A 144,179-nucleotide genomic window follows, 5' to 3' on the forward strand; every position below is an offset into this window, starting at 1 on the left:
CACCTACCTGTTTCAGTTCTGTTTCAGTTCTTTAACAGTTGTCTCTGCTTTTGATGCCATTCAATCATACCGGTATTGTTACAATATTGGGTGACTTTTGCATATTTTTCAACTTGGGGACAAAATGCACATACAGTATGTGAAAAAGGAACCTGTTTATTTCACGGGGACGGCCCTTACTGAACCACAAAAGACAGAAGACTCAAATTCCTTGATTTGTAAGTAGCCACAAGCTGATATTAAATGAGTTACTGTTTCCACATTGGAACTCAAGAGGAGTTGCATGAGATGGCTCCAACAGAAATGCACACAACTAGATTGGCTTCATATCAGCTCTCTGTCATTTCAAATCCAGTCTCAAACATGATTTTTGAAACAGATTTTGGATCTGAATTATCAGAATCAGAATCAGAATCAGATTTTATTCGCCAAGTATGTTTTGCATCATACGAGGAATTTCACTGGCCAGGTCAGTCATACAATTAAAAGCAACAGACTCACTCAAAAACACATTTTAACATGAACATCCATCACAGTGACTCCTACACATTCCTCACTGTGATGGAAGGCGAAATAAAGTTCAAGATCTGAATTATTCTGCAGGGTTTGCACAGATTTAGACTTTACTTTAGAGATACAGTGTGGAAATTCGCCCATCAGGTTACTGAGCCCATGCCGACAAGCAATAACCCCATACACTACTACTACCCCATGAGCTAAGGACAATTTACAATTAACAGAAGCTAATTAACCTACAAGCATGTATGTAATTAACCTACAAACCTGTTCATCTTTGGAGTGTGGGAGGAAACCAGAGCACCCGGAGAAAATAAAAGCGGTCACAGGGAGAACGTACAAACTACGTATCGACAGCACCTGTAGTCAGGATCGAACCCGGTTCTTTGGTACTGTAAGGCAGCAACTATACCGTTGCACCACCGTGCCCCTTTGTGCTACACGGATGGTATAGATAATTATTTTTCTTTTATTCAGACGCTGACTTTGACTGTTTCAAGGAGGTAGACTTGTTGTCTATTTAAATATGACATGGGTGATCTTTCCTTTTTCCACACTTCCAGTGTGTCTTGGGCAAAAGGAAGGATGTCAGCAGCTACCATTTGGCCTTGCATCAGCAAGCATGTAAATATCACACAGGAAATAAGTCATCAGCATGATAGTTACATGACTCGCAGTTCCTCCTGTTCAAGGCAATGAACTACTCAACCTTTAAAGCATCTTAATTATGATGTTGCTTGAGCAAGAGCCAATTGATGCTGATGTGGAAATAAAATGATGGTGCAAAGTGCAGCAGGGGCCTGATTGGAAGTTGGTCAGTGTGTTATTATGTACCTGAATGATGCATTCTACAATCTCCTTCATGTTATCCATGTATGGTGATGTGAATCTTCTTGACCTTGCTTTCTATTACTCTTCTTTATGGTGAAATACCATTCACTCAGCCAGTTGTAAAGCATCAGTCTGTTTCTGTACTTAATAATCACAGATTCATACACCATGGAGGCAGGCCTTTCGGCCCAATTCGTTCATGCTGTGCCAAACACCATTTTTATCACTAACCTTATCGTAATCATTTTATTCCCCCTACATTCCCATCAACACCACCCAAATTCTACCACCCACCTGTTCCAGGGGAAATACACAGCATCAAATTAACTTACCCACCTGTACGTATTTTTGTACATGGGAGGAAACTAGGAGCACCCAGGAGAACACATACACAAACCATTCGCACAGCACTGGATGCCAGGATTGAACCTGAATCGCCGGAGCTTTGAGGCTGTGGCTCAAATAGCTGTATCACTGTGATGCCCAAATCTAACTTGTGTTGGATTTCGATCATGTACCACAAACAGTTGTACCCAGTCCATAGCCGGCTCTGATTTCCCCACCATCGAAGGGATTTATCGGAATTGCTGCCTCAAAAAGGCAGCCAGAATCATCAGAGACCCACACTATGAACTCACTGTGGTGGATGTTAATTTGTGTTTATTGTGTTTTGTTATTATTACATGTATGGCTGCAGGCAACAGCATTTCGTTCAGACCGAAAGGTCTGAATGACAAATAAAGGATTCAATTCAATTCAATATTCAGGCCACACCCTCATTTCACCCCTGCCATCGGGAAGAAGGTACAGGAGCCTGAAAACTGTAACCTCCAGGTTCAGGAACAGCTTCTTTCCTACATCCATCTGGCTATTAAACACTACAACCTCAAATAAGATCTGAACTACAATAGACTATTATTATTATTATTATTATTATTATTATTATTATTAATAATAATAATTATTGCACTACTATTGTTTGTTTGTATATATATGTGTGTGTGTGTGTGTGTACTTGTGAATGTGTTTATATACCGTATACACTTTGAACTTTTTTTCTTCTCTGGTTATCATATTGTTTTCAATGTACTATGTTTACATGTTCTGTTGTGCTGCAGCAAGTTGGAATTTCATTGTTCTATCTGGGACATATCACAATAAAACACTCTTGACTCTTGACATCAGAAAATCTGAACATAGAACATACAGCACAAGAACATGTCCTCCGGCCCACAATGTCTATGTAGAACTTGATGCCACATTAAGCTATCTGGACTACACGTCCTCCCACCCTGTCCCCTGTAAAGACTCCATCCCCTACTCCCAATTCTTCCGCCTACGCCGCATCTGCTCCCAGGATGAGACGTTCCACACCAGGGCATCGGAAATGTCCTCGTTCTTCAGGGAACGGGGATTTCCCTCCGCCACCATAGATGAGGCTCGCACCAGGGTCTCATCCATACCCCGCAACACTGCTCTCTCTCCCCATCCCCGCACTCGCAACAAGGGCAGAGTCCCCCTAGTCCTCACCTTTCACCCCACCAGCTGGCAAATACAACAAATAATCCTCCGCCATTTCCGCCACCTCCAACGTGACCCCACCACTCACCACTTCTTCCCATCTCCCCCTATGTCTGCCTTCCGCAAAGACCGCTCCCTCCGCAACTCCCTTGTCAATTCTTCCCTTCCCTCCCGCACCACCCCCTCCCCGGGCACTTTCCGTTGCAACCGCAAGAAATGCAACACCTGTCCCTTCACCTCCCCCCTCGACTCCATTCAAGGACCCAAGCAGTCGTTCCAGGTGCGACAAAGGTTCACCTGTATCTCCTCCAACCTCATCTACTGCATCCGCTGCTCTAGATGTCAGCTGATTTACATCGGGGAGACTAAGCAGAGGTTGGGCGATCGTTTCGCCGAACACCTCCGCTCAGTCTGCAATAACCTACCTGAACTCCCGGTGGCTCAGCACTTCAACTCCCCCTCCCATTCCCAATCCGACCTCTCTGTCCTGGGTCTCCTCCATTGCCAGAGTGAGCAACACCGGAAATTGGAGGAACAGCACCTCATATTCCGCCTGGGTTGCTTGCGTCCTGATGGCATGAACGTTGAATTCTCCCAGTTTTGCTAGCCCTTGCTGTCTCCTCCCCTTCCTTAACCCTCGAGCTGTCTCCTCCCATCCCCCCGCCCTCGGGCTCCTCCTCCTCCCTTTTTCCTTCCTTCACCCCCCCACCCCCCATCAGTCTGAAGAAGGGTTTCGGCCCGAAACGTCGCCTATTTCCTTCGCTCCATAGATGCTGCTGCACCCGCTGAGTTTCTCCAGCATTTTTGTGTACCTTCGATCTTCCAGCATCTGCAGTTCCTTCTTGAACACTTAAACTAATCTCCTCTGCCTGCACGTAATTCATACCCTACCATTCCTTGCATATCCACGTGCCTATTTAAAGCCTCTTAAATGCCACTGTTGCATCTGCTTTCACCACAACTCCTGGCAGTATGTTCCAGGCACCCACCACTCTGTGTAAAAAACATTTGCCCTGCACATTTCCTACTTTAAGGATGACAATAATCTCACGTCTACAGATAGAGCAACCCAGATATTAGTACAATTCTGGATCACTGTTCAGAGAACAAGACCAATCTTCATGACCACTGGCCTTGAAAACATTAGGCCCTGAGACAACCTTTGTTTGAGATCTGTAACTAGTGATGCAGCTCAAAAACAGAAAAGATTGTGAATACTCAGCAGCACCTGTGGAAAGAGAAATGGACAGTAACATGCTCCCACATCACAAAGAAATGTGGTAGATTATTAGTTACTACAAAATACCCCTTACTGTGGGTTCATGGCAAAAATATTCAGTTTATGGCCACGTGATAGTGGGGTACAGGAAAATAAGATGAGAAGGCATGGGACGGAGCTGGCATGGCCAAATATCCTCCTTCAGTGTCTTTAGACGTAAGATAAGAACTATGCCAAAATACACACACACAGAACATACATAAGAAAGAACAACATAAAAGACAAATGGTAAAGATGCTGAAATTTCATTAAGAGCACATTTTCTAAAGCACTCTCCTTATGAGTCCTTTTCTGCAAGTTGCCCACCGTGGGTGAGGAAGCGTAGCAATGGAGCCTGTCCGGTGGTACATTTTGAGGCACGCCGTATGCTATATCTGATTGTGTTCACAAGCCTCTTCATTATTGGGGATGATTATGGATGGAATCCAGCAGAGGGCAGTTGTGTATTAAGCTTTGCATCACTTTATAATGTGAATGGGCAACAATTTATGGAACTATCTATAAACCTTGAGAATCGATTCCAATAAACTATCAAGTAATATATATATAAAATAATATTAACACAAATAACTTACTAAACCTTTAATTACAATTGCAGCATATAATCTTAATTGTAGAGCAACAAACCTTTTAAATAATCATGGAATTAATTTACATAAATCTCGGGTGTAGTCATTGTCTGATTAGACTCCATTATTTAAAACAGCAGATACAAACTCCTGGAGTAACTCAGCAAGTCAGGCAGCATTTATGGAGAAAATGGATAGGCGATGTTTTGGGTTGGGACCCTTCTTCAGACAGATTGGGGGAGAGGGGGGAGGGTTGAGGGGGAGTGAAATTAGAAGCGAGAAGGGCTCAGACAAAACATTTATGCCAGTTGGAAGAGTGGGCTGAAAGATGGCAGATGGAGTTTAATGCTGATAAGTGTGAGGTGCTACCATCTTGGCAGGACAAATCAAAATAGGATGTACATGGTAAATGGTAGGGAATTGAGGAATGCAGTTGAACAGAGGGATCTAGGAATAACTGTGCACAGTTCCCTGAAGGTGGAATCTCATGTAGATAGGGTGGTACAGAAATCTTTTGGTGTGCTGGCCTTTATAAATCAGAGCATTGAGTATAGGTTGGGATGTAATGTTAAAATTGTACAAGGCATTGGTGAGGCCAATTCTGGAGTATGGTGTACAATTTTGGTCGCCTAATTATACGAAGGATGTCAACAAAATAGAGAGAGTACAGAGGAGATTTACTAGAATGTTGCCTGGGTTTCAGCAACTAAGTTACAGAGAAAGGTTGAACAAGTTAGGTCTTTATTCTTTACAGAGCGCAGAAGATTAAGGGGGGACTTGATAGAGGTCTTTAAAATGATGAGAGGGATAGACAGAGTTGACGTGGATAAGCTTTTCCCACTGAGAGTAGGGAAGATTCAAACAAGAGGACATGACTTGAGAATTAAGGGAATGAAGTTTAGGGGTAATATGAGGGGGAACTTCTTTACTCAGAGAGTGGTAGCTGTGTGGAATGAGCTTCCAGTGAAGGTGGTGGAGGCAGGTTCGATTTTATCATTTAAAAATAAATTGGATAGTTATATGGACGGGAAAGGAATGGAGGGTTATGGTCTGAGTGCAGGTAGATGGGACTAGGGGAGAATACGTGTTCGGCACGGACTAGAAGGGCCGAGATGGCCTATTTCCGTGCTGTAATTGTTATATGGTTATAGCTGACAACAGATGATCTCTGATGAAGTGGTTCCCCGATAGGCAGATTGTTGAACAGAGATTAGACATAGAAGCAGGTGAGAGCCCCAAAGTGACATCCAGTTGCGAACTGTGAGCCTAGTTAAAGGATTTTTGGTAATGGGAGAGGAATTGGTGCAAGGTTAGCCAGGATTCGGGGGGGGGGGGGGGGGGGGGGGGCATGGGGGGGGGAAATATAAGGGGGAGGTTGTGTTGGGTGTGTTAAGAAAGGGGAGAAGAAGGGCAGTGTTCATAGAGATTAACTAAAATTGGAGAATACAATGTTCATACCATTGGATTGTAAGCTTCCTAAGCAGAATATGGGGCGCTGCTCCTTCAGTTTGCATTTGGCCTCACTCTGGCAATGGAAGAGGCCCAGGACAGAAAGATCAGTATGGATATGATAGAAATGTCATTTAAAACAGCACTGTGTCATAATTCCTATGGTAATAATGTAACCGTCAGCAATGTTACAATTTAATCTCCACCTTTACTCTTGAACGCATTTTATTTGATGGCCTAACTTTTGTGTCAATGGTCCTGTAAAACCACTGTTCTCAATGAGTCCACCAAACCTTGCCCTTTAAAAGAATGTTATTTACATTTAAATGCTTTGCATTGATCTGCAAATGTGTAGATCTATTGTAGACATTTGGATTATTAACTGAGCAAATTGATGGCAGAAAGAAACAGAGGATGTTCACAATTTATTTTGCAGTTTGTCCTCGGTATGGTGAACATAATTAACAGAACGGATTATTTCCCCCTACCTTTACGACCTTTTATTTTGCCCTATCCCCTTTGAGATTATTCCTCACATTCTGGTCTTTGCAACTGATAATTATCATTACTTCATGATTAGTGTCTATGCTTTCAGCTCCCTTGGCCTTCAGCTCTGTAGTTATATCTTTAAAACACTCTAATTCTTAAATCCTCCCCTTTCATTACAACATATCACTTCCCCAAATCTCCTGATCATCCTTCTTGGCATGCCTCAGCAGTTTGGCAAGTCATCGAATTTATTGTCATTTGATCAAGTTTGTTATGGTACAGATACAATGAAAAGCAAGCTTGCACCAGTATCAGGGACACATCGAGAGTCAAGAGTGTAGAACTGTCATATGCACCAACAACAGAATAACAAAATTCTTACTTGCTGCAGCTTAACTGCAGTAACATACAGATAATATATTGTAATATATAGTAATAAATAATACTTTATTAATCATAACACTAGGTAGCCCTAACGGTGCAAAAACTGAAGTCCATAGTGCCACCAAAAACTCAGCCCATAGAATTTCATAGTTGCTGAGTGAATGCTGTGTACGTTCAAGAGTCTAATAGTTATTGGGAAGAAGGTGTTTGTGAACCTGGTGGTCACAGTTTTCAGGCTCCTCTACTTACTTTCCCATAGTAGTAGCTAATTGAGAGTGTGGCAAGGGTGGTGTGAGTCTTTGATGATACTGGCGGCCTTTAGGAGGCAGCGTCTCCTATAGCTCACTTCAGTGATGGGGAGGTCAATACTTGAGATGGACCGGAAGATGTCCATGACTCTCTGTAGTCTCCTTCATTCCTGGGCATTTGAGTTGGTAAACCAGGCCATGATGCAACCAGTCACGATGTAACCTTACACCTGTAGAAGTTCAATAGACTATTTATCGATGTACTCAATCTCCTCAATCTTCTATGGAAGTGGAGGCATTGATGAGCTTTCTTTGTAGTTGTACTGATGTGCTGGGATCAGGACAGATCTTCAGAGATACGCACACCAAGAAACTTGAAGCTGTTGACATTCTCCACCGCTGTGTCCTCAATGAATCCTGGATTGTGGGATCCACAGCTTTCCCCATCTGAAGTCAATAATTAGCTCTTTGGTCTTGCTGACGTTGAGAGCAAGATTGTTGTTCTGTTTAATCAGATTTTCAATCATCCTGCTGAACATTGACTCATTGTTGTCTGCTATTCATCCAACAACGGTGGTATGGTCGATTAATTTAAAGCTTTTATTCAAAGTATTTATGCTTTTTGTGTTGTCTGAGTTCAAACATGGACTCAGATAACCCACAAAACATAAAATATATGTAAATTATACAAGATGGTGAAAAGAAAAAGACTGTGGAAAAATAAAACATTTGTGCAAAACACAATAAACTATGTTAAATTTTTTGTTTGATAATAATCCTGTTAAATGGCTTCAGAAGCATTGCTATATAAATGCCAGCTATAGCTTCTGAAGAACGTACTTCCTCTTGGCATCAATATCTTTGGACTTGGAATAATTAAAGCATGACAAGTCATAATTCTTGTTACTGACTATCTACAGTAACTTAATGATAATTGACTATGGATGTTGGGACAAGAGCCAGAAACAGAGTTTCCTGACATGTGGAACTGGTAAAAAAAAAAAGGAAAGGAAGAAGAAGCTTGTGATTGAAGATTGGCTGAGTAAGTGATGTAGCACAAAATACACTTAGAACCAAATGACCCAGTGTCTTCATTTGTCATACTTGGATGGCAAAAAAAAATGTTTTACTTTGTATAAATCCTGACCCAATGTAACACAATAATTGTATTGGCTAAAAATCGATATTGAGATTTTTTCTAACTATGTTCTTTTGATATATTTCAAATGAACTGGATGTTTTTCAGTTGAAAATGAACTATCTAAAAATTATAATGTAATCACCTCAACTGGTTTTAAATTTGTATTCACTCCCCATTAATTTGTATGCTTTCTAAAATAGGAATCTACCTCTGGATTTCACCGACATTGTTGTTTGATCACAAGATCATAAGTGATAGGAGCAGAATTAGGCCATTCAGCCCATCAAGTCTGCTCCACCATTCAATCATGGCTGATCTAGCTCTCCCTTCTAACCCCATCCTCCTGCCTTCTCCCTATAACCCCTGACACATGCACTAATCAAGAATCTATCTATCTCTGCCTTAAATATATCCACTAACTTTCCTCCACAGCCTTCTGTGGCAAATAATTCCACAGAGTCACCACCCTTTGACTAAAGAATGATGAAGGAAATTGTTTCATAATGATAGCATGTTGCAGTTGTGAATTACAATGAGACCTGCATCATCTTACTCAAAATTTGTGTACTGCCCTGTGACAGTGATCTTTTGATATCCCAACATTTTTTGCCTTCCACCCACTATGTGAATCCTGCATTTAGACAGAATTGTCTTTCTCAGAGTTCACTCAATTTCCATGTGCATTCTAACCCTTAAAACAGAAACCATTCTCAATATTTATACTGGGAGGTTTTGGCGAAGGTTTCCGAGTGAAATTAAACCAAATGCTTCTTTAACAAAGTGCCGTAACTGGGAACTCGGTAACCATGGAAAATTGGTGCAGATGGAAGAAGGATCCTGCTTAATAATTAAAATATCTGGTGGTTTGCGGAAGCTTTATGCAGTGTTTACTTAATAGTGGAAATTAGTGTGTTTTAAAAAAAACTTATGACTACCTGAAACATATTTATAAATAATACATAAACATTAATTTCCTAGTTGATACACCAATTAAAATCATATATATCATAAATAAATACGTCAGACGATTGGAAAAATCAAGATTCCATCTGGCTAGCAGGGCATGTATTGTAGCTGCAGATCCTGAGAGTTTATGGGAAACATTGAGTTTTCCGGCAACCACAGTAAATATCCGCATCCTGATGATATTCAGTCTACGTGTGCTGTCTGTACGGAGTTTGTACGTTCTCCCCATGACCTGCGCGGATTTTCTCCGAGATCTTCGGTTTCCTCCCACACTCTGAAGACGTACAGGTTTGTAGGTTAATTGGCTTGGTAAATGTAAAAATTGTTCCTAGTGGGTGTAGGATGGTGTTAATGTGCGGGGATCGCTGATCGGCCCGGACCAGGTGGGCCGGAGGGCCTGTTTCCGCGCTGTATCTCTAAACTACTCAACTAAGCGTCAGCAGCAGGCCCTGCCGATCAAAATTATAGCTTCTGGCTGTAATACACATAACACTGAAACATTTTTTGATTGTTTGTGTTTAAAGCAGGAACTGATTTGGTGCTATCAGTAAGCCAGACAATGCTTTAGTGTACCAAAAAAATAATTGTAATCCAATTCCTCATCTAAATCATAATTGAAACAATATTTCCAGTCTCTGGTTATAGTGGTGATGTGGTGGCTAAATTCCTGATAGTAGTTCTGAGGCTTAGACTAACCTCCAGGGAGGCGAGTTCAAATCCCACTGCAGTAGGTGTGGAATTTAGTTAATTGAATTAAAAAATGGTGAGAGTAATGATGACCACAAAAATGACCAGATTGGCTTAAAAGCCCATCTGTTTTACTGATTTCCTTCCGAGAAAGAAAATTTGCTAATCTTACCCAGTCTGGTCTATGCGGGACTCCAGCCTACAGCAATGTGGTTGAACTTAATAGACCTCAGAAATGGTTAAGCAAGTCTAACTACAACATTATTGCAGCGGTTCAAGAAGGCAGCTCTGTCACCTTCTCAAGTGATGCACAATTAAGGCTGGCTTTGTCAGTGATGCCCAAGATGCTAAAATATTATTAAGAAAAATAAATGGCACAACTAAAGCTTGGTATCATTACAATAGTTCATATTTGATGAGGAACTGTATGGCTTGATGGCTTATGAAACAACTTTATTATACTGTCACTTTTTAGAATAAGTTATAATAAGCAATTAAAATGATGAATCATATTGAGATAAGTATGTTGAAGACTTGCTCCACCTTTTAGCTATGTTGCTATTTTGATTTCAGACATAGCAAATGTCTGTGTAGGCAGGACTTACACAGTAAATGTTAGGGCTCTGGGGAGTATTGTGGAGCAGAGGGATCTAGGAGTGCATATGCATGGTTCCTTGAAGGTGGAGTCGCAGGTACTGTAGATAGGGTGGTCAAAAAGGCGTTTGGCACATTGGCCTTCATCAATCAGAGTATTGAGTATAGAAGTTGGGAGATCAACTTTCAGTTGTATAAGATGTTGGGTGAGGCTGTATTTAGAGTGTTGTGTTCAGTTCTGGGCACCACATTACAGGAAAGATGTTGTCTAGCTGGAAAGTGTACAGAGAAGGTTCACAAGGATGTTGCAAGGGCTAGAGGATCTGAGCTATAGGAGAGACAATAGACAATAGGTGCAGGAGTAGGCCATTCGGCCCTTCGAGCCAGCACCGCCATTCAATGTGATCATGGCTGATCATCCCCAATCAGTACCCCATTCCTGCCTTCTTCCCATATCCCCTGACCGCTATCTTTAAGAGCCCTATCTAGCTCTCTCTTGAAAGTATCCAGAGAACCGGCCTCCACCGCCCTCTGAGGCAGAGGATTCCCCAGATTTACAACTCTCTGTGAGAGGTTAGGTAGGATGGGACTTTATTCCTTGGAACACAGGAGGATGAGGGTTAATCTTATAGAGGTATATAAAATCATGAGAAGAATTGATCGGTAGATAAACAGAGTCTCTTGGCCAGAGTAGGTGAATCGATGACCAGAGGACATAAGTTTAAGGTGAAGGGGAAAAGATTTAATAGGAATCTGAGGAGTAACATTTTCACACAAAAGGATAGTGGGTGTACGGAACAGTTCGACAGGCACCATGGATAGGACAGGTTTGGAGGGATATGGACCAAACGTGGGAAGGTGGGACTAGTGTAGCTGGGACATGTTGGCCGGTGTGGGCAAGTTAGGCCACTGGCCTGTTTCCACACTGTATCACTCTATGACTCATGTATAAACCCATTCTAGTTGATTGTGCTAAAAATAATTTCTGCAAAGACATGGTGATGCGAGTTACCATTTAATTTATTTTATGCTATTCCTGTCACCTAGTGCAGGACAACTTATGTTTGTACAGATATTGTTTTGCCGAGTGTTTTACGATTAAACTATAGGTATACCTACCATTTCCAACTTGATGTACTTAGCCAGGACTTAGCTTTTATGGACTTCATCTCCTGGAACAGTGTGATTTAAAGTAGCATACGTCATGTTGACTTCTTCTGAAGCTTGAAGTTCCATGCCTCACATGGTCCAGGAACCGTTATTTTTGTATTCAGTATTAAATCTTGTATTCTGAAACTTATACAAAATATTTATCATAGATAGCAACTGGCTCTGTGAAATAATAATGAGAAAATTAATACTATTTGAATTCATTACCAGCAGTATACACAAATAAAAGAAGAGTTGGAATACGGTAAAGTCTCGTGAAAGGCTTGGTTTTGCAGAGATCGGGGTAGATTAACTTTAGTACAAATAATGGAGGATTCAATGTTGTAATGGTAACAAATTAAAACAATGAATACTTGATTATGTAATTCAAGTTACTGCTCATGGCCATGGTCATGGCCACTCATTTGAAATCATTTTATCAGAGGAATGCTTCTGTTTAACCTCATGACATGAGAAATTTGGAGCAGGTGTAGGCCACTCAGCCCCTCAAGCCTGCCTTCCTATTCAGTATGAGCATAGCTGATTTGCCCCAGGACTCATCTCCTCTTCGATCAATGCTCACTTGGTTCACTAATTGTCCTATCGCTATCTTGCCTAAAAGATGTTCAGTGGGATATGAGATAATACAATCAGTATGTTATAGAAAGAAAACTGAAGAGGGAACATTGCGGTCTGGAATTTGCAAGGCTTTCAGTTTGATTGGAATAGTTTCATCTGTGCCAACTGCAAACATTAATGATTGCAAAGAATTTAACCAAGTTCCCAGCAACGTTCAAATCTGGCACCAATTTACAACTAGTGTACGCTTTGGTAAGATTTGCATTCCCACTATAGGAACTGCTCCTCAGACTTTAAAAAACCCTGCATTCACATTGTGTTTTCACAACCCAAGGGAGGTCCTGGTGTGTTCTATGACCAAAGTTGTACTTTTGACTTTCAAGCCGTGATGTAATGTGGGAACCTGGCCTAAATTCCAGAGAACCTCCAGGGAATGGTCTGTTTTAATACTGGCGGAAAAAACTTGTCCAAGATGTCAAAACATTGGGATTTTGTAATTTTTTCAGCGATGTAACAGCATATTTTTTCAATTTGCTGGACATGCGTCTGTTTGATTCTGGCAGTTACAACCAAGATAGAAAGTTGCTTTAAGTTCAGCTCCAGAACTTGAATACATGGTTTAAACTGACATTTCATGACAAACCTGAGGAAATGCTACATTGCCAGAACAGATGTTAAAATGTAAGTATTTCCAGGTGGATGTTAAATAAAGAGCAGAACACCTTTAAATTGTAGAGACTCCTCATAAAATACAAATTAACTAGGTATCATCCCATTGCTATTTGTTTTCAATCTTTTTGAGAGATGTGATAAGGAATTTTAACTGTGCATCTTTTGTGTCCCCATGAGAAAAGGAAAAACTTAAACAAACTGTAGGTGACCAACAAAAAGTTCAAACTTTTTAAAATATAACCATACATTTAGAAAAGCTTAGCATGCTAATATCTTATGATTTTGAAGCAACATATAGCCTTGCCACAAAATCATTGTTCCCCATTTTTTCATTAAACTGCCTATTAACTAAACCTTTCCAAGTCAGATTACTGGATTAATTTCATATGTTTCCAAGCTAACAGCAGTATATCTGCTTATGTCCAATTGGAGTAACAAAGAATCACACAAATTTGTGACACCGAAGGCCATTAGGGTTAATATGTCCTGTTACCTGACACATAGAACATAGTACAGCGCAGGAACAAGCCCTTCTGAACATGTCTGTGCCGAACATGATGCCAAATTTAACTAACCTTTTCTGCCTGCTCATCAATTCCCTGCATATCCATGTGGCTATCCATGCCTAGAGAAACGAGTAGAGGAAGATCATGTACTGTAAATGTGACTGCCCAGGAGTGAACAGACATGTTAACTGGGCTAGTTAGTCCCAACTCAAAGAGTCCACATCCAAATATTGTTTGAGAAGGAATTGCAGATGCGGATTTAAACTGAAGATAGACACAAAAAGCTGGAATAACTCAGCAGGACAGGCAGCATCTCTGGAAAGAAAGAATGGGTGACGTTTTGTGTCGAGACCCTTCTTCAGACTGGTTGGGGATAAGGGAAACGAGAGATATAAGATATATTTTTGTGTCTATCCAAATATTGTTTAATGAGTTTAGCGATTCTGCCTCTATCACTCTTTCAGACAGTGAGTTCCAAACTTTAATCTTTAAATTAATTAATTTAATCTACATCTTTGGCTTTTTGACCATTCTGCTCAGGGAAATGGGTCCTTTCCATTAACATTGTACATCTCATTTAGACATTCCCGCAACCTCTGTCCAAAGAAAATAATCCTTACTCATTCAATCTTTATCAAAGCTACAACTTTCTAAATCTGGAAACATCTTTGTGAACCTCTTCTACGTCCTCTCCTGGGCAATCAGATTTACATGATCATCCTCCACTCATTTCTCTAAACATGGATGGGCACATGGATATCCAGGGAACGGAGGGACATGGATCACAAGCAGACGGAGAAGATTAGTTTAACTTGATTTCATGTTCAGCACAGATACTGTATATTCAGAAGGCCTGTTTCTGCACTGTAGTATGTTCTATGTGTCAGTTATCAATCTCTCTGCACTGCAAACTGACAGAAGTGGTTTATAAAATAGCAGTGAAGCTGTTTTGGTACCAATTGATCCTGGTGCTTAAAGTAGTTACCAGGAAAATATTTTAAATGCATCGGTGAGAATATGGATCTGAAGAAGGGTCTCGACCCAGAACATCACCTATCCATGTTCACCAGAGATGCTGCCTGACCTGCTGAGTTACTGCACACTTTGTGTTATCCCTATATTGCTTATGGCTTCATAATTTGAACCTGTTCTATCCTTATCTCTCACCTTTTGGCTTTTCATCTCTGGCCTTTGTCCAACCATCTGCATTTCAACTCCGCACTCACCTGCATCCACCTATCACTTATCCACCTATCCTGCCCCTCCAATTTCCCAGCTTTCTCTCGCTCCCCACCCCACCATCAGCCTGAGGAAGGGTTCTGCCCCTGAAACATTATCCTTCCACGGTTTCCAGATATGCTTCCTGATTTACTGAGATACTCCAGCACTTTGTGTCTTTTTTATTTAAAACACAATTCTTGTTTCTGGAAATGTAAGTTTGTACTTCCTGAGGTATCTGGCACATCTCCAATTTACACAAGGTCATGTTTGGTTGTAAATCTTAAGAAAGCAGGAACAATGCTCCCCAGTGTTTGCAGATGGAACAACATAAGTGCAAGTCTGTATGAGCATCTTGTCCTGCATCAAAACTGAACCCATTTTCCTCCCAAGAATGGAACACACCAAATGTGAAGGGAGATTTAGGCTGGAAGTACATGCGCTACTTAATTCCCTTTTCAATTTAGCATTGATATCATTTCCATTACATTAGTCTAGGATGTTGAGGTGTTGAGGCTAGTTTCAATTTGATGTAGGGCAAGATGTCAAGCAAAAGAAATTCAATATCAAAGACTGAATTTGCAGACAAAGGTGTTCCCTGAAATGAGGGTTGGAAACTTGGAAGTCTGCGTGTGGTTCTGAGAAAAGTACACATTGATCCAAATTATATGAACCGCCTGTTTACACTAAAAATAACTTATTTAACTTACGATCCAGTGTATATAATTTCTAAACCTAACATTGACAACTCATCGTCTAGATAAAATTGGACAGGAAGAAAATATGCATAAATATGAAATGGTTTTAAGAAAATATAATGATGTGATGAGGGGAGGTTTTCTTCAAAAGCTAATTCCAAATAATAGTTTAGAATTTGGACCTTTTTAAATGGAGTGAGTCATGGTTGCCAAGGGCCTCTCATAACCACACCTAGCACCGGGTGTTGAGACCTGGAGACGAGCCCATCACGAACACAACCTATATTTAGAAAAAACAACAACAAAAGAGATGCATTTTCTACACGTTTAGAATTTGTGTATTATATATATATACATATATAAATGCATAGAATATGATTCAAATATATATAAATAAATGCATATTGCATACATATACATACATAGACGATGCATCAATTTCTGTATATATATTTGTGTTTGTGTGTTTACATATATTATTTGCATCTAACGTGGTATTTGTATAGATACAATACAATATAAAACGCATTAGATGCAGTGAGCAACGTATTTTAGCAATGCAGCATTGGTGTGGAAAGCTGCACAACTTGTAAGCAGGGTTGGGGTGGAAAGCTGCACAAGTTCGCTGCAGATAGACACGAAATGCTGCAGTAACAACGGGACAGGCAGCATCGCTGGATAGAAGGAAAATGTGACGTTTCGGGTCGAGACCCTTCTTCAGACTCAGGGGAGTGGGAGACACAGATATAAGGAAGGGTAATGTGTGAAAACGATTACCCTTACCACACATTACCCTACCTTATCCCTGGGTCTCTCTCGCCCCTGACTCAGACTGAAGAAGGGTGTCGACCTGAAACGTCACCCATTCCTTCTCTCCAGAGATGCTGCCTGACCCGCTGACTTACTCCAGTATTATGTCTATCTTCGGTGTAAACCAGCGTCTGCAGTTCCTTCCCACACAAGTGGTCAGCAGGGTTGGTGTGGAAAGCTGCACAAGTGGACAGCCGCAAAGACCCTATCTTTGGTCAGTAGGGTTGTTGGGGAAAGCTGCACAAGTGGACAGCAGCAAAGACCCTATCTTTGGTCAGTAGGGTTGTTGGGGAAAGTTGCACAAGTGGACAGCAGCAAAGACCCAATAGGATCTTTGGTCAGCAGGGTTGTTGTGGAAGACTTCTTCCCTCTTGCTCCACATGGATGGGTTTCGCTCCCCTCAGTCAGTGCGTTGCCATCGTCCCGCCCGGACTACACTCCGATTGCGTGGAATGGCGCTGTCCGTCGGCTCAGAGGACTAAAACCCTAACCGTGGACTTGACTCTTACCACATTCTGGAGGAATTGTGAATGAAACGTTTAAAACACCTTGGTTTGAGGATTGTGAATCAAACGGCTGAGATTGAGGAGTAAACGTCGCCCCGCCCCGCCGCCGCAACCCCTCGCAAACCGCCACCGGATTGGTGCAGGCGTCGTCACGCAACGGCGCGAACCTGGGTTTCTATTGGACAAGCGGCCTGTCGGTCATCGTGGAGGGGCGGGGATTACTCGAGGCTGCGCTCCCATTGGTGGAGGCGGGGCGTGTGGGTGGTCGTTAGGGGCGGGGCGTGTGGGTGGTCGTTAGGGGGCGGGGCGTGTGGGTGGTCGTTAGGGGGCGGGGCGTGTGGGTGGTCGTTAGGGGGCGGGGCGTGTGGGTGGTCGTTAGGGGGCGGGGCGTGTGGGTGGTCGTTAGGGGGCGGGGCGTGTGGGTGGTCGTTAGGGGGCGGGACGCGGCAGGGGAGGGAGAAGATGAGAGACATGTGAAACTTGCTCCACAGGAGAAGTGCAGCGCCAACGTCTGCCCGCACCTCATCTCCAGAGGGGATTGTCCCTCTGCCTCACGCAGGCAGCCCGCTGGCCTTGTTGAAGCCTCGGGTTTTCACCTTTCGCACCCGCCCAGCACATCTTCACTGCGGGTGACTGCCCCCCAACTTCCTCTGCCCCCCAACTCCCTCTGCCCCCCCCCCCAACTCCCTCTGCCCCCCCCACTCCCTCTGCCCCCCCCACTCCCTCTGCTCCCCCCATTCCCTCTGCCCCCCAACTCCCTCTGCCCCCCCCAACTCCCTCTGCCCCCCAACTCCCTCTGCCCCCTTCTCCCACTGCCCCCCTCTCCCTCTGCCCCCCTTCTCCCTCTGCCCCCTTCTCCCTCTGCCCCCCCCACTCCCTCTGCCCCCCTTCTCCCTCTGCCCCCCCCTCTCCCTCTGCCCCCCCCTCTCCCTCTGCCCCCCTTCTCCCTCTGCCCCCCTTCTCCCTCTGCCCCCCAACTCCCTCTGCCCCCTTCTCCCACTGCCCCCCCTCTCCCTCTGCCCCCCTTCTCCCTCTGCCCCCCAACTCCCACTGCCCCCTTCTCCCTCTGCCCCCCTTCTCCCTCTGCCCCCCTTCTCCCTCTGCCCCCCAACTCCCACTGCCCCCCTTCTCCCTCTGCCCCCCTTCTCCCTCTGCCCCCCTTCTCCCTCTGCCCCCCAACTCCCTCTGCCCCCCCCAACTCCCTCTGCCCCCCAACTCCCTCTGCCCCCCCAACTCCCTCTGCCCCCCTTCTCCCTCTGCCCCCCCCAACTCCCTCTGCCCCCCTTCTCCCTCTGCCCCCCAACTCCCTCTGCCCCCCTTCTCCCCTGCCCCCTTCTCCCTCTGCCCCCTTCTCCCTCTGCCCCCCTTCTCCCTCTGCCCCCCTTCTCCCTCTGCCCCCCAACTCCCTCTGCCCCCCAACTCCCTCTGCCCCCCAACTCCCTCTGCCCCCAACTCCCTCTGCCCCCCTTCTCCCTCTGCCCCCCTTCTCCCTCTGCCCCCCTACTCCATCTGCCCCCCTTCTCCCTCTGCCCCCCCCACTCCCTCTGCTCCCCCCATTCCCTCTGCCCCCCAACTCCCTCTGCCCCCCTTCTCCCTCTGCCCCCCTTCTCCCTCTGCCCCCCCACTCCCTCTGCTCCCCCCATTCCCTCTGCTCCCCATTCCATCTACTCCCTCTGCTCCCCCCCCACTCCCTCTGCTCCCCCCCCACTCCCTCTGCTCCTCCCCCACTCCCTCTGCCCCCCCCCCCCACTCCCTCTGCTCTCCCACTCCCTCTGCGCCCCGCTCCCTCTGCCACCACTCCCCGTGCTTCCATTACCCGCTCCCTCTGCTCCCTGCCCCCCCACTCCCTCTGCCCCCCACTCCCTCTGCTCCCCACTTCCCACGCCTCCACTACCGGCACCCTGCCTCCCCCCCCCGCTCCCTCTGCCCCCACTACCCGCTTCCACTGCACCCACTACCCGCTTCCACTGCACCCACTCCCTCTTCCCCCAGCCCCCCTGCTCTCATTCCCTCTGCTCCCCGCTTCCTCTTCCCCCACTCCCCACCTATGTTTGCGAACTCAGCCAGACACACACTCATGAATCCTGACGCTGCTCGCAGCTGGTGAATAACTTGCAGCGCTTATCATGTCTCTTTCCAAAGGTAAGTTTGAGGCTCTCAGTACTTGATTCTGATTTGTGTTGGAAGGAACTGTAGTTGCTGGTTTACACCGAAGGTAGACACTAAATGCTGGAGTAACTCAGCGGGACAGATGCTGCCTGACCCGCTGAGTTATTCCAACTTTTTGTGTCTATCTTGATTCTGATTTACTCATTATAGAATAACTATTTGCAAATCATGTTTCTTATCCCATTATACTTAATATATCTTTTACCTTATTTTCCAGTTGCCTTTTACCGTGCTCATCGGTGCAGCTTAAAATGTAATATATGTATGTTGTAAAATGGCATTAATTTTATTTGAATTTTCAGACTATTGCTTCATATGTAATTAATATTTTTCACTCAATTGTGGCTCTGGTGGGTTTGATTGCTCGCTATTACATAAGATCTGAAGGAGGTAATTAATATACAAAGTAGGTTATTAAAGTAAGCATGGAAGGCCTCGTTATCGGGAAACTGTTTATGTGCTTTTTAAACGTTAATATCAAAGTTTAATATCAAAGTATTAGGCAACAACAGCTCGATCTGAGAAAGCAAATCAATGATGTAATGCATAGAATACTGCTTGATCTTGCAACCAGAACATCACCAGCATTGTCTCTAAGGTCACTTACTGCTATGCTTTGTGGATTACAAATGGTCGGATGGGAGGAAATGTATTTCAGTTGGATCATCCTGGAGGCTCCTTGTATCCTGTTGTGACTTGCTTTTTTGTGTTATGTGCTGTCACCATGGCCGTGAGTCACCAGTGAGTGTAATGTTGCTGAGTGAAGTTGATGACTCATGGTCGATGAATGCATGGTGACAGTTACGGAAAGGTGCCCACAAGTTTGAACTCTGATTAAATATGTGATTGGAGCTTGGAATATTTCCTGTGGAATGTTTGGATTGTAGTCGGTAGGTATTTTACCATATGACTTTAAAAAATAAAAATAAAAAACATCCCTTGGAAAATTTAAATAAAATAGTCTGCAAATAGAATTGGAAATAAAGTCAGAAAATACTCGAAACACTCAACTGGTCAGGCAGTAACTGTGGAGAAAGAATCAAGAGTTAAGGTTTCATTATGTAGACCCTTTGTCAGAAGTGGAAGATAATCAGAACACGTTAATTCAGGTCGATGAAAGGTCATTAATCTGAAATAGTAACTTTGTTTCTCTCCAAAGATACTGTTAGATCTGCTGAATGTTTCAGATTTCCTGTGTTTGCTAATTTTGTTTCCCTTAATTGGGGTTAGATCTTCAATGGGTATATTTGCTTGTTTGTCAAACGCAAACCTTCATAGGTTGTTTTTACTTGTTGTGTACTGATTTTTTTACAATTTTACCTACAATTGTTTTTACTTGTTCAAGAAATGGTTGACAGATTATTTCATAAATACATTTTGGATAGAACTGTGCTGGATTGAGTAATGAAAATCCCAATCTTGTAGAAACACAAAGTTCATTTTTTGTACTCTGAGAAAGCACTTCTCAGAAAGTAACCATACTCATCACAAGTAACTTTTGGTGAAGATTGTTTTGACCTGAAGTTTTAACTCTGTTTCTCTCACCACCTGCTGAGTGCTTCCAGCTTTTTTTAAATTTAAGTGTCTGTAATTTTTTGATTTTTCAATTGCCGCTGGTTAACCGTTTTGGAATTACCAAGGCAGACCACTGCCATCTATAGTTGTTGCTGCAGCAGGTGACTCTGAAGAGAGACCTTTGCAGATGGTTAGTCTTGCCCTTGTGAGTAGCTACCTCAGTCTGGAGTTGCTAATGGGGGGGGGGGGGGGGCTCTAGTGGCGCCAGCACATACAAATCTACTCCTGGTACAATCCAATTTTAGCACATTCTTATCTACAACACAAGAATTGGAATTATAAGAAAACAATTCTTGTTCCTACTCTGCTGTTTATGACAGGTGCTTCAGTGCCACTTTGCTGTACTACCATGTCTTTCCCTAATATATTAAAAATGTTTAAATTGTCTTGAATGTACTAATTGACTGAGCCGTCACGTTCCTCTCCAGTTCTGAATACCAGACTTGTCATCTGCTGTGTGTTTTGGGGGAGTGAGGGAAGTGAGAGGATGGGTGGAGTTTCTTCTAGTCTTAGCTACTCAGGATAGAGAGTAGAACTCTCTGTGTTAAGACTGAGATCCTTTCTTCCAGGCAGCTCAGCTGGGGAAACATTACATGCAAGAATCTGTTTTGGTTTACTATTGTCATGTGTACCAAGGTATAGTGAAAAGCTTCCTTTTCAATGCTATCCAGTCAGATCAGATAATACCATACATAAATACAATCACGTCAAACTCAAGTACAATAGGCAGGGCAAATGGGAAGGTACAGAGTGCAGAATATAGCTCTCCGCATTGTTGAACATCAGTTCCATATTCAAAATTCAATGTCTGCAATGTGGTAGAGCTGACTCGGACAGCATCCTTGTTTATGTAAAGACTGTTCAGAAGCCTGCTAACAGTGGGGAATAAGCTGTTCCTGAGCCTGGTGGTACGCACTTTCAAGCTCCTGTATCTTTTGCATTTTCAATTTTCCAAGCCGTACCCATTATACTTTGTCCTCAATTGCTTCTCTTTAGACTCCTCTCTCTTCCAAAACTCCATTATACAGTGCACTCTGAAAAACTCAATACTCCACACCTACTGGATTTTTTGGACCTGACCAAGAACAATGCATCAGATTAAAATTGAATCATCTTCCATAAGTCTCAGTCCTGCCCAATTCTAGCATCCTATTCTGTGCCCTATTATCACATAATAACAAATAAAAATGTGTCATCCGCCACTGTTGTCAGGCTAAATGACCTGTATATCCCTGTTTCCTCCCCCCCCAGTAAGATTACATTTACTATCTGTGGTAAACATTCTTTGGTATTTAGAATTTTGGAAGGTATATCCACAAAATCATTTATCACCGCTTTCAACCCCCTAGAAGTTGTATCACCAAGTGCTGTGGATACATTGACTTTCAATCTCAATCATTTCTACATTGCAAATTTACCAGTGCTATAATTCCTTATTTACACAAGCCAGTTGTCCACTTTCCAGGTGGTTTAATGTGTTTTCTTCCTAGAACACACACAATTATTTCCTCAACTTTTCTGCCTTTTCCTTATGTTTCCGTTGGTCGTGTTTGGTGGGCTAAGCCATTTCTGAGGATGTCTAACAGTCAACTACATTCAGGCTGTGGCTTGAAATCTCACATGGAGCTGAGTTGGTTAAGATGTCAGGTAGGTTCCTCCAATTTAAGCCTGGTAGTTTGGGATCTGGGAGTCTATGGTGCCCATCCTCTGTTGGGTAGCTCCTATTTTCACAATTTTTCATAGTGTTTATTATCATTCCTGCTCTGCTTTCTTCTCCACTTAATTCTTGTTACTTGTATTAATTGCTATCCAGATCAAGCATTCAACCACCCTTCATCTTTAAGGAACTGCAATTTATCATTGCTCGAAATTCCTCTCCCTACACTTCCAGTTGATCATGTTTCTATAAGACATAGGAGCAGAATTAGGCCATTTGGTGCATCGAGTCCACTTTGTGTTTCCTGACACCTGATGTCTAAACAGCATCCCTCCAACTTCACCTTTCTATCATACATTATTCATTCAACTATGTGCGCGATTGAATATCGTAGCCGGGTATCGGGCACAAAACTGGTGCAGACCCTTTGCAGTGTTGTTTCAACATGCCATTTTGGTCGCCAAAGAACTTTATACCCAAGTCATTGTTGTGTTCAAAGATGAGACGATTAAGTTCTATTCTAGGCGCCCGTGTGCATAATCCACACTGGACTCTGGTGCATTTTGGCAGCACCTTATTGCAGGATGCCAGATTGACCATCTGGATTATCTTTACGTGTGCATGGAGGCTCCAAACTTTGGCCGTATTATTCTGACCATACTATGGTGTTTGACTCTTCATGGAGTTCAGAGGCAGAGCAGCAACTTCCTGTAATTTCCAAGTAGTTATTCTTAGAAATCTGACTGCCAGACCTGTGTAAGGTTAAATCTGGGGAAGGTTCAAAAACTCTATTGGAGTGTGGCAGGTTCAATATGATAGTTTACAATTTTTGAATTGAGTTAATTTAAGATCAGGAACTTAAAACATTTAAATATATTTATCTATTAAATGTTAATATTTTTTATTGCACTCTAATACCTAAATATTATAAGTTTTGATGTTTGCAAATAATGGAAAAGATTCTCAGGCATTCAATTCCAATATTTTTCAGTCAGTTTAGGAATGTGGATTTACCAGGTATTGAAGCTCTGTTGTGAGTGGGCCTTGTTATTTTTGATCACAAAATGGTAAGACCCATGGAGTTCAGTAATTAACAGACTGTTTTGTGGGACCGATCCTCAACCCAAGCTTTCATAGAGAGAGTAGCACAGTTGCTTGCTGCTCACAGAGATAGGCAAACAATACACAGGCCAGAATAGAAAGGGAAAATGTTGGGAATATTTGGCAGGTCAAGTTGCATCCGTGGGAGGAGAAACACCGTTAACATTTCAGTTCAACCTGAGCCTTAAACTCTATTTCTTTCCCCATTGACAAGGTCAGATCTGCTGAATATTTTCAGCATTATTTTTTGTTTCTATTTTAGATTTTCAGCATCTGCAATTTGTTCTTTGATTTCCAACACTTGGGTCAGATATTACACACCACTGCTGCGGTATGATACAGAAGGGTAATTGTCAGAGTCGCCATCTTATGGAAGCATATTGTTCATAGGATCTGTTTGTCCTGATGAGAAGATGTAAAAGATCACAAATCGTTACCATAGGAAAAGAGCAGAGGAATGTGTCCTGATATATAAGCAAATATTTATCTCTTAACTTCCATCGCTTAGAAAAAAAACCTAATTGATCTGGTAATTACTATGGTTCTGTATGTGAGAGTTGCCATTGCATCAAATGATTGCCATTTCTTTCAGCCTTGCATTCATGACTCCACCAACATAATGAAATTAGCTGCCAAGTGCATTAGCTGCAGCAAATCCCAACATTTTCTTGTCATGCATTATAGTCAAGCAGCATGGCAGCAATTCAAGCGTCTTGCATTGCTGCTCTGACAAAGATTAGATAATTGAGCAAAAACCATTGAGGGAAGCAATATGTTATCTATATGGCTGAATACTACAGGGACTGAACCATTGAAAGGGACTTTAATTTTACTGACACCCAATAGACTGCTTGTGAAACTGCCATCTGCTCCATCTTCCTGTATTGTTGATTGAAGCTATAATGGGAACATAGGGTTGCTTCACTGCTTAAGAGGCAAACATTTAAACTTTCTTTCCTGGCTATGTTATTCTTGGTTTTTAGCACTTGTGTTGCCAGGTAACACAACACAGCTTACAATTTCTATTGATTAAAAGCTCTTTGCAGCTCCTGGTAATTTGAGACTTGCATCTTACACCTCCTGAGTATACAATTAAATAGGAATGGTTTAAAACACCATGTTTATAGATAGCTGTAATAAAAATCATGACACCAAAGTTCAATTGCTTGAATGAACAATATCTGCTTGGAAATATTGCAAATAATATTAATCCAAAACATTTTACTCCCTCTTTTTCTAATATTACCAGGACTTTGCTTTTTGTTACAGAGCAAGGAGGAGGAGACTGAACAGCAAAGAATCACTGTAACCAAGCAGTGTCACAAATCTATAGAGCAACTCACAAATCTACCAAGTGAGGAAGAGCTGAACTGATCCAATTCTGAATGTCTAAAGGACTTCAGATAAACAGAAACACAGGCGGTATTAGAAATGCTTATCAGTTCAATCATCATCTGTACAGTGGGAAACAGAGATACCATTTCAGACTTATGACTTTCATTGATGCAAGATCATTAGCCTGAAGCATTGCATCTGTTTCTCCCTCCATTGATGATGTCTCATCACCCACATATCTCCTGCAATTTGTTTTAAATTTAGATTTTCTGATTTGTTTTAATGCTTTTTGGAGTTCATGTTGTCTGGACATTCTCAAGTATACTGTCCACATTACTGGGCAATTATGGTGATTTTTTTAGCATACAATCACAGATTAGTGAAGAAGGGGGTAATTTGACCCACCATCTGCATCAATTCCTTTGAAATTCATTTCAGTTAGTTTTCAAGTCTTGTATCTATTTATGACAGGTACATTAAAAGGAAATGCTTAGAGGGATAGGAACCAAACAGTCAAATGGGACTAACTCAAGTTGACAATGTGGTTAGCATGGACTTCATTAAAATATTTTTTGAGGAGGCCAGAAAATCAAAAAGGCTAATGGATTGCTGGCATTTTCTTTCAGTATAGGAGTTATGCTACAGGCACAAAAACTCTGGTTAGACTGGATCTTGAGTACTGTCGTCTCTTCTGGACTGCACACCTTAGGAAGGATACATTGACCTTGAAGGGAGCAACACAGCAACTTATCGGAAAGATAACTCTATTCCATGAATTGTAATGCAAGGAAAGGCAATATAAGTAATTATTTTCCAAGGAATTTAGATTATTTGACATAATTAAGCGAAGGAAAAGGATAGATGGAGGGAAAAGTTCTACTAGTTAGAGATGGTCTGAAAAGACTAGAGTTGGGCCATCCAGTCAAGAACTGTTGATGGATGTTAACAACATAATATAGACATTTGGAATTCTTCAAGTGATAAATCTGGGTTCAATGCAATTCTATCGGTTCCTGCTAAAATCTGTTAATACGAGTCAAAATATTAAAGAGTGTACAGAAGCTGAAAAGATAGATGTATTGAGTCATGTCATTGTTTAGCCATTATTTATTGGATGGTGGAATAGGCTCGTGAGTTTAAATGGCTCATTCCCCTTCTCATTGTTTGCCCTGTGGTGAACTGTTTTGCTTTCAATACACATTAATTACAGATGTTAATTTAATAAAAAACAACAGGAAGTGAGGAAGGTAGCAGGATGTATTCAATTTTCTTTGTCTGGTAATGTGAGAATGGGGCCTCTTAGCCCATTACTCAAGTGAAATCAGCTTGTTTTTGGATAACCTGGAATGAAATTGGTAGATGAGTTATATTGATGACATTCTCCCTAACAGCATTTGCAATAGATGAATTTTAACCTTTGTGTTCAAGTAATTTACATTTGCCAACATTAAGTATTTTTAAAGTTATTTTTATTTTCCGTTTCTTTCAAATTCTGTTCTTCGATGAAATATAGGCCTTGCATACAAAGATAGATAACTCTTATTTGTTTTTAGAGTGGAGGAAAGAATGGTTTGTGACTTTGTTGGCTTGCTCATTGATTCATGTACATTCATATCTTAAAATTAGAAACAAATTTAATTTGAAACCTACTGATTTTCTCCCTTTTTTTTGTTTAACAACCACTTTTGAGCGATTGATTTAAATGTGTGTCTTTCTAGCATTTATTTTAGATAGCATTCTCTGTCGGATTTTGAGGAGTGGGGCTGTAACCTCTATGAGAGACATTTAAAAGTAGTATCAATAGTTGAATGATTCTAAGCGTATGGACGAAGTGGGATTAAATGGCTATGATTATGATTGTAAAATATCTCTTTAAAGCCTATATATTTGACAAAGCTTTTGGTCATCTAACTTATCCTCATGTGACTTAGGATGTTTCTGCTTTGTTAAAGATCTTTCTTGGTATGATGTGGAATCTTAGAACATAGAACTGTAGAGCACAGGAACAGGCCTTTCAGCCCACAATGCTGACAAGATGTCATACCAATTTCTGCACCTGCATATAATCCATTTCCCTCCATTACCTGCATATTGCTGTGCCTATCCAAAAGCCTCTTAAATGTTCATTTTGTATCTGCCTCCACCACCACACCTGATAGCACATTCAAGACACCCACCCTGACCTATGTAAAGACAAAAAATGGCCCACACATCTTGTGGCTGCTGTTCCAGGTGATAGGAAAAAAGTAGAAAGTGTCTTAGCACATATGCAAAAGAAGATAATACAAATGGCAATAATGATGTCTAGAATAAAAATGGTGATACTCAGCGATCAAAGATAAATCTTGACTGAAATCCACTGTTCTTTTGCATATTATCATAAAGGAATGTTTTGTGTAACTGAGAGTGAACATGATCTCAGTTTAATAGTTTAGATACAGGACATTACCTTGAACTGTGCAGCAAGTACTCGGTCATGCAGTTTTACAACTGTGTGGATCGTGTATCAAAATTCTGAAGTGGGTCCTGATCCAACAAGTTTCTGCTTTAGAGGTGAGTGGGCTACTACCTGAACTGTGGTGAAAGTAGTTGGTTCTATCCCATTGCTTTGTAACAAGATCTCCATTCAACACACAAGTTTTGTCTTTAATGGTAAACATGTGCTCATTAGATATAGAATACTTATTAAGTCTTTGGTGTGAGAAACTGGTGAGGTTTGCAATAACTATTACACTGTTCAGTGGCTGATTACACAATGAAGCGAGGCTTTGTGTGTTGGTGAACTGCGTTAAGTTGAAAGCTGATGCAGAAATGGTAATTTGGATAATTTTGTATTCCCTACAAACCTAGCCTTGCATTTTATATTTATTTTATTTGAATAAACAAGGACAGTTTGTTTTACTAGTAAATGTGCATTACCATGGGATTAATTCAGAGGCCCATAGCACAATACTGTGAGATACCACATCTTCAGTCCAAATGTTTTCATTGTGGGGGGTGTGGTGGTGGTGGTGGTGGTTGGGTTCTGTGATCCAGTGGCATAGAATTCCATGTAGAAACTGTAAGCTGTAACCTTTGTTCTTGGTTGTGAGTATTCCTAAATGGATGCGCAGTCTGCAAGGACTGCAGATGATTGGGAGTGGTTCTAATGCACTCCCGCACACCTTCAGATTCAGAGACAGTTTCTTTCCAGCTGTTATCGGGCAACTGAACTATCCTACCAACAACTAGAGAGCAGTCCTGTGCTACAATCTATATCATTGGAGACCCTCAGACTATCTTCGATTGGACTTTACTGGTCTTTACTTTGCACTAAACGTTATTCACGCTATTCCCTTTCATGTGTTTGTACACTGTGGATGGCTCGATTGTAATCATGCATTGTCTTTCCGCTGACTGGTTAGCACGCAACAAAAGATTTTCACTGTACCTCGGTAATGTGACAATAAACTAAACTAAACAAATGGGCACCCTAATGAGTGCAGTAGTGGAGTTCAAATGAGTTTTGGTTAAAAACATCAGAATGTGAGCAGGAATGAGCCATGAGGTCCCTTCAGCTTTTCTGTCATTCAGTACAATTGTTTCCATCAGATCTTACCTTCAACTATTTTTCTGCCTGCTCCCTACGATCCTTGATTCCCTGAGAACCCCAAAATCTGTATATCTCAGCCTTGAATATTTTCAATAACTTGGCCTCCACAGCTCTGTGGATATTAACTTCCAAAGATTCTAACTGAGAGAAGAAATTACCTTTCATCTGTGTCTTAAAGGAAAGCGATGGCCTGAAGTTCCATCTTTTCCCCCACAAGGGGAAACATCCCCATAGCAGCTGTTAAGCTTCCTCAGAAACTTGCATGTTTAATGAAAATTATTTCTTGTTCTTCTAATTCAAATGACCATAGCACTGGTTCCCAACCTCCGGCTGCAGCCCAAAATTGGGCGATGAAGGACTGACATGTGAGGGGATCCAAAATCTGTGTTTTAAATCATGTAAAATTCTGCCGAAAGTCCTCAACACGTTTGATGCACTGCCTTGCAGCTGTTGTGCATGTTTCAGCATGCAAGGGAGAGGCGGGTAGACCAGGAGGCGCATTCGATGTCATCGCAATATTAATTGAGTCTACGAGTGACTTAACTGATTGCATCCACGTGTTTCTAAGACAATGGACAGAATTATTTCCCCTTGGAAAACATTCAACTCGTTTGGAGCTCAGAATTGTCCACTTCCTTGTTTTTGTATTTGTTTTTTGAAAATTTAGGGTGAAAAAAGCCTGCCACGTGTCTAAATATTGGACTTTCATGCAGGCAGGTATTTTTTATGCCATGTTTTTGGCTTCCAAGGGATAATTGGGTAAAACGAAAATGCTTATTTGATACTTTAATGTTACGTTCATCAACTTAATTTTGAATTTTATTTTGAACTTTAATTTGTTTTTAATGATTATATTTGATTTTCATTTAACATTTTAATTTTGTGATCAATAGGCTGCAGAACCAAACTAAAATGTTTTGAAAGCCCGATTCATCTTGACAGAATGTTCTGTTCATTTGCCATGCTGCTTTAAAATAAGGGCCATAAATTCAAATGTTTCAGTCTTGGATGAAACGATTGGGAGCCACTGGAGTATAGGCTCAACTTGCCAAATCTTTCCTTGTAACACAACCCATTCATCCCAATAATCGGTACAGGGAAACCTTTCTGAACTCTCCAATGCAAGGATATCCTTACTTAAATATGGAGATTAAAATTGTATGCTATAATCCAGCTGTGGTCTCTCAAATGTCTTGTGTAGTTCTCTCCACTTTTTATACTCCAAATTTCTTTAGCATAGGGCAACATTCCATTTTCCCAATTACTTGCGAAACCTGTGTGCTAGCTTGTGTTTCATCTACGCCAATATCCTTTCCATGACAACATTCTGGTCTGTCTCTGTCTATAATAGCCATTATTTGGCATTGCCTCCTACTAAAATGGAAAACGTCACATTTCTCCACGATATACATGACTGCAAAATTTTGCCAATTTGCTTAACCTATCCGTACCTCTTTGGAAACATTGCACCTTCCTCACCATTTGCTTTCCCATATCTTTGCGTAGTTTAAGAATTAGGATGTAATGGGATCTGTTCCTTTCATTTAAAACTCATTTACTTATAGCTGAGGCCCCAACATTGATCCCTCTGGCATCGCCTTAATTATAACATTTCATATTAAATCACACTTTCTATTTGTTAGCCAATATCTGCCCCTGCTTGTACATTACCTGTAGTTACATGTCACTTCTCTAAAAGTCTTATGGAAGTCCAAATACAATATATTTGCAGGTTACCCTTTATCCATTCTGCCAGTTGTATCCTCAAAGTTTAAAAAAATATATATATTTTAAAATAAAACTGGTTAGCTTTTTCCTTGTTTTATGATTTACTCAATGCCTCCTGCTATTCCCCTAATGATGGATTCCAGATAGACACAAAATGCTGGAGTAACTCAGTGGGATAGGTAGCATCTCTGGAGAGGAATAGGTGACTTTTTGGGTCGAGACCCTTCTTCGGAGATGCTGCCTGTCCTGCTGAGTTACTCCAGCATTTTATGTCTATCTTCGATTTAAGCCAGCATCTGGAGTTCATTCCTACACATGAGTTTTAGAAGATCAGAACTAATGCACACATTTTCACTAAGACGCGAGGATGCAGAACATCATGTCCCAGGAAGTTGTTGGCCTTCAGTCCGATTCAAAATTGCATTTGCAACTTATTTGGCATTGTATATTTTTCCATGCAAGAATGTGCAATGTACTTCCGTCCAAGGTTGGATTTGGAAATAGTTGGTAGCCAGAAGTTCCAAGTTTACCTGGGGGTTGTACCAGAGGTCTGCACTTTTGGGGTGATCGTTTGGATTTAAATTACGATTGTGACAGTGGGGTACCTGTCTGTCAGCATATTATAGTTCATGAGAGGCAGGATGATCTTTTGACTTGGGAAATTACAATTTCTGCTCTGCACACTACTAAATGCAGGCTAGGGTGATTAAATGCAGGGCTGGAGTGCACGTCCTTCATCTGCAAAACCATGGTACAATGTAGTTAATGTTATACATTTATTTTTAATGTAATTGAAGCTCATGTCATTTTGGGAAAAAATGTACAATTTAACCAGGAGCTCTGTTGAACTGTTGCAATGAAACCTGGAGTTGGAAGTGAAAAATATCAATGTGAAATAAAATCATAGTGAAGTGCTGAAAATGCATGAGGAGTAATTTATTAATATTCCAAATGGGGGTGTTCCCAGAACAATTTGAAAGAAGGCACTGCCCCAAAAGTTTGATGGTTATGTCTTATTGGTCAACCTGTGCATCTCTGGCATTTATTCTTTTTGATTTCCTGTTAAGACAAACACTGTTCAAGCCGAGACAAGGCATTTGTTCTCCCCTATTAAGGTGTAAGGATTAAGTTGTCTTAAGTCATTATTGCATAGGCTGGAAATAGTTTTTTACCTTTGGTTGTTGGAACATTTACTTCAATATTTATATCGAATATATATTCTAATATTCAAATATTCTAATTATTAGAATAAATTAACTTTACTGTGCTACTTTAAATATCATTGGTAAATATTGAGTTTGACTAGAAGATCTCTAGCTAGATTCCAAGACTACTGTGAGTTAGTCTTGCGAAGGTGATTGAAGGAATAATGAGGTTAACAGAGGTTAGTTGGGGCCTGTGGCTCAGATCATGGAGTCTGGAGATGGAAGATTGGGATGTAGGGCAGGTTATGGAGGGAGTTGCAATGCAGATATGAGTGAGTGCAAAATGATTTAAAAGCAAGAATAGAGTTCAGTTCACTGGGCACTGAATCCAGTTTGGCTTGAATGCCAAGTGATTCTTGTCACTGGGATAGTTTGGTTCAAGCTCCCTTGAAATGAATAGAGGAGTTTCATACAAGTTATAACATTACCCCGTGTGCCCATGAAGCAAGCGCGTATCAGCCACACAAAGCTAACGTGAAAAATCCAATTTAGTTACCGGAGTGGCACAAAACAGCCTTGGAACATTAGTTATCACTCACAGCCTGGTTGTTGATTAGTTTCCAACCAGATCTGGCAGTGTCATGGGTTAGGATGGCTTTGGGGGGGATTAAAGAAGGTTGGGGCTTGGATTAAGCTGAACTGGCACTATAAATATCAATGTTCATAGAGAGTCATAGAAAGAGACTGTACAGAAACAGGTTCTTGTTATGTTAAACACATTAATCCCAGTTGCCATTTATTACTTCCAGATTATACTATTCACTTACAACACTAGGGGACAATTTACAACGGCCCATTAATCTACCAAGTAACACTTCTTTGGTACGTGGGAGGAAATTGGAGCACCCAGGAAAAACCCGCCTGGTCACAGAGAACATGCAAACTCCATACAGACAGTAGCAGGGCTCAGGATTGAAATTGAGTCACTAGCGTTGCAAGCCAGCAGCTCTATTAATTGTGCCACTGGGAATATGATAATATAAATACTCCCTGAATTTTTAGTGGTAGCTTTCAAAATTGATTTGCTGGACCAAATACCTCCATGTAAAGCTGCTGCTCTGGCAGCAGCAGGGCTAGTACAGGAAGTGTGAGCGTGTTGTGAAACAACGAAAGGAGGAACTTGCATTTAGGTAATATCTTTCATGTGCTGTGCCTCTCGAATGTGTCCAGATGTGGTGACCATTTTCTGAGGTTAATGGCGCATCACTTGGATTGGGGTAATTTTGCTTCATTTTCATACATTTGATAGAAAAGTTGGTACCATAATTATTGAAAAAAAGCTGTAAACCATAACCACTTATATGGCATCTGATCATGTCTCTGAAGTACCTTAAATGTGTAACGTTTTTTTTTTTTTTTATATTTTATTTTATTAGAAGTAAGTAGTCATATGGCACCAAAGTGCCTAATATATATTTTCATAATACATTTTATGTACAATTTTTTTTTTTGTTACACTGAAAAAAGATTAGAATAAGAAAAGGAAGTTAGATAGTAAAGGATAGAAAGATGTGAAATATATAGTGTGTGAAAAAAGAAAACGAGTAAATGAAGAAAGTTGAGAGAGAGAATAGAGAAAAGAAAATAAAATAAAAAAAGAAAAGGAGATCATTATTTATAATCTTGACCAACCCTCGTCCAGTCCTGAAACAGTTATTTTTTACAATTGTGTTGCACCATATGATTCCAAAAAAACGACGAATGGAGACCAACTCGTTATGAATTGGTCTGATTTATCCATTAGGAGGAATCGCATTTCCTCAAGATGAGCGGTGTCCAACATACTTGCAATCCACATTTTAAGCGTTGGTATTGATGTACCCTTCCAAAATTTAAGAATTAATTTTTTTGCTATTATTAAACCATAGTTAAGGAATAGATTTTGAGATGTGTTCAATTTATTCCCATCTTCCATTACGCCAAATATAATCATTTCAGTATTAGGTTCCATTCTTGTCTTGAATAATTTTGTAAATATTTCAAAAATATCATTCCAAAATCTATAAAGTTTTATGCAGGAAACTAAGGAGTGTGTTATAGTTGCCTTTTGGGCTAGACATTTATCACAAGTGGCGGATATATTTGGATAAAATTTGTTCAATCTTGTTTTTGAATACTTAACAAATTGAAGCAGTCAATCTGCAAAATAAGCCTTGAAATGAATTATCAATTTTTACTGATATTGTTTATGGAAAGTGAGAGAATATTGAGCTGGATCTCAAAATAACTCCCTAATTGGTTGCAATTTGTGGGGAAAGATCTTTAATGTTTCACAGAACAGTTCAACATGCAAAATCCTGTTTTAACAGCGTTTCCAACAGTGTTAAACAAGGCATCATTTTCTAATACTTCATTAGATGAATGCTTATTAACGCTTGTCAGTGCTGCAATGTAGATGCATGGTTAGGGTGTTATTGATCTTGTTGCCTCAAATTACTTTAGTTAACTGTGCTGTGTTGATTGCAGTTTTAAAGGCTTTGGGTTAAGTTGTGGTCAGAAAATCTTACTTGCCAGAAAGATGGTTGAAATGTAAGTTCTTGAGATGCGGTCTATCATCTGAAGCTTTGTGACACTTCCAATTGATTAGCTTGTCAAATCAAAAGGCAGATCTTTGTATTTTACTTGGTGCAGAACAATTATTCTGAAATTAATACTTTGGGAAAATGTAATCGGTGTCAAATTATGTAAAAATAAATCTGTTAAGCAGGTGACATTAACCCTTTGCTGAAACGTAAATACACATACCTGAAGAACTGCATAATTTTACCACCCTTTTTTCCATCCACAATTTTTTAGTATATACATATTAAGATATTAGTAGCAGATGCCTGCAGAGCCTGAGGCAAATCTAAATTAATTTGCAAGTGGTTGGAATTCTTTATATGGGGGGTGAACTGATGTTAAAATCAACCTGCATATCAGAAAATATGTTGACTAGTACAGTTGGTATGCAGGTTTGGACCTGTGCCAAGATAATGATCTTGGGACTTGCCATGTCTTCCAAGGCAGGGATTATGCAAGCAGGTTCAGGCTGATCCTTCTGCAAAAGATAGTGAGCCACTCGCAAGCTTCAAAATAAGTCTGGAGAAAAACTAAGCTGAAAATTGTGATGATATCTGCTCGCGCCCTATACTTTCTCTGTGCAGATTGAGGACTATCCACTGATCGTGCTCTCACTGTACTTGTACTATGGTGTTGCCATTGCACTGGTTATTTGTTTCTAGCCTGACAGCAGAGAGGATGGGGAGAACAGTGTTCAGTTGCAAATTAGAAGTGTGTGGCTTGCTTTTATGGCTAGTTTGGCTCCTGCAGAGCAATGGATGGCCAATAAATTAGGGGCTTAAGTTACACTTTTGGTTCTGACAGAAATTCTCAGATCTCATAATTAAACAACAGCAGGTCCTGGAGGTTCATGGAGCGATCAAGCTCGAAGAACAAGTGGCAAGGAGTGTTTTTATGTAGCAAGCTGCTGTGACCTGTGATAAATTATTTTCAAATGGGAATTGAATCAATATATGAAAAAAGAGAAGACTGAGGTTATTGGAAGAAGCAGGGAAGTGGGAGTAAATTTTGTCTCTTGAGAGCTAACACAAACGTGATGGGGCCAGATGGTCTCCACCTGTTTCTAGAGGAATGAATGATCAGCAACCGTTCTTTAATAAAATTTGCTGCTCCAGGGAAGGAGGCTAACTGCAATTGTGTGCAGAGACATTGGGAGAGGCTGAGTTATAGCATTAGGCTGGATAGGCTGGGACTTTTTTTCTTTACGGTGTAGGAGGCTGAGGGGTGACCTTATTGAGGTATATGAGATCATGGATAAAATGACACTCAGTCTTTTTCCTGAGGTATAGGATTTGAAAATGTGTGTGGTTAATATTTTACATTGCAACATTTTTTTATAATGACCTTTGGGTTTATTAAAGGGATTAGGATGAGGGGGTAGAAATTTAAGAGCGACCTCGAGCAACGTTTTCACTGAGACGGTGGTCAAAATCTGGAATGAGTTACCAAAGCCTGCAAAAGAAGCTGATACTTATGACTTTTAAAAGGAATTTGGACAGACATACAGATAGGAAACATTTAGAAGGATATGGGCCAAATTACAGGCAAATGGAACTAGTCTAGATTTCCAACGGTTGGTTTGGACAAGATGGACTGAAGGGCCTGTTTCTGTGCTGTATAGCTCTATGACTCTGACAGTTTTAGTAAAGCATTTATTCAGAGTCTGGCTATAAATGAGATTTTTTTTTTTTGATTTAATAAAAATAGTCAATCTTTTTTAAAAAGTAAGAAACACTTACGTAAAAATAACAATCACTTTTTAGACAAGGGCGTGTTTAAAATATACCTCTGTAGCCTCTGTTTCTGGCAGTTTTCCAACTTCCTGTGTGATGTCATGGTCAAGATTGGCTTATAGCTGCAGCGCTTACTCTGCGTATGGCAGCTAAGTTGAAAGGAAGAACTGAAGCCAATGCATTTGAGAAGCAGAAGGGTGGGGGACAGTGTGGTGTTTTAACATAAGCAAATTGCCATTAGCTGGTGCCAGGCAGCGGAAAGAAGAAAAGAGAAGGAACAAGCGTCCCGAGGGGAAGTCTGCAACAGAGAATTGTGTGCAGCAGTGTGCATGCAGGTTTGCAGAGTGGGGCCCAGAGAGTGCAACAAGGTCTTTGAGCTTTTTTAATGAGACTTCCCCTAAAGGCACGTCACGCCTCAGCTGCAGTTCTGGGAACTCATGGACAGGAGACGAGGTAAGCTTTGCAGTTTGCTCGAGTCTTACTTGCAATGATTTTTGTTTGGAATAAAATATTATGCTTAAAGTAGTGTGCTGCACGATGCATAGAGCTAGCTGGGTGCAGGGAGAATTCTGGAGCTAGGTTGTTTACTTCCATTTGTTGCACAATCGGGCTTCATTTACAGTAGCTTGTTTGCTGCAGAGACCTCGAGCAGGGAGTTACCGTAAGCTGCAGTGACAAATATCAAATGGGCAGTTTCTGGGAGCTTGATGTTGCTAACTCAGCATTCTTGCATACGGTTTGTCCTTTTAGGTGACCCTGAAGTATGATTGGCATTGCAATGTGGGGCGCACGGACTTTGCTATTTTTTTTTAATGGTTCCGCGTTGTACGGGCAGCAGACAACTAGATGGTTTCATTTTAAAAATGACTTTGGCTCAGCCACCAGTTTATGCTGCTTGGTGTACATTGTTCTTTTTAATGGAAGTATTTGGGTAAAGGCAACTATTTGCTTACTTGGGGCTGTCTGTGATGTGTGTTCTGCACTTGCATTGCCACAATGTGTTTAAAAGGCTACCTGTGGAGGTGGCAAAACCCTCATCAAAGTTTTAGTCTATTTAAAAGAAAGTTAACACATTTTTCTTTGAATGAGAAATTGATATAGCTGCATAAATCATTTGAAAATGTGTGTGGTTAATATTTTACATTGCAACATTTTTTATAATGACCTGTGGGTTTATTAAGGGGATTAATATGGGTTCTGGGACACCTTATTTGCTCATAACATGTTTGGGTCAACTGTGTGACACAGTTAGATGCTGAATAAGGTTTTAGTTTCTCTGCATTTCAATTTAATGTTGATGAAAGTGTTCAAACATCAACAAACCTGTAAAGTAATGAGATACGCTAAATAATTCCAGCTAGACTGAATATTGTGAGTAAATCATTGATATGGTTGCATTAAAGTGGTTGCATGCCCATCTTGAAGTTGGGTTTAAGACTTTCTCAGAACAGTGCATAATACAAGTCTCTGACATACTTGATTGAAGGACGTTGGGCATGACAGAAATAAGATTATTTAAATCCTCTGAGTGCAGATGGTCTCTGGTTTCATTAGTATGTAGGATTGTTCAAGAAAGAACTGCAAATGCTGGAAGAATCAAAGGTAGACAAAAATGCTGGTACTGTAGTGCATAATAAATGTCCTACATACTAATAGGTAGACCAAAATGCTGGAGAAACTCAGCGGGTGAGGCAGCATCTATGGAGCGAAGGAATAGGTGACGTTTCGGGTCGAGACCCTTCTTCACCCGCTGAGTTTCTCCAGCATTTTTGTCTACCTATTAGTATGTAGGACATTTATTATGCACTACAGTACTATGGTTTCTCTACGTACTTTTATTTTGGAACTATTGTGGTTTAGTTTATTGATTGAAAGGTACAGCATGGAAACAGGCCCTTTGCCCACTGAGTCAACACTGACTATTGATCACCTGCTCACACTAGCCCCATATCATCCCACTTTTGCACCCACTCTCTATATGCCAGGGACAATTTACACAGGCCAATTAACCTACAAACCCGCATATTTTGGGGATGTGGAAAGAAACTCATGCGATCATGGGGAGAATGTCCATGCAGACAGCACCTGAGGTCAGGATTGAACCTCGTCTGTGACAGCAGCTGTGATTTTTCCACCATGAAGCCTCACTTTATTTAGTATTTACTTAGAATAACTGATAATTTGTTATATTTATTGTTGTTGCAACTTGTGTGCCTGTAAAGCTGTAGCAAGAAAGAGGTTAATCTGTTTGGATCCAATGTATGACAAATAAAAACTCTGAATCTTGACGTTAGCCTTTGGCTCTTTCAAGGAAAAAGCACTCCAAAGATCAAGGGTTTGAAGAACTCCTGTGTGAAACAAGTGAAGATCGGCTGCGTGCAGAATGCAATAAAGAGACAGATGTACATTATGTACTTGCCCAAGCTTGTCTTTGTTAAATGGTGATCAGATGTTTGGTATCATGCCATTCTGTATGCTGAAGTGATTTTGCTCTTTCAAAGCAAATTAAAACTATAATTTATAGTGTATAGAAACAACTCCCCCACAAGTTTTTTTAAAAAGTGCAATATTTGTGGGGTCATTGAGTCCGGACGTTAATTATTTTCTTTCTCCTCAGATGCTGGTCAACCGTACATTTCCAGCTTTTTCTGCTTTTATTTCAGTTTTCCAGCATCTGCAGTATTTAATTTTATACAGAGTTAGATTGTAAGTAGTTCTGCATTTTTGTTGAAGATGGGTAGTTAACTGAAGAACAAATAACATTTATCTACCGATTAATTTCAATAATGCTAAATGCTAAACAGTTCAAAGGTTAGTTACAAGAGCAATAAATTTTTACACTGTATCGTGTGCAAATATTGTCTATCATTATATCTTCTGAATCACTTCATGTAATATCATAAAGATTAAATAATAAAGCTATATTTCATGACACGATCTAAAAATTGAAATGTATGCTCAAGCATTAAGATTTTTTCAAGTCTAAAATTTGCTCCCAAGGGCACTGGCTTTTTATTTGAGGTTTGGTGCAGTGAATCTTGCTTTGTTCTTTGGCCGTGATCTTGCAGAAATGATTTTGGCAAGTTCCCAGAAGTTCAGTCGTCTGGTTTTGTATGGTTACTCTGCACGTTTAATATTCAGAAGTTACTGTGTAATACTGATGTAGAGAGGAAATCCTTTCCTCAAAAGTAGCTTCCCAACTGAGGATGGCTAACTTGGTATGGACTGAGATTGGAAGCTAGAATTTTGGATCAGTTTGGCTTTACCACACAGAAAACGGCGTCCTTATCTTTGAAGATGTTTTGAACTTCAGCTAATTTTTTGATGCATCAAATGTAACATGCAGCATGTGCATAATAATACTTACTTCAAGTTCCAACAGCAAATCCGTTCTCTGGGATTATATTTTACCTATATGCTGAAGCTTGCATCTTTATTAAAGTTAAGGGCCTGTCCCATATAGGCAATTTTTTTCGGCGACTGGCGCCGACTGTCAGTCGTAGCAGGTTGCCAAAAAAGCACTGACTGGACCACCTCCTACAATAATGTTTACGACAAGCTACGACAACCCCCCACCTAGTCGACGTCAAGCTACCGGCAACCGGTGACCCATTAGGACTTCCACCTACGACCACACGGGTGACAACCAAAGTCAACCTACGTCCACCCACGACAAGCAATGACCCTGTCGGCGACAACTGAAGACAATTCAGTCACCAGTACTTGTCGCCGGTTGACGTACGCAGTCGCCAATGGAATTCACCCAAGTCAGCACCCAGCAACAATACCTGACGTTATCCTGGCGACAACCGGCGACAGCACCTACGACAGGAGAAGACAAGCTGCGACAAGCCCGCAGTCGGCAAAAAGTTTTGAACATTTCAAAATCCAGCGGCGACCAGAAAAACGTTACCCCTCTTTAGGCGACTTGAGGAGACTACTCACGACCATACAGACGACACCCCGGCGACCGTGTGGCAACAGCCTAGTTGCCTGTAGTCGCTCAAAAATTGCCTAAGTGGGACGGGCTTTATGCATAAATATCCAAACTTGAATGAGTTATCATGATTGATCGATTATATTTAAATGATGTGTCGGAAGGAATTGCGGATGCTGGTTTCACTTTTAGGTCGACAAAAAAAGCTGGAGTAACTCAGTGGGTCAGACAGCATCTCTGGAGAAAATGAATAGGTGACATTTTGGGTCAACACCTTTCTCTTTGAAAAGGGCTTCTACACAAGTATTTTGAACCATGGAGACCGCGACTTAATTGAGGAAAATTTAGCAGCTCTATTATGCACAGTGAAAGATTGATCGTCAGCTAATATCCAACCAGTGATGAGGGTTGAGGGAGAAATGTTGGTCGTGTGTGGGGGGGACATCTCCAAACTGTGATTTTTGTTTTTCTGTTCACCTACACATCTTCTCTAATTAAGGGCTACACTTCTGATGATACAGCAACCCACAATTTTGCAGAAGTCTTCAATCTCGTATGTCATGTTCTTTCTTTGGCTTGTCTTTTCTAAATAAAATAATTTATATATTAAAAAATCCACCTTTTGTTTATTGTCCACCCTCTATGCATTAAATTGTGCTCTGCCACCAAATCTTGTGAAATTTTATACTTTGTATTGAGAATATTTACAATTTTACTTTAGAAACAAAGAACTGCAGGTGCTGGTTTATACCAAAGATAAACACAAAATGCTGGAGTAACTTAGTGGGTCAGCATCTGTGAAGAAAAAGGATAGGTGACATAGAAAGATCACCAACCCTTTTTCTCCAGACATGCTGCCTGACCTGCTGCCTGACCTGCTGAGTTACTCCAGCATTTTGTGTCTATCTTTACAATTTTACTCCTCTGGGCTGTGCAGTGGTTTATATAATGTTTTATTTGCACTAAATAATATCTATGACATCTCAACAGAGCAGTTGATTCGAGTGTGAGCAAGTTCTTTGCTCTGTGATCTGCAAATGTTGAAGGGTTTCTATCGTTTACCCCTCTAACCAGTGCTTGCTTCTTCCATTTCTTTTTAATGGAATGTAGTGTATGAAAATATTAGGACCCTGACTCTTGACTGAGGAATCTGCAATGCAATTGAAGACCTTCTTAGGGTCAGCTATTCTAAGTACTATATAGGCATCATTTGAGAGCAGGCAATTTAATTAATTAAAAAAAACAAACCAATAATAACAAGTTTTTGGTTGCCTGTCTGTGTATCTCCTTAAGGATCAGTGTGCCATTTTGTCTATTCGTTATTTTTGTAAAGCATTATATTAAATTGTTATTGTATATACAGTTTGACTGATTATTTTCCAGAGCATGGGTGCAATGGATTGAATGCTTTTCTTTTGATTTAATTGTGACAAAAGGTGTCAGTTTAATGCATCATCTTTCTTTCAAAGGTTGGTGAGACAACAGTATCATGTCTTTTGTTGCTTCAGCATTTATATTGCAGTGGCAAAGTTCACTTCCCTTGATTTCAGGGAGTGGAATTAGCCATTAAGCATGCTGAGAGTTGGGCAATGCCAGTTTTGGCAAAATAAAATTTTAAGATTTCACATCACATCATTTGGAACTGATTGTGTCTGCAATTGTATTTTTTTTTTTTACTGTTCTTTGACAACAATGGAATTACCATTGATATACAAGGTTCTTTCCCTGTTTCGATTCCCAGTGTATATTGGAAAGCTAGAGTAGGCTGGTGCAATGGGTGTTATTCAAAACAGAAAATGAGTGGCATCGTGGTGCAGTGGTAGAATTTCTGCCTTACAGCGCCAGGGACCCGGGTTCGGTCTGTATGGAGTTTGTACATTCTCCCTGTGACCTGTGTGGGTTTTCTCCTGGTGCTCCTGTTTCCTCCAACATTCCAAAGAGATAGAGGTTTTCAGCTTAATTGGCTTGGTAACATTGTAAATTGTCCCTAATGTGTGTAGGTTGGAGTTAGTGTGCGGGGATTGCTGATCGGCGTGGACTTGGTGAGCCAAAGGACCAGTTTCCGCGCAGTATCTCTAAACTAAACTAAAAAAATTTAAATGTTCAGTTATCTCATCTTTATTTTCTAAAACTCATTTCCTAAGATTCTGGAGAGAATGTATTATAACAACTTTCCCTCTGAAACCTGTGTTTCTTCTTGGTAATGCAAGCAGAGCTAAGGAATACACAGGAAAAAGGGTTGTCATTTCTTAATGCAGGGAGTTTATTCAAGACGTGTATTTAAAGACTAGGTGGAAAGTGGGTTTGATACACAGCTACTTCCATGATCGCATTCAATTATGAAGCAGGCTTTTTCTTCATATCCCTTGATTCAGTTAGCCCCAAATTTAACTGTGGAAGAGTTTGAATTTAGGGCTGGAAATGAAAACAGTTAGTGTGAGAGGTTTGAAGAGTTGCAAATTGTGAAGCCATGGGAGGAAAGTGGTAAGAGCTGTCAACAAAATTCCCCTCACCTGTGTCGACTTATTACTTGTCATGCTTTGTCTTGCCTCTCTCTTTTTCCAGCTTTCTTCCCCCCCAACTTCTGAAGAAGGGTCTCAACAAGAAACATCACCTATCCATGTTCTCCAAAGATACTGCCTGACCTGCCGAATTACTCCAGCGCTTTGTGTCTTTTTGTGTATTAACCAGCATCTGTAGCACTTTGTACATTTAAAAAAAAATCCATACGATTACTAACTCTGATTTAACATCGAACAAAACATAGTACGGTTCAACACTGGAACAGATCCTTCAGCTCCCCATCTATGTACTGAACATGATGCCTATTTAATGTAATCCTGCCTACTTGCATATGCTCTATATCCCTCCATTCCCTGCATATTGATGCATCAATCTAAAAGCCTCACTTGCTTCTATTGTATCTGCATCCACCGCCATCCCAGCAGTGCATACAAGGTATAGCAATGTTACAAAATTTTGAGATTTTAAAAATCAAGTCTGCAATTTATCCCATCAGATAAAGCATAAAAAGAAGTTTAATTTGACACCTAATTCACTTTCATATCTCAAGTATTTAAAAAGTTATGGCCATTTTCTTACTCTGAAATTAGCATCTTGTTCCCTATTGATTTTCTATGGACATAACAAAAAAGCTGTGATCGTGGACAGTCAAAAGCACATAAAAAATTAAGAGAACTGAATGAAATTTTCAGTTATCATAGATTGAAGCATTCTGAAACAAATATAAAATAATCTTACTTGGATGACCTGAAATTAAAGCATATAATTAGTTAGTTACCCAATTGTAGCTAATTTCAAACTTCAATTACTAGATCTAAACATCTACCCATTTCTTAATAAATGATTAACATTTTTAAATAGCCTAAGTGTCCAAATAATATTCACAAATAATTCACAATAAAACATGATTTTTAAATCTCATTTACATTAATTTATAGGCCAAATGGAAGGAATTTAGTGTTCAATTGCTGTAAATTAAAGTCCATTTAAATCAGCTTTCTAGTGGGATCCTGTGAACGCACTGGTTTAGAACGTTCACATTGCGGTAGATTTGTGCCCTCAAATGCCCAGAAAAATATTGCGGGATATAATGGGGCCCAAATTAGCTACTCGCAACATAAAACTTTGTATAAAGGGATCTTAAGAAGCCCTTTTTAACGTAAAAATAAACAGCCTACCTTCCGTTTTCCCCTGTATGAGATCCGACCCGTTGTCGGCGGTAGCGGGTTTAGAGGTTAATTTTTAACCTACTATAACAAGTAAAGAAAGCACTTAAAACTAAAAATAACTCCAGCTACGGAATCTTCCAGCGATTTTTCGTTAATAATTAACTAGGCTGAAAAACCTCGATTTGAACAGCCTAGGGAAAATCGCGTTTAAACCCGCCCCCCTCTAAACGGCGCCAAAATCGCGCACACGGGCTGGGACAGATTTTCAGCGATCTTCAGGTAGGCTTTGCAACATACCTACAAGGTACCCACCACTCTGAAAAAAAAAACTTGCCCTGCACATCATCTTCTTTCAACTTTCTCCCTTTGTCCTTATAAATATGCCTTCTAGTATTTGACATTTTCACCCTGGAAACATCATTCTGATTGTCTACCCTATCTATAATATGTGTGCACTGGCTCCTCTGACAAGATATACTTGTTTAATTCTAAAGAACTTTTCAAGTTGAAATCCTTGCTTCAAGGCTTTTTGCCATTTCCTCCTTTGAAAATTCCTAGTCTTGAACTGAAAGAAATAGCCTGTGGTTCCCTCCGGTTATGCTACTTTTATATTGTTGTTCTTCATTTGTGGATACTGAGAGATCAGTGTCCACAGATGTATTTAAGCATTCCCTCATAATTGGGATATTAATGTTTTTGTTGGCTTTGTCCATGCAGCACCACCATACTGGGAGTATGCTTATGAATAAAGGCAGGTTAGCTTTCTTCCATATAGGCTATTCTTTATCATGTCTCATTATGGTTATTAAGTCAAATGGATGCAAACAAATCTTGTTTGCGAATTGTGAATTCTAGAGTAATAAAGCATGACTAAGCATTCAGCAAAATATGAGCTGAGGCATATGGCAGTAAAATGGTGCTGATGTTGGAATGGGTGTGAATATTGAAGCATATTGGAATTGTCTTGGGATCAAAATGATACAATTACTTTGGGTCATACGACCTTGTACATTGACTAGAAATATTAAGTTATCAGTTAAGAAATTGAAATTGTGGTCAGGAACCAATACATTGGGTTAGGTTTTCCCAATATTCAGTGAGAAAATTTATGATTGTTGTAATGTTGACAGGAATATTGGGGGGGGGGGGGGGGGGGAATACAAACGGTTATCTTTCTTTTATCTTTGGTTTTGTGGAATTGTAAAGTGGTTACAGTGGAGGAAACTATTTGGCCCTTCATGTGTACCAAATTACAGTCCCTTGGCTGTGTACCAAATGACAGTCCCTTCCCTGCATTTTTTTCCCCCCCTTACTGTATATCTGTTCTATTCCCTCTTGTGCGTTGTGGAATAGACCATTACCCAGTCGATTAGACAGAAGCCTGATGTTAAGCAATTGTGTGGTTAATAATGCATTTTAATTAAAAAAAAAAATCAGATCCTGTTTTAGTATGACAGGAAGCATGAGACTAAAACTGCTCAACTACTGAGCGGTTTCTCCAGTCTGTGTGGCTGCTTTGAAGTCAAACACATTCTGATGAGTTCAACGTAGAAATTAAGCCTATTGAACATTGATGTTTGGCGGGTAATCTGGCGAATGATCTGCTCAATAAAAACGTTGTTACTAAATCAATTCTGAATACAATGATAAGCTGTTCCCAATATAAATGTTTCCTTATCTCATTTTGACTTGGAGCCTGCTTCAGATGATTAGGAGTGTATATATAGCCTGATTTTTAAATTACCAAACATTCTATTCATGAGCAGTTGACAATGACCTACAAAGAAAACTTCCTATGATGAATGAGTGACAATGTGTAATATTGGGCCCACTTCTTTACCAAAATCAACCAACAATGAAATTGATAATATTGCTGTTCCAATTGAAGTCTGGCTGGACTAGTAGGTAGCACTGGTGACACCACCTGCTGGTGGAAGCAGTTATTGGGCACTGAGTTAAGAATATCTTCTTACTAAGAACATTGAAATATACCACGAACATTGCAATATGACTGAATGATCTACAGTACAATCTACAGTGATATATATTGGAGAGATACATCTGTCACTATAAGGATACATTACTGAATATAGGTTGAAGAAGGCTGCGGACCGGAAACATCACCTATCCATTTTCTCCAGAGATGCTGTCTGACCTGCTGTTACTCCAGTTTTATGTGCCTATCTTTGGTATATCCTAGCATCTGTACTTCCTTGTTAGTACAGGATAAATTACTGCTGTGTTTAAATCAGGTAAGCAAAAGTGGCATTATTTCCAATTTTCTTTTCAGATAGAGTTGATTAAATTGAATCACTTTGATTAGGTCTTCAGTTCTGCTTTAAATAGTTTTACTAAAGCAACTATGCTTCGAAAGGCAAATCTAAATTGAAGAGTTTAGAGGAATTAAATAGGAAGTAATAATCCTATGTAATGACAGGATTTGTAAACATTTGCTTTTGGTAAAAGTTAGATGGTAGCAACTGTGGTTACAGAGTATATGAAAATAAATGTCTGAATATGCTGGGTTGGGTTACGTCACAATCTCAAAAATTGCCTTTAGAAAAAAAAAAGCAACAATATGCTTGACGTAGCTTTAATGTTAATACTACGGATTTTGATTTGCTCTTCAGTTGGAGCAAAGGGAAGTTCAACAACTTTAAAAGTTATAAGGTAGGGTGTTACAAAATAAATGACTTTGTAGTTTCTGTTTGAGCATCTGAAAGATTTGGTATGGAATCCGTCACAGTTCTTTGCACTCCCCCACCTCCTATTGCCATTGTGCAGAATAATGAGGGCTTGGTTAGTGATGGGCATAAATCAAAGCGGTAAATGACATTTGCTGCATCTTTGTGTGAGGGGAATTTAACTGCACAGGCTACTTGTTTTAAAATTGTGGAATACTCCATGAAGCTGAGAAGGAATGTTAATTGACTTTGATTTAAAGTTTTTGCAGGCACTGGAATTGCAACAAGCAGCAGGATGACTGCAGTAAATCCATCCTGTCTTCAGGCCATTGTTTCTCAGCCATTCATCTTTTTGAACGTCTGGGTTGTCTGTTTCATTTTGTGGTGAGAATGTGGAAGAGAATGTATCCTTGCATGACATTTGCAAAACTTTAGGTGGTTACATGTCTGAAGGAAAAACAGAAAAAAAGACAGACAGAAAAAATAATGTTTAGAAAAGTCAGATAAGTAATTTAATTTAACTGCCATTTTCAGTGTTCTTGGCTTGGTTTAGAGTACGGAGTGCAGCATACACCCATTTTAAGATGAATTGTTGGAAAGAAAGTCTGTCAAATTGTGCATCTGTACGAGTGAACAATGGAGCTCAAGTCAAAGGATATGTTCAACGACAAGGACTAAAGCAATTCATGTCGTCTTGATACTGAATAATATCCCTTGAAAATACCTACTGTACTTCTCTCTTACTCTGGGATTTGTATCATATTACTTGAGTCATTAATCTGGTGATTAGTGAGGTTTGTGAGAAAAGGTTGGCTAACTTGGACATCCTTCCATGTCATGCTCATCCCTGTGCTTATAATTTCCTTGTGCCTTGGAAACTTTCAAGATATCTAATCTGGTCTATTGCCCATCTGGATTTAATTTTTTTAATTCTTACTGCATCCAAGCATGCATCTTGATTGGGGTTAAGCTTCTTCCTGAAACCCATCCAGCCACACATAGTGCCTTCCTTTTCTCCATGGAAAAACGTATTTCATTTCTCCAGAGATGCTGCCTGACCCGCTGAATTACTCCAGCATTTTCTGTCTACGGTATAAACCAGCATCTGCAGTTCATTCCTACACACATAGTGCCTTGATGACCACTGCATGTTAACAAACCAAACCCATGCAATGGTGTCAGTGCTCCAGTTCTTGAAGGGTATCCCACCACTAAAGTACCTTTTAAAGCTTTGTGTGGCACTGCAAATGTGGATTCTTAGCAGACAAGGAGAACCTCAAAGTCCAATAACCTCATAATTCATATAGGAAGCTCCAGGGCTATTCCTTGCACCAGGATCCCACACACTTCTACAATGAGATATCCGTGGGAGGTGGCCACCAGAGACCGTTGTGCCTGGCGAGAATTTCCATTGACTTGGAAATAATTTTGGAAAACAAATCATGAGCTCCCATTCTCATGAAGCTTCTTATTGTGACCCTTGAATCTCAATCTGACAATTTTGGAACTGAAAGGATCACTCCATTTTCAAGGCTCCTTCTGAACGGAGGATTGCCACCATGTATCAGTACACGTGTATGCGTGGACACATGGGCAAGTACACTACACGTATTAGCTTTCTCTGTTGCTGACATGCAGAAATGCATTGAGGTGCAGAGCACATAAATGTTGTCTTTTGGCCCACTGTGTCCATGCCGGCCATCAAATGCCCATTTTGCTAAACCTAACTCTTTATGCTCAACACATTCCCATCAATTCCCTCAGACTTTACATGTTCAGTTGATTTCAGACATGCCTAATGGTTGACTGCATGTCTGCGCAAGCCTGCATTCCCCCTTGTAATAGCCAGGCTGCAGCCACAGCAAAATCTCTGGAAATATTTGTCCAGCAAATAAGCTTTTAAAAGCTACCATCAGAAAAATGCAGGGAATGTTTTTATTCCCATTGAATTCTGTAAATTGTTGCTCCCTTGTATTATTGTAGCTTATAGAGTCACTGCCTTGCTTATCCTGACCCCGATCCTGATTGATCCTGACCCCTGTTGTTATCAACTAGGAGTTAGTACGTTCTTTCAGTGACTGCATCGTTTTTCTCCCACATCACAAAGCCTTGTGTTTTGGTTGATTAATTGGTTACTGTAAATTGCCCTCCAAGTGTACCAAGTGTACAGATGAGTAGCAGAATCTGGGACGTAATTGATGGGAATATGAGACTAATATATGAAATAATGTGAGATTGGTGTAAATGGATGGAGAACAGACTCAGTGGGCCAATGGGTCTGTTTCTATGCTGTATTTCCTTCTGATTATGTGACTTTCATAACGCCGAATACTGCGCCCCGGTCTGGTGCCGTAGCCCTCGCGCCAAGAAGCTGGATGCTGACCTCAACAGCGCCCTGCGGACTATCTCCGGATGCCTACGAACCACCCCAGTAAACCAACTGCCCGTCCTCGCTGGCATCGCCCCAGCCAACATCAGACGAGAAGCAGCCACGCTGGCCCTCTCTTGAAAGGCACAGACCAGTGAATCCCACCTCCTCCATCAGATCGTCACAGAGACACCACGGCGAGTGCGCCTCAAGTCATGGCACCCCTTTGCCACGCAAGCCCAAGAGCTGCTCTGCACAACACCAGCTGACGCTTCTAAGGCCGCCTGGGTCAAGACGAGATGGAGAGACCAGTGGAAGTCAGCGGAACCATCTAGGCTATATCATTACATCAATAACCCCATGGACGTCCCTGGTCAGGACCTTCCCCGAAAGCAATGGACAACCCTCAACCGCTTGAGGACAGGCATCTGACGCTATGGTAGCGATGAAGAGGTGGGGCGTCATGGACAGCGCCTCCTGTGAGTGTGGGGACCCAACACAGACAGTGGAGCACATAGTCATTAGTTGCCTCAAACACCGGCCACTGAATGATGTTTGATTGACCTGGACGATAACACGTTGGCCTGGCTCGCCTCAACGGAGCTGCATGTCTAAAAGACATACGACAGAAGAAGCAGATGTGACTTTCTTTTCATTGATCAATGTCAATATTGTGCTAAAAAGAGTGACTTAAAGGTTAGTCTCAGGTGTGTGTGTGTGTGTGTGTGACAGACAGACAGACAGGATTTGGAGGGATATGGACCAAAAAGGACCATTGGATGAGGATTGATATATTGATGCAAGCTTTAAGCACTCTGTGTAGAGTTCTGCACAGAAATGCAAATTCTGTTGAGCAGTGCTAAAAATGTGCTCCTTTCCAGATAATTTATTGTCTATTTATTTATAGTATGTTAATGTATCCGTAAAGTTGCTGCAAGTAAGAATTTCTTTGTGCCGGTGCACATAATTAGACACATACTTTACCAACATCCCCAACACCCTTGTTACACTTGGCACCTTTGCTTGGTGTGCCATGTGGTTTGTATGCCCAATATAGCTCCAGAAACAGAAGCCCTATTCAGAGCTCTGTTCGGGAAGAGATTACCAGGCGGACAGAGGAGATGATTCAAAGATGTGCTCTGCTGCCTCGGAGGAGTATAAAAACTCCCAGCACTTCTGGGAAATCCAGAGCGGTAAGAGTGCTTTTGGGATGGTTTGACTTCGCACAATAAGGATGCAGTGTAGGGAACACTCCACTTCAACTGGTGTTTGTCCTGTACGGGTCCTGCCCCACCTACGGAAGAGGCTGCTGGTTCCACATTCTGTCAGAACCCACAGAACTGGAGCAGAAATTAGTTGACCTTAATTTTGAGGACTGTGTAAGAGAAAGCTGTTGCAGCTGCACAATAAAATATCTAACCCATATTAACATGTGTCCAGAAAGCCAATCATTTGTTTTGTGAAATAAGTATCTCTGGCTTAATTGTTGCTGGAAGTGCACTTCAAGTTACACTTCAAATGGAATACAACTGAGTAAAGTAGAGACTGGAACCAGATAGCAAATTGCCTTGCTTTGCCATGTAAAGGCATGGCACAATTGTGTCAGGAGAAGATGGAATCAATTGTGTAAGCATTAAGTAACCCAAAAATGTGAGGAGATAAGAAAAAGTTGCCAGCTATTCCTGAATTGATCAGTTATCATTTCCTTTCAGTTCCCACAGAAACTAATTGTTTTATTTCTTATCTAAATGAGTCTGCAGAGCTACTTAACGCATGATAGGCAATAAATACTGAACAATGTGTAGGAAGGAACTGCAGATGCTGGTTTAAACTGAAGATTGACACAAAAAGCTGGAGTAACTCAGCGGGTCAGACAGCATCTCAGAAGAATAGGGAAACAAGAGATCTCTCTATCACCGTCTATATCACTCGTTTCCTTTTCCCCTGACTCTCATTCTGAAGAAGGGTCTTGACCCGAAACGTCACCTATTCCTTTTCTCAGGAGATGCTGTCTGACCGGCTGAGTTACTTTAGCTTTTTGTCTAAATACTGAACAATAGTCATCTGACACTGACTCACTCAGTGTTCAAGAGATTCTGATGGAGTAAACTGTAGGTGGAATTTAAATTTAATTGCTGCCCTAGATTTCCCTATCTATGATTTGCTCTTTATAATGGCATAGCAGTCAGTTTTCTTTCCAAACAATTGTTTGGCAGCTTCATAAAATGCAGGAAATTTTTGATTATCATGTCTTCAGCATAAATTCCCCTGACATGCTAAAACATTCACACATAACATTTGGATAGCTGTTACTGTACATACTTTGATTTTACCAAGGAGTTCAATTTGATGCAGAAAGCAAATTTAAAAACTTCAGATTCTAGATATATGGAATGAAAACCGAATAGGCTGGATATATTCAGCAGATGAGATGGCATCTGTGGAGAGAGGTAGTTGACATTTCAGGTCGATCCTTAAACAGAACTGGACCTGAAACCTGTCCTTAACAGAGGCCTCACCTTTGCACTCCTTCGCCCTCACCTCAACGAATTCCGGGTCCGCTATGACGTAGAGCTTTTCATCCGTCATCTCTGCATCCATGCCTTTTTCTAGTTCTCACCACCCAGTGATGACCCCTTCTCCCATCTCCAACTGTCCTCCTCTTGGATTCTCCCAGACAGCCTTCTACCCTTTTTGGATCCTGAGTCTGAGGAAGGGTCCCGACACGAAATGTCATCTATCCTTTTTCTCCAGAGATGCTGCCTGACCCACTGAGTTACTCCAGAATGTTGTGTCTATCTGCTGCATAGTAGCTGCTTCCTGACCTGCTGAGAATCCCACTGTTTGTTTTTGGTGATGCTGATGTTGGACAAGAGACTGGGAATAGTTCCAGAGTTTAAAAAAAAAAAAAAAAAAAAAAATTACCATGGAGGTGTATGGGTCCTGAAAATAGACTTAAAGCTCATTCATTTAATCTTCAATATCACAATGTCAATTTTTTGAACTCCAATCTCTGGAGTGAAACTTTAAGCATCAAATTCCAGGATTGGAGGTGAGAATGCTAACGTTGTTAGGAATATTCTGTTCCTCATCTGTGCTGATTTATCTTCATTTGTGAGCCATTCCACTGAATAACATCAGACATTTTCAGCCATAGACAACATACAAACTAATTCTATCCACTCGGCTAACATTCCTTGCTGTTGCAAAGGAAGATGGAAACTTGCATTATATATAGCATCCTTGGGACACCGTTATCTCAATATGTCCTGATCCATCAGAATAGATAATTGAAAAGTGCGGTCACAGTAGTGCACAGTCGGGAAGATGTGACATGGGAGGGGGGGGGGGGGGGGTCCAAACTGCAAACTCTTATGGCATCGTTAGAAAATTTCCCTCTATTCTCTTACATCTGATTTTATCAGTACTTTTCCATGTTGAACAACATTTGGAAGAAACCTTCACACTTCATTATCACCTGGAAGGCAGACATTTGACCCTTTGTGTGTATGCTAGCTCATTCCTTTTAATTTTTACTTGTAATATACTATCTCCACGCTCCCATAAATTCCCCCAAGATTCCACCGTTTGTCTGTGCACTAGGAGCAATTTACAGGGGAAATTTGTAGTATCCCACCAACCCTCCATTTCTTTGGGCAGTGAAAGGAAACTGGAGCACCCAGAGGAAACCCACATGGTCACAGTGAGAACATGTAAACTCCAGTGCTGAGATCAGGATTGATCCTGGATAGCTGACACTCTGAGGCAGCAGCTCTAGCAGCTGCGTCACTGTGCTGCCTTTTGGTCGGCTCCAGAGATGCAAGCATGACGTGTGTTTGCTCTGGTTCTGACTGTTCTGAGATGACTGAAATGGGACCATAGGCTCTCTCACAGATGGTGCAGGTAGATAGTGTGCAAAGGAATACATGGCTTCCAGTGTACACCCAAACCATCCACTCAAAGTTCTCCAAATTCCCCTGAATGCTGCTGCAATTTTTTTGCAAAACACAACTGCAGGTATGTTAAACAGTAATAGTAGACATGTGATAGAGAACACTAAGAAATCTCTTAACCACCAGATCAGCTCTGCTGCATCCGATTATGTGTTTGGATAACCTTCAAACGATAAGTAAACTTGATCTTGACGCATGAAAGTTGTTTCTAATTGAGTGGTCCATTCCACGTACATCTGAGCTTTGTGCAAGTGGCCTTGTGTACAATGGACCCAAAGGCAATTTGATAACCTTCACACATCAAGCACAATTATTTCCTTTGAAGCATGTACAAAATTGTGCTGGGTTAAAGAGTTTCTCTGATGTGTATTTTACTGGAATACAGATATTGGAGTGACAGATCAATTTGCTTACACCGGTCCTATTCATTTTTTTCATTCATTTAAGGGATGTGGTCTTTGTGGGCAAAGTTAGCATTTAATTGCCCATCTTTAATTGCCATTTGAGAAGATGGCAGTGAGTTGCTTTCTTGAACTGCTGCAGACTATGAGATGTGGGAGGGAGTTTACTCTTCTGAAATGAACAACATTTCAACCAATATATAAAATCCGATACCTCACTTTTTTTTCAGATGTTGATCAACTTGCTGCACATTTGCACCACGTTCAATTTTGCCACAAGAATTTAAATGCTCTTATTCGAGTCTAAATCACCAAATAAAAAAAAATGATTTGACATTTTTTCTCATGGGATATGGGTATTTCTGACATTAAGAAAGTAACTAGTCGTTAATAAAATAACCAGAAAATACACCTTCAAGCCGAATGGTATGCATGCTGAGAGAGAAACTTGAATGTGGGCATTCCGTGACCCCTATTTTCCCTGCCTTTCAGGTAGAAAGGTTTGAGGTGCCAAAGAAATCTAGCTACATTTGTGTTATTGTTCACTTTGTGATTGCAGTGAAGACACTTGTGCGAGCAATGAAGGATGAGATGTCAACTAGCAGGCTTGTTTGTTTTTGTGGTCATTGGTGCAGGAGGAGGTGCAGTTGCAATAGAGGAAGAAAAGAAGCAATTGGTGCACAAAAAGAAACAGGATGGGATAATTCTGCCCTTCACACCCTCCAAAGAACTTGGGTGCAGTTGGGATTGAGTGTCAGAGAAAGCTGGGCAATTGGCAGATAAATAATGTTATATGGTTTTTCTTTCCTGCAAAATTGCCTAGGACATCATGAAAGTACCAGTTGGGGATATCTCATCATCTACACTTTTTCTAAAGAGATATAACAGAAAACTGTTAGTGAATAAATAGCAAAGATAGACACGAAAAGCTGGAGTAACTCAGTGGGACAGGCAGCATCTCAGGAGAGAAGGAATGGGTGACGTTTCGGGTCGAGACCTTCAGACCGGTTAGGGATAAGGGAAACGAGACATAGACAATGATGTAGAGAGATAAAGAACAATGAATGCAAGAAAAGAATGAAAGAATATGCAAGAAAAGTAACAATGATAAAGGAATCAGGCCGTTGCTAGCTGTTGTTTGGATGAAAACAAGAAGCTAGTGGTGGGGGGTTGGGGAAGAGAGGGAATGCCGGGGCTACCTGAAGTGAGAGAAATCAATATTCTTACCACTGGGCTGTAAGCTGCTCAAGCAAAATATGAGATGCTGTTCCTCCAATTTGCATTTAGCCTCACTCTGACAATTGAGGAGACATAGGACAGAAAGGTCTGTGTGGGAATGGGAAGGAGAATTAAAGTGTTTAGCAACCGGGAGATCAGGTAGGTTCAGGCAGACTGAGCGAAGGTGAATAAATAGCGCCGTGCGCCGGCAGAAGTCTCCAGTGATGCGCCCCGGAGTTGAACGACTAGCAGGCCGAGAGCGACCCGGTGGGCAGACCGCTCTGAGAGCGACAGGGGACCTGGTGGGCCACCTGCGGCCACATGTGGCGGCAGGCCTGATAAGCCGTTGCGAGAAGATAAGACTGTACCAAGAAGTTTTTAAACTTTGTCAGCCTCAGGAATGTGTACTGATTAGGTGAACTCTGTTGTATGATTTTACCGAATTGTATGTAAAAACAAAGTTTTGCTACCTAGGTACATGTGACAATAAAGTATTGAATCGTTGAACTTGTTTTGGATGAGGAAAAAACACTGGACATGGGTATGATGCACATCATTTATTTGCAAAACCTAGTTATCATTGGCCAATTTTATATATGTGTGTGTGTCAGAATAATACCTGGATGACTTAAATTACTTGCTTGCATTAATTAGGTATGCATTCTTGTGAAAAGATTAAAGGAGGATTTATTGGATGTGTTTAAGACGATCAAAGGATTGATGTTGCGGATATATTCTTTCAATTGGAACATCCATAAACTAGGAGGCATAATCTAAAAGTTGGAGGTAGACTGAAGTGGTGTTTGAAAAGTATTTTCTCCCCCACACATACAGGAGAAATCTGAAACTTCCTTCAATTAAAGCGTTAGCCTGGAGGATAACTGCAAAAGTCTAAGCTGATATTGATAGTTGGATAATGGTATTAAGTATTATGAAATTAAGGGCGGATGGAATTAAAATGTAGATCTTTTATGATCTAACTAAATGGTTGAACAAACTATAGGAGTGGAATATCCTGTCTGATGTCTACTACTGAATTACCAAATAAGAAACTAGGCATTTGCAGTTCATTTTATTCCTTTTTTTTCCCCCACACCCATCTCATTTGTATCCTGCACTGTATTTTGTAATGCAATTGCAATCACACAAAAGAGGAAAGCACAATCTTTCCTCAATACTGTATTACTCAATATTCACAGATTTTTATATCATTGCTATTGTTCTTCAACCTTTTACCCAAATGAGTCATCGGCACCTGACAGGAAACAAGATAATAATGTGATACAACATAGAAACGCTGGCACCTGCGCAAGTACAATTTTTATAATGGCTCCTGGTTTTACTTGGCTAAAGCCAGCACTTCTGGAGAGGTTATCGTATTATGAACAGAATTTGGGCACAGAATGTATGATAACAAAGGTCTATCTGTTCAAGGAAGAATTAATCAATAATATTTAGCAGTCATCAAAATTGACTGAATGGGGCTTTCATGGTCAGGGCAATGGCACGTGGAATTTAATTCTGACAATTGTGAGCTGATGTGCTTTGGGAGGTTACTAAGGGTAGGACGTACACAATGAATGATGGGACCTAGAAGAGTATTGGGGAACAGACGGACCGCTATGAAGACAGATTAGCCTAGCCTATCTGTAATTTCTACAGTTGCCTTACGAGATGGATCAGTAAACATGGGATGTCTGTACTGTGGCAAACTTAAACTACACTTTAAAATTGCCATTTGAATCTGCAGTCGTTTGTGGGGTATATTAGAGATTTTCTGACAAACACTCCATATATTTTAGCTGTATTTAAAAAAATAAAAAAAAATAAAAAATTTCTAGTATTTGTTTTTAATTTTAGGTTTGCTAATCATCCCAAATGTATTGAATTATCACAGTGCATTTTGTAATAGTGCACCCGTATCCACTGTTCACTGGACATGGGCCAAGTGTAAATTAGACTGGCTGTTTTCTTCTGGATCCTGTTGTTTCTTCACTAGTGTTGGAGCTTCTCACATCCTGGCAGGTGGGAAAATTCCATTGTCTTCCTAATGGGCATTATGGTGGAAAGTATTTGGAGGGTCAGGATATGAGTCACTGGTTTTAAGATAACCAGCCTCATTGAGTCCTTGATCCACAACATTTCTTTGGTTAAGAAGGATCTCGACCCGAAATGTCACCTTTTCCTTCGCTCCATAGATGCTGCCTCACTCGCTGAGTTTCTCCAGCATTTTGATCTACCTTTGCATTTCTTTGGCTAATCCAATTGTTTCTGGTCTGTGGTAATATCACTGGTGAAGGATTCATTCAATTCAATTCAATTCAACTCAACTTTAATGTCATTGCACAAATACTAAGTATGGGTACAACGAAATGCAGTTTTGCGTCAGTCCGTAGTAGTAGTGCATATAGAAAAAAAAAAAAAAAGAAGATACAGAATAATCAAAAATACAGAATAATTAAACAATGGGGACGGAGGGACCGGAGAAATCTATCGGCGGGACTCCGAGTTCCGCAATGTGATGGTATAATTGTAGAAGCTGTTCCTCATCCTACTGGTACGAGACCTGAGGCTCCTGTACCACCTCCCTGATGGGAGGAGGGCAAACAGTCCATGGTTGGGGTGGGAGGGGTTTTTAATGATCTTCCCAGCCCGTCTCAGACACCGTTTTCGGTGGAGGGCATCCATGGCAGGGAGCGGGGCACCGATGATGTGCTGCGCGGTTTTCACCACCCGTTGTTGTACCTTCCTGTCCGCAACAGTGCAGCTGCTGTACCATACCGTGAAGCAGGTGGTCAGGATGCTCTCGATGGTACAGCGGTAGAAGTTGGTCAGGATCTGGGGGGACAGGTGGGCTTTCTTGAGCCTCCTCAGGAAGTAAAGGCGCTGCTGTGCCTTTTTGATCAGCGTGGAGGTGTTGAGGGACCAGGACAAATCCTCTGAGATATGTACCCCGAGGAATTTGTAGCTGGAGACGCGCTCCACCTCAGTCCCGTTTATATGGATGCGGGTATGACTGCCTCCTCTGACCTTCCTGAAGTCGACAATAATTTCCTTCATCTTCTTGGAGTTGAGGACGAGGTTATTGTTGGCACACCAGGTTGTCGGGTGCTGGACCTCCTCTCTAGGCTGACTCATCGTTGTCACTGATCAGTCCTACCACCGTGGTGTCGTCAGCAAACTTAATGATGGCGTTGGATCCGTACTTAGGGATGCAGTCGTGGGTGAAGAGGGAGTAGAGGAGAGGGCTGAGCACACAGTCCTGTGGCACGCTGGTGTTCAGTGTTATAGTGGAGAAGGTGAGGTTGTTGACCCTGACAGACTGTGGTCTGTTGGTGAAGAAATCCAGTGTCCAGTTGCAGAGGGAGGTGGAGATGCCAAGTCCGCTGAGTTTGGTGATCAAGCTGGCGGGGATGACAGTGTTAAAGGCAGAGCTGAAATCAATGAACAGCAACCTGATGTAGGAGTTGTTGTTGTCCAGGTGGGTCAGGGCAGAGTGTAGGGCCGCCGATATGGCGTCCTCTGTAGACCTGTTGGCCCGGTAGGCAAACTGATGGGGGTCCAGTGTGGGGGGGAGGCTGGCTTTGAGGTGAGCCAAGATCAGCCGCTCAAAGCACTTAGCAATGACAGGGGTGAGTGCCACTGGGCGGAAATCGTTGAGACTCCCTGTGGCTGACTGTTTGGGCACTGACACGATGGTTGATGTCTTGAGGCAAGTGGGGACAACACCCTGGGCCAGTGAGAGATTGAAAATGTCGGTGAAGACTGGGGATAGTTGTCCAGCACATGCCCTAAGAACCCGGCCAAGGATGCCATCGGGGCCGGCAGCTTTGCGCTCATTCACCTTGCTCAGTGCATCTTGTACAGCAGAGGTGGAGAGACTGAGGGGTTGTTCATTCGGGGGTGGAGCAACTTTGATGGCTGGGGTTTTGTTGTCCCGGTCAAAGCGAGCATAGAAATGGTTTAGCTCGTCAGGAAGGGTGGCGTTGTCTGGGGGAGGGGTGTTAACTTTATGGTAATCGGCAAGGGATTTGATTCCTTGCCACATGCGCCTGGGGTCAGAGTTGTTTTGGAAGTGCTCCTCAATCCGCCGTTTGTGATTGAGTTTGGCATTCCTAATTCCCATTTTCAGATTGGCCCTGGATGAGCTGTATCCCTCAGCGTTGCCAGATCTGAAAGCGGCATCGCGAGCCTTCAGTAGGAGTCTGACCTCCCTGCTCATCCACGGCTACTGGTTAGGGAAGGTCTTTATCTCTTTGTGGGTAGTGACATTATCGGTGCAGAATTTTATATAGTCCATAACTGTTGAGGTGTATGAGTTGATGTCCACTTGTGAATTGAAGGTGGACTGAGTAGCAAACAGACTCCAGTCTGTCTGCTGAAACTGCTGCTGTAAAACAGAGACAGCCCCCTCAGGCCAAACCTTCACTGTCCTCGTGGTAGGTTTCACACGTCTGATCAGAGGTGTGTATTTGGGGAGCAGGAACAGAGAGAGGTGGTCAGACTGACCAGGGAGGGGGAGGGCTTTGTAGGCTTCAGTAATATTAGTATAAACTAAGTCCAGAATATTGTTATGGGAAATGCTATTAAACATCAAGGGTAGCTTGTCATTCTCTTTCCATGGACATATTCATTATCTGGGACTATAAAACAAAGTACTAGAGGCATTTATTGACCAGGTAGCACCTGTGCAGGTTGGATTTGGGGGGTGGGAGGAGGGGGGGGGGGGGGGGGGGGGGGGGGAAGAAGAGAGAGGGGTGGATAGATAGACAAGTTTTGGGTTGGGACCCTTTGAATTCCTCCAGTACTTTCTTTTGCTCAAGATTCCAACATTTGCAGTCTCTTGTGGAATTTTTATCTGGGGCTTGAGCTAATAAGTCGCAAGTGTTATTTGTACTGCAGATGCCTGAATATTGTCAGGGTTATTGGTGGAATTAGTGTTGCTTATTCGAATGGTCAACTACACCTTCCACCATTCTGCATATGACATAGCAGGCTCTTCACATTATTAAGGTTCAGACTGGATTTGTCATTTTTGTGAAAGGACATAATCTGGGCAATTTTTCACATTACCTGGTAATGCAAAGAATTCTGGAATACCTTGCCCAGAGATATGAATATTTCTTAAATATTTCCTCGGAGTAGTAACTGCTGCAATGGCCAATTTTATATACTTTTGTGCGTGCGTATGTGTGTGTATTCCATTGTTCAATCTGGGACATATGACAATAAAACACTCTTGATTATGAATCTAATACTGGCTTCTGAGATGGGAAGGAGCACACCTCGAAGAAACTGACTTGCTGGGAACCAGTCACTAGAAACATCCAGCTGAACTTGATTATGAATGATTCACGTTTACCTCTGGCACTCGCATGTGGAGTTCCACCAATGTTGAAGATGGAGGTGCTCTTGGACAACGTAACCAAGCCTGACCACAACTCCAACCAGTACATCCCCATCCTTCCTCCCCACCAGCATGTACCAATTTCAAGCCCCTCTTTCCTTTTTTTAAAACACTGATTGCCCCCAAATTCTAACTCTTGACTGAACATCTGATCATACTGAGCCTGCACATCCCAGCCTTACTTGGATGTGACTACTACCCTATCTGATGTACTTACAGAGCACAGTATGTAATGCCAAGTCTACTGTTCATGATTCCTCCGACTAACACAATAGCATTTTGCAGGGTGTGACCACCGGCACCAACGTAGATTGACCCACACTTCGGTTTAATTTGCCCTCTTGGCACAATAGTTTGTAGCTCAGATTATCTCAAATCACGTTCAGATTTTAATTTCAAATAGTCAGCAATTTATAATTTGTTATCTTGTTTCCATGTTGCAGATTAACCAGTTTGATATTTATAAGATTTTTAAGAACAAGGAAGTTCTCTCGAGCATGCCAGCTAGCAATTTTTCCCTGCACTAACATCCCCCTCAAAAAACGGATTTAATTTGTCGTCATGTTATGTTTTATGGAGTTTGCAATGTACAAATTGCCCTGTTCCTTTTTGTGTAATACAACAGTGATCAGCTTTCAAAAATATGATGAAGGCTCCCAACCTGAAACATCACCTATCCATGCTCTGCAGAGATGCTACCTGACCCACTGTGTTATTTCAGCACTGTGTATTTTTGTTTATAAACCAGCATTTGCAGTGCCTTGTTTCTGAAAACATTTTGTTGGCTGTGAAATGCTTGAGTAAACCCGAGGATGCAAAATATGCGTTATAAAAGTATTTTTAACAGGAAATTGCAGGGAAGGGAAAGTTCCCATGAATGCTGTAGCTCCTTTCTAAAAAAAAAAAAGGCAAAGTGAAACAAAATACAAACTGCTGGAATCATTTAGTGGGCCCAGCAGCCATTTTGGGCGAAGACCATGTATCAGGACGATGTAGAACGTAGAAGGTGTAATGAGGGGTAAAGTAGGAGTCGGCAAGAGCATAAGGAGTCGGCTGATGGACAGAGTAAAGATTGGTGTAGCATAATCTGAAGAAAATAAAACCAGAAAATGTTGGCAACACTATCTGTTTCAGAACTGGCCATTTCTGTTGCAAATCGCCTTCCTGAGATTTTTATTGTTGTAAATCAGCATCTGTAGCTCTTATTATGATATTGGCTCAGTTTTTCTCTCTCCATTGGCACGGCCTAATCTGCTACGTATATCGGACAGCCTTGTATTATCATTCTCTAATAACACCAACCTCCCACCCAACCATTGACTGCAGAGCCTTATTCCTATGGTAACCCTGGCCTCGCTGTGTTGCAGGTGATCCCCCTGTCTTCGCTCTCTATTGTGGATGTTCTCTTTCCACAAATGCTGTTCAAGCTGCCTAGTGTTTCCAGCATTTTCTATTTTTATTTCAGCTTTCCAGCTTTTGCACTTATTCTTGATTTTTATTTGCCCCAAAGTTTGAAATAAAACTGCAGCCTGTGAGATAAATCAATAAAAAAATTGAAAGAGTGTAATATCACCAGAGGCAAATAGAATGTTGTACTGCACACAAAGTGACCTTTTAGCCCATTCTTTTCATACTGGCCATCAAATCCCAATCTGTACTAATCCCATTAACTAGCCCTTAAAGGGGTCCATGGCCTTCTATGCCTTGACGATTCGTGTCCGTTTAGATTTGTATATTTTGGGAGTTCTCTGCCTCCACTACCCTCCTATGGCAGTCCATTCCAAAATCAAGCATGCCAATTTATGGCTGTTTCCTCTTTGAAAATTCCTCATAACTTTGAGGACTTGTATCAGCAGCCACCCTACCCCACACCACCTCCCAGCCATTTTGTAACCAAGTTACTCCGTCCCAGGCAACATCTTGCTGAATTTCCTCTCCACCCTATCCTTGCTATAGTGTGCCAATCAAAACGGCAAACAATATTTCAGATATGTCCTTCCCAAAGTTTTATAAACTGTATCATCATTTAATTGCTCTTGTTATTCTATGCCCGGCTACAGAAGGTTCCCAAATGTCATCTCCACCACACTATGTGCCTGTGCTGCCACCTTCAGTGATCTTTTGACTTTTATACCAAGTGTCCCTCTTTCTCAATGGTCCCAAGGAGCCTACCGTTCATTGAAATGCTTTCCCTTATTTGATCTCTCTAAACGCATCATTTCAAACGATGGATTAAATTCCACCTGCCATTTATTAGGTGAACAATATCTGCAACCCAAAACTATCCTTCACACTCATTACAGCCCATCAATTTTGGATGTGGGGTGGAATCTACTTGTCATTGCTGGCATTTGAATCGGGCTTGTAAATAGCCAGGGAGGATGTTGGAGTCAGTAGAAAAGGAAGAGAGATTGTGAGAGATGCCAAAGATGCTGGCTTTGGACTTTACAATGTTCAACTGAGGAAGTTGTGACTCATTCTGGAATTGGTATCAAGCTGTTTCATGGCACCTATTTGGTTGGGAGGTCCAAGGAAATGCCAGAGGTAGAACTTTCCGTCATTAGCACATGTATAAAAAAAACAAAACACAGTATCTTGTGCAGAGAAAGAGATTCCTGTCAAGCTAATGTGCCTGGTTAATTTCTGGATAACTTATCAAATATTAATTTAATGTGAATCTGTCACATATGATTTCTGACTTTTTCTATTTTTGCTTCACAGGAAAAATGAAAAATAAACCTAATTTAAAAATCTCCGATGAAGTCTTCAAACAGCCAGTTACCAGTCCAACGTAAGTGAACCGACTTCTGAATTAGATTTGTATGTCCACATTAAACCTCTGTCTGTCTTGTTGCGTGCATTTAAAATATAGTCGCTAAAGCAGCTGTACAATCACTAAATACAATGTGAAGAGTTACCAGACGGAGAAGGAAGCCTATTGCTTTAAAAAGTATGAAGATAAAAACTGATCTATTGATTCCAGGAATATGGGTAGTAAGATTTTGATATTTTGATAGTTTATTATATTCTGCTGCATCAATATATTTGTATATAATAGACTAGTTATCCCTTTGAGTCTCTTCCTATCTTTCGCCCAGTAACTACTTTATTGTTCTGGTCCAAACCCAGTTTTGATCCTAGATGAAGTGTTATTGAATATAAAAACCCTTAAGGACTCCAGTGCAATTGAAATTTGCAGTGGGTCCCGAGACCATTATGGCCATTGGGATGTATGAGAAATTCTAGGCAATAATGTTGTAAACCACAAGGTAGTGATTTAGAAAATGATGCAAGTCTTGTGTAATTTATACATTGGAATATCTGTCCAACTAAATTAGCATTTTTAATTAGAACGTGTATATTAATATTCACGCTATTCCATTGATCTAGATTTTCACTTGGGATTCACCTGATTTCTTGCCATCTGATCTTCTCCACATTCTAAAGGCACACATTTGAGTAATGACCCATCACAACTAACTATTCACCAGCTGGTTATCCCATTGAGCCCTCATCCAAATCGAGATTACAAGCATTCATTTGCGAATAAATCATAAAGAGATCTATTTTCAGAGCCAAATTTAATCCTGTATTCTTCTAACCGTGATCATGATCATATTGAATGGCGGTGCTGGCTCGAAGGGCCGAATGGCCTACTCCTGCACCTATTTTCTATGTTTCTAACCCTGAAACAAACATGCTTTTCTAGATGAACAGGGTAACGATCTGTTGGAAACCTCCATTGGTTCCCTTGTTCTAGGCTAGAGATAATTGAGATTTTAATTTTCATTTCGAAACTATAACCCTAACCAAAATAAAACTGACTCGGGATTAAACCAGAGACTTTTTCCTAGTCCATTTCTATGCAAGAATATGTGTTTGGTGATTGGGACAGCTGTATTTTTGCTCTCTTAATCTTTTGAATTGAGAGACTGTTGTCTGCAGCGTGGTCACCTAATTTTACCAAATATATTTGTCATTTTTTTTACATGAACAGGTTTGAGTATTAGACCACTTTGTTTTAAATGTCCATCACACTTGACACTGAAAACAGCCTTTATTGTCTTTATGATTATTTACATTTAGGCCCTATGCGCATGCGTGCAGATTATTTACTTATTATCTTTCCAGGTTAACTTTTAAATCTGCCATAGTTAAATTAACACACACCAAGTGGGACCCGTTGGGTCCCGTACTGTCAACGCACGGTTGCGGAGGGAGGTGGCGTCCTGCGGCCTCACTCTCTCAATTTCTCACTCTCCCACTCATGGGAGGAGGGGCACAGAGAGGGAGGGGGGAGCGTAAAGGGGGGGCAGAGATGGAGTGGGGTGGAGAGAGGGCGGGTGGTAGAGTTTGATTGGAGGGGGGGCACGTCGTCCGAGGGCGGGCACGTCGTCATTGGATTGGGCTGGTTCCCGAACCTCGCTGCAGGCTCGACTCTATGATCTTTGGCAGGCAGGGCTCGAGTACTGGGGAGTGGTCAGGAGGTGACCACGTCACTCACAGCGTGAGCAAGAAGTTAGTGCTCTATGATCTTTGGACAGCGGGGTTTTTTTCAAATTTTTTCGGCAGCGACGACGGGAGCTGTGACGGACCCGACAGCTCTAATACAGGGCCCGACTTACTCGTTCCTCACTCGCAATACATGCCGCAGTCTTCAGCGATGATCTTCGGTGTTCAGTCGATGGGGAGACTTTTGAACAACGGGGGGAGGAGGGAGCGGTTGGTGATGACGTCAGTCGCAGCGCGAGCAGATGGCACGGCAGGCAGGCAGATCCATTGATATATCATCAGCAAAAAAATAACGCGTTTTGAATTCAAATTTTGATTCGATTTGTGAACATTTTTAATGAAGGAATAATGGACTAAATTTTCGGGTAAGCCAATTTTTGATTTGAAAGGGTAAATCTCCACCGGAAGATGTAAAAGATTTCCTGTTAGCGCATCGTTTCTTTGATGTGATCACACACATGCTCTCTCGCTCTCTCACCAGCTGATTGCATTTTTACTTCATTTCCATTGCCATTGCACTTTCAAGCACAGGGCAGGCCAAACAACTCATTTCATTTTCATTAAGGGCTAACAAATTATTTATTCAAGTACATTGCATACTAAAAGTGTTCTGTAGTTTCTCAGCTCAGACAGACAGTTCTGTCCTCTCCCTCGCCATCTTGCAGACAGTCTGAGCCACGCCCACACTTCCAGGATTTATAGTCCCTCCCCCCCTCCCACTGGAAGGGGTGTGGCCTCCATGGTGGTGATTGACAGGAGAGAGAATCTCAAAATGTTTTAAACAATAATAAGTCTTATTTTTCATCGATGGGGAAAATCCTCAGGGCCTGCGCAGCGGAGGAGGACTCTGAGTAAGATGGCCAAAAAATCACAGCCATAGGTGGTAGCATTTTTTCTAAAGTCAAAGAACAGTGCAAACAGGAAGTCATCAAGATGAGACTTTTAATTATAGATGTGAACGGTGCATGAGGCTAGTTGGTGCTCCTATCCTAGTTCGGATCAGGTAACCTAACATAGCATTGGGATTCAACATCAGATATTCCAGTCTTGTGACCGGTTACATGCTGGTTAAACTTTCTAATCGTTGATGGAGTTTGTTACCAAAATTCTTTGCTTTTGTAGGCTGGAAAGTAGAAAAGAATATGCTTGTGCCTTACCTAACAAGTTTCATGGATAGCTAGCCATTTAATACAGACAGCCTCTCCTTATATTTTAGTCCTATGGTTAACTGCATAGCAAAGGAGTCTTTCAATGTTGACTAGGAATCGCCAGACATATATTAAATCACGCCAAGAATCATGTCATTTTGTTTTTAGTTGAGGGGTTTCGTAAATATCTGGCTTGTACACATTTTTCCAACCTGCCAGAAAAATGCACTTTGCATCTAATATTTAAAGCAACTGAATCTGAGCAAGGTCATGAATCGTCAATTTTATCCATTGCCAAGGGGGTGCGGAATTGGTCCCACTGTAATTCTGACAGATAAGTCCCTAACCCTTTCATGAAACCGTTCTTTAATAGAAGGGAATATCTCTTGTTTTTTTCAATGGTCTACTGGGTTGATCAACACCTTTGGGTTGCTTGCTCCAGATTGGCTTTCTGTGGACAGACATAACTATCTGGCGTAAAAGGAGATGATGCATTGCATACAACCTGTGAAAGGTCTTTTGGATAAAATGATCAATTAGTCGCACTCCTCTGCATTCGCCCTTTTAACACTGCAATTTAAAAAATACTGTTCTACATATTGGTTGTAATTACTATTTAGTATATTCAAAACAATAATTCAAATCATAACTATATGTGCAGATTAAAAAAAATCTTCAGCCAGACTCCCTCCAATCTGCCTTGGAGCAAGCTTTCCATAAACTGTTTTTGAAGGGAACTGAGTGAATAGACATGGTGGTACACCTGCTCCTCACCTGAATGATGGTACTGTCTGTGCAAGTCACATGCTTTTAATTTTTCTTCACTTATGGAAGGGATTTTCCCATTTGCAGTCTGAGCCAGTTATTTGACAAATGTTTGTTGGGCCAAAAATTTAATATGTGGAAAATGTTCCTACTTTATATTCTGGGAATTTTACCAGCTGGCCTGATCAAGAGTAAAATTTGAGGCCCTTATTCTGTGTCTTGTTCAATGGAAACACTGTCTGTTCAAGGGAATCCAGAGGCAATGTGATGTGGCTTGGGGTTTTCCTAACTCATCCAGGATAACAGATCAGGAAGGAACCTGTATGGATGTAGACAAATTTTATTATTGGCACCATTTGTGTGATCCTTTCTTTACCTCTTTTCCTGTTATGTAGCATGCAAGTTGTTCTATATTTGCACACAATCAAATTCAAAGTGAATGCAGGTGCTCCACGGGTTACTGCAGGATTCTGTTCCTGTGAACTGTTCCTGAACTAGACAGTTCGCAAGTCAAAGGTGCTGCTGCGAATAGAGTTCCCACATGGCAGAAGATGCCTGCAGCCACACAAATCCATCCTGCTGGTCTGCTAAATGCTTGTTCCTAAGTCAGGCATTCGTAAACTGGGAGAACCTGTACACTCCATCCAGAAAATTGCTACTCTTGTATGTTTAGTTTAGAGATGCAGCAAGGAAACGGGGCCCTTTGGCCTACTGAGTCTGCGCAGACCAGCGAACCCCGCACATTAACACTATCCTACACGCACACTAAAGTTAAATTTACCAAGACAATTAACCTACAAATCTGTACGTCTTTGGAGTGTGGTAAGAAACCGGAGCTCCCGGGGGAAACCCACACAGGTCACGGGGAGAACGTACAAACTCCATACACACAGCACCCACAGTCAGGATAGAACCGGAGTCTCTGGTGTTGTAAGGCAGCAACTACTGCTGCGCCACCGTGTCTGCCCTATCCTCCAGTTTTTCCACTTCTGAAGTCTTATAAATCTACCACTTGTGTTGCTCGGTGTTAAACTTGCGGTCTTGCTGCTGTTGTACAATGAGTGCATTTTTCTGGTAAGTTAAATAAATGTTACTTCTAATTTATTTTTAGGCCGCCACGAGATCTGGATTCGAAGGCTTGCATTACAATTGGAGACCGAGTAAGGATTTTTTTTTCATGCTATTTGTTTATTGAAAATTCATTCCCTGTTCTCAGTGTTCTAATGCAAAGCTGGAGATGATTTGCTAGCTGCGTTTTGTTTATTTTAAACTTAATTATATGGATTTCGTTAAGTACAGATTTATAGCTGAATTTATATTTAGTTTATGATGCTGTTATTGCATAGCAGCAACTGACATTGCAATTCCGACTGCAGTTCCAAATGCCAAAACGCTCTGATTATGTAATGGTCTTGAGAGGACTCGGCAGTGAATAAGACCAAGTTTGAATGGTTCCTGATTTTAAATGGAATGTTAAACTAATATCCCTATCTGAAATCCATTTTGATGGATGTGAACGATTCCTTAGCTTTACTTCAAAGAAGAGTTATCTTTGAACCTGTCATTTATCTCTCAATCAATATTAAAAGAAAAATATGTTATTGAGTCACCATCTTTGTTGTGTGTGTTGGACATTGGCTGTGTGCAAAGTGACTGCTATAGGGGGGCGCAGTGACGCAGCAAATAAAACTGCTTCAACGTGACTCCAGGAACATGGGTTTGCTCCTTGCTGCTGTCTATACATAATCTCCCTGGTTCTTTGGTTTCCAGAGTACATAGGAGTGGCAGAAGAATGGGGTGGAGGGGGAGAGGCAGGGGCAGGTACAGGGGAGTTGATGGCCATGGAGAGACCAGTGCACAGGGAAATAATGCATGAAGTGGAATTGTGATGATACTCCTGAGAACCGCTATGGTGTTGGGGCTGAATAGCTTCCAAAGTTGTTCAAGATACTGCATGAAAAGGGGCCCTTTGGCCCAACTTGTCCATATTGACCAACGAGCCCATCTAAGCTAGTCCAATTTTCCTGGGCTTGACTCGCGTCCATCTAAATGTTTACAGTCCATACACATATCCAGATATCTTTTACATGCTATTATACCTGCCTTGACAACTTTCACTGGCAGCTGGTTTTATATACGCGCGTGCGAGCGTGTGTGTAAGCCCGTTAAGGGCTTTGTAGACATAAAGAAGGATCTCGAAATTTATTCGGAACCGCACAAGGAGCCAGTGGAGAGAGGCCAGATTCGGGGTATGTGGTCCCTTTTTCTGGAGCCTCGCTGCGGGGTTTTGGACCAGTTGTAGGTGGGACAGGGAAGATTGGCTGATTCCAGTGTAAAGGGAGTTGCAGTAATCAAGGCGGGAGGAGATAAATGTGTGGATGATCTTTTCGAGGTCATCAAACTGGAGGAATTGTTTTATTTTAGCTATCGCCCGAAGCTGGAAGAAGCTAGCGTTTACCACGGCATTGACTTGCTTTTCAAATTTCAATGCTGAGTCAAATATCACGCCAAGGTTTTTGACGTGAGGTAATGGGGTAAGGCTTCCAAGGCTGCCTGCTATCATTTTGATTGAGTCCGAGGGGCCGAGAAGGATGACCTCAGACTTACTCTCATTTAGTTGGAGGAAGTTCTGGGCCATCCAACACTTTATATCCTCGAGGCAGCGGATAAGGTTAAGCAGCTTTGATCGTTTTTTGGGCTTCAGGGGGAGATAGAGTTGTGTAGCGTCTGCATAGCAATGGAAGGAAATGCCGTGCCTTTGAATGACTTGGCCTAAGGGGAGCATATACAGGGAGAAGAGAATGGGACCAAGGATGGAACCTTGTGGAACCCCGCAGCAGAGGCTAGCTGGGAAGGAGAAAGAGTTGCCTATGTTAGTAGAGAAACTCCTACCTTTGAGGTAGGAGATGAACCAGCTCAGGACAGTGCCATCAATACCAACCCTGTACCGGAGACGGTCAATTCGGATGGTGTGGTCGACAGTATCAAATGCGCTGAGGTCGAGGATTGCACAGTTGCTGGAGTCAATGGTGAGCAGTAAGTCATTATGTACCTTCAACAAGGGAGACTCTGTGCTGTGGTGGGCCCTGAAACCTGATTGGAAAGTTTCCAAGATAGTATTTTGGTGAAGGTAAGGCATAAGTTGACTTAAAATTACCTTTTCAAGGGCTTTTGAAAGGAAAGGCAGTTTTGAAATAGGTCTATAGTTGCTTGGCAAGGTGGGGTCGAGGTTAGGTTTTTTTCAGGAGGGGCTGGACCGATGCCCTGACCGATGAAGGCCAGTGTGCCAAAAGCTGCCTTTGCTGCTGCCTACTTGTGACACCTCTTTCAGGAAACTGTACTTCTATGTACTACGATCCCTGTCCTCATCCATAACTATTTTAAAGCTAATAGAGCTCTGGTCGCTGGTCTCCAAAGGTTCTCCCACTGACACTCAGTGAAGGGGGGGGGGGGGGGGGGGGGGGCGCCGTCCTGTGTGGTATGGCTGCCCAGCCTGCAGCTGTCTGTTTTTCATCTTTTTTCTTATTTTTAGTTAGTTGAGTGTTTTGTTTTTAGGAGTTCTAGCCTTTTTTATGTGGGGGGGGGGGGGGAAGGGGGAAACTACCTTTCAGGGTCCCTACCTGGTCGGAGAGGCAGCATTTCTCCGGGCTGCACCGTCGACGCGGCCTACCAGCGGGCCTGGAGCAGCGTTTCCTGAGGGGACCGCCCAGAACCTCGGCTTCGGCAGCGGCACAGCGCTGGAGCGTTATCGCGGAGCAGAGCGGGCGATGCCTTGCCCGGGTCACCACGCTGGAGCTCCGGTGAGCTGAAGACCGCCGAGTAAAACATCGCGGAGCTGCGGGACTGTGGAGCGGCCAGCTGCGGGCGGCGGCGCTGAACTTTACACCAGGAGTCTGCGATCTCACGACGAGATCGCCAGTAGTGGAGCTCCATCCGGCGCGGCCTTGTTGGCTTCGGAAGCCGCGGTCTCCGGTAAGGGAAGCGGCCGTTCCAGGGTTCCCACGCCGCTGAGAAGATTCTCCTGACGCCGGAGTACAATCACCCGGCGAGAACGGCCTATAACATCGAGCCTCCGTAGCGGCGACCGTGGAGGCCTCAATAGGCCCGACTATGGGTGGACATGGGATAGGACTGGACTTTGTGTCTTCCCTCATAATGGGAACCATTGTGGGGGGAAGTTTTTTTATGTTAAAGTTCTTTATTATTGTTATGTTTGTATTCTTTTTTATGTGCTACATTGGCAACAAGAATTTCACTACACCTAGGTGTATTTGACTAATAAACAAACCTTTGAAACCTTTGAACCTTTGCTTTTTGCCATTTCCTACGAATAGGTCTAGCTTTGCTCTCTCCCTTGCAGGACCCTCTACATAATGCCCGAAGAAACTTTCCTGAATACACTTGACAAATTCCACCCCATCTATGTCCCTGGCATTATGGCAATCCAGTATACATTGGGAAGGTTTAAAATCCCCATACTTTGACAACCCCATTAGTCTTGCAGCTGTCTGTAATCTCCTGGCATATTTGTTCATTTAATTCCCATTGACTATTTAGGATCTATTGTGCAATCCCAACAAGGTGACCATCTTTTTATTTCTCTGCACCACCCATGTAGCCTCAATAGAAGATCCTTTAGTAATGCCATCTTGGACTACTGCAGTGATGTTGTCCTTGTGCTGTAAACCAACTCCCTCACCTCTTTGTCACCTGAAGTACTGAAAACCTGGAACATTAAGCTGCCTTAGTCCCTCCCTTAGCCAGATTTCTGTAATTACTATAACGTCCCAGTTGCATGCACCTCTCCACGACCCGAGTTAATTTGCCTTGCCTAACATTGAAATAAATGCAACTTAATCCATTGGGTTTCCTTACTTCAGTTGATTGAAAGCGATCCTTTGACACTGATTTGAAAGAGGAAAGGGTACTTATTGTTTGTAAACTGAGTATCCCTCAGCTGACATCACCAATGGCGGATTATCTAAAGTTAGGGGAGCTTGTTGTGTTTCCGATAGTAAAGTATTAACTGCACTTCGCAGGCTGTAATTATCTTTCTGGAAACCTCAGACATTTAAGCGTTAGAGATAAACGAGTATTTAACAGAAATGACCCTGGCAGGAACTTTCTGTATGATAACAGGAAAGATTTGAACTTTTATCCTATAATGCAAACTTTATTTGTTAGCAAGGTTTGTCAATTGTGTACCTACTGCTTGCTCTTTTACCAGAGCTATAAATTGTTCTCTTTCATCTGTCTTTGGCATATGCATTAATATTTATGTTCCTCTATTAATTGATTCACTTTTCCATGCTGGTTGCGAATTCTAACACATTTATAATAGGCTTTTGAATGAAATAATCTCAGCAGTTTATCTTATGCTCAGTATAAAACCTGAGTGGGTTATTGTGGTTCTCTGGCCAATGCATACTTACAATTTGACTGATTTTTAAAGGCTCCTTACTTACCAAAGCTGATGGAAGATTTAATGTGCTGCTCAAAGCAATGGCTAGGAGTCTCTGAGCTCATCAATAATAATCAAGAAATCCTGCTTGCACTACAGCTGTGATAAATTGGGATGTGGATTTGCTGCAGGACTGAATGAATTTGGGCCATTCCTTTAGGCAACGTATTGTCTTCCAATTTTTGTTTGTGTTCAGCGCCTGGAGAAAGATTTCACATTTTGCAATATCTAAGAAGCTTGATTTAGAATAATCAAAAAATCTACAAAGGTATTAGATGTAGTTATATATTTCCACCACCATTTGTCTATATCTCCCCATCAGGTCTGAGATATACATCAGAACACATGAAGAGCAATTGCCATGAAACTCGTACCCGAGCCATAATGTTTAACTTGTACATTGGCATCAGCACAATGCACTGAATTATGAAAAGAATTTTTGGAGGCAGTGTTTCTGCTGAATACTGATAGAGAATTTCGGAGAAATCACTATCTGGAGCAGAAACTAATGAGTCAGTGACTTGGAGGATTGCTTATCTGGGAGATGAGCTGTTTTTTCCTGATGCCACCAAGATAATCTGAGAACATTGTCAATCACAGTTACCATTAATAGGTTGGAAAATGCTCAACAGTGCATCTAATTTAATCTGTGGAAGTATACCAACCAATAGTTCCCTCGTGTTATTCTCTGAAGTTTTTTGCTGATGTTACATATAAGGGTATTTGGGGTGTGGCTAATTGCTTGACAGTTTTCTGTTGTCACCAATAGATATCTGTGCTAATGACTAGTTCACAAAATGTAATCACGAATTAAAAGAAAAGAAGAAAATTCATAGCCCCTTCATCGAGAAGATTTGGTGTTGCCTCAACAATTCTCTCAACCTTGAGGATTCTCACTAACCTCTGGAGAAGGTATTCTAATGGAATGCATTTCAGCGTGGTATGTCATTTGCATATGCAGAGACTGCTGAACACGGGCGAGTCCATCAAAGGCTTATCACTTCCTTCCATCCACTACATCTTCACGATGTGGTGCATTAGGAAGGCTGGAAGTATCATCAAGGATGCCTGTCAATCTGGCCATTCCGTTTCCTTAGCTTCTGGGAGAAGATGCAGGAGCTTAAAAACCCAGACATCCAGACTTAAGGATGGCTTCTTCCCTACTGCTATCAGATTCCTGGATCAATCACCTTGTTCACACCTCTTCCCAGAGATGTTGCCACGTACTCTTAGCATTAGCTTGACCTCATTTGGTTATTCCTTTATTGCATTTTAGTATCCGTAGCACTACGGCAGATTACGATACAACCTTTGCACCATTCTGTTGTTTTGTACTCGTGGTATTGTTGTATTTATTGTTACCGTGTGTAGTGCTTGCTCCGAGTTTCATGTGAACGAGAATTTCTTGCACTATATATATATATATATATATGACAGTATATAGTGGCACAGCGGTAGAGTTGCTGCCTCACAGCACCAGAGACCCAGGGTCGTCCTGACTACAGGTGTTGTCAGTATGGAGTTTGTATGTTTTCCCTGTGATCCCGTGGGTTTTATCTGGGTGCTCCAGTAGTTTCCTCCTGCATTCCAAAGACATACAGGTTTGTAGGTTAATTGGCTTGGTAAATTGTCCCTAATGTATAGGATAGTGTTCATGTACAAGGTGATCACTGGTCGGTGCGGACCTGGTGGGCCAATGAGCCCATTTCCACACTGTTTCTTTAAAATCTAAAGGCAGCAAATTATTCTGAATTTGGAAAATTTGGCTGCCTGATTCATGATACTTGTGCATAACATGGCATGAAAATCTTGTAGGAGTGAAAGGATGTTGATCATCTTTAATGCCTAGTTCAACTTCTGATATAATATGACACAAATGGTATTATCTGTTTTTACTTCAGAAGACAGATTGAGTTTTCAGCCTCAGGTTTTCTGCTGCAAGGTATAAATAACTATATTTCTTCTGCACTGTGGTGTAGATCTTATGGCTAGGTATTGGAAACGTCTGATTTTCCTTCTGTTGCTTGGGACTAGTCAGGCTAAAAAAAGGTATGCAGTTGTTTGGATGGTAGAATGCAAAGAATGTTAAAAAATAATGGATTATCCAGCTAACACATCTACATTAGTTTTCATATATCCAGCTGTAAATCAATTCTGATGTCACGTGCATATAGGTTATGCGATAGAAGCTCACATGACGTGATATTTAACGGAGTAGGAAGGAACTGCAGATGCTGGTTTCAACCGAAGATAGATATTAAAGCTGGAGTATCTCAGCGGGACAGGCAGCATCTCTGGAGAGAAGGGATGGTTGATGTTTCGGGTCGAGACCCTTCTTCCGAGGGATCTCCCAGCCTCACCAACAATCTGCCTGTGCTTCTCCCTTTGACCATTACCACCTTCACCTGTGATCTCCTGAGCTAAACTTTAAGAGGAGCGAGTGGTACATTTTTATACCAGCTGAAGTTTGAAAGGCTGATCATTGGTTTTTCTGCAACTTTAATTTACTAATAAATCAAAGCAATAGCTTGGAATTATTTTCTTGGGAGGTACTTCAGCAACCTAAATGCTCAATTACTTTTTGGATACTGTGGTCATGTTTTGTTTAGTTTAGAGATACAGTGCGGAAACAGGCCCTTCGGCCCACTGAACTCATGCCGACCAGTGATCCCCGCACACTAACGCTATTCTACACACAATAGGAACTATTTACAATTATACCAAGTCAATTAACCTACTACCCTATATGTCTTTGGTGTGTGGGAGGAAACTGGAGATCCCGATAAAAACCCACACAGGTCACGGGGAGAACGTTCAAACTCCATACAGACAAGCACACGTAGTCAGGATCGAACCCGGGTCTCTGGCGCTGTAAGGCAGCAACTGTGCCACCGTGCAGCCCTAAAATACAACCGTTCCTGAGGAAGTGAATAGACTTTTTATTTAATGATACTGCGCTACAAAATGTTGCTGCAAAATTTTATAAAATGCACCATCCTGCAAAAGCAGAGACAATGGCATCTGTTCGACCAAGACACAAGAGTCTGCAGACACTGGAATCGAGAGCAAAGAAACGAGCTACCAAAGAAACTCAGCGGGTTAGGTAGCATCTGTGGAAGGAAATGGATTGTGCTTTCCAGATGAAAGATCTTGACACAAAACATACGTGGTCCGTTTCCCCTCTGCTGATGCTGCCTGATCCGCTGACCTCTCCCAAAAGCTCATTTTCAGCTTTGCGCAGGCTTGCTCCATTTCCATATTACCAGACGACCATAATTGACACAGTCTTCCCTCAGGATATTTTGTTGTTGAACAGCCGTGCCAAATATCAATACCACACTTCAAATTGACATGGGCAGGTTCACACTATCTGAAATAACAAAGTATTGCACACATTATTTAATATAGTTCCTCAGATAAAGAGAAACTGCCATGATAGATTTTTAAAATAAGAAAACTATCTTTTCTCATGCAAAGTCTTATGCACTGTCTAAAATAAATCATCTAAATGAGATGGAGGTGATTGACTGTCAGGCCAGCAGTTTATCATTATGGGGAAGACATGCAGCTGATTCCTAGAACGCTTTACTGTGTTTGCATGGTTAGTGACAGAACATTCAATTATTAAAACTCTTTGAATGAAACTTCCTTTTATCAGCTATAACTGACATGTTGACATGTTCTTCCAGTCGCTATTTTGTGCAGAAATTGTATTTAAATAAGTCTGAGGACAACCAAAACCACTGGCAACTGCTCGCCTTTGGTTTATAGCTTGTTTTATAGTTGTAGAATTATACAATGTGGAAATAAGCTCTTCACCCCAACTAGTCTCCATGCCAACCAAGGTGTCTCCTGAGCTAGCCCCATTTGGCCCATAAGAGGATTTCAGTATAGTAGTAAAGAGGTTCTTCTGCAGTTGTATAGGGCTCTGGTGAGACCACATCTGGAGTATTGTGTACAGTTTTGGTCTCCTAATTTGAGGAGGGACATCATTGTGATTGAGGCAGTGCAGAGTAGGTTCACGAGATTGATCCCTGGGATGGCGGGACTGTCATATGAGGAAAGATTGAAAAGACTAGGCTTGTATTCACTGGAGTTTAGAAGGATGAGGGGGAATCTTATAGAAACATATAAAATTATAACAGGACTGGACAAGCTAGATGCAGGAAAAATGTTCCCAATGTTGGGCGAGACCAGAGCCAGGGGCCACAGTCTTAGAATAAAGGGGAGGTCATTTAAGACTGAAGTGAGAAAAAACTTTTTCACCCAGAGAGTTGTGAATTTGTGGAACTCACAGCCACAGAGGGCAGTGGAGGCCAAATCACTGGATGGATTTAAGAGAGAGTTAGATAGAGCTCTAGGGGCTAATGGAGTCAAGGGATATGGGGAGAAGGCAGGCACGGGTTATTGATAGGGGACGATCAGCCATGATCACAATGAATGGCGGTGCTGGCTCGGGGCCGAATGGCCTCCTCCTGCACCTATTTTCTATGTTTCTATGTAACCCTCTATGTCCTTTACCATCTACCTGTCAAAATGTCCTTTCAGATACTGTCCTCTACCACTTTCTCATTCCACATACTGTGTGGAAAAAGTCAAAATTATTGACGAGGACTCAAACTTGACGTCTGGCTATTGCAATACATTGAAATAAGCCATCCTAGTTCTTTAACTATATGCACTCTTAACCAATCACTGGTGTCTGCATTGATGGTCTTTGGTCAAGAGATTTTGAAGGAGCATGGCTCCTCTGGATGGGGGTTTTGTGGTGCAAATCAGCCTGGTATTTGATGGTGTCAGATTGGTATATATTGGTTGGGATATTGGGGGCAGAATTTTAATGCATTGTTAAGGGGAGGGGGGACAATCTGGGAGGGGCTGGTGATTTATTTTGGTGCTTGGTGGTGGGTGGGATCTAAGGGTATTAAGTATTTCACCTAGCTTGCCAATGGGGCGTGTGGCCATCAAGGGTACTCTAAGGACAAAGTGGGAAATCGTTCCAGGCAGATAAGGATGTTATGCATTAGGCAACCCTGGTGGAATTTCTCGGTTGTCATGTTTTGATTGCAAATGCACTGTAACCTGGCTGACGTTGATTATTTTTCTTTTGCTTGCTTACGTTGAGGTGGAAATTCCAGCACAATGCTTTCTGATTTCTGGGTAATTACTTTGCCATGTCCAGCTGTGGTTTAGTTTTATTATTGTCATCTGTACTGAGGTACAGTGAAAAGCTTTGACCTGAAATATTCCCACCAATGGCACTGGTGCAACTTGTTGAACTGCCCCCTCAGAGTTCCAGTGAACGCGATTCAATCCTGACCACCGTGTGGAGATTGCATATTTTCCCTGTACCATGCGGGTCGATGGATAAATTGCCCCTTGTGTGCAGGATCAAGGTCAAACAGGAGTAGACCAGTGCTGCAGCTGTACAACATGTAATGAAGAACAATGTATTTCATATATTTGAGTGAAAACTTGAAAAGTTTGATCAACTATAGTCTCTTTTACTTTTCACTGGTGCTGTCTGTCCTGCTGAACACTTCCAGCATTTTATACCTTAATTTCAGATTTCCAGCATCTGTAGTTTTTTGCTTTTAGAGTGAAGCAGATTAGTTTGTTTCCAAGATTCTTCAGTAATTCAATATTCACTGAAATTGTTCAAGTCAGTTGTAATTGAGATGTACTTTCAGTACTTGGTGTCAACTAGCACATACAGCATCTAAAAGTGAAGATACAAATTTATATTAAGCTGTGCCTTTAGTTTTGTGTGCCTGTCTAAGTCCTATTCACTAGCTTCATGCAAGATAGTATCATATGGGCCCTGCAACATTTGAAGTGACATTTAACAAGGTTGTAGATTTCATTTTGTGTGACCTTATCTTTGGCAGTAATGGCCTTTGTTATTTCTGTGTCGGTGTTAGCATGCTAAAAGTACCAGCACTCTAAAATGTCTCGACTCCCAGCCTCCCTCCTCTACATTTCCAATCCCCACAAAAGGTGGAAAAAAGGTTTTGCCCAAGTCACAACATTTTAAATCCTGCATCACAAAGGGTTACCTATGGGTGCTGCGGTTTCCTCCCACATCCTTTTTTCCCGGTATTTTATGTGGGGGGGGGGGGGAACCGGGTAGGGTAAGGGGGAAACTGTCCTTCAGTTGCTTCCTGGCGCAAGTCGCATCCTCGCCCCCCCCCCCCCCCCCCCACCACGGCCTACCAGCTGGATTGCCGTGGCCTTTCCTGCCAGGACCAGACCAGAGCTTCAGCAGCGGCGGCGAGGCGCTGGAAACATCGCGGAGCGGGCGAGGCATTCCTGGGATCACCGCTTGGGCTGCTGCTCCAACATCGCGGAGCTGTGGGTGCGGAGCTCCCAACGCAGATGGCGCTGACTTTAACATTGCGGAGTCCTAGGACCCTTTGCCGGGGGTCGCCAGCACGAATCTCCGCCCAGCACGGCCTGTGGACATCGGGAGCCGCGGACTCCGGTCGAAGGTGGCCGACGAGAGGTTCCCGGCGAGAGGGCCTGAACATTAGGCCGCCCCTAGCGGCGACTACGGGGTGCTCAGGAGGCCCCGACCATTGGGGAACATCGGCGAGGAGGTTGACTGGAATTTGGTTCCTTCCATCACAGTGGGGAACTTTGGTGCTGCTGTGGGGATGTTTGTGTTGTGGACTAGTGTGTTCTGTGTTGGGTTTTTTTATTTTTTATTTTTTTGTATGACTATGGGAAAAATAATGTTGTTGTCTCTTCATTGAAGACAATGACAATAAATTAAGTTAAATCAAAATTAAAAAATTAAATCAAATCAAATTAAATTAAATTAAAAATTAAATTAAATTAAAATAAATTAACTAAAGAAGTGTGGGTTTGTAGGTTAATTGACTCTGAAAATTGTCCCAAATGTGAAGGGACTAGATAAGAAAGTGTGGTAATATAGAACTAATGTGAAAGTATGATCAATGGCTGGCATGAACTTGGTGGGCCGAAGGGCTTGTTTCCATGCTGTATCTTTAAATTGAAGATTAAACTAAACAAAGCTCGAAACATGTACTAGAAACCAGCACAGTTGTGCAGTTGGAGTGGGAGCATCGGAAACCACTGTCCAACAAACTGGCTCCAGCTGATACTGTGACCCCCAGTTAGGGAAAACATTGATCTATGCACTGGTGCACAAGAAGTTACCCTCTTTCATCCCAACCCAGCCTTTTTGGGAAGAGTTCCTCAAAAATCTTTGTTGTACCTTTTCAATTCTGTGTCAGACAGAACTGAATGCTGCTTTTGTTATACTTATCTATTGGCTCTCACCAGTGATCTCAGTGTTGACGCATAATCTCACGTATGCAGTGACATTCTAAGTTTACGACGTTGGTCAAAATACCTTGTAATCAATTATAGCTGGAAGCATCTTGCAATTCATTATAAATAAAGATTACATGTAACCATAGCCAACGGCCATTATATAACGTCAGAGCAGTCTTAGCAAAACGTCTGAGGAGGCCTGAACTTGCAAAATATTTAGTTTTCAAAAACCTTTCCTTGAATTGACAAAAACAGCATGTGACATTTTATGGTTTGATCTGTGCCAGTTTTGCAGATAAATCTAGAAGCGTTAGACAATCATGGCTCAACTACTTTGCAATACTGTTTGTGGCCAATGAATTTCAGTGCCTAATCCAGAGTTCATCTGCTATTTATTGATTTGTTTTTCATTTTGGTTTGTATACTTTAATGACGACTTTAAAGTTATATACAAGAAATGTAATAATTTGGGATCTGAAATTAAATGGGGATAATATACAGTTTTGAAAATATGTTGGTATATGCAATCCCAAATATAAAACTGCAAATGGCAGGGTGATGCGAGCAATCTCATTATTTTAATTGTAGACTTGTGTTTGTCAGAGTTGCTGCATTAAAAATCAGCTTTATTTGACATTGATCTTTTTGATATTATATTTAAAATTAATTAACTGATTAGTGCTCTAGCTCGCTATATAATTTCCTCAGCTAAGCTATCAAAGTGCTTTGATCATATACCAATCCACAATCTCTGAGCTTTTTCAACAATTGTGAAGTTTTGTCATTTCAACTTTGATGGTAATTGAATGCATGGGATCTGACAAAGGCAATGAAAGTTTTTTTTAAATAAATACTTTAAGATAAAGTAAATTCAGGCATACTATACAAATTTTTGACTAACTGATGGACAGCCTTGGTCAAAAGCTCAGTGGAGGTTAAGTATGCGGAATGCAGAAAGGAGGAAGCGATCATCAGGGAACAAACTGAAAGTGGCTAACCCTAAACTGAAAGTGGCTAACCCCATGGAGCCCTCTCCATGTCAGGAACATCAACTAATATTTATGGTTGGCCAGTGTTGTTACTGTGGGGAAAAATACCATACTTTTTTTTTAACAATTCATATCTGACTATTTTATATTTAAAAAAATATAGAATTTACTTAAGCTCTTGTGTAGGAAGAAACTGCAGATGCTGGCTTAACCAAAGATGGACACAAAAAGCTGAAGTAACTCAGCTAATCAGGTAGCATCTCTAGAAAAAAGGAATAAGTGATGTTTCGGGTTGAGACGAGTCCCAAAGACGAGAAGAAGGGTTTCGACCCGAAACATCACAGATTCCTTTTCTCTTTTTGTGTCTATCTTATTTAAGCTCTTGTCTGGAAAACAAGATGCTTTGAACACTTAGTTATAAAATGGGTTTCAATCTGTGCTGCTAATTTCTCTTGAGGTATATGGTGGTCTGGGATTAAATGTTCTACCGAAGTTCCATGGAATTTGCTGCCTCTGCCTACCACCATTAGTCAAACCCTCCCCACCACATCTTCCTAATGAGTCACAGCCCATCTCCATTCCCAATACTATATCTTTGCATGTTTTAATCTGCTTCAATGCATAACAGGCAGAGGCAGAGATAGATAGATTCTTGATTAGTAAGCGTGTCAGGAGTTATTTGGAGAAGGCAGCATAATGGGGTTAGGAGGGAGAGATAGATCAGCCATGATCAAATGGCAGAGTAGACTTGATGGGCTGAATGGCCTAATTCTGCTCTTATCACTTACGACCTTATGACATAACAATTTGACCAATGTTCCCTCGGAGACTGGTGCTCCTTTTGAGATTAATGCCCATTAATTCCTTCTCGCACATTGTATACAACAAAACTGTTTAATTAAATTTTACTCTTGTGTGTCAATTGCAGAATTTTGTGGTGGAAGCTGATGATTTGGTACCTATCAATGAACTGGGCCGAGGAGCATATGGAGTGGTGGAGAAGGTGCGGCATACACCCAGTGGAACCATAATGGCCGTAAAGGTAATTCTTTTTTTAATAAATCTCCATGCTCTTAAATGAACCAATGCGAGCCAATCATCAAACAGTTAGAATGAGATTTTTCAAGAATTAACTCAGGATACACTTGTGTAGAATTGGGTTCAAACTTTGGATCACACTTGTATTTTGCTCTGAATCGATGGAGCGATAAAATTTTAATTAAAGGTTCAAAGGTTAGTTTATTGTCACGTACCAATTAAGGTACAGTGAAACTTGAATTACCATACACCCATTCTAAAAACATGAGGGAACTGGAGGAGAGAGGAATCGAAGCATAGATCAGATATTATCTAAAGAAGATGGAACAGCCTTGAGGGACTGAGTAGTCTTCTGCACTTCCAATCTTAATTTGAGATGCAAGTGTTTGTTCGATTTGTTTTTAAACTTTCAACAATCGGCTTACAACTTTATTTTCCTTTCATAGACCCATTTTTGTGCCGAACATGATGCCAAGTAAACTGATCTCATCTCCGGTACATAATACATATCCCTTTATTCCTTGCACTTCCATGTGCTTATCTAAAAGCGTCTTAAATGCTTATGTTCTATGTTCTAAAAACCCAGTTTTTTTTAATTTCCTGTAGTCCCTCTTGTCCTGCTCAGACCCAAAGAGTGTATTCTATTTCATACACAAATGTTTGCAGTTTAATTTTAATTACCTATATTCCAGTCTCCATCACTATGCTTTCTCTGCAAGAATTTCTGGTTTAAAAAAAATTGAAAATCACATTTATTGTCATATGCACCAATTAGGTACAGTGAGTGATATTTGAGTTGCCATGCAGCCATACAATTAAAAGAACACAACACAATTAAAAGAAGGATTGAACTTAACATAAACATCCACCACAGTGATCACTGTGATGGAAGGCAATAAAATTCAGTCAGTCTTCCCCCTTTTCTCCTTTTGTTCACCCGTGTATGGGGCCTTGACCATCCGTAGTCGCCACTACGGACGGCCCGATGTACAGGCCCTCTCGTCAGGATGATCGAAACTCCAACGTTGGAACGGATGGAACATACGGGCTTGGAGTGCCCGAATCGTCCACTTTCTTACCGGAGACCGCGGCTTCGCGATGTTAAAGGTCGCAGGCAGGCCAGCGGTCAGAGCTCTTCTCCAGCGATCCCTGGCTCCGGGATGGTAAAGTCTGCTCCACGCCCATGGCCAGAAGCTCCGCAGACCACGGCTTCACGATGTTAAAGTCAGCAGGCAGGCGGCCGGAGCCATTCCTCTGGCTCCGCGATGTTAAAGTCCACGCTGCGCCTGCTGTTGAAGCTCTGGGCCGTCTCCGGGAAAAGCCGCACCAATCCAAGTTGTTAGGCCGCGGGGGGAAACGAAAATGTGACTCGGAGAAATGTCGCATCTCCGCCGAGGTAAATGACTGGAAACGGTTTCCCCCTAATCCCCACCACCCCTCACATAAAAACATACGGAGAAACATTAACACATACATTAAGACATACTAAAAAAACAAAAAAAGTTGAAATGACAGACACACTGCTGGCGAGGATGCCGCTCGCGGCGCCATTTGTTTGTTTTATGTAACAAACAATGGAAAGTGAAATGCAAGTGAAAGACTTTAGCATGAATTCGGAGTCTCTGTATTTGACATTGGCATTTAAAAAGATTATATTTGAAGTATTATTCAAAATCTCATTCAGATTAACTGCGATGGGTTGTTGATTCTCATTGATTTTCCAGTATGCTGAATGAATGACATGCTACTTTATCTCCGTTTAGTTAATTTGTCTTTCAGATTTGTGATTTCCCCATCATATTTGAGGGTAGTTAAGAATCTGCAAATAAATCTGCAAATCTGGCCTTGGCAGAGATAATCATTACATGAATTAATTATTTTAAATAACTTGCTATTTTTGGTGCCTCTTTCATGTATTTACATGGAGCAGGAGGAGGTCATTTGGCCTGTCCATGCACTACCACCCCACGGAGCAATCCCATTCATTCCACAATTAATGTTACTCTCTAACCTATTCTTATCAAGTTCCCACTAATTCTACCAGCTGCCTGCGCTAGGGGCAATTTACAATGACCAGTTTGCATGTCTTTGGGATGTTGGAGGAAACTGGTTCGCCTGGGGGGAATTCCATATGGTCACAGGGAGAAAGTGTGACCTCCACATAGTCAGCACTGGAGGCCAGGATTGAGTATGGGTATCTGGAGCAATGAGGCAACAGCTCTGCTCCCCATTCAAGTTCTTTTCATCACCATTCCTCGTTTTGTTTTATCCCTCTTTCGATGTATTGTGAACCCTTTGCTGATATAGAGATACAGTGGTTGAGTCTATTTTATGAGCCTTAAATTTTCTTGGTTGGCTTAGCTGAGGCTCAGTTCAGAATGCCATCTAGTGGTTGCAGTATCGTTGCAGTGGGACAGTTTTACTGCGATAAATGTGCAGGTCACAGGTTGAAACTTGTGCATTACTCACTGACTATCCTTTAACATTTATAAGCAATAAATATATTTTTTACAAAAAACAATAAATTCACTTCAATCCGCACTGATTAAATATCACAGGTGGAGCCATTTCAGTTGCACATTATCTAAATAGGTTTGTATGCAGTTCCAGATCATGGAGTCTGGCACTTGACATCAGCTGCACAGAAGTAGCCTTTATTGTCATATAGCTCGAGTTTTCTGCCAGTAAAGGCAGAGATAGAGCATCATCTGCCACCACCTCGAGGGCACCAACACAGCCTTTGGCCATCTGAGGAAAACTGTTTGAAGATCAAAACCTTTAAACTGGGCACTAAGCTTATGAAGTACTCGGCAGCAGTGAATTTCATCCTCCTATGCACTTCAGAGGCATGGACTACGTACAGTAGCTATGGCTATAAATTGGGATGGTACCACCATCATTAACACTGCAAATCTCTTCAGGTCCATTGGCCGGATGAGTGACCCAATATCAATGTTCTCTCCTGGGTCAGCACCTACAGCACTTAGACTCTAAATACCCACAGATAGCTCTGATAGGTGGGGGAAGGGTCGAAGAATAATATTCCAGGATGTTCTCCATTCCTCACCAAATATGACAGGAGTGCAGCAATTGGTGGTGTTGCTGCTGAGATACAGCTCCAGTGGCCCGTATTCAATTCTGACTGTGCCGAGTTTGTACATCCTTTCTCTGATTGCTTGCACTTCCTGGAGGTGTTCCGGTTCCCGTCACATCCTTCTGACATGCTGTTGGATTGGGTAACAACTGTCATTTCTTCCTAATATAGTTTGATGGTAGGTTTAGAAGAGGGGGAGGGGGGGGGAGGGGAGGGCGGCGGCAGCAGCAGGCGAGAGAGAATGAAATATGGGGAAATACATGGGGGAATGATACTGACGAGAAGGCTCTGAGAGCCTGGATCACCACCTACATCGTATGAAGAAAGAGTAATGTATTGTATTCTTAATTCATGGACATGAGAGCCTTGAATCTCTTTAGAGGCAGGTGTAAGACCAGTGAATAAAGTGGGGGGAGTGCATCACCTCCTATATTACCTCCCCATCTGCCCAACGTATGACAGTCTGCAGATCTCACCTCAAACTCATTAACCACCTCAGATCCCAGGGAGCTTGAGTGAAAGTCACCCTTGGCCCTGAGCAACTGCTGAAGATAAAGCAACAACAGCAGCAGTCAGCTACATAGTTCAACGGTAAACACAAAATGCTGGAGTAACTCAGCGGGACAGGCAGCATCTCTGGAGAGAAGAAATGGGCGACATTTCAGGTCAATACCCTTCGACCCGAAACATCACCCATTCCTTCTCACCAGAGATGCTGCCTGTCCCACTGAGTTATTCCAGCATTTTGTGTCTACCTTTGATTTAAACCAGCATCTGCAATTCTTTCACACAGCTATACAGTTCATTTGGAACAATGTTGTCTGTTGCATTTCTCTAATTTAAATTATGTTTTTTCTTTCATTGAGGTTGGATTTCACAGCACACAAAACACAATGCTACCCAGTCTAATTTCTATGTAATTTGGAGTATACTGTCATCTGCTTAAATTATTGTTTCATGTGCAGTAACTTTTTTAGGAAAATTGGAAGTGGGCCTCAAACCAAGATTTCAGGGATGTAACTCCAATTAATACCTCATTCACAGGCACAATGAGTTGAATCACCTTTTATTGTGTTGCAAGAATTGTTATTATTTTTGTGCTACATTTGATTATTTTTTTTTGTAAGTGCCCTTCTAGTTCAGCATCTTAGATGTGTGTGTGTGTGTGTGACTCCACATTCAGTGCAGGACAGAAAATCGTGGAAATTGCCGCATTTTGTTTTCACAGACACAGGCAATATAAAGGAGCATTCCTATTGCACTATACAGCTTTTTAAAAGAAGTTTCGCTAGGAGCAGGTTAGTGTGTAATAATGCATATGTTTGTCAGCTGTATCCTGGAGGTTGATGAAGACATCACAGCAAAGAATCTTTCCTCTTTTTCTCCCGACTCGCTCTTTTTGAACCATTAAGTGGTCCATCAGAACACTCCTGTTACTCGCCTAAAATCTACAACACAGCGTAGAACCAGTAATAAAAATATTTAAATTATAAGTGTTAGGCGCTTTAAAACAAAAATTGACAAAAATTACAACTATTCCACCTTGGCCAGAGATGGATAAGCAGGGGGATAGCGCACTAATTCATTGCAATTGTTGCTTTGCTAATTCCCATAAATTAGCTGGCATTGTTATATTACTGCAGTGGTAATTAGTTAACTGTTCTCCAAATATATTAAGCTGACATGTAAATCTGTTATATAAATCCATGTATTCACCAGGAAATTTGGATTGACTTTTGTAAAGTTGGATTTGTGGCTTCTATTGGTATTCCATTAACTTGTGTTCATCATCACTGCTGTACCGCAATTACATAGTCCCACATAATCCTTTAAGCTCTAAGTATTATTTATCATTTTAATAATTGTTGGAACATTTGCTTAAAGCAATAATGAGTTTCTGCAGTCCTTGCTTCATTTTTTTGTTGTTTAATTTTTGGTTGCCATAGCTTCCGTTTGAGGTTGAAAGACTTAAAAAATCTTGGATAAATCAAAAATGGGCAATAATCAATACTGTTTTAATGATAAATTATGAGGATTGTTAAGCATAGGAAACAAAGGAAGAGATTGCTGGGGTCGTGATGGAGAATGTTGTATCTGTGGCTGTGGGTGAGATACCAGAAAAATGGAGGGTAGCTAATGTAGATAAGAAAGGCAGAAGGACAAACAGTATAATTGAAGGCCAGTGAGCATTACATGTGGTAGGGAAACTATACGGGAAATTGTAAGGATTAGGAGTAATATGTCTCCTGTCCTGCAGAGGCTCTCCACTAATGCTACGCAACCATCAGAGATGTCTATGACTCCATCCGCTGCCCACATTTTGAAAAATCTGACCAGTAGCTATTCCCTGTGTACAAGCTGAAACTAAAGCTTGAGGGCAACAGAATGTTGCACAACGCTGGCCTGAGAAACAGAAGATCTCCTACATGGCTGTTTTGAGCTGGTGAACTGGACCACATTCAAGAACTCTGTGGCCCATCTAAACGAGTAGAGACAAGGAAATGCAGAAGCTGATTTTCCAACAAAAAAAAACCCCACTGCTAGACTAATTCATCGGGTCAGGCAGCACCACCAGAGAATTTAGTTTACTTTAGAGATACAGTGCAGAAACAGGTTCTTCCGCCAATTGAGTCTGCACCGACCAGCGATCCCCACACATTCACACACACACACACACACACACTCACACTCACACTCACACTCACACTCACACTCACACTCACACACTCACTCTCTCTCTCTCTCTAGGGACAATTTTACATTTATACAATTTTACCAAGCCAATTAACCTACAAACCTGTACGTCTTTGAAGCATGGGAGGAAACCGAAGATCTGAGAAAATGCACACAAGTCATAGGGAGAACATACAAACTCTGTACAGACAGCGCCTGTAGTCAATATCGAACCCAGGTCTCTGACGCTATAAGGCAGTAGCTCTACCTCTATGCCACAGTGCCGCACAAATAGGTGACGTTTTGGGACAGGACATTTCTTCAGGCTAATTATAGTGGGGAGGAAAAGAGGTGGGATAGGGACAAAGCCTCGCAAATGATAGGCGGATACAGGGGAGAGGTGGGGGAGGGGGCTTGATTAGTAGGTGAGTGGTCAAAGGCTGGTGATGAAAAGAAGACAAAAGTCTGTAAGATAAGGAGAGATTAGCGAAATGTGAAGCCAGAGAAAGGGATATAGGTAGAAAGGAATAGGAGGGTGAGATAGTGGGAGGAAAGGGTGTGCATCCAGGTGGGGAAGGGGGAGGGGGGCAAAAAAGGATAGATTGTTAGTTTGCTTAAATTGGACAATTCAATGTTCATTCCACTGGGTTGTAAGCTACCCAAGCGGAATATGAGGTGTTATTCCTCCAGTTTACCTGTGGCCTCATTCTGGCAGTGGAGGAGGAAGTGAGTTAAAATGGTTCACAATCAAGAGATCCAGCAAACCTCGGTGGAGCGAGCGTCAGTGTTAGGCAAAATGGGTGCCCAATCTACATTTGGTCTCACCAATGGATGTGAAGGAGGAGGTGCAGGGATAGGCATTGCATCTCCTGTGGCTCCAGGAGATTCAACACTAAATCTTAATCCTCTGATAGAAGGGGGCCTTTGGACTTTAACATCGTGAGGCCCGTGGTCTCTGGTAAGAAGAGGCCGACTAGGAAGCTCATCTGACAATAAACTGACCTTGAAATCGTGAACATAACCTTAATCAGTGTCGGTATGTAGTCGATTACAGAATTTACTTTAATTCATTAGCTAAGGTGAAAGTCCCGGGTGCCACTTAAAATCCCAGATGTCATTTGAACTCCACGTCAATCTGCACTGTTGGTAGTTTTGTCATTGTTCATCATTATTTTCCTAGGACACCAAACCTCTCCCAGTTAACAAAGCAGACAGCATGGTGAGCATTTGGGAATGTTATTGCACAGGAGAGCCACTATCCCAATTTCTGTTCAATTATTTCTGCATTTCCAATGCTGCATTTACAGCTGTTCCTACATTCTTTCTGCAAGCCTCTGATCTCATGAACAGTTGCACTTGTCGCCTTGCCTCCATTAAGTTAATGACCTTTTCTGTTTGGTCTGGCTCATCTTTACTCAGTCTTTTCAAATTACACTTACTGTTAAATTACACCAACTGTTTTAATGGTTAGTGTGTAAAAAATGAAGTGCTGCTTTAACAGCAAGGTTTTTTGCATCTTGTCTCTATTATGCAGCATTTTCACAGGTAGTTGCAAAATGAATGATCCTTGTATCTCAGAAACACCAGCACATGTCTGGTTTATATATTAGCCACACATTTCCTTAATGCTTAAATAACTTAGCCAGCTTCCATTCATGCCTTACAATGACAGTTTTACTGTTGTTTATAAGTAAAAGATTAAAGGGCTTGTTTGATACCATAAGTGCACTGAGTTCAAACAACAATAAAAGTTTGCATAAACTATTTGATCAAGGATATTCTTTTGTTGGGCCAGGTTGACCAGGTGTGTAAAGCCTTCACAAATTTTGTACAATTTTCTTTGGATTAATTTTGACAGGATTCACTTGGTGTTTATTTTGTTTATTCATGATTCACTGTTGTATACAGCCCTAATTCAAATGTGGAAAAACATCACTACTTTCTGTACTTCTAAATCTTTGCAAATATCCTTTATGGGGGAGGGTGGCTTAACCCTGATTTGTGGTTTATTTTATCAGAATTTCAGGGCATAACCTCACCATTTTGGTTTCCAAATTCAAAATGGAGTCCTCTCCTCACCTGTGAGTTTGGAATATGGTAAACTGACCGAACTTGGTCATGCTACAAGCTGGCTGTAGTTTAAGCCTTTTTGCTGCTTTATATCCCAATTCAGTTTCAAGGAGCTTCTTTGACAGACATACTATACATGTGCTCTGGTCCTTTTAGTGGTGGAAGCTCTTGTGTGTGGAATGGACTTCAAGTTTGCTGCTTTTTCTCTGTGGAGCAATAATTGACAATTGCCATTTTAAAAATGCACTCTGATACCCTATCCATTCAATTGCTTAGTTTGCCGATTTCCATGTCAGTAACATTCCCCCCTTCATTTTAACTGCTGCAGAAACACTCGTGACCAGCCTCTCATTGTGAGCTTGAGGTTTTGTGTTGCAATGTTCCTTTTATCCATCATTTTTCAAGGAGATGTAAAATAATCCAAACCCTGTTAAAAGCGGGCAGCAGTGATTCTCTGGCATTGTAGCCAACATTTAGCCTTCAATCCGCATCACTAAAAGAGATTATCTGCTGCTTATATATGTGTTCAAGAAGGAACTGCAGATGCTGGAAGATCGAAGGTACACACAAATATGCTGGAGAAACTCAGCGGGTGCAGCAGCATCTATGGAGCGAAGGAAATAGGTGACGTTTCGGGCCGTAACCCTTCTTCAGAAAGCCTTCGTCTGAAGAAGGGTTTCGGCCCGAAACGTCACCTATTTCCTTCGCTCCATAGATGCTGCTGCACCCGCTGAGTTTCTCCAGCATATTTGTGTGTACCTTGCTGCTTATATATGTTTGCTGTGCACAAAGCTGGTAACCGTGTTACATAAGTGACTACACTTCACAGGTACTTAAGGAGCAGCAGGGGTAGAGTTGCTGCCTTACAGCGCTTGCGACGCCCGAGATCCTGATTCGATCCCGACTAATTTGTGCAATATGTTTTTATTTCTGTTTTTCAGAGAATTCGAGCAACTGTGAACACCCAGGAACAAAAGCGATTGCTAATGGACCTAGATATCTCAATGAGAACGGTTGACTGTTTCTATACAGTCACATTTTATGGAGCACTGTTTCGTGAGGTATTGAAAAATATTTAGTGGGAGGAAATGGGGATTAAAAATATGCAATATCTCTTATTTTAAGTGCAGGTGTGAATCGCAATAGTGGTCAAAGAAAGCATCAGCATTCTTCATTTGTATAAGAATGCGGACAAATTAAATTACTGTGTAGATGGACAAAAAGTCAGCATAAATATCGTGTGCTGAATGACCTGTTACTGTACAACTGTGGCTCTTGGGGAAAGCAGATCAAAATGAGTTCTATCTAATACTTGCCTTGGCATGGGATTGGAAAGCAATTATTAGATTGAAAATCTCTAAATTGTGATCTGTGCATCTGACAATCTTTTATGTCATTACTGACATTGTCTCAGCACTTACAAACCTCACACTGTTCAGTGTTTGTTGGGCTGTTTTGAAATTCCAGCAGTTTTTTAAATATTTGTTCTCATTTCTGTTGTAAAACCATATGGAGCACAATCTGTGACCCAGATTGTGCAATTAAATAATGGCCATTGCTTGCCTAACTACTGACCTTTCCCAGACTAACTGACCACAACTGTGGAAATTGTGTGCAGCTTATGAGGTCCAGTAATTATGTGTGAAACCGTAACAAATCTCTAGCATCAATACCTGAGAGAAATGCATAAATAAGCTGCTAGACCCAATGCAAGAATAGCCTCGCCATTCATAGGAAAGGAATGGTTGCTATAGATCCATAGTACCAAAACAGGCCCTTCGGCCCAACTTGTCCATGATGATTAAGATCCCCATCTAAACTAGTCCCATTTGCCCATGTCAGGCCCCTATCCTTCTCAACCTTTCCTACCCAGATACCTGTCCAAATGACCTACATAAAAATGTTGTTATTGTACCTGCCTCAACTACCTTTGACAGGTCATTCCATATGCCCACTACTCTCTGCATAAAAATGTTGCCCTTCAGGTTCCTATTAAATCTTTCACCACTCAACTTAAACGTATGCTCTCTAGTCCTTTATTGCACTACCCTGGGGAAAAATACCATGCGATTGGTTAAGAAAGAACTGCAGATGCTGGAAAAATCGAAGGTAGATTAAAAAAAGCTGGTGAAACTCAGCGGGTGAGGCAGCATCTATGAAGCGAAGGAATAGGCAACGTTTCGGGTCAGAAGAAGGGTCTCGACCCGAAACGTCGCCTATTCCTTTGCTCCATAGATGCTGCCTCACCCGCTGAGTTTCTCCAGCTTTTTTATCTACCATGTGATTGGTTAAATGTCTTTAATTATTTTTATATATTCTCATGGCATTTTGTTTGTTTCCCCTTATTTCTATAATGTTATTAATTTTGTAATTTTTTTTTAATTGTTCGATTGAATGGTTAAATATTTTCTATGTATCAAACATTAAGAAACAGTCTTGGATTTTGACAGCCAGCTCAGCCATTCCCTTGTGTAACAATCAATCCATTCCCTCCCACTTCACGATTGCAACCTCGTATGATTGCTTTTACACACGCATGGGGCGGCCCAAAACCTGTCCACCAGTTACACAATGCAAGCCGGGAACATGATGAAATATTCTCCACTTGGCTGGTTTAAGTGCAACTCAACAATTCTTAAGGAGCGCATTTCTACTGAGGCCAAAACAATGTGGTTAATTTGTGTCCCATCTATTGCTTGAAATGTTCACAACTTCCACCACCAGCATCCAAGGTTGCAGTTTGCAACATATCAAACAATTTTTGATCAATATATTCCAATTCCATGACATCTATTTCCTTGAAGGCCATGGGAAGCAAGCACACAAGAACAGTACCGCCTGCACTTTCTCTATTGAGGCACACATAATCATGACTTGAAAAAGTATAGCCTAGTAAAGTATAGTCACAAGTTCTAAATCGTTACTATGACTGCCAGGAGCTATCTTTCGCTGGTATCTGGAGACCAAGGCACTTGCCTTCCCACTCTGCTGTGGTCCAGGAAAGCTGAGACTATCACAGCCAAAATGGATGTAGGCAGGGATCAAGGAAGGTACAAAGACTGCAGATCTCCGTGATGAGATTTACATCACAGTGCAGGTATAGAACTATTGGCATACCATACCTCAAAAGCCAAGCATGTCAGAGTAGGCATTGCTCTGTATTGCTGATTTGCAAAGAGGAATTCAAAGTGTCACCCCTAATGGGTGTTACTTGAATTTCCAGTATTAGTCATTCAGTCAGCAATGTGTTGTACTCGTGCCATGAATGAATGTGATTTAACTATACAAAGCTGTATAGCATTTGCCTATTATTTAGATTGTTATCTTGCATAAATCAACACTGAAATTAACCAGCGTATTGCCCCAGCATTAATCTGTATTTACTTCACATCTTCCTATTTGGTTCCTTTATTAATTTTCATTGTACTCTGAAAAAAACACATGTACCTGTCTAAATGTTTTTTAAACGTTGCAATAGTACCTGCCACGCCTACCTCCTCTAGCAGCTTGTTCCATGCACCCACCGCCCTTTGTGTAAAAACAAAAGTTACCCCGCAGGTTTCACTGTATCTTAATTGGTACATGTGACGATAAACAGACCTTGCAACCTTGAAACCCATATCCTCTAGTTCTCAATTCACTCTGCGCGTTTACCTGATCTATTCCTCTCATGATTTTGTACACCTCTACATAGTCACACCTCATCCTCCTGCGCTCCAAATGTATAAAAGTTTGGGACTCCCTGGTAAGTTTGCAAAAGTGTACAAGTCTTGAACGCCACACAGCAAATGAGTGTGTTGTTCCAACTGTATTCTATTGCTTCATGAAGCACAGCAGTGGGGTCTAAACTCCTGTAATTGCACTGTTAAAACCCATATTTTCTAATTCCATGCGGAATGAAATGATGTCATGCGACACAAGGATTGCAATGCATTTGGCAAACAGCCTATCCATTCTCTCCCCATAACGAACATCTTACAATCCAGACAACTTCCTGTGGAATCTCCTCTGTACTTTCTCTAGTGCAACCATGTCTTTCCTATACTGTGGCAATCAGAACTGTGCACAATACTTCAAGTGTGGTGTAACTAATATTTGGTAAACCTAACATCCCAGCTCTTGTTTCTAAGCCCCAACCTATGAATTGTCTTAGCCGAACATTTGAAATTAAGTAAGGTTTATTAAGTGCATCAGAGATGGTTTGAAGAGATGCTTATTTTGATATTAAAATTCCCCTTTGTTTTTAATCTCAGGGTGATGTGTGGATATGTATGGAACTACTGGACACGTCGCTGGACAAATTCTACAAAAAAGTGATTGAGAAAGGAAAAACTTTCCCTGAGGATATTTTGGGAAAAATAGCTGTATCTGTAAGTTTTGTTGTATGTGCAGTACTGAATTCACAGGTGAATTAACTATTGCACGTTGGTGTCTCGTGGCTGTTTTTTGTGTTTGTAAGATGCTCTATATTTCAACCAGACTACTACATTGTTAATCGATTGAATAACTCATCAAATTATTTTTTTTACAATAGTTAAGTATCTATGCCTGCCTGCTCTTCACAAGAAAATCTTGCATAGAATGCTGACACCATGATTAATTATGGCATAATGTTCCAGTTGCCAGGATTAATAATCCAGAACCTCTATTTCATATCACACCATAAGTTATCAAATTAATTTTGGATTAATGATCTAAAATTCATTTAAAATACAACAAATTGGAAAAAGTCTGTCGCAATGCCAATAAATTGTAGGATGCTCATGAAAAGAATAGTTTCATTAATGAACTTGAGCAACTCTGAATTTGCTCTGGAGAAGCTCTGAATTTCATTTACTAGGATCACTTCTAATGAATATTGGCAAAAAAAATGGGAATACAAATTGCAGGCAGATAATCACGATTCAGCAGTTCAGAACTAAGACCAAAATCAGATTAAACTGTTTTGCGTGTTATGGCTTGTTGGTAACGATAATATGGATCATGCTCACATGGTTGATTATTAGAAAGAGAAGAACAACAAAGGCATGACAGACTGAAATGAGCAGTTCTGATGTTGACAGAAAGAAAGCGTATGTTGTCCAAAGTTAGCAAATTTAAATTTGAGTCTTCAAGGCTGCAACATGGCCAGATGGACAATGAGATGGTGTTCCTCAAGCTTGCATTGGGCTTTGTCATAATAGGCCATAGACAAGTCAGGGGAATGGGAATTAAAGTCAAAGGCATCTGGAAACACCTGTGGACTCGACTAGAAGTACTCTACGAGACGATCACCCAATCGGTTTTTGCTTTTTCCATTGTAGTGGAGCCACATTGTTCCTCTTCATTGTAAAATCTGAAAACGGTGCACTAGCTTGGAGAAAGTGCAAGTGAATTGCTGCTTCATTTGGAATAAGTTCGTAAAACATAGTAGAATTAGGCCATTCGGTCCTGCGAGTCTACTCCGTCATTCAATCATGGCTGATCCATCTTTCCCTCTCAACCCCATTCTCCCACCTTTTCCCCGTGACATTTGACACATTTACTAATCGAAAATCTGTCAATCTCCACTTTGGAGATACCAAAGACGGCCTCCACAGCTGTCTATAGCAATTAATTTACAGATTCACCACCCTCTTGCTAAAGAAATACCTCTTCCTCTCCTTTCTAAAGGTATGTCCTTTAATTTGAGGTTGTGCCCTCTGTGTCTAGACTCTTCCTCTAGTCGAACCTCCACATTTACTCTATCCAGAAATGACTCTTTAGTGGGAAGGAAGGAGATGAACAGGCAGTTGATCCATCTCCTGTGCCTGCATGGGGAAGTGTAGGCTGAAGATGGTGGGAACGGATGAGTTCGCCAGGGAATTGAGAAGGGAGTGAGCCCTTTGAAATGCTGAGAAGGGCATTACATGTTGGTGCTAGTGGACATTGCAAAGGTTGATTTGCAGGCAGTGGAGTGGAAGGTTAGAAACTGGGGAGCTTTGGTTTTACTCTGTCATGGAAGAGAGGTGTTGATGCAGAGGTGCAGGAAATAGGTGAGATGCACTCAAGGGCTCTAAATATTATGGTGAAGGGGAAGCAGTGTCTCAGGAAGAAGGAAGGCTTTTCTGACGTGCAGAATACCTTATTAGATCAAATGTGGCCTCGACCTAGGGACTGGGAGGATGCAAAGAAGCCCTTGTGGAAGGAAGTATATGAAGATATATGTGGTAGACTGAGTGGCTGGTCCATGCACTGAGATGGAGATGGAGGGATCACAGATACTGCTTGGCATTCGCACTTTCAGCACTTTCTGTTTCCCTTTCAGATTTCCAGCATCTGCAATCTTTTTTATTTTAATTCACTGTCCAGAGCAAATTATTGGCATAGGGGGTTGATCTTGCAATGGGAGATCAAGTGTTTATATGTCAGCTGGGTTACTTAATCAAATGGTTGAAGGAATCTCACAACCTTGTTTACTCATTGAATTTTACACATTTAAGTACCTTTGGAGATAGTTTCCTCTTTATTTAAGGGCTAGTCTGAATGCATTCATAAAAGAATGAATCTGTCAACCCAGGATAACAAATGTCTGAGCTCGGGTTATTGAAACTTCCCACGATATTATAGGTCTATGTCTGAGTCGTATACTATTTTGGGGTTGCAGTGTAACATTAAACTCAATGTAAAATGGGCTTAGCCAGTGACTGTGTTTGTCTAGATTGTCAGAATGTAACTAGATTATTGGTCATTTCCTTCCTGTAAAATCATTTTAGTGCATCATGTTTTGCTAAATTTATCATAGACTATTAAATCTCTCAATTGCTTCTTTATGGAAATAGAGGAATAGATCTAAATATCCTGGGGCCAATTTTGACTTGATGTAATGGTGTTAAACACATCACATAAAGATGGCAAACTGTTAAACCTCTTGTAATGTTTTCTCCCTCTGGGATTAAAAATTGGGAGTGGTATAAAACAGCTCACTGATTTGCCATCACCTCTTACTTACTGTACAAAGTCAAAATGGTTTCTCTTCTCTGTTACTCCTTTAATCTTATCCATTTTAGTGTGCTAAAATCCACACTAGTCTCCCCCTTTGTCTCATGTTTAAGGACAGGATTGAAGGAGTTTTGTTTAGAGAGACAGCATGGTAACAGGCCATTCGGCCCACCGATTCCATGGGTAATCACTCACACATTCACACGTTCTACATTATCCCATTTTCAATCCACTCCCTCCACACTAGAGGCAATTCAGAGGCCACTTAACCTACAAACCTATACATCTTTGGGATGCAGGAAGAAACTGGATCACCTGGAGGAAACCCACACGGTCACATGGAGAACGTGCAAACTCCACACGGACAGTATGTGTGGTCTGGATTAAAGGCGAGCCTCTAGCACTGAGGCAGCAGATGCACTACTGAGTCACCGTCGAATAAGCCCTTTCCTTTTGGTTAATGTGACAGTTTATTGTCTGGCCTGACGTGGCAATACATATAGAAATAGATCAAATATCACTCAAATCTCCATATATTTTCCTTGCTACCTCAACATAGCCAAAGCCATTGTTAGCGCAATAATTGCTGACAAATGTGGGAATGCAGTGATGCAGGGTGCGACAAATGTGCCATTACATCATCATGTGTTTGCGGAAGAAATTACACATGATTATAATTATCTTAATGATGCCCGAGATGGCACCTACTTAAAATAGAGGGATATATTAAAGGGTAGAGAGAGTCAAAGGTTCAGAACAGATATTTGGCATGAACCACAATATCCTGGAAATAATAAGTAGGACCATCAAAACCACAGAAGATTGGTCAGTATTTCAGACAGAAACTCATAATTAGTCATTTGCTTAGAAAGCCTCATAACAATTTTTCTGCAATATTACATGGGATGGAAGGTGTACTGTTTTGGGATGTTTGTGGTATTGTAGTATTTTGAGAAAGTTAATAAAAATGAGTTTTTGTGCCTTTTCAGATCGTGAAAGCATTAGAGCATTTGCATAGCAAGCTTTCTGTGATTCACAGAGGTGAGTGCAACTCTTTCATACGAAGCGATGCACGTCAAGTTCTTCCTTTACTCATGGGATGTGGGTGTTGTTGGCAAGTTGATCAATGCCTTGCCCGCCTCTTGTGAAGAGGGTGAGGTGCCTTCTTAAATCACTGCTGTGTTATGGTGGAAGTAATTCCAGAGGGCAGTGTGAGCAAAGTATTCGATATTTTGACCCATATGACGAAAACGTGCAGTATTTCCAAGTGAGGCTGGTGTGTGGTTTGGCCAGGTACTTGCAGCCAATGGTCTTCCTTTGACCTGCAACCCTTCGACATGGTGAAAATTGGAAGCACTAACAATGGTTAATTGAAAGAGGAAAATATGCATTGCAGTAGATGGTTACTCAGAGCATTAGTAGCACCAATGAATTATTTTTAAAATATTTTTATGCAAGCATTTAAAAATATGACTACTTTGTTGTTTATTCTTTCTTTATTTCCTCTGGTGTTTTCCAACCTCAAACCATATCCTGCCATCTTCGTGACGCCCTAGCTCTGGTAGCTGGAGTTATATTAAGATGCTCTGTGTGGTTGCATTCATTCATACCTGTGGGGAAAGTTGAACTGGTTTTGTATCTTCATAGCCGGAATTTAGCCACAACTGCCAGACTGCTATTTAAAATTAAATCTTTAATCGGCTTCCTAGCAATACAAATTTAGTGAATTATTTTCATCGTTAAACTCAGCAAAAGCTCTAATACTCTCACCCTTTCTTTAAATTCCAGAATGGAATGTGTATTTGGCCTCAAAACCAGTATTTGCCTATCTGAGCAAAAAACGATTTTGAGATAACGATTTATTGCTGCTGTATGCACACTGCAGCAGTAATTGCTGCTTATATCCCCGATTCTGATTCTATCGAAGGTAGACTTAATATGAATGAGTGGTAATCAGAGTCTAGCTGATTGCCAAACTAAATGCAAAAAATGTGCATAATTTATGAAAGCGCCTGTAATATTTCTATCTAATTAAACAAATTCCTCCTGCAAAATGTATCTTGGTTTTTTTTATATACAAATATTTTACTTTTATGTAATATTACCAAGCACTTTGGTTAATTGGCTCTCATGCCCTCTGTGGTTTGGAATGCACCTTTAACTGCCTGGTTTCTAGATAAATAACAATAGGATGCAGTGGTCACAAAATGTCAGTTTTAGATAGATCTGCAAGTGTTTTGCATTCATTGAGTTTTTAATCGCCTGTGTTGAAATATTCATCCATGTGAGCATATTTATCTCTTGTTGCCCTTTCCAGATGTAAAACCTTCAAATGTTCTCATCAATAAGGAAGGCCATGTGAAGATGTGTGACTTTGGCATTAGTGGGTATCTGGTGGACTCTGTGGCTAAAACGATGGACGCAGGCTGCAAACCGTACATGGCTGTGAGTAAGAATTATGTCTCTCTTGTCCTCCTGTATTTTGTGAGCAAAGTCACTGTGTTTCTCATACCGTGGCTTTATAGTAGGATCCTACTCAGGGGCTGTAGATTTTTGAGACAAATGAATAAATTTTGGCTGTTGGTCCAATGCAATATTGAAGGCCTGATTTATTTTGAAATGTTAAACCATGGTCTAGTCTGCTTCTGAGATGGATCAATAAAGATGCAAAGAGCGTGCATTTGCCCTATCTATCTCTATCATTATCTTAAACACCTTTATAAGACCAGCTCTCATCTTCCTGCGCTCCAAGGAATAAAGTTCTAGCCTGCTCAACCTCTCCCTATAGCTCAAGCTCTGGAGTCCTGGTAACATCCTCACAAATCCTCCCTGCACACTTCCAGCTTAACAACATCTTTCCTGTGACAGGGTGACCAAAACTGAACACAATACTATAAATATGGCCTCACCGACATCTAGTACAATTGTTACATGACCTCCTAAGCTCCAGACTCATTGCTCTGATTGATGAAGGTCCATGTTCCGAAAAGCTTCTTGACCACCCTATCTACCTGTGACGCCACTTTCAAGGAACTGTGCACCAGCATTCCTAGATCCCTCTGCTCTACAACACTCCCCAGAGCCCTGCCATTCACTGTGTAGGTCCTGCCCTGGTTAGACTTTCCCAAATGCAACCCCAAACACTTCTTTGTATTAAACTCCATCAACCTTTCCTCAACCCACCTGCCCAGCTGATCAAGATCCTGCTGCAATTTTTAACAACCATCTTCACTGTCTCCAATATCACCCACTTTGGTGTCATCTGCAAACTTACGTTCTCATCCAAATTATTGATGTAGACAACAAACAGCAATGGGCCCAGCACCGAACCCCAAGGCACACCACTAGTCACAGGCCACCTGTGAAAAACAACCTTTCACCTTCTGCTTCATTCCATGAAGCATGTGCGAGAAACAGGACCCAGGGAAGTTTAAAGGAAGTGCAGTAAATGTCACTCAGTGAGACAGAGGCTGAATCATCATAGTTTTCAGATAATTCGATAGCAGATTATCAGAGTATTACTGTGTTTCCCCATTGTGCTACTATCTGAGGTTTGCTGAAAAATGTCTTCAGTGTTTTTACAGCAATTGATTGACTAATGTGTCGGAAAAGGTTACTACTTTAGAGATCAATAACAGCTGGTTTGCTGCTGTGGAGCAGTTTAACCTCTGTCAGTGGGAAAGGTTAGAAGTTGTTATTACAGATATCATTGTAGGGCTCTTAGAAAACATCACGGTAGTCAGATAAAAGTCAATTTAGTTTTATGGAATCAAAATTATATTTGATCAGTTTACAGGAGTTCATTAAAGAAGAAAAATGCATTTGGGCTAAAGCATAGTCAGCGGCTGTAAACATTTCCAGAAGGCATAAGATAAGCTGTGTCAATGATAGCCGAAAATCAAAGCTCCTGGTGAGGGAGGGAACCTTGGTGTGGACAGAAGATTGGCTGGCTAACAAGAAATAGGGAGACAGTATAAAATAACCTTTTTGACCGGTAAGATTTAACAAATATGGTCACATGGGGATTGGTGCTAGGACCTCAACTTTTTACAGCTTGTATAAATGACTAGGATGGAGACATTGGCCGTAAGATTGATAAATGTACAAAGGCTGCAATAATGAGTAGGAAAGTAAGTTGTGAAAAGGACATGACATTACAAAGGAATGTTAATAGGTTCAAGAGTAAGAGAAGATCTGGCTTTTGTGAGGTAACATCTGGAATATTGGTCTCCATACTTAAGCAAGATCGTGGATGCACTGGAAACAGTTCTGATAGGCTGATACCTGGAATACGTGGGTTATCTTCTGAGGAAAGAACGGATTGGATAAGCTTGCATTTGCTGGAGTTTGGGAGAGTGAGACAAAACGTAAATGAAATATTTCAGATTATGAGAAGTCTCAACAGAGTAATGTGGCGAGAATGCTTCCTCTTGCACGAAAATCTAGAATTTAGGATCATGGTTTAAAACTGAAGGGTCACCCATTTAAATGGATGTGACCAATTTTTTTTGCTCACAGAAGCTTGCTGCTCTCTTCCTAAAAGGACAGGTGAAGAGGAGTCTGAATATTTTTTGCAACCGAGATAGATATATTCTTGATAAGAAGGGGGTAGAAGATTACACTGGGTAGATGAGAATGCAGAGTTGAGATTAGCGATAGATCCTCCATGGATTTAAATAGTGGATCACACCTAATGCTGATCAACTCCTGCTTCTAATTCATATATTTGTTAATGTCCTGGATTTGCTACCACATAATTTCCGTGAATCATAGGGTCAAGATTCAAAATTCGTGAGAGTTTATTGTCATGTGTCCCAGATAGGACAATGAAATTCTTGCTTTGCTTCAGCACAACAGTATATTGTAGTTCAAATGTAAAACAAAATCTTAAAACCATCTGTGGTAATGAATGTAGTAGGCAGTGCATCCTCAATCTTCAATCAGAGCAAAGTCCTGGTTGTTTGGTAAACCCTGTTCGTGCTACTGTCTGAAAGGTGCATGTATTTGCTACGTATGTTGGCTGCTAATTTGGTTATTTGTTTAATTGAAATGGTCAGGAAGTGTCTGCAGAAAGAGAAGTAAAATTCCAAAGAACAGGATTGATCCTACAACACTCTTCTACTGATATTGCCTAATCTGCTGGGATTTTCCAGCACTTTCTGCTTAATTTTGATTTCCAGTATCTGTGGGGTTTATTTAATTTTCATTCCGGGTCTGCGTGTGTTTATTTTTACTTCACAGCCTGAGAGAATTAATCCAGATCTGAATCAAAAAGGGTATAACGTGAAGTCTGATGTCTGGAGTTTAGGAATCACAATGGTAAGTAAAGAACTTATCTAATCTCTTACAGAGTCACAGAGTTGTACAGTGTGGAAACAGGCCCTTTGGCACATTGTGCCCACGCCAACCAACATGCCCCAACTACACTAGTCCAACCTGCCTGCTTTTGGCCCATATCCCTGTAAACCTATGTTCCATGTACCTGTCTAAATGGTTCTTAAAAGTTGTGATAGTACCTGCTTCAACTAACTCCTTCAGTAACTCGATCCATGCACTTACCATCTTTTGTGTAAAAAATACATTTGCCACTCGGGTTCCAGTCAAATCTTTCCCCCCTCACCTTAAACTATGCCCTCTGGTTCTCGATTCCCCTACTCTTTGTAAACGACTCTGTGCGTCTACCCTATCTATTCCTCTCATGGCCTTGTATACCTCTATAAGATCACCCCTCATCCTCCTGCGCTCCAAGAAATACAGTCGTAGCCTGCTCAACCTGTCCCTATAGTTCAGGCACTCAAGTCTTGACAACATCCTCGTAAATCTTTTCTGCACACTTTCCAGCTTAACAACAACCTTCCTATAACAGGGTGACCAGAACTGAACACAAATACTCTAAATGTGGCCTCACCGATGTCTTGTCCAACTGTAACATTACCTACCAACTTCTATATTCAATACTCTGACTGATGAAAGGCAATGTGCCAAAAGCCTTTTTTGACCACCCTATCTACCTGTGATGCCACTTTCAAGGAACTATGTAGTCGCATTCCTAGATCCCACTGCTCTACAACTCTCCCCAGAGTCCTACCATTCACTGTGAAGGTTCTGCCCTAGTTTGATTTCCCAAAATGCAATATCTCGTATTTCTCTGTATTAAACCCCATTAATCATTCCTCAGTCCACCTACCCAACTGATCAAGATCCTGCTGAATTTTGTCACAACCATCTTAGCTTTCTACAATACCACTCACTTTTGTGTCACCTGCAAACTTACTAATCATGCCTTGTACGTTCTGATCCAAATAATTGATATAGATGACAAACAGCAATAGGCCCAGCACTGAACCCTGGGTCACACCAGTGGCCACAGGCATCCCGTTCGAAAAACCTTCCACCATATTCCTCTGCTTCCTTCCATGAAGCCAATTTTCTATTCAGTCAGCTAGCTCTCATTGGATCCCATAGGATCTAACCTTCCTGATCAGCCTACCATGCGGAACCTTGTCAAATGCCTTACTGAAATCTATATGTACAATGTTTACAGCTCTGCCCTTTTTGGTCACATCTCCCATATGCCTAATCAGTCCCTGTCCATCTAAATGCTTGTATATCTTATCCCTTAGAATACTCTCGTAATTTTCTGACCATAAGATGTTAGACTGGCTGGCCTATAGTTCCCAAGCCTTTCCCTGCGGTCCTTCTTAAATAGAGGCACAACATTTACCATCCTTTAGTCTTCTGGCACCTCACCTGTATTTAGTGATTTCTCAAAATTTCCACCATGACACCTGCAATTTCCTCTCTAGCTTCCCACAGTAACCTCTCATATACCTAGTCAGGCCTGGGAGATTTGTCTACCTACAGACGCGTTTGGACCTTCACCTCCTCGTCCGTAATCATTTCCATTGACTGCCTCAAGTTCCCCAGTCCTCATGTATTTCTCCATGGTAAAAACAGATATACTCATTAAGGACCATGCCCATCTAGTGTGGTTCCACATAGAGTTGACCGCTTTGATTCCTGAGGGGCCCCATTCGCTCTCTGGTTACCGTTTTTTTCCTTATTACAAGTGAACATTTACACAAATTGCATTCTTCAGACTGTCTTCTCCTATAAAATCTTAAGACGTTACATTTTCACTGTGAAGACAAGAGTTTTAAAATGTTATATTGTTTCAGATTGAATTAGCAATCCTGCGGTTTCCCTACGAATCCTGGGGTACACCATTCCAGCAGCTGAAGCAGGTTGTGGAAGAGCCTTCTCCACAGTTACCTCCTGAACACTTCTCAAAGGACTTTGTGGATTTTACGGTGCAGTGGTAAGCCTTTGAAATGGTTTGCCTTTTAATCAAACAAAATTTATGTGCATGGAAATCCAATTCTATTTTTAAAGTAGGATAACCAAGCATATGTATTAAATCAGTATGATCCGTTATACTTCAGTACTGACAGATTTGTTCAAGTAAACTGGCAAAATGCATCGCTTGATATAGAAATTAATTAATCAATGAGATTTGGGGAGAAGAGGTAGATATACCTGGTCATTTTCTCCTCCTCCCTCTCCAACCGGGCAGAAGATAGAAAAACTTGAAAGTTTCCCACCAGAGTGAAGAACAGTTTATTCCTTGCTGTTATCAGACTCCTAGAATGGAATTTCAATATGCTAAGGATGTATTTCTCATCTTGCTTTCTACTCCATTGCAGCCCTTGTGCTTTCTGGAATCTGGACTTTATCGCTTTAACATTATGTTCTGCATTCTGTGTATTTTCTCTTTCTCGCTGCCTGTTCTACGCGTATATAGTATGATCTGCCTGGGTACCATGTAAAATAAAATCTTACTGTATATTTGTACATGTGACAATAATAAACCAATATCCGTACTAGTACCAAGCACATGTATGATAACAACAGGGAGTTGGTTATTGATGTTATTACAATGCGCATGTAACCCAGCAGACTCCTAGCATCTGCATTTCACTTAAGTAAACTGCTGCTTGATCTGCACTCCAGTGTGTTAACCTTTACTCTAATATTTACGTATGTGCCGATATCACAGGCAAATTCATGTATTTTTTATCACTACCACTCTTGTATCTAACGTTGCAACCAAGAGCAGCTCATCATGCTTTTGATAAATAGCAGAATAACTTTGTACCAATTTATGATTGAACTAATTTACCATTCTAGAGTACATTTATTGTAGAGTACCAAGTACCAAGTGACTTTGTAAAAGGATCAGATGAAACTTGTATTAGTTACTTTATGTTGGGCATAGATAGATAGAGAAGTTTAGTCTTGGTGCTTAAGATGGAGAATCCAGAGCTTAACGTCTTGGCAGATGAAGCCATGGGCATTAATGATATAGCGGTTATAAGTGGGAGTACTCAGGAGAATTGAAGGGACGCAGATATCATGAGATATCAGAGAATGCATGGACATGGGTGTTTCTTACAGTATTGTTTTCCTTGTTTTTATTTTCAGTTTAAAGAAGAACCCCAAAGATCGCATGAACTACATTGACCTTATGGTGAGAAACCCTCCATTTGTATTTAATTATTTGGGTTGCTTTTGTCTAGTACACAGTTAACGTACCTTTTCTTTTGTTTCTTCCCTAACCCGAAACAGGAGCACCCATTCTTCAAAACTCATGACGCTAATGAAACAGATGTGGCCTCATTTGTAAAAGAAGTTTTAGGAGACGATCCTATCTGAAGCCTGAGTATACTAGATGCAATGTTCATTCCTTTTTTGTTCTTGCATCATCCAATGGGACTTCCATTTAAGAGTGAACTTAGTTACTTAAGAAGAGGCCGTTGAGTTTATGGCTGTTTGTGTAAGTTGTTCTATGCCAGATATCTCTCTGCTATATCTAACTGATTCTGAGAGGTTTTGCTTGCACCTCAATGATCATTATGAAAGCTGTGAGATCCGAAACCAGTGTGCAGTTTTAAAAGCAAATCTGAGCCCGGTCCTTCAGGTGTGGGGGAGGATGAACCCAGTGTAAACCTGACCACAAGAAGGCATGGTCTATTGCTCCTGTCCTAGTCTCTCTTCTTTGCTTCTTTCAATTCAATCCAATCCCAAGCAGCCATAAACTCTTGATCATTCTACTCCTGGCCAGATTAATGTTGGCTACTGTATACATTTAAGTGTGAGTCCTGCTTGCAAAGAGCAGAAAAAGGAAAGCAGACTATTTCTGACAATTGTTCATTCACTCTCTTGATGGTATTTATATTTTTGTTTGTTGCATGGGTTTTCATTCTGTGTGTCACTGGGGTCTAAACATGTAGCACTTCAGAAACCAGCAAGGATCTCAAAGAAGACCAGATACTGTGAAAACTAGCAGAATTAAGGCAGCCATCTATGAAAAGATGCACAATTTAATAGCAGTTCTAGCTGGTAGGTGAAGAAAGATCTTCCCAGACGTTTGTTGCATAGCAATCAGCCACGTGTCTCAAAACAAAAATGTCCTTAAATATTTGTATCCATGCTACAGAAATAAATTGGGATAGCAGTAGGAATATCTAACAGCTATTTATTTCCAATATGTTAAAAATATTTCCACAAAATAATAAGGGGCAGCAAGCATTGTTGGACCACTAAATTGAATGGTGAGTGCTTGTTTGTGCTGCCCGATACAGGAGTTCACACTTGTATTTCTGACAATAGGGAAAGAGAAGTGCTGGGCAGTAGCTGAGTGTTACCTTGTCACAGGTAGCAGAAGGATGAAATTTGCCTTATCTATTCCAACATAGTCTGTAGATCCCAATGTCACTCCAGACTCGGTATGCTGTTTGAGTGTTGGAGAGTGATGGGGGTGTGGTAATGCACCCTTAGGAGAGAGTGAGACAACAAATGGAAAGAGAAAACTAAATGAAGCTCAAATGATTTGCATAAATATAACTTAAAATACATCCTACACAAATGGGAATTGACTGGATCTTGTCCTCCTTGAGGGTTTAAATTTAATGATATCCCAATATCTTAAAAAGAACAGATCAGATTTGATTGGGATCAATCCCTTGCTACTCTGTCATTGCATCATTTGGTTGTGCCAAACTGAATTGTCTGCTTGTGTCTTATAAGCTTCAAATATTCGGTAGTGTACAAAGCCTACATGGTCCTTTGCTCTTGAAGACCGATGTTAAGAAGTTTCTAACTGGATTCATTCTGCAAAAGGCTGGGATTGCTGTGCTGTTTTGGGGGGGAAAAGTGTTAGCTTTACAGAAACTACACATTGTTAACCTGAAAATGCATGCAGCACCTGTACAAAGTGCAGAAGAAAAATCCCATTTTTATATTTGTTTAGGGCTGCAAAGATATCCAAACAGTTCAAAATATAGGATCCTTTTTTCCAATATCTAGCATACTTACAAAATCTACATTGGATTATCCCAGGCAATGCACAATAGTGAATGTATGGTTTAGTAATAAAGTATCGGCACTCTTGATTCCTCGATTATTAAGAGCTGAATTGGAGCAAGCCGTTCTGTTAAAGGATTCTCGGTTTACTGTCTAGAATGTGCAGTTAGCTAATCTTGGGCAAGGATGGTAGATAGACTGCAGATGATTCCTTTTTAAGAAGCAAGTTCATATACACTTTATATAATCACTTATTGATATGTTGCAGGAATGGACTTTGAGGTAGCTCAGTGTGTTTAGCTGTTTGATAAATGAACCAGCAAGACTATGTCCAATAATCATTTACTGCTGAATAAACTGCAGAAGACTAATCTTCTGTGCATTTGGAGTCTGGACATCAGCCAGGGATTGAGGGGTCATTCAACAACTATCCTGCGAAGATTGAATAGTTGCTGAATGACTACATTCAGGTAACCTATCAACAGTATGATTTGCACAAGAACAGCAACTAATTGCACTAGCCATATCTCCAGCCTGTTGGGTCATGTATATCAATAAGAAATAGGAAGTGGTTTAGCAAATGGATTGAGCCCAAATTATGGTGTGATCCTAAAGCAATGCACACACCCAATGAAGCAGGTGATGAAACCAGAAAAAAATTGTCAGTGGACGTTTGATTTGCTGCAGCTGATTAGAACTCCTGGAGAACTGAGGTTGCTCTTAACACCTGGAGGACTGAGATCTGATAGGAAGGGGAAACTAGTTCTGATGTAATGTGCTTCAGAGGTTGTGGTGTGGTGAAATGCAGTTGGAGTAGGGGACCTGAGGAGCAGATTTATCTGGGAGGAGCTTAAACCTGGTTTGTCTGCTGAACAGCTGAGAAAAATAGACCACAGTACACAAGGCACATTCTGCAGTCATACACAACTATGTTCAGTAAAGGGCAGCTTGAAGCATCAGTTGAGCCCATAATTTGCAAAAGCAAAGGAACAACCACTTCCTCAGGGCCTGCTCCCTGGACTGCGTTTAAGAATCAGAGCCAATATAGCAGCTGGCACAGAAAGTGTGTGCAAACATTGCCTGCTAATTTGAACCCATTTTACAAGTCTAAAATGCCCATAGCGCAATCTCATTTTTAGACAATTAGTTTTAGAATATTGCAATAATTGCTTTGATTTCCCAATCTCTTTAAATATTGCTTAATTCGCAGTGGTGTTTTTTACTCAAAATTTAGCCAAAGAAAAATATTTTTAAAATTCTGCATGGGTATGGAGTATACTTTTTTATGAATGGGTTTTATCCAGATTCGAATGTGAATGTTGCTCAGCTGTTTACTATCGGCTTGTGTCACACTGTAATGTACAGACTGGACAACCTGGTCATTGTAACTGTCGCCAGTTAACTTTGTCAAGCTTTTGTTTCCATTGGTTTTAAAGACAATCAATTCTGGGAATTGTGTGGAACATTAATATAGCTTTACATTTCAAAACATACTTGAAGCATCATCATTTATATTTTGTACACTATAAACTATAAAGGTATTTAACATGGCTATATTCAGCTGTATATAGTTTATAGGCACACAGAATTTACCTTTTATGAATTTGTAGAGGAATAATTTTAAATGATTTTTTTAACTCAAGAATTGAGTAAATGTACTTGCAAAAGGTCTTTGAGCATTTAAAAAAAAAATTCTATATTTTTGAGTCCCTAAGTATAATACATAAAATACAACTTTCTAGATTTGCAACAGTTGTGCATTAATATAGTATTTCAGGAACCTGCCAACTTCAAATATTTTCTATTCTGTGAGCGTATTTATTCCTCTCCCTCTCAAGCTGGTCCATGAATTCAGATTTAAGATGCCTCATTTGAGGTGAAGGGGAACCTGAAATTTTTATCTGGAGGTCAAATTATCACCAAACCAAAAGATCTTGAAGCCAAGATCATATTTGAATGACCACTAATATCTGAGCTCACTTGATTTAAACAGATGTAAATGTGCTTTATGAATATAATAAAACACTATTTGCATGCAGCAATATGCAGAAATTTTTGAAGATGTTTTGGAAATTACAATCATGCATTTAGTAAGTTGAATATTGGTAGATATTCTTATGGCTAGTTGGTACTGAAACACCAATCTTTGCGCAATAAAGGATTCTGCTTTATCAGCGAATCTGAGTCGGGTCTTCCAACAGGAATAAAACCAAAGGACAGGGGCAAAAATGTCTATTTTGAGGTTTTGAAATGAATTATCTCAGAAATGTCAATAGTTTTTTGGAGACCTGGTGTCTTCACATTTACGCTGTCTACATTGGATTTGGATTTTGAGTCTGAGTCTGAGTCGTACAGCATGGAACAGGCCCCTGTGGCCCAACTTGTTCATGCTGACCAAGATGCCCCATCTAAGATGGCCCCATTTACCCATATCCCTCTAAACCTTTTCTATCAATGTCCATGTCAGGTTTTTTTTATGAGCAACACTTTCTTAAACTTCCACTTGGGCTTCAGGAATATGGATGAACTGCCGATTTATGTTTTCTGGTATGCAGTGTTGATTTCTTATCTGACTCGCAAGGAACTGCTTCAGTGAGATTTCTTCTCAATGATAGCAGATCACCGGTGAAGTCCAATCTTCTACTCCCAATCCCAGAATGAAAGTGCGGAACCAGATCTAGCCAAGTGATAATAAAATCCAACAACTGGGATGCATACATTTTTATTCCATGGGTCTGAGCCAAAGATTTCAACTTTTTATTTTTGCAGTAGGTCTATTGACTGCATTGGTTTCCTAAAAGGATCTTCCCATCCCCTTTCCCAAATTTCCTGTTCTCTCCACTACAGCTAAGAATCCTTCACACGGTGTTTTTCTTTTTACTGAAAGTGAAGTATAAAATTACATGAAAAATAAAAAATAAGAAATAATCAGCAGCCCCCCCCCCCCTTATCTACACCAATTCCATTTACCCACATTAGGGTTGTAGTCTTTGGCAATTGTAGTATTTGTCTAAAATCTTAAATATCATGACAGTATCTGCTTCCACCACCACCAGCAGGCTGCACTGCAAGCTCCAGCTTGCCCCTGTGTGAACAATCCTGCCTCACATCTTATAACTATACCCTCTTGTCTCAGAAACTCCCACTGTTCTTGCACTATCTCTGTTTTAAGCAATGGTCAACATTCGCACAGAGCGATGAAGGCAGTCTCCTTTTATTTGAGCAAATGATGGGTCATAATCTGTAAAACCATGAATCAAAAGCTGGGGAAGTGGCAACAAAGTAGGTTATCTCTGGCCCACGTGCTGTAAATTTCTGATCTTAGCCTAAAGTAAAGGCAGCTTAATAGAAAGATATATTTTATTTGCTAGGAACAGTCAAGACAGAAATACTACTCTAAACCAGCCCCTATTTGTTCACTAAATATACCCTCAAAGGGAAGATAATCATCCTGTATCTCCCTGGGAAATTCTCTGTCTGGAGCTTGTGTAACACGCTCTAGAATGCAGTCAATATTAGCAGCCCATTTGGGATTGATAAATTGGTTGGCCTTTGCTCAGGTAATGCTGCTGTAAAATAGCTTTTGGCTCTGCATTGAAGTCTGATTCGAGTGCAGGAACACTTATTGTTTAAAGCAGATCATCCTTCATAGTCACTCGGTTTCAGCAGAGCACCCACTGTGTAAAGCCTTGGACACCCTATCTCCAGGGAAAGGTTTTGTTTTAGTTCATTAACCAAGAGCAACGCAGGAGTTGGAACCACAGGTCAGATCTGCTGCAATGCATGTTTCCAACCAGGGACTGGTACATGCAACTGTTGCAAGACCCACAAAATGCTGGCTCAACTCTGCGCATTGTTGCAGCCACAATGTAACAGCAAATGTGTTCAGATTATCCCATCTAAGAAAACGGCCATAGGTTTATTTATATTCCTGTTTTATTTTTTCGACATAGAGGCATTGCTGCAAAGCTATTGGTGCTGTGTCACGAACGCAGTTGGAAGCACACTGCTCCATCCATTCCATGGGGGTATATAGCCACATGGGTTAAATGCTGAAAGAATGAGACCCACTAACCTGATTTTGGGATGGTGCCATTTGCCTTCATCTATATGTTTTCATTCAATATTGCATTGTTTTGACACTGTATATTTTATTGTATTTTGCTGATTAGCTGTCTTGCTAAATGTGTGTGATGCAAATGTGACTGGGGTGCATGTTCAAGGTTAAAAGCCAGTTCAGTGGCTTTTTATAAAAAATATGTTCCATTGCTCCCACGCATGTATACAAAAATAAAAAAAGATTTTTTTAATATAGTGAGCAATGTTCTTTTTTTATTGTTTAGAGTTGTTACTCCTGCTTTTCAACCAACCTATGGTTATTGTACAAGTTTCACTGTCGTGTTGAATTACACTGTCTGTATAACACATTACCACCTAGCCCACAGCCAACAATGGACCATTGTGGGCTCCACCTTTCGTTGATCATCATTACTTTTTGGATATCTTTCATTCATTTGTTCTCTATCTCTTGTTTTCAATTTCCTTGACTCTCACCCTGAAGAAGGGTCTCAATCCAAAACGTTGCCTATTCCTTTTCTCCGGAGATGCTGCCTTATCCGTTGATTAACTGCAGCTTTTTGTGCCTATCTTGGGGTTGAGTAGGTTTACAGTACAGAACAAGCCCTTGTTCCACAGCCTCTATGCTGACCTTCAGGTCTGTTGTTACTCATCCCAGTTGCCTGCATTAATTCCATATTCCTTGCTGAGTCATTTACATCTCCAGGTGCTTCTATGACGTCATTATTGTTCCTGCCTCCTCCACCTTCTCTCACAGTTCATTCCAGATACTGTCTCCTCTTTCTGTGGAAAAAATTACCCTTGGGTTTCAGTCTATCCCATGACAGAATGGGGAGGAGTTGTACAGTTTGGTAGACATGGGTGGGGGGGGGGGGGGGGGGGGGGGAGGATCTCCTGTGGCGTTCTAAACTGAATGAAGATGAACATGCAGATATTGGAATAAGACATCTTGAGCTACGGCATTCTACACCATTGTAGCAGATAAGCAGGTTCAATACATAATGGAGCCTGGTTAGAGATTAAGAAAGACACAGACTTGGTGGACTGATGGGTCTATTTCCCTGTTCAAGAAGGAACTGCAGATGCTGGAATATCGAAGGTACACAAAAATGCTGGAGAAACTCAGCGGGTGCAGCAGCATCTATGGAGCGAAGGAAATAGGTAACGTTTCGGGCCGAAACCCTTCTTCAGACTGATTTCTTCAGACTCTATTTCCCTGTTGTGTGATCCCTGTTCTGTCTCTAGCTTAATTCAAATCTAATCATGATTATTGTGATCTTCCTTGACAGATGCCTCCCCTCTGTTTCGCTACCATTAGTTATCTCCCTGATCTGCTGCTGTCCTTTATTACCTTAAGTGGAATAATAGTCTCCATTTGTGACACACCTTGCAATTATTCCAGTCATTTTCAACCTCCAAGTCATTTAAATCTTTCCATTCCAGTGATTTTTTAATTAACTAAGGCTGGTGCTGAGGTCAAGCAGTTGGAATTGCAGCATTTCCAGACACTTCTACCACAGTAGAGTTATGCCATGGATGATGTAATGCTTTTCTGCTTGATCCAGTAACTTGAAAAATCAGTCCATTCATTCCTTAATACAATATTGTAGGAGGACATTCAGTCCATTATATCTATGCCCACTTTCAGTAGATCAATCCCTTTCTCAATATTTCCCTTTACCCTTCCAACTAATTCTCTCTTACATGACCAATAACTACCCGCTAACACTGTTCCTACCAACCTACACCAAGAGGTCATTTACAATAACCTACCAACACATCTTTGGGATGTGAGAAGAAATTGAAGTCACTCGAGGAAAACCTGTGCTATTGCGGAGAGAACGTGCAAACTCCACACAAACGTGATCTGAGGTCAGGATTGAACCTGCGTCTCGATCTGTGAGACAGCAGTTCTGTCACTGCATTGAATGCAAGGATGGCCGTGGTATTGGTTTATTATTGTCACGTACCTACAGTGATACACCTTGTTTTGCGGGCTATCAAGGCAAATCATGCCATACATGAGTACAAACGAGAAAAATAGAGTTCAGAATATAATGTTACAGATACAGAGAAAGTGAAGATTTAAAAAAAAAAAAAGGGGGCAAGGGCTGTAACAAGATAGATTGGAAGATGGGAATTCATCCAATCAATTCATGATTTGCAGCAAATTCTACAGTGAAGGTTAGGACCTTCATCACAGCACGTCCATAGGCAAGTGGAGACATCAAAGGGCAATACAGACGACAGCCAGAGTGCAGCCGCTACAGGCAGAATGGAGTTCCCAATTGTTAAGAGTGCAGGAGTTGCAGATTCCCAGCGGCCATTACAAAGACTCTGCAAGTGAGACAGCCATTGTAGGTGTAAATCAGGGCTCTCACTGTCATAGCAGGTCGAGTGTAATACTGATGATGACGTTATTTTAAAATTGATGATTTGTTTTGTAAACTGTCACAAAGGCAGCTTTGATCGTATTTGTTTTCTGAATCATAGTATTTGTATTGAAAAAAACCTGAAAACTCTCATAGCAGCCAACCTTACTACAGGCAGAGTCCTATGAGCTGAGATAGGACTGCTGCAGGTGCAGAGAAGTGTTCCTGAGCAGAGCTGGAACCACCATGGACAGTGAAAATGTGCTCACAACCAAAGTAAGCAACTAGGGCACATTTGGTGGCCATTAGCCCCATCTAACATTCCTATCAGTCCCATTTTGCTGCTCCATCCAGATGCGTGATTATAGAATCATTAATTGTCTCTGCTTGCACCATACTCAAAGCTGCAGGTTCTTGTTATTACCCTTTACATATGTCCCCCTCTTCCTCTTGTGGCCAAACCTTATATTGGTCTCTTTGTTTAATCCTTTTCAGACTTAGAACAGCTCCAGTATTTTCTTTTAAAATGCTATGCCAATGATCTCTTTAATTTTTGTTTTCCTTTATCTGCCTACAAGCTTTTTTTTTGTACAAACCAACACTCAGGTTAACAAAATTACCCCTTGGTGTAGGTTAATAGGAAAAAGGTACCAGGGGAATCGCTGGTCTTGTGAGATAGAGAATTAATTGATGGGTACAAGGAAATGAAGAAAGGAGGTTGGGCAAACTTGGGCTGTTTTAGTTGGAGCTAAGGAGGCCTGATAAAAGTATGTAAAATTATGAGAGGCTTAGGTAAGGTTGATGGACAGTTTCATTCCCAGGGTGGAAATATCATATCGGGGGACATAGATCTAAGGTGAGCCGGGGAATGTTAAAGGAGATTTACGAGGCATGGTGTTGGTTGACTGGAACGTGCTGCCAGGAGATGTGGTGGAAGTAGATACAATAACAATGTTTATGGAAACATTGAGATCCACCTATGAACGGGCAGGGACAAGAGGGATATGGACCTGGTGTAGGCTGATGGGATTAGATTGGTGTCATGGTCAGCAGAGGAGCGGCATGGTGATGTAGTGGTAGAGTTGCTGCTTTACAGCGCTAGAGACCCGGGTTCGATCCTGACTATGGGTGCTGCCTGTACAGAGTTCGCACGTTCTCCCAGCATTGCTTTTCTCCGAGATGTTCGGTTTCTTTCCACACTCCAAAGATGCACAAGTTTGTAGGTTAATTGGCTTGGTAGAAAATGTACAATTGTCCCCAGTGTGTGTAGAAGTGTTAGCGTGAGGGCCTGTTTCCACGGGGGTGTATCTCTCAACTAAACTGAGCACAGACATAGACATAGACACAAAAAGCTGGAGTAACTCAGCAGGACAGGCAGCACCTCTGGAGAGAAAGAATGGGTGACGTTTTGGGTCGAGACCCTTCTTCAGTCGCTGGAGACTATAAAACATTTTATAGTCTATAAAAGGGACTATAAAAAAACATTTTATTAAATGCAGGGATCAAAGACAACTGAGAAAAGTGAAAAAGATTCAGTGCTTTTGGCATGAAGTACAAACGTATTGACAGCTTTGCCAAATACTCCAAAGTGAATATGGGCTGATTGTGGGAATGAGCAATTTTCTGGGGCAGAGATTTTGATCTGAGTGGTTGAGATGCAATCCTCATTATTTGAAGCATTCCTCATTAATTATTAATGCTCCCACTGCAGCAGCAGCAGATTGATAACGGCTTCCTTGAGTAAACAGAGGATATCACGCCCAGCTCATGTACGTGTGTTTCATTTGGTGGATACAACCCTCTTCTACGTCTCTACAACTGAAGGCTGCCTAAACCCCGGTTTAGTATAGACCTCAAGGTTCCACAGGTTGTCCACTGAGCGCAGAGGATTATTGGGACACAGCTACCAGCCTTGGAGGGCATCTACCACACACACGGTGCCTCAGGAAGGCCGTCAGCATCCATAAAGACTCCTCACACCCTTGCAATGGACTGTTCGAACTACTGCCCTCCGGCAGACGTTACAAGGCCATCTACGCCCGAACCTCCAGACTCAGAAACAGCTTCATTCCCAGAGCTATAGCGGCTCTGAACCGGCCCTGCTGAGTGCCCCCCACCCCCCCTGGACTGTCTCCCTCAGATGGTCACAGCGCACAGTTTATTTATTTATTTATTTTTTGACATCGGTTAGAAGCTGCATACCAAATCCCAGTGCACTGATGTGCAATGACAATAAAATATATTATTATTATTATTGTTGGCAAAGTCTGACCTTTGTGACACTCAGCAGTCAGATGCTGGTGCAAAGTGGGTTTTGTTCAGTAGAGCAAAGTAACCAAGAACTTTGAAAACTTAATTTTCAAAATTATTATTGGCCAGGTGACTTGTGTAGTAATTTGACCAAACAGAAGAATAAGCTTGCACAGTGTGAATGAGCTAGTCTAGGAAATTATCGGTTCCAACAGCACAGCAAAATGGTCTCAAATTAGATTTGAACAACAGTGGACTGGTGTTAATCATTAAAGGAATGACGATCTCGCAGAAGGTTAGAGCCGCACCGTTGTTCTGTTTGAGGTGAGAGGACACTGCACACCACGCGGCATCCCAAGGCACTTGGTAGCTTTTCAAAAGAAGGAAGCAATCTGTGTAGGAAGAAATTGCAGATGCTGGTTTAAACTGAAGATAGATACAAAATGCTGGCAAAGCAAGCAGTCTACATAGCATCTCGTAGGGCAGAGGTAGAGCACTTAGCCAAGTGTAGGAAAGAACTGCAGATACTAGTTTACACCGAAGAAAGACACAAAATGCTGGAATAACTCAACGGGACAGGCAGCATCTCTGGAGGAAGGGAAAACAAGGGTTACTTGAAGTTAGAGAAGTCAATATTCATATCGCTGGGGTGCAGTGTTCCTCCAATTTGCGCTAGGCCTCATTCTGACAGTGGAGGAGGCCCAGGACAGAAAGGTCAGTGTGGAAATGGGAGGGGGAGTTATAGAGTTTAGCAATCGGCAGATACTGATGCTGGTTTACACCAAAGGTAGATACAAAATACTGGAGTAACTCAGCAGGACAGGCAGCATCTGTGGAGGGAAGGAATAGGTGATGTCTCTGGTTGTGATCCTTCTTCAGTGAAGAATGGTCTCGACCCGGAACGTCACCCATTCCTGTTCACCAGAGATGCTGCTTGTCCCGCGGAGTTACTCCAGCATTTTGTGTCTATCTTCACTTTGCCAAATGACTCCCTTGGCTCATTTACTTACTCTTTGGTTCAGTTTTATTTCGTCTGACTTGCTGCTCATCTCCATGAGATTATCAGGCAGTGGGTTCCAGGTCATGATAGGATCCTCTGTTGCAGTGTGGAAGCTGTTGATAAACGGGGCAAATGATTTTACAGGGCAAGACATTATTTGCAAGAGGAAATGAGTGAGTGACTGATTAACGTCTTTTGGTGCTGACTGAGGGATGAATGTTTGCCAAGACAGTGGGAGAGGACATGTGACCTGACCCGCAGAGTTACTCCAGCATTTTGTGTCTATCAGTGGGAGAGGACCATGTGCCTGCAGTAGTGATGAGGCATGTTTCACTTCTAAGTGAACAGCACAATGAGCTCTCAGTTAACCCTGCACTTGATAAATGGAAGAATGCATTTCATTAACGAGTCAGTTGCAACCCTTTTTTTCAAATGCAGGAGTGGGATTCGAAACCGCAGCCTCTGCTTGGCTTGGGAGAGAGAGATCAAGAGAATCAACTGAGCCGTGCTGGCTCGGACATATTGCCCAAAGATAGAGAAAGAGGCCACTTGGCACATCAAGGCCATTTAGTTTAGTTTCGTGGGTACAGCTCGGGTACAGGCACTTCAGCCCACCGAGTCTGCACCAACCAGCGATCCCCGCACAGTAACACTATCCCACTCACACTACAGACAATATTTCCACTTACACCAAGCCAATTAACCTGCAAACCTGTACGTCATTGTAGACAAATGAAAGATTGTAAATTTTCCTCATAACCTTACTATAATATATTGGCATGATGGAGACACAGGCAGATGGGGCTCGTCAGCCTGGGAAGGCAGTCCATCTAGGAGAGGGAAAACTCTGATTTAAAACCTCCACTGCCTTGTGGCCATATCCAGTCATGGAAAAGGCTCCTGGAGTAAACCTCAAGAAAATATGGAGTCGGAGCCCCTGAGGCAGTTCGTCGTTGTCTACACCTCGTTCTGGCAGCTTCTACGACAGCGCTGGTGCCAAACTGTAACGGCCCTGCTGTTCCTTTGGATCAATCAGCAACGTGGAGTGGGGGGACGTGCTGCATAGCCTGTCCTCCAAATGACATCGCCCAGGCTTGCATCTGACCAGGATGCATCACCCATGGTCAGTCATGACCGAGAGGGGCATATGACTACGATACGATGGAGATACGGTATGCTACCACGGTACAGAATGTCGGTGGAGATCTACCATAGCAGGAACCAGACACTTTGGCCACAGAGTTCCACACCCACCATCAAGCATCTGTTTACACAAATCCTTTTTATTCTCCCCACATACCCGTCAACCTCCCTGAAAGCAGTGGCCACTTAACCTGGTGGCACGTGTTCGGAATGTGGAATGAAACCAGAGCACCTGGAGGAAACCCACATGGTCACAGGGAGAACATGCAAACTCCATGCATACATCACCCAAAGTTGGGATTGAACCCTGGTCTCAGGTTGTGAGGCAGAGGCTCTTCCAACTGAGAGCATTTCCCTTGGTCTCTCATCTCAGTAGTTAGTGAGTTCCTTCTCTCCAGAAATGCTGCCTGTCCCATTGAGTTACTCCAGCATTTTGTGTCTATCTTCAGTAGTTAGTGATTTCCCTCTTGCCCCACCAGTATGTTATCTGCAGTCTATCAGCAGCAGTGGAGAAGTTCTTCACTGCTGCCCCGATGCTTCGTCATGAACTACTCTGAGTCAATTCCAGCTCAGCCGAATGGTATGCATTGTTGCAGCTGTTCTATATGATGTGGGATTAAACTCTGTTCACTCCAGTTAAGGTGCACAGAGGCTTCAATTGTCCCAAAGAGGCAAGTGACTTGGCACGCATCAGTCTGTAAAGAGAATCATTGCTGCCTTTGTTCAATGGTACTAAGATTGGACTGAGATAACGGCGTCCAGAGGAATGTTCGAGACATAAAAAACAGCAGATGCCGGAATCTTGAGGAAAGTGCTAGAGAAACCCAATTGATCAGGCAGGAATGAAGAAGTGTCCCGACCTGAAATGTCGCCTGTCCATTCGATCCCAGATGCTGCCCGATCCACTGAGTTCCTCCAGCACTTTGTGTTTTGCTCCAGAGATATGTTAGGTAGTTGTAGTAACAGCGGAACCAATCACTGCTGTGAGCACGCCGCTGCAACTTGCATGCAGGTGGAAAGAAACTGCGTCATGCTTGGTAAAGTGGTGGCCAGGATTGAAGCTGGGAGAAGCTTGTGGCTGTAGGCTTAGGGTGGAGCCTGGTCCAGGAACATCACTGGGATTGTCAAACGGGCCCATCAGCGACTGCACTACCTGAGGAAACTCAAACAGGTCTCACTTCCCACCAACATCCTCAGGACTTTTTACAGGGGCACGGTGGAGTCTGTACTCACGTACTGCATGAACACGTGGTACTCCAACTCCAACTGCTCAGACAGGAAGTCTCTGCAGAGGGTAGTGAGGGGAGCAGAGAGGATCATTGGCGTCTCACTACCCTCGGTACAAGAACAGTTCCAGAGCCGCTGCCTGAAAAAAGCACTGAGCATAGCAAAGGACAGACTGCACCCACTCCACACACATCAAGATCTCCTGCCATGAGGAAAGAGATACCGCAGCATCAAAGCCCGGACAACCAGACTGCTAAACAGCTTCCTTCCACAGGCTGTGAGGCTGCTAAACAGTCACTCCACCTGATTCTGCTGCTTTTGCACTGACAATTTAATAACTGGCACTGAGTAATAACTCTGGCACTGGCTCAGGCCACTTAAATCAGATGCCCTGGACATTTTATGACTTTTTTTTTCTACTTGTATTTTAATGTTGCTTTTTTTACCTGCACTTTTTTAAAAACTATTCGTACTGTTTTTTTTATCAGGAACTGGATTGTTTTTATTTATGCGTGAAATGTTTAAGTTTCTATGTGCGATGCTCCGGTATTCCCAGAGAAACGTCTTCTCATTTTGCACTGTACAATTGTTGCTTTGCATGATGATAATAAAAGGATGATAATGATAATGATAATGGTATTGGGTGAATACACCTCGTAGTTCAACAGGCAATTTCTGGACCATGAGGGGGATGTGCTAGGACAATGAAGCCTGAGAGGACAGGAGGAGATGTTTAGGGAACATGTGGAGATCAGATTCACCGTTGTGGATCTAATAATAATAATAATGGATGGGATTTATATAGCGCTTTTCTAATACTCAAGGCGCTTTACATCGCATTATTCATTCACTCCTCAGTCACACTCGGTGGTGGTAAGCTACTTCTGTAGCCACAGCTGCCCTGGGGCAGACTGAAGGAAGCGTGGCTGCCATTCTGCGCCTACGGCCCCTCCGACCACCACCAATCACTCACACACATTCACACACAGGCAAAGGTGGGTGAAGTGTCTTGCCCAAGGACACAACGACAGTATGCACTCCAAGCGGGATTCGAACCGGCCACCTTCCAGTCGCCAGCCGAACACTTAGCCCATTGTGCCATCTGTCATCCCGCCATCTGTCGTCCCGCCATCTAGAACCTGTAGGAATCATGAGGGAGAATGGGTTTGGAGGGTGTTGAGATGAAGAATGGAGTTCAAGGCATGGACCTCAGAGAGTTATCATATTAACAATTAAATCTCCAGGATACTAACAGCACATCTCCCACTTTCTGAGTCTCATGTGAATATTTATATTATAGCACCGGTAGATAATATGATGGCTGTTTCTCTAACACCATCTGGTCTATTGATTTGCAGAACAGCTGCTCTGGCTGCATTCACCCTGCCCTCACAAACCAGCCTCTCATCAGATGATTTTTGTAATATAAGTAGTTACCACACAGTGGCAGTGTTTATCCATCCCATTGCCTGTAGTTGCTCTGGCATCTGAGCAATGGACTTAAAAAGGAGCTGGAAATTATTTTAATGCCATCTTCGAGAGAGTTTAAAACATTCCCTGTTGTGAGATGCATCACGAAACAATTTGATTCCCGGCTTGATGTCTAATTTAAGATTTTCGATAACTAACTGTTTTCTCTCTCTGATCTGTTGAGTATTTTCTTTTATTTCAGATTTTCAACAACTACTGTGTTCTCAACCTCCCAGATCCAGCATTGTTTGTCACTCTCTGATGCACTCACTGACCTCTTTCTATCTATACCTCCCAGAGACAGATCAGCGATCATTGACAAACATTCATCACCTTAGATGGCACCAAAGTTCCCCTCTACCCACAAATTAAAGCACAGTTTCACTTTCCCTATTCATTTCCAATTTCAACAAAGAATTTTTGACCCAAAATGTTGACGCAATATTTCTCTCCTGTGACATTAGATTAGATTAGATTAGATTAGATTATACCTTTAATAATCCTTTACAGGAAATTACAGTGCCACGACAGCTTCAAGACAGACATAACACCACACATTTCCTCAAATAGCTTCCATACTTAACAAGTTAAAATACAAGTTAAAATACAAGTTAAAATACAATGAATTTAAAAAAAGTGCAGTTATTTATGCGCATTATATAACCTTATAGCAGCTGGTAAACAAGACTTCCTATGTCTCTCAGTTTTGCACATTGGTGCAATCAGTCTCTGACTGAAGATGCTGCTCTTGATCACCTTCAGGGCATGGAGTGGGTGAGTGGGGTTGGTCATTATTGAACCCAGTTTGTTCAGAGTTCTGGCCTCTGCCACCTGCTGGACCGTTCGTTGCTCAGCCCAGACCACTGAGCCGGCCTTCCTGATCAGCTTGTCCAGTCTGTTTTTGTCCGCTATGCGGGCGCCATCTCCCCAACAGGCCACAGCAAAAAACAGAGCACTGGCCACCACTGAATGGTAGACACTGCACAGTAGGGGTTGGCAGATGTTAAATGACCTCAGCCTCCTTAAAAAATACAGTCGGCTTTGTCCCTTCCTGTACACCGCCTCCATATGACTCTTCCAGTCCAGCTCACTGTCAAGCTGCACACCAAGGTACCTGTGGTTAGCGACCACCTCCACCTCAGTGCCCTTAATGGTGATTGGTGTTGGTTGAGTCCTCCTCCTCCCCCTCCTGAAGTCCACAACTATCTCCTTGGTTTTTGTGGTGTTAAGATGGGGGTTATTGTGTGCACTCCACTCCACAAAGTTGCTTATTATGTCTCTATACTCCTCCTCATTGCCCCCTTTGATGAGGCCGACAACAGCTGTGTCATCCGAAAATTTCTGCAAAAAGCAGCTGTTGGTGTTATATTGGAGATCCGCGGTGTAGATGGTAAACAGGAATGGAGCCAGCACAGTTCCTTGTGGAGCCCCTGTGCTGCTCAAGATGGTGCTTGAGACATTGTTCTGTAGGCGCACGTACTGTGGTCTGAGGGAAAGGTAATCCAAACACCACAGTACCAGTAATGGATCCACCTTCATCTTCTCCATCTTCTCCCCTAGCAGTCGGGGCTGAATTGTGTTAAAGGCACTTGAGAAGTCAAAAAATGTAATCCTTACAGATGCATCAGTAGTGTCCAAATGTGTGTACACCCTCTGCAGCATGTAAACGAGGGCATCATCGACACTGATGTTAGGCTGATATGCAAACTGTAAAGGATCCATTTGGGTTGACACACTAGTCCTGATGTAGGAGAGGACAATTCTCTCAAATGTCTTCATAATATGTGAGGTGAGCGCTACTGGTCTGTAGTCATTGTGGTGAGTGGGATGGGTCTTCTTTGGGACAGGTACCAGGCAAGATGTTTTCCACAGCCTTGGAACCTTCTGTAGACGCAAGCTCAGGTTGAACAGGTGTGTTAGGATACCACACAGCTCTGAAGAGCAGGTCTTCAGTAGCCTTGGGCTGGTGTCATCGGGCCCCACTGCCTTCCCTGGCTTCAGTCTGTCCAGCATCATCTTGACCTGAGCAGTATGAAGAGTCATAGGTGGGGCTGCTGGTGGAGTGGGAGGTGGGAAGAGGGGACTCCGTACAGGTGACATCTCAGGAGTGTTGGAGAGAGGGAGGGGAGGTGGAGAGGAAGCAGCAATGGTCAGCAGACCAGGTGGGGGAGGCTGGGGTGGTATGGGGCAGTCAAATCTGTTGAAAAATATGTTCAGATCATCAGCCAGACTCTGTTCACCATCAGGCAGTGTACCACCATTCTGCTTCATGCCCGTGATCTTTCGCATTCCAGCCCATACCTGCTTCACTCCATCTTGCTGCAGCTGTCGTTCTAATTTGAACCTATAGGCTTCTTTCCCCTCCTTAATCCTCACCTTCAGTTCCTTTTGAAGTTCTTTGATTTTATTCCTGTCGCCCTCCCTGAAAGCCTTTTTCTTCTCATTTAGTAAGGCCTTCAGGCTGCTGGTAATCCAAGGTTTATTATTAGGGTAGCACAACATCCAAACAACACAAACACATGTTGAGTGTTTCTAACATTTCCTGTATTTAATCTCAGATTTCTAGCATCTGCAAAGTTTATTTTACATTTACTGTTCCCTAGAGAAGACGGCTGTTCAAATAGACACTGGAAAAGCTCCAAACCATGTAACACTTGGGCTGGGTTAGAAGGGCCCCATAGCAGAAGTGTCCACGTCACGGGGCTGGAAACTGGAAGTATCCTGAGCTAATTCTGCTACCACCATCATCTATTGCAACAAGTGATGGCTCCCACTGATTGTCGCCGGAAGCTTGTGTCCTTTTCAGAGCGGACAATGACAGCGATGTCAACATTTGAAACATGGAAGATGGACATGAAAGAAGAAGGATCGGTGGGAGCCACGCAGTACAGAGGTGCAGTTAGTAGAGCTGCTGCCTCACAGTGCCAGGGACCCAGGTTCGATCCTGACTACAGGTGCTGTCTGTGTGGAGTTTGCACATTCTCTCTGTGACCACTTGGGTTTCCTGCAAGTGCTCCACTACCTCCCACATAGCAAAGATGTGCGTGTTTGTAGATTAGTTAACCTCTGTAAACTGTCCCAGGTGTGTAGGCAGTGGATGGCAAACTCAGTTACATGGAACTAGTGTGGCGCCACCTGGAGGTTCGGCCACGTACTGGGTGAACCCTCAGCCCCAGGACTGGCAGGGCCACATGACTGTGTTTGGCGGGAAGAAGGCGTCACGTGGCTTAGGGGTGTGTCTTGATATATATATATATAGAACTCTGGGAGAACACTCCCCAGTGGCGTGTAAGATGTACTCTGTTTAACACAATAAAGATCACTTTGTTTCACAACACGTGTCTCGTTATACCAGTATGAATGTGTGATCGACTGTTAGCGAGGACTCGGTGGACCAAAGGGCCTGATTCCAAGATCTACATCCAAACAAACAAAGGAGGAGTTGAAAATAATTGTGAAGAAATGGGGCAAAAAAAGTGAGGACACAATCTGCCGGGATAGCTGGCCCATGAGAACAAGGTTATTGCAGGGAGGATAGGAAGAAGGGGAGATGGGGATAATGCAGGGGTGGTGGAAAGGGAGGGGGTAATGTCATGGGGAAAATCAGAAGGGGGGAACAATTGGAGGGAGAGGCTGATTGGGAAGGACACATTGGTGGGAGCAGCTGAGGCAACGGAGAGAAGTGAATTGACCAGGAAATAGACGGACTGAGAGTGCAAAAGGGCAATGGGAAAAGTGGAATAATAACGAGGAGAGCGGGCAATTGTGAGAGGGAAATAAGAAGAGCTGAATAATCCTGGAGAAGGTGAGATTTTCTTGAGGGTGAGGGGGCAGGAAGGATTGGTCAGTGATGGCCAGATTAATGCTGAATATTGGATGCATCTATCACTCCCCATGCACGGCCAGGCAAGTACATTACTGATTGTAAAGACGAGTCAAAGCGCACTATGTCTTCACTACTGTTTTATTACTGATCACACTACTCATACACATTACTGCCCTAGCTGTCCATGGTCTGTCACCGGAGCTAGAGAGCGATTTAGAGGTGGGGAGGTTACAATTATACTGGTGATATGGGGAGTGGTTAGTAGTGGTGAGGTCACTATGTTAAAGGAACATGCATTAGTCTACATCCTTCCCCTTGGAAACAAAGCAGTACGGCAGTGACAGGGCGACCACGACTCATACGCTACAAGCAGTTAAACACACACACACACACAGTCAGGCAACAGTTAAACAAATTCCCCGTAACGTACAGGCGGCTTGACCAACCGCCCGGAGCGGGTACGTAACTCGCCCTCCCCCTCCTCCGCAGGAACAACAGGAACAGGAGCAGGAGCGGGAGCGGGAGCGGGAGCGGGCGAACGAGCCGGAGATCGGGCAGGAGATCGGGATGGAGCGGAGACCGGGGAGGGGAAACCGGCACAAAGGCGGGCAAACGAACAGGCGAGGGCGAACTGGCAGCAGGGGAGCGGGGCACAAAGAGCTGAGAGGGCAGAGTGCTGGGCATGCGAGGAGCGGTAGACAGAGAGGAAGAAATCGGGGGGGCAAAAGGGGCAGCAGGAGGCGGAGCGGGCTCATTGACCAGCCGCAAATGCTGGCGGGATCGGCGGTAGATGGAACCCTCGTGGTTGACGAGGTAAGAGCGCGGTGAGCCGGCAGAGCTGACGACAACCGCCAGTCGGTAGTGTCCGGAGGGGGACTGCATCCGGACGACCTGACCAGGGAACAGACGCGGAAGGGGACGGCAGGACTTGTCGTGGGAGCGTTTTTGTATTTCTTGCTTTTGGGCAATGCGCTCCTTGACGGCAGCAGGGCGGAGGACAGAAGGCACCAGGGACCGCTGGGACACAGGGATCGGAGGGCGCGTGGTGCGGGACATGAGCCGCTGAGCAGGCGAGCCCAGGGCAGGGTCTCGGGAAATGTTGCGGAGGTTGAGGAGGGCCAGGTGAAAATCTGACCGGGAAAGTCTGCAGTGCTCCAGCAGCTCCTTGGCACTGCGGACGACACGCTGAGCAAGGCCGTTGCTCTGCGGGTACTCGGGGCTGCTGGTGAAGTGACGAAAGTTCCAGGTGGCAGCGAAATCGCGGAACTCCGCACTTGAAAACTGGCTATCGTTGTCCGACTGCAAACTCGCAGGGGAGCCAAAGGTTGCGAAGTGGCGGCGCAGCTTCCCAATGACAGCAGCAGATGTGAGGGAGGGCAGCTGGTCCACCTCGAACCAGCTGGAGTAGGAGTCCACAAGGACCAGGAAGTGCTTGCCACGCCACTCGAAGATGTCAGTGGCGACTGCCATCCATGGCAGATCGGGGGCAGGCTGTTGCAGAAGCGGCTGCCGTTGCTGATGGGGAGAGAGGCTATTGCAGGTGGAGCAGGCGGAGATCCTCTCCCGGATGTCCGGGGCCATGCCGGGCCAATAGAACTGGCTCTGGGCCTGGGACAGAGTGGCCTCGGCCCCGGGATGGCCGCTGTGGGCGGTTTGAAAATAGTGGTCCCGCAGCGCAGCAGGCACCACAACCTTGTGGCCCTTCACCACCACTCCGTCGTGCAGCACAAGCTCATCCCGGACCAGGAAGTAGGGCACGGCACCGGCCGGCAAGGATGAGCGACGGTCAGGCCAACCACGCCGGATGACGTCGGCAAGCTGTTGCAGGGCAGGATCTTTGGCAGTGTGCTGGACCAGGGACTGCATCTGCTGTGAAGGCACAATATTAACGTTTAACACCATCAGGTCAGACGATTTGTACGGGTGTCGGGTAGTGGACGTCAGCGGTGCGCGGGACAGCGTGTCGGCCACGAACATGTCCTTGCCCTTGCGGTACATGACCCGAAACGTGAAGCGCTGGAGCTGCAGCATCATTCGCTGCAAGCGGGATGAGGCGACGTGGATCGGTTTATTCAGGATCGTGACCAAATGCGAAGCTCGCTCTTATCCTTCTTTGCAGCAACAACCATGGTGGAGACCCACCGGGTGGGATCACTCACCTCCTTGAGGATGCCCACGGCCACCATGTGGCGCAGAGTCGACTCTACCTTGTCCTTCATAGCAAAGGAGATGCGGTGTGGCGGGCGGATCACAGGCTCGACACCTGGGTCGACAACGATCTTGTAATTGCAGGGCAGCTTGCCCAGCCCGTCGTTGAAACGATCAGGGTACTCACACAGGGGGTCCAGGAGCGTCCGCACCTGGTGGATATCGCGGTGAGAGGAGACCAAACCGAGGTCCTGGCACGCACGGGCGCCCAACAGCGTGATGTTCTCAGTGTCCAGCAGATAAAAAGTGAGGGGCCGAGAGGCCTTCTAAACCTTGCAGATAAGGGTTGCCTTCCCGACTGGTTCGAGCACGCCTCCCCCATAGGCATGTAGACGGGAGTTGTCGGGAGTGACCTTCTCACCGGAACTTATCTTTTTAAAGAGGCTCACTGACATAACATTGGCAACCGCCCCCGTGTCGATTTTCGCTGGGAAGGTCGACCCATTCACAGTAACATGCACCGAGGGATCCGTTATCGGCGCAGGTGCACCCAACAGTGAAAAAATGCTTGATTCATCATGGGAGGAACTGGTATCAGAATCAGGGAGTTCGTCCGACTGGTACTGTGAACCGAGCGCGCTATCAGCCTCCGCAAGGTTGTTTAGCATACTCCTGGGAGCAGGAACAGGCTTCCCACGGGAGCGACATGCGGCAGAAAAATGATTTAACTTTTTGCAGAAATTACAAGTCTTCCCTAGCGCGGGGCAAACATTAAACTAATGGGATGCAAAGTTGCAGTTGGGGCAACGACGCGGGCTACCCCTCGAGGGGGCAGGGGAACCACGCTGGCTCGGCGGGCCATCGATCCGCCGGCGGCCAGCAACAATGGCAACGTTAATGTCCTGAGCTGCAGGCGACAACACGGAGGTGACAGCCACCGCCATGGGAGAGGCGTGCGGAGCCTCGGTCAAAGTCAGACCGGGCTTCCTTAGAAGTTCAGCCCGCAGTTTCTCGTCCTGGAGACCGAACACCAGGACATACCGGGTCATTTGATCGGGGGTCAGCGCGTCCAGGCGGCAACGCCGTGCCAGATGCCGTAGCGCGGCAATGTAGGTGTCAATGTGCTCACCGGGGCTCTGGCGCCTAGTGAAAAACTTAAATCGCTCTAGAATGCAGTTGGTGGGAATGTCGCACAGACCGGTGAACTTGGCCAAAAGACATACCGGGTCCCGAGCATCCTCACCAGCAACGTATTCAAACGACTCCGATCGTTCCAGGGCCTCCGGGCCAGCCAGGTTGAGGAGCAGGTGTGACTGCGTCGCAGGGGTGGCATCAGGATGGGTAATCGCAATGTAGTGCTCAAAGTCGCGTCGGAAGACAGCCCACCGATGGGCAATGTCGGAGTCGAAAACCAGCATATCAGGCTTGCGACAAGAGTTGGCCATGGTAAAGACACGGGAGAGAAACAATGAAGGGTAGGGAACTGGGCGAAGAGTAAATAAAACCCGATAAACAGGAGGCGCAAGGTACACTATGACACCATGTAAAGACGAGTCAAAGCGCACTATGTCTTCACTACTGTTTTATTACTGATCACACTACTCATACACATTACTGCCCTAGCTGTCCGTGGTCTGTCACCGGAGCTAGAGAACGATCTAGAGGTGGGGAGGTTACAATTATACTGGTGATATGGGGAGTGGTTAATAGTGGTGAGGTCACTATGTTAAAGGAACATGCACTAGTCTACACTGATGAAGACCATCTAAATCGTCTTAGGTCTTCTAAGAGCTTGGTCTAGGTCTTCTTTGTGTCTAACAAAGACTTGGTCTTCCTGAAAACAAGCAGGCGCTGAGAACATGGCTACGTTCTGGAGCCTGGGCTGGTCTCACCGAGAAGGTCAAGGTCACCTCGACTCTCAGCCTCGATACGCCACAGGATTCTTCCAGAATGTTCCACAGGAGATGCGTCTCCCAGTTTTCTGCTCACCACTATATCAGAGAGGCCACTTTTGCACTCTGCTCATGGTAAAACAATTCACCCATTTCAATTTCAGTGAGGAACAGGCGAGAGTTGTGACCTTGTTAGATTCCCATGGATCCAGGCAGATATTGCTTGCAAGAGTACTGTTAAAGTGTGTTCCCACAATATGAATTGGATACTGTCTAATGTGATCAGGGAACACTAATTGTATTACACAAGCCTAATTAGTTATAATGCGATTTTGATTGGGAACTAACAAATCACTTTGCAAATTGGCAAGCAGAAAAAAAAACTGCTTTGGAAAAATAAATATCCATGTAACCTTCCTGCAGTAATCAGACACCATTGTCTCCGAAGAACAAATGCTATTTTCACTACAGATGGCCATTGAAATTCATAAGCAATCGCTGCTATGGTTACTTGTAAACAGTACTCTATTAAACAATGAAACATACAGCCTTAAGTATTTTTAGCTTGTAGCAATAGTGTGTAGCAATCTGGATCCTGACCCTCTTTTCCCCAATTGATTTAATAATCCCATTCTACCCCTTACCTACCCAATAAGGGCAATTTACAGCAGCAAATTAACCTACCAAGCTGCGTGAGGGTGGGAGGAAACTGCGGTACCTTGAGGAAATCCACGTGGTCACAGGAAGAAAGTGTGCAAACTCCACACAGAGAGCAATCGAGGTCAGGAACTGGCCTGGTTCACTGGAACTATGCGCATCATGAACTGCATGCACGACTGCGCTGCATTAAGTATTTCAAGAGAAAGAAATAAAGACACATTGTTCTCAAAACATTTCCTGGGAATTAACATCATCTCAGTTGAACAAATACTTTGGTTCTGTCCTCGTTAAGAAAGACACAAACAATCTCCCAGAAATACTAGGGGACCGAGGGAAGGAACTGAAGGAAATCCACATTAGTCAGGAAATGGTGTTAGGTAAACTGTTGGGACTGAAGGCAGATAAATCCCCAGGGCCTAATGGTATGCATCCCAGAGTACTCAAGGAGGTGGCTCTAGAAATCGTGGATGCATTGGTGATCATAATGTTGTATAGAGTCTGGATCAGTTCCTGTGGACTGGAGGGTAGCTAATGTAACCCCACTTTTTAAGAAAGGAGGGAGAGAGAAAACAGGGAATGATAGACCAGTTAGCTTGACATCGGTAGTGGGGAAGATGCTTGAGTCGATTATAGCAGCGCATTTGGAAAGCAGTGACAGGATCGGTCAAAAGTCAGCATGGATTTATGAAGGGGAAATCATGCTTGACTAATCTTCTGAAATTTTTGAGGGTGTAACAAGTAGAATGGATAAGGGAGAGCCAGTGGATGTGGTGTATCTGGACTTTCAAAAAGCCTTTGACAAGGTCCCACACAAGAGATTAGTGTGCAAAACTAGAGCACATGGTATTGGGGGTAGGACATTGATTTGGATAGACAACTAGTTGGCAGACAGGAAGCAAAGAGTAGGAATTAATGGGTCTTTTGCAGGATGGCATGCAGTGACCATTGGGGTGCCGCAAGGCTCAGTGCTGGGACCCCAGTTATTTACAATATATATTAACGAGTTAGACAAAGGAATTGAATGTAACATTTTCAAGTTTGCAGATGACACAAAGCTGGGTGGCAGTGTGAGCTGTGAGGAGGATGCTATGAGGCTGCAGGGTGACTTGGATAGGTTGTGTGAGTGGGCAGATGCATTGCAGATTCAGTATTATGTGGATAAATGTGAGGTTATCCACTTTGATGGGAAGAACAAGAAGGCAGATTATTATCTGAATGGTGTCAGATTAGGAAAAGGGGAGGTGTAACAAGTTCTGGGTCTCCTGAAAGTAAGCATGCAGATACAGCAGACAGTGAAGAAAGCAACTGGCATATTGGCCTTCATAGCGAGAGGTTTTTAGTATAGGAACATGGAGGTCCTACTGCAATTCCACAGGTCTCATAATTTGTGGAAGGACATTCTTGCTATTGAGGGAGTGCAGCGTAGGTTCACCAGGTTAATTCCCAGGATGGCAGGACTGACATATGGTGAAAGAATGGATTGACTGGACATATTCACTGGAATTTAGAAGGATGAGAGGGATCTCAGAGAAACATATACAATTCCTCAGGGATCGGACAGGCTATATGCAGGAAAAATGTTCCCATGTTGGGGGAGTCTAGAACCAGGGGTTACAGTTTAAGAATAAGGGGTAGGCCATTTAGGACTGAGATGAAGAAAAACCTTTTCACCCAGAGAAATCTGTGGAATTCTCTGCCACAGAAGGCAGTGGAGGCCAATTCACTGGATGTTTTAGAAACATAGAAACATAGAAATTAGGTGCAGGAGTAGGCCATTCGGCCCTTCGAGCCTGCACCGCCATTCAATATGATCATGGCTGATCATCCAACTCAGTATCCCGTACCTGCCTTCTCTCCATACCCTCTGATCCCCTTAGCCACAAGGGCCACATCTAACTCCCTCTTAAATATAGCCAATGAACTGGCCTCGACTACCCTCTGTGGCAGAGAGTTCCAGAGATTCACCACTCTCTGTGTGAAAAAAGTTCTTCTCATCTCGGTTTTAAAGGATTTCCCCCTTATCCTTAAGCTGTGACTTCCCCAACATCGGGAGCAATCTTCCTGCATCTAGCCTGTCCAACCCCTTAAGAATTTTATAAGTTTCTATAAGATTTTCAAGAGAGAATTAGATATAGCTCAAACAAGGGATATGGGGAGAAAGCAGGAATGGGGTACTGATTTTAGATGATCATTCAATATGATCATGACTGGCTCGAAGGACCGAATGGCCTACTCCTGCAACTTTTTCTATGTTTCTATGTTTCTATGTATGGAGATAAATTTAAATGTAAGTATGAAATAAAAGCAAGGGTAGACCATTCAGCCTTTCATGCCTATTCTGTAATTCAGTGAGATCGTGGCTGATGTTTTACCTCAGCCTGCTTTCCCTACTCGTACCCCCTATCTCCTGATTCCATTAATCTCTGCGAACCAGCAATCTCGGCCTCAAATAAACTCTACCTCTGAGTCTCCGACTATCCTTGATCAGACTTTACTGGCTTTACCTTGCACTAGACGGTATTCCCTTATCATGTATCTATACACTGTATACGGCTCGATTGTAATCATGTTTTGTCTTTCCATTGACTGGATAGCACGCAACAAAAGCTTTTCACTGTATGCGTGACAACAAACGTGACTGTAACTGTAACTCCTCTGGGAAGAGAATTCCAAAGATTCACCACCCTCTAGAGATCCAGGGCAATGCTGGATGCATAGCGACCTCCTACCTCACGAGGACACATGACCTCGGCTCTCACCTGCCGAGCTCAGAGCTAGAGACCAAGATCCTATAGCGGAGCAAGATAGCTTACTCCTGCGAAATGCAATGGGCTGACGTGTAGTACGCTACGGAGGGGTTCCTGGGCATTTTTCCCCGCCCATTTTAATAATCGGAGCCTACCTGACCCGACCAGACCCGCAGTGTAATCAGCGTTGCGGGGCAACAGTTTGTGTGTGTGATATATGGTTAGATTCATAATTCTGTCAGTTCATACTTCTGTTAATTCTTGTCAAGAATAAAATTTGACTCTGGTATAGGATCTTTGCTAGAGACTGGCGCATGATGCAGGGAAGGGCGAGGACTAAAAGAATAATCAGAAGCACTCAACAAAACAAAAACTAGGACAAAGTTTAAAATAGCCGAGCTGAAAGTTGTTTGGGGACATTGACTGATAATGTGGAAGCAAAGCCAAGACATTTCAAGTTTGCAGGTGGCAGCAACAATACAGGAGCGACTATTAATGGTAAAATTAATGCCAGTTTTAGCAAATGTCAGCAAAGCAAAGTTGTACAACAGATGTTTGCACTGTACCCATTCAATAAGAACTACTTGTATTTATAGCTTCTCTGTAAAAAATGCCCCTGTCCCACTTAGGAAACCTGAACGGAAACCTCTGGAGACTTTTCGCCCCACCCAAGGTTTCCGTGCGGTTCCCGGAGGTTCCTGGAGGTTTTTGTCAGTCTTCCTACCTGCTTCCACTACCTGCAACCTCTGGCAACCACCTGCAACCTCCGGGAACCGCACGGAAACCTTGGGTGGGGCGCAAAGTCTCCAGAGGTTTCTGTTCAGGTTTCCTAAGTGGGACAGGGGCATAACTTAGGGCAACGTCCTGCAGCAGGTAAGGGCAGGAGTGTGATGATCAAACTTGCAAACTTGCAAGCTTCAATCTAAATGGGGAGGTATTAGAATAAGATTAGAGGTATTAAACAAAATATTGGTTGGAGAGGTAAGTCTACAATTTCCACACAATTTTCTGCCCATTAAAATAATTTAATTTTGCAGTGAAGTACAATAATAACCAATCCCCACCCATTTTGTGTTCATTGCATTGGCATGTTGCATTGGTGTTCATTGCATTGGCATGTTGCATTGGTGTTCATTGCATTGGCATGTTGCATTGGTGTTCATTGCATTGGCATGTTGCATTCGTGTTCATTGCATTGGCATGTTGCATTGGTGTAATTGCATTGGTATGTTGCATTCGTGTTCATTGTACTGTTATGTTGCATTGGTGTAATTGCATTGGTATGTTGCATTGGTGTAATTGCATTGGTATGTTGCATTGGTGTTCATTGCATTGGTATATCTCCCTTAGACACATTGAATTGGATTTAAGGGGTTTTGGTTGAGATGGTTGTCCTGCACAAATAGGCTCCAGGATGTGGAAGTTCCAAAATGAACCTAAACTATTGAAAGTTCAATGAAGGGCGGCACGGTGGCGCAGCGGGAGAGCCAGAGCCCCAGAGACCCGTGTTCGATCCTGACTACGGGTACTGTCTGTACGGAGTTTGTACGTTCTCCCCATGAACTGCGTGGGATTTTTCCGGGTGCTCTGGCTTCCTCCCACACACCAAAGGCGTACAGGTTTGTAGATTAATTGGCTTCAATAAAAATTGTAAATTGCCCCTAGTGTGTGTAGAATAGTGCTGGAGTACAGGGATCGCTGGTCAGCACGGACTCGCGCTGTATCTCTAAACAAAACTAAGATGAAAACAAACCTGATGACCAACTTTAAAGCCATGTGGGATTACAGTTTCCCACGGGGGCATTAGAGTTATGGACATCGTGGGATGTTGGTGTAGGTACATCCCCTTGTGTGAAACCGAGTTTCTAGACTCTTGGCTTTAAGACAGAGAAACACGGTGATCCGGATAGAGTTCTCTGGAGAAGGGAGCTGGCAGGGGACGATCTGGTCGATATGTTTTATTTGGAAACTGATCAAGTCGTTGAGTTATTGAGCTGAAGGGAAGAAGATCAAGCTCACCGACAACGATATTTGTATTTCAACTTACAACCACAGAGTAGAAACTTTAACCCAGCATTGCTTTATAATTGGTTACCTGCATTGTCGGCACCATTGTCTTCAGGTGACTTTAGGGTGGCGCAACTTGTAGAGGTGCTGCCTCTCAGCACCTGTGACCCAGGTTCAATCCTGACCTCAGGTGCTGCCAGTGTGGAGTTTACACGTTCTCTCTGCGATTGTGTGGGTTTTCGCCGGGTACTTCACTTTCCTTCACATCCCACAGCTATGCTGGCTGGTAAATTAATTGGCCACTGTACATTGGCCCCAGTGTGTGAGTGAGTGAGGCAGTCTTGGTGGGACGGAGGGCCTGTTTCTGTGCTGCATCTGTCTGTCTGTCTATGACTCTAAGACTGCTGCCTGCATCTCATCATCTCAGACTAATCAATCATTGACCTCCTTTCAGGACAGAGAGTAACTTACTCTTCTTATCCGTGTGAGCATCTCACGAATATTGTCGATTCACCCACTGTACAGATTACGTCAACCACCTTCTTACTGGCCTACAACTGTCAGCTCGCTGCATTGATTCCTGCTGCACCAATGCATTGAATATAAATTTCTTATTCATTCCACCAAGTCCTCACCACCCGCCCCATCTCTGTCACCCTCAGCCCTCTGAGCCACCCGTAACTCTGTCCCCCAAAACAGCAGCCACTCAAGTCCATGTCAGAAGGACATTAGGAATAGGAATAGAATTAGACCATTCAGCACATCAAGTCTACTCTGCCATTCAATCATGGCTGATCTATCTCTCCCTCCTAACCCAATTCTCCTGTCTTCTTCCCGTAACCTTCGACAGTGGGAGAGTCTAGGACCAGAGGTCATAGTCTCAAAATTAAAGGACGTTCATTTTGGAAGGCAATAAGAAGGAATTTCTGTAGTCGGATGGTGGTGAATCTGTGGAACTCATTGCCAAGTCAATGGATATTTTGAAGGAAGAGATTTTGAAGAAAGATTCTTGATCAGTATGGGTGTCAGGGGTTATGGGGAGAAGGCAGGAGAATGGGGTTAGGAGGGAGAGATAGTTTAGCCATGATTGAATGGCGGAGTAGACTTGATGGGTCGAATGGTCTAATTCTACTCCTATCACATGAACTTCTAAACCCAAGACACAGCAGGCTTGAAGCCACAGTGGACCTCTGTTTAATCCTTTAGCCAAATATGCCTCCATTAGCATTCGCTCCATCTGCTCATTCCCTCCCTCCATCTTCCGCACTCTCCATTCTGTCCTCCATCAACCTTGCCCCATCCGGTTTGCATCCGGCCCTTCTCTCCCTCTATCTTGCCTCTCCCACTCCTTTCATCATGGCTCACCGTTCACCTGGCAATCCGCCCTGTTCTATTCTCCATCCTATCCCACCTTCTCTCGCATCCACATTCTCTCCCTCCCTCTATCCTCCGCCTCCATCCTGCCTGACCGCTCCCTCCATCCCACCTCTCCCTCTGCTTATCCCCACCCTTTTATCTTTCTATACCTTCATTCTGCCCCCCTTCCATCCTTCCTCTCTCCTGCTGCCATTGTCCAACTCTCTCCCTCTATCTTATCTGCCCCACCTCCTCCCTCCATCCTATCCATCCATCTTCATTTCTCCAGCTTCTCCCTCCCTCTATCAGCCCGGCCCCTCCATCGTTCCCCAACCCCTCCCTCCGCCTACCACTCCCCTCCTTCTATGCTGTCCATCCCACTCCATCTGCCTCTCCTTTGTTCTGTTCCCTCCCATCTTGTCCCTCCCCCTCCCGCAATCCTTCTGCCCTTCCCTCGTTCCATTCTGCCCCCTCTTTCCACCCTCCCCGTTCCAATCCTGCCATCCTGTCCCACTCTCGCCCTCTATTTCATCTGCCTCGCCCCCTCCATACATCCACCACCCGACCCCTCCCTCCATCCTATCCATCCTCCTCTCCCATCCACCATCTCTCTGGCCTCCTCTCTATCCCTCCATCATGTCCAGCCCCCACTCTCAAACCCACCTCTCCTCTTATTCCTCCTCCCTCAGCACTTCCCTCCATTCTGCCCCCTCTTCCCACCCTTCCCCTCCCCCTCCTGCCATCTTGTTCCACTCTCCCCCTCTATCTCATCTGCCCCACCCCTTCCACCATCCACCCCATTACCTCCCTCAACTTGTTCTCTCCCTCTGAATACTAGCTGAGCTATCCCTTGGAGTGGACCCCTGAAGCTGCAATGACAGAGACCAGTACCAGGGACCTGCAGGTCTAAGTCCAGTCTAAGCTCCTCCTCACATAGGTCCCTCTCACCACTACAATCCCACCCTGTCCTGCCTCTCTCTTCCCTTACCATGTATCTGTACACTGTAAATGGCTCGGTTGTAATCATGTATTATCTTTCCACTGAACTGGTTAGCTCACAGCAAAAGCTTTTCACTGTACCTCAGTACACATGACAATAAACAAAACTGTACTGAACTGAACTATCTCTCATCGACCACTGGGTGGATCAGGGTAGGACCGCATTGTTTAAACTACTGTCAGATGGCAGAATAACAGATCACTTGCAGAACGCACACACAGAATTAAAAATAGTTACTGTGGTGATTCAGCATCTGAGCAACAGCTGTGTCCATTAGGGGTTGACAGAAGTGCAAATTACAGCAATGAGAGGGAGGGCAGTGTTTAAAATCCATGACCTGTTATTAACAGTAAAATCTACAGCAGTCTTTGCATTATAATGCGCCTTGAACTATTAACTATTAAGAGTGACCTTTGTTTCTCTATGATTATCCTTTAAACGATTGACTGTTTTATCTACATAACATCAGTACTGGCCCTCCAGTGCTCAGCCAATCTCTAATTGTTCATCAGGGTCAAGGCACTGGAGAGCTCCCATTCTCTACATTGCCTCTCCATATGGTTCGTGCCTGACTTGAGCACGAGAGGTGAACTGTGATGACCTAACCCCCACATGGTTACATTAACAACAATGTATGCATGTATTTTAAATATAATTAAAACATGCAGGGTCTGGTACTGGGAACATTGTTGTTAATGTTACACTAAAATATCAATTGACTTGGCCTCCACAGCCTTCTGTGGCAATGAATTCCACAGATTCACCACTCTCTGAAATTCCTCCTCATCTCCTTCCTAAAGGAACATAATTTTATTCTGAGGCTATGACCTCTGGTCCTAGACTTTCCCACTGGTGGAAGCATTTTCTCAACATCAACTCTATCCAAACCTTTCACTTTCCAATTTTCTCACTATTTTTTTGTGTTTTGAGATGTTCCTTATGACCGTCAGAGTGGCACAGCTGTTAAAGCTGAAGTCTCACAACACCAGAGACCTGAGTGCAATCCTGACCTCGGGCTCTGTCTATGTGGAAATTACATGTCTTCCCCAAGACCATATGAGTTTCCTCTAATAGTGTTTCATATAATAATATATGGTTTATATAGACTGCAACACGGAAATAGGCTCCCCATGGTGTAATATGGGCATTGGACACTAGATGGCACTTACTTTTCAATCTCATTTTCTAATTAGTATAATTAATTAATTTGCATCTTTTGACACTGACGAGTTATGACTTCCTTCTCAATTATATTTTATCTAAATCTGTGCAAAATTTCATGTAGTTCCGAGACATGGGTCATGAAAGTTGATATCTAGACACATTTTTGATGCTCAGCCTAAGATGAATGATGAGATCTGTGGCGAAGAGAGATGATGAGAATGTGGGTAGAATCTGTAGGATGTAGGACGTGTGGGTGCTTATTGTTCGTTGTGGACTTGGTGGGCCGAATGGCCTGTTCCCATGCTGTACCTACCCATGGCTCCAGTCTTTGACTGAGTTCTCGGTCACCTGCCCTGCTATCTCACCCTGGAAGTCCATTTTTATTTGATAATGTTCCTGTAAACTGTTTTGAGGTATATTTGTTATACCAGAGATTAAAAGTGAGATTCACTGTTTAAGTGCAAAGTAGTTGCCTTGCCAGCTGGGAGCACAGCTGAAGTGATGTTTCAAAGAAAAGCTTGGTGATTTAATAATTTTAAGTGGCAGAACGTTGGGAGCTGAATCTCAATATTAGCCTCAATCTATTTGCAGCAAAATCAATTAAGCCTTGCCTGTTTCTTAAACTTAATGTATTCGAATGGTACTGGGGAACTTTAAACCTGTAAAGAGCAATTAATTCTGATTCAATTGCAATCTGAATGCAGAAAGCCATCAGTCAAACATTGGAGGACAGGATTTGCTCTCAGCTATGAAATACGCCACAAAACAGTACAAGCTAGCACGACAAGAGCAGAAAGAGAAGCAAAGTTCACAACTTTTACTGCAGGTTTATTTCCCGCTAACTATTTATTTCTTGTGCCGTCTTGATGTGTCTTTTTTTTTTAAACTTCACGCTGTCTCATTTCTCAAAAGCGGGAAGTGTTCGGGGACTTGGTTCTACAAAAACCTGGGTAGGAGTGAAGCTCAGGGTGTGTGCTCTCAGAGGAATAAACATACCTCATCGCAATGACCTACCGACACAAAGGCTCATTGTTTTACGGGATACTCAATAGGGATAGTTGCATCTGATCCCATCTGCTTGATGCACCCATTACTTCGTCGCCAACAAAAGTACCTTGCTGTGGGCCGAGATTCACAACTGGACTGGACTAGGTAAAATGGAACATCTGGATTAGCCCAGGTAAAAAGTGCTGCATCTGGACTGAATCTCATAGAGTCATATAGGCAGGTACACAAAAAAGCTGGAGAAACTCAGCGGGTGCAGCAGCATCTATGGAGCGAAGGAACTAGGCAACGTTTCGGGCCGAAACCCTTCTTCAGACTCTTGCAGCGTGGAAACAGGCCCTTTGGCCCAAGTTGCCCACACCGACCAACATGCTCCATCTATACTAGTCCCGTCTTCCTGCATTTGACCCATATGCCCCTAAACCTATCCTATCCATGTACCTATCCAAATGTTATTCAATGTTGTGATAGTACCTGATAATAATAAAATATCCAGATCAGGCAAGGTCAAATGTTACTCCTGAAAGGTAAGTTTGGATCAGACCAGGTAAGACACCTGGACTAGACCAGTTAGGTGACAGATCCGGATCAGACTAGGTAAGTGTTTTGTACCCGCACAGGGCTAGGTACGAATGCCACACCAGGGCAGGATCAGGTAAGAGTGGTGCATCTGGATCGGACAAGGTACGGATGGCACATCTGGACCAGACTAGTTAAGGGAAATTACTCTCCCTTAAACCCATTAGAGAATCAATGAGATATGTAATCAACAATTCAACATGTTAATGGTTTCCTCCATAAAACCCCTGTCACACGGTACGAGTTCATTCCAAGAGCTCTCCCGAGTTTGCCCTGATTCGAACTCGGAGATTTACAGTAATGGCCACTCATCGGTACTCGGGGCTCTCGTGGACATTTTTCATCATGTTGAAAAATCATCACGAGTCTTCCCCTGCATACCTGCCGTTAACTAGTCTTCCCAAGTACCTGCCATTAGTGCTAAGAGACGTCCCCGAGCTCCGACGTACCCGCTACGTTCATTCTCCGTGCTTACCACGAGTTTGATTTTTTTTAAATTCGGGAGAGCTCTTGGAATGAACTCGCACCGTGGGACAGGGCTATTAGTATTGGGTTTTCATTCCAAGTTCACTTAATTAACCAGATTTCTATTCTGCCATTGGTGGTAATTGAATGCATTGCTGGAATGTGAGCTTGGACCACTGTGAAGCCAGAGTGGCCAATTACCCTTCTGACCAGTGGGTCTTTGGGATGTGGGAGGAAACCAGAGCACTCAGAGGAAACCCACGCAGGCGCAGAGAGAGTGTGTAAGCTCCACGCAGACAGTGCCTAAGATCAGATTTGAACCCACGTTACTTGGGCTCGGTGGCTCCAGCAGTTACACTGACTGTTTTCTGCCACCCCCCCCCCCCCCCCACCCACAGCACCAAGTGAGCAGCTGAGAGGAGAAACAGCATGGCATCAGTGCCCTGGAGTGAGTGCTCCAAGTGAGGCAGGGACTAGCAGAGCGATCATTCATGGACGGCTGAGTTCTGAGGTGAAGTGCGGTGTTTGAGGGTAAGCGTTGAGGCTTTGGCTCGAGAGGCTGCGATTAGAGGCAAGGTCTTTTTTTAATCACTTCAGTTTTAGCCTTGGTGCAGTTACTGTGGCTTGGCAGTTAGGGCAGTGATATCTTCCCCTTGCTAAATGTAGGAAGTCAGGAAACGTCGAGTGTATCTGAAGACTGCCCCTGTGGAAGTGTGAGGGAACTGGACCTGCATCTCCATGACTTAGGATTCACATGGGAGAATTAGAGCATCATTCAGGAGAATGAGAGGGCATTGCCTTAGAATAAAAGGGCGTAACTTTAGAAAGGAGGTGAGAGGGAATTTCTTTAGTCAGATGGTGCAGGCAGTGGGTGCGGGAATCACGCGTGGCCGTTCTCTTTAAAAACCGGTCTGCACTTGTGTATATTTTTGGGAGGCACAGTAGTGAGGTCTGTGGCACCAGTCTGGCTCTGAGTCATAAGAGGAAAAGGTGAAATCAGACAGAATTTGTGGAATTCAGAGCCACAAACAGTTGTGGAGGCCAAGTCATTAAGTATTTTTAAAGGATACTTTATTAGTAAGAGTGTCAAGGATTATGGGGAGAAGGCAGGAGAATGGGGTTGAGAGGGTAAGACAGGTCAGCCATGATTGAATGGCGGAATAGACTCGATGGGCCAAATGGCCTACATCTGCTCCCGTGAACTCATGAACTTATCATAGATAGGAGCTATAGTGAGGTGGTCACACCTAAGGTACAGGGAGGGAGAAGTTGGTTGGCAACCAGGAAGAGGAAAGTGTGCAGGCAGTGAGCGTGGGAATCACATGTGGCAATTCTCCTTGAAGACCAGTCTACCCTTTTGTAGACTGCTGGGAGGAATATCAGTCAGGTCTGTGGCACAAAGCCTGGCTCTGAGGCAGAGCAGGGAAGGGTGAGATCAGATGGAAGACCCGCTAATTAGGGGGACAGACAGGAGATTGTGTGGTAGCAGAATGGGACTCCAGGATGGTGAGTTGCCCCCCCCCCCCCCTGGTGCCAGGTCCAGGATGTCTCAGAGTGGCTGCAGATCATTCTCAGCGGGGAGGGTGAGCAGTCAGACCTTGTTGTACACATTGGCACAGAGGACATAGGTGGGGATACGGTCCTGCAGGGAGAATAGAGAGCGTTGGGCAATATATTAAAAAGGCAGGCACTCAAGGGTAGTAATATCCAAAAAAGGGTGACATGAGAGAGAGAGAATAGGGCACCTCGGGGAAAGCAAGGTTGTGATCCATGTGTGGAACCGCAGGAGATGGGTAAGGAACTCCATGCGTATTTCTCCTCTGTTTTTACCATTGTTTTTATCCCATTGGTCACAACCATAGCATTGTTGTCCTTATGACTCCATGGCCCCAGTCTCCTCCCGCATCCCAAATATGAGTAGATTGGCCAGCTGCTGTAAGTTGCCCCCTAGTCTTCAGCTGAGGGGTGGAATCTAGCCTGTCTAGATTTGAATGTTGGGAGGATAACATGAATTTAATGGAGAATTATTGTAAAGAGATGCCTGATGGACGGTGTGGACTCGGTTGGCTTGTTTCCATTTTTTGCGACTACATAACTTTTGTTTGCTCCCCACCTATACTACCTGGGCTGCTGAGTATCTCCAGCAATTTTTAATCATTATTATAGACCTCCAGATTTTGCTGCGGTTCCCTTCCCTCTTTCTGAATCTTAATTTGCATTCACAATCTGCTTCAGAGCAAAGCTGAACTTGATAGCGACACCTTCGTGTAATTGACGTGAAACCCCTTCTAGTCAATGGCTAGAACTGTGGACATTGCTTATGCAGACTTTGCCTGTGAAAGCTTTATTGCACATGAGCTTTGCCTGTGAAGGGTGCTGTGCCCGTGAGCGTATCCTGCTGAAATGAAACCGGATTTCTCGGAGGTGAAGGTCATAGCATTTGCTTGGTGTGGTGGGATCTAGATGGATCTTTTAGGTTCTCCTATTCTTGTCCACAGCCCCAGACTCTTTGATCAACTAAGCCTCTGTTACCTGACATTTGTCTTGGAGATATTTCTACAACATTCTACCTCTGAATAAATCAGGACCCATGGTTAAACAAATGACACCCTTGCTGTCTTGTCAATATATTCTGTCTTGTTGAGCTGAGAAATCTGTGCTGACATTTCAATGCAAAAATGAAAGGATGCTGCACTGTCAGGCATGTTGCCTTCTCGATGAGACTTTAAACTGAGCTTAATTGCTTCCTTGCCTAATGGATACCATGGTAGTAGTATGAAGAGGGGCAGCGAATTACCCCCGATCTACCTGCTGGCACTTATCTCTGAGTCAATTTTGTTGTCGACAAATTACTTGCTGTGTTGTTTATTGGAACATGCATTGCACATATTAGCGAGTATATTTTTAACATTGCAATAGTGGCCACATTTCAAAAATACTTCTTTGGTTGGTGAGCGGTTTGGGACATCCAAAGTACTAAAGAGTTGGAAATTCTTTCTTAGTGTTATTATCCCTGGGAGATCAGTACCAAATCACACCACAGTTTTGGAAGCCATCACCTGAGAAGGGGACTAAGCAAGGTGAACACACATATCAGAAGGATCTTCCAGGGCAGGTGTTGGCAAGACTCCAAATGACGGAGGGGCAGGGCAGAAGCAGAGTGCACACCTGCCTTGGGTTAGAAGGGAATGTGGAGGTGCTGGAATAAACTTGCCGTCCTTAGAGTTTGTCAGCAGATTAATTCTGAAAGATGTCCTTTTTGCAAACTGCTCGGCATTGAGTCATGCTTGCCTGGCTGGATGAAGGGAGCCCATGCCTGTTAGAGTGGGAAGCATTTTATCAGCCTAGTACCCTTTCAGAGCTATGACAGCTCAGTGAGTAATCCACACTGCACAAAAGTGTGACCCATTTCACTTCTGAATCATCGGGTCCAGAGGTGACTTGGAGGCAAGTAGGTTGTGACAAGAAACGAGAACTCTCCTATAGTTTTTAAATGCTCACTATAACCAAGAGTAAGCTGGTGAATGCCTTTATCTAAGCTTCACTGAAGCTTTTTTTGGAAAGGCCAATTATAAAATATTAGTATTGTATATTTCAAAGTGAGCACTGTATCTGAGGAAACCCATTAGCCTTCGAGGGTGAAATGCTGAGGCTGAGTTAATAAATGGATTTAATCCAAAAGCCTCCAGGTAACTCCAGACAAAAGAAAACTGGTTTCTCCGAGACAAGTTCTTGCAATTAGAATGAAAACTCTCGCTGAACAAGGATTGAAATTCATTTTATTCTCAAAGCACTTTGAGTTTGATGCTTCAAAGGTTTAGTTAAGGCACTTGACTTCAGGAGAGTGCATGTGATGGAAAATATGAGCATAAAAGGACAAATCAAAGGAGGTTATTTTGCTGCAGTACAAAGCATCCATCAGCTATCAATGGATAGGAAAGGTCACTCAGTCCAAGCTGAACTTACATTGACTTGCATTTGTGTAGCCCCTTTCAATTCCCTCTCAGGGTTCCCCTAAGAGCCCAGTGAACTTCAGAGGGGCAGCCACTATTGCAATGTACATTGTTGCCAAATTAAGCAGAGCGAGCTCCCACAAATAACAACTAGTTAATTGGATTCAAAGTTGGCTTGGGGAAAGAGTCAAAGGGTAGTTGTGGAGTGTTGTATTTTTGACTGGAGCCCTGTGAGGTTGGTGTTGGGTCTGCTGTTGCTGCTATAAATATTGACAATTTGGATGCCGAAATAATTAACATTGCGAGTAAATTTACAGATGACACAAAATAGGTTGAATAATAGACAGTGAGGAGGATTATATAACTTTACAACAAGATCAGTTGGGAAGGTAGGCCAAGGAATGGCAAGTAAAATGTAACTCTAAAAGGTATGTAAAATGTTGCATGTTGTCATGTCAAACTCGGGCAGAATTAGACAGTAGGTGACAGAGACCTACAGAACAGCGAGATCTGGGAGTACAAATGCATGGTACTCTAAACGTGATGTCAGGTGGACAATTTGGTGCAGAAGGCTTTTGGCACACACATTAGTTTAGAGATACAGCGCTGAAATAGGCCTTTCAGCCCACCACATTATCCTATATACACTAGAGACCATTTTACAATCTTACCAATGTCAATTAACTTACAAACCTGTATGTCTGTGGAGTGAGGGAGGAAACCAGAGCACCCGGGAAAATCCTACGCCATCACAGGGAGAACGTACAAAACCTATACAGACAGCACCTGAGGTCAGGATCAAATCGGGGGCTCTGGCGCTGTGAGGCAACAATCTACTGCTTTGCCACCGTGCCACCCCATTGGAACTTGCCTTCATTGGGAAGGGTATTCCACACTGGGAAACATACAACTCCTATTTTTGCACTTCTGTCAGTTTGAAAACCACCCTTATGCCCCTGTCCCACATTATATGGACGTAGTGGCCAGTGCGATATCCGTAATAACTCTTGCGGGTACCGTGGGAACTCCTGCGAACGGTGAACCCGGAAGCTGGACAGAGGGGACAGAAGGTGAGTAAAAATTGTCTTCTGTGGGATTGAATTTAAAAAATAAATAAAAATAAAGATTTGCATCCGCATATGGACATCAACTTATTCATGAGTTATGTTAATGAGATTCTAGAAAATAACTATAATCTTTAAAAGGGACTTTAAAAGGGACTTTACTGAAAGGTTACGCATTTTTATGGTACGTTAGAAATTTTTCACATGTACTTCTTTGAGAGATACAGGTCGGAGTCCTCGCCGACTAGCGATCGATGCCTTTCCGAAGCAGGGTCCGGAACGCTACCAATCAATGTTGTACAGAGACCCGTGTAAGGAGTGAACTGCACATGCTGGTTTAAACCGAAGACAGACACAAAAAGCTGGAGTAACTCAGCGAGTCAGGCAGCATCTCTGGAGAAAAATAGCTGATGTTTCGGGACGAGACACATCTTCAGACTCAATTCCGATTAGGCTGTCTGAAGAAGGGTTCCGATTCGAATCGCCACCTATTCTTTTTCTCCAGAGATGCTGCCTGACCCGCTGACTTACTCCAGCTTTTTATGTTTTTCTTCCCAGATCTGACTTACCTGCTGAGTTACACCAACATTTTGTGTCCTTCTGTGCGTATTAACCAGCATTAACCAGCGTCTGCAGTTCCTTTAGACATTACCTAACTTCAGATTTTAGAGATATAGCGCGTGGGAACTCCTGCGAACGGTAAACCCGGAAGCTGGACAGAGGGGACAGAAGGTGAGTAAAAAAGGTGGTCTCAATATCGACAAGGGAACATGTGTCCTTCGAGGACGTCCCACCTAATTGTCATTGTTGGATAATCTTTTTAACAGGAACACTTGCAGAGATGGCTCCCAGAAAATCTCAAAGAAAGGGGGTAAAGCGTGTCAGAGATGTTTTTGCCACTTAGGAAACCCGAACGGAAACCTCTGGAGACTTTGCGCTCCACCCAAGGTTTCCGTGGAGGTTTTTGTCAGTCTCCCTACCTGCTTCCACTACCTGCAACCTCCGGCAACCACCTGCAACCTCCGGGAACCGCACGGAAACCTTGAGTGGGGCGCAAAGTCTCCAGAGGTTTCCTAAGTGGGACAGGGGCATTACATTTCAATTGGCCAATTTCAAGACCGCTTTGCAAGGTCATATCTGCACCTATGCAGTGAACAGACTGAAAGGGTTAGCACACAGACCCAATATCATAGCCACATCTGTTTCTGCCAGGCTTTACCTTGTTTCCAGAAATAGCTCTGAAAGGCAGTTAATTAAAAACAATTCAAAGGGATTAC

General features: G+C 42.5%; 1 protein-coding gene across 2 annotated transcripts; it reads left to right on the forward strand.

Annotated features, from left to right (window-relative positions):
• Positions 1-18,837: 18,837 nt before the first annotated feature.
• On the forward strand, positions 18,838-109,807 carry map2k3 (mitogen-activated protein kinase kinase 3). Of its 2 annotated transcripts, none has more exons than XM_033040854.1 (12): positions 18,838-18,954; positions 61,851-61,920; positions 66,666-66,714; positions 80,229-80,342; positions 89,117-89,236; positions 92,429-92,545; positions 96,125-96,176; positions 97,453-97,580; positions 100,377-100,454; positions 102,314-102,453; positions 103,617-103,662; positions 103,761-109,807. In XM_033040854.1, exons 1-12 carry the CDS (start codon positions 18,939-18,941, stop codon positions 103,845-103,847), a joined length of 1,017 nt encoding a protein of 338 aa, XP_032896745.1. In that variant the 5' UTR covers positions 18,838-18,938; the 3' UTR covers positions 103,848-109,807. The 2 variants fall into 2 exon arrangements, with proteins under 2 accessions (XP_032896745.1, XP_032896743.1); XM_033040852.1 differs by lacking the exon at positions 18,838-18,954 and adding an exon at positions 35,561-35,922.
• Positions 109,808-144,179: the final 34,372 nt, after the last annotated feature.

The sequence above is a fragment of the Amblyraja radiata genome, chromosome 22, assembly GCF_010909765.2.
Source record: "Amblyraja radiata isolate CabotCenter1 chromosome 22, sAmbRad1.1.pri, whole genome shotgun sequence".
Taxonomy (NCBI): Eukaryota; Metazoa; Chordata; class Chondrichthyes; order Rajiformes; family Rajidae; genus Amblyraja; species Amblyraja radiata.

Bases quoted from the DNA above. Each gene is read 5' to 3' on its own strand.
- map2k3 (XM_033040854.1), top strand. The intron at 89,237-92,428 runs GTATTGAAAAAT...TTTTAATCTCAG, and splicing joins ATGGAGCACTGTTTCGTGAG to GGTGATGTGTGGATATGTAT. The intron at 100,455-102,313 runs GTAAGTAAAGAA...ATATTGTTTCAG, and splicing joins GGAGTTTAGGAATCACAATG to ATTGAATTAGCAATCCTGCG.